The sequence below is a fragment of the Myxocyprinus asiaticus genome, chromosome 4, assembly GCF_019703515.2.
Source record: "Myxocyprinus asiaticus isolate MX2 ecotype Aquarium Trade chromosome 4, UBuf_Myxa_2, whole genome shotgun sequence".
Taxonomy (NCBI): Eukaryota; Metazoa; Chordata; class Actinopteri; order Cypriniformes; family Catostomidae; genus Myxocyprinus; species Myxocyprinus asiaticus.
In genome coordinates, this window is record NC_059347.1 from 7667830 (window position 1) to 7812008 (window position 144179).

Consider the following 144179-nt stretch of genomic DNA (forward strand, 5'->3'; position numbering starts at 1 on the left):
CTATTTATCAGTTTATATTTTATTTTTTTATTTATATTTATTTTATTTGTATTTTTGTTACTGTTATTATTCTTATCATTATTATTGTTGTGTGTATTTGCCTTTGTGTGAGGTTTATTCAGATTCAGATTTCTTTATTGTCATTGTAACAAAATTACAATGAAATTCTGTATGGCTCAGTCCAGACAGCAGCTTATAAAACACAATAAAAGAAACAAAAATTAATCATTTATATCCACTGATATATAAACAAGATAAAAGTTAGGATAAAAGTCAGGATAAAAGTAAAGATAAGAGACTGTTGTAAGTGCATAAGTAAATAAATAATTAACTCAAGTCAATAAATAAGGTGCACTAAATGAATACTGGTAGCAGCGTTTGTGTGATTTCCAGTGAGGAAAGTGCTCCAACAGTCTAGACACAATGATCCTGTATAGGGGTAGTGGAGACTACAGCTCTTGGAAAGAAGCTGTTCCTCGGTCTGTTTGTACGGGACTGTATTGTCCTGTATCGCCTGCTGGATGGCAGAGAGTTGAACAGGGAGTGTCCAGGGTGAGTTACAGTTGAAGTCAGAAGTTTACATACACTTAGGTTGAAGTCATTAAAACTTTTTGAACATTTTTGAACCACTCCATAGATTTCATATTAGCATTCTAGTTTTGGCAAATCTACTTTGAGTGATTTTTCCAACAATTTTTTACAGACAGGTTGTTTCACTTTTAATTGACTATATTACAATTCTAGTGGGTCAGAACTTTACATACACTAAGTTAACTGTGCCTTTAAGCAGCTTGGAAAATTCCAGAAAATGATGTCAAGCCTTTAGGCAATTAGCCAATTAGCTTCTGATAGGCTAATTGGAGTCAACTGGAGGTGTACCTGTGGATGTATTTTAAGGCCTACCTTCAAACTTAGTGCCTCTTTGCTTGATATCATGGGAAAATCAAAAGAAATCAGCCAAGACCTCAGAAAAAAAAAAAATTGTGGAACTCCACAAGTCTGGATCATCCTTGGGAGCAATTTCCAAATGCCTGAAGGTACCACGTTCATCTGTATAAACAATAGTACGCTAGTATAAACACCATGGGTCCACGCAGCCATCATACCACTCAGGAAGGAGACACATTCTGTCTCCTAGAGATGAGCGTAGTTTGGTGCAAAAAGTGAAAATAAATCCCAGAACAACAGCAAAGGACCTTGTGAAGATACTGGAGGAAACAGGTAGACAAGTATCTATATCTACAATAAAACGAGTCCTATATTGACATAACCCGAAAGGCTGCTCAGCAAGCAAGGAAGAAGCCACTGCTCCAAAACAGCCATAAAAAGCCAGACTACAGTTTGCAAGTGCACATGGTGACAAAGATCTTACGTTTTGGAGAAATGTCCTCTGGTCTGATGAATTTTTTTTTAACTGTTTGGCCATAATGACCATCGTTATGTTTGAAGGAAAAAGGGTGAGACTTGCAAGCTGAAGAACACCATCCCAACCGTGAAGTATGGGAGTGGCAGCATCATGTCGTGGGGGTGCTTTGCTGCAGGATGGACTGGTGCACTTCACAAAATAGATGGCATCATGAGGAAGGAAAATGATGTGCATATATTGAAGCAACATCTCAAGACATCAGCCAGGAAGTTAAAGCTCGGTCACAAATGGGTCTTCCAAATGGACAATGACCCCAAGCATACCACCAAAGTTGTGGCAAAATGGCTTTAGGACAACAAAGTCAAGGTATTGGAGTGGCTATCACAAAGCCCTGACCTCAGTCCGATAGAAAATTTGTGGGCAGAACTGAAACAGCGTGTGCGAGCAAGGAGGCCTACAAACCTGACTCAGTTACACCAGTTCTGTTTGGAGGAATGGGCAACTTATTCCAGCAACATTTTGTGAGAAGCTTGTGGAAGGCTACCCAAAATGTTTGACCCAAGTTAAATAATTTAAAGGCAATGCTTCCAAATACTAACAAAGTGTATGTAAACTTCTTACCCACTGGGAATGTGATGAAAGAAATAAAAGCTGAAATAAATCATTCTCTCTACTATTATCCTGACATTTCACATTCTTAAAATAGTGACATAAGACAGGCAATGTTTCTACAATTAAATGCCAGGACTTGTGAAAAACTGAGTTTAAATGTATTTGGCTAAGGTGTTTGTAAACTTCTGACTTCAACTGAACATCGCTGGCAATGCTTCTAGCTTTCCTTTGCTGCCAACTGATGTAGACCTCACCCAGATTCGGGAGCTTAGATCCGATAACCCGTTGAGCTGCTTTCACTACACACTGTAGTTCTCTCCGGTCGGCAGCAGTGCAGCTGGCATACCACACTGTGGAGCAGTAGGAGAGTATACTCTTTGTGGTGCTATGGTAAAATTCCTGAGTAATAATTTTTTTGCTTATCTGGTCATCTTTGCATTCACTCCCTGTGTAATGTTTCTTCTTAAATGTATTAATAATTCATAAATAAAAAAGAAGGGGTGCTACTATGACACATCCACAATGCAGAACACAAACATACAAGTTGGTGCGGCTATACTTATGAGGACTCTCCATAGACATAATGATTTTTATAATGTACGAATTATAGATTCTACCCCCTAACCCTACCCCTAAACCTCACAAAAAACATTCTGCATTTTTACATTTTCAAAAAAAAAAAACATTGTTTAGTATGTTTTTTTTAAGGTATTTGAATTTTGGGGACACTAGAAATGTCCTCATAAACCACATTTATAGCATAATATTCTTGTAATCACCAGTTTGTAACCTAAAAACTTTTCCTGGTAAACCACCCAATCCCGCCCCCACACACACACATACGGAACAAAGACTGAGTCAGAGACTGTTTACCTTTTAAACTGTGGGATCTCTGCAGCAATCTACTGGTTATGGTTGTAATTTCATGTCATTTGTATGTTTTTTCAGCAGATGGAAGAAAATGCGTCATGCCCCCAAAGCATGACACATTTTCATATTTTCTCCATGAATGAACTTGACAAGTGAAGGTTACATAAAATGTTCTTACTTTATATGAAAATTAATGGTGTAAAAATACCTAAATAAAGGTATAAATACAAAACAAGGGCGTAGCCAGGAAATTACTTTTGTGTGGGCTAATGGATGGGCTAAATTTTTGCCAGATGTTTTTTTTTTTTTTTTTTTACCAAATTTTCCTTAACAACAGAAAAGTGTCACATTCAAACAGTTCCTTCACACTTTCAGATTCAGAATTTACACATTTTTTAAAACAATTTTATAAATATATATTTGATGTCAAAAAATTATCTTTAATATTCTGGGTGGGCCCAAGCTCACCCCGGCCCACCCTTGGCTATGCCACTGGTGTGAAAACAGAAAAAATATTATAGAATGTATTTTACCACTTAAATTTTTTACTGAACACAATTATTAGATAATTAAAACTTTACACTTTTGTTGGATGGATCAAATTAAAATAACATGCTTTTTAGTGTGTCTGACAGAGTTTACATAAATTACAGTAAGATGTAAGTTATGAAGTGAATAAATGTCCATTTTCAAGCATTTTTTAAAAATCTGTTCCCGTACATTGTACGTTAACTGATACATTTGTCTACAAAAATGTCCATTTCAAATTATTTAAATTTTTTTAAATAAATAATAAAAAAATACGATTTTAAACATGTTTTGTCTCTTATCTCAAGAATCAGTGAAATGCAAATAGCAAATGGATTTAGCAAAGCAAGTGGCGAATGCTTTTTCGAAATGCAATTTAAAATCGGTCCATTTTGAAATGATTTAAGTTATTTTATTGTTGTATTTAACTACATTTTAAAACATGAATGAAACAAACAGTTCTAAATATGTCAATTAATTTGACCATTTTAAAAGTGATTTATTTATTTACATTGGCATGTTTGAATTAATAAACTGATGATTGATTTCGCCCTTAAATTTTTTGTGTCACTCCTAGTCCTCCATACGGATTTTGATCGAAACAGGGCAGGCCCGTCTCTCCTTGTGCTTCAGAGCAGTAGATGGCAGTGTTTGCACCATTGGAGTTTATTGCGCTCTACCAGCACATTTCAGAAGAAGAAATCCGAGCGTCCGATTCAGCGACGGAAATTTGGGTAATTATTAAAACGGTATGTTTTTGGCGTTGTTTAAGCGTTAGTGAAGAATGTCCTTGCTCAATTTATGTGTTAGACATGTAAAGTGGTGAAATTATCAACAGTGCGTAAGTTAAACAAGCCATATAGCGAAGTTCCCTGTAGTTATTAATCGGTGTGCGACACATTTCATGCGCGTGTTTACACCCCAAAGAGCTGCGCGTGCCCCGTTCACAACAATATGATTATGTTATATAAAGAATATAAAAATGCTGCTATAACTTTTGTGCAGATAATTTTGACAAACATCGTAGTTAAGGTTAGCTAACTGTAGTCAGGAGGTTGACTTTCATAGACATACATACGTAGATGCCTCGTTCGGCTGGTTTGGATTCGCAAACCGCGGCGCCATCTTGAAACGGTCAACAAGGAGATCTGTTTGAATGCAAGTGAAAGGAGAAGAAGCCTCAGACCGCTGCATAAATCGCTTTTGTGTGGAAACAGTTCATGATGTAATGAATTGACAGACTGGGTGCTAATTTTGTATGTTTGCCATTATATATTCATTTGAAGAGGACTTTATTTGCAGTTTAATATGAAAACGCAAACAAACAAACCTGTTTTAGAAGTGAATTTTTATATCATCTAAAATATTGCCCAATGTTTATGGGAAATCAGATAAACGTAAAGTTGGCTGGAAAAGATAGATTCCCGACTGTTGCAGACCGTATCTGTCAATTTACAATTAACTTGACCTTTTCCGCTTATAGACCTTATTCACGGTAGCAGGGCAGGATCAACAACCGGGCCGATTGGGCCAATGCCCAAGGGCCTCTGGTGTCTAAGGGCCTCTGGCTGACAAGAGGAAATAATTAATTCTGAAATAGCTGAATCCCGCTTGCAGAGATTCAGTCTGAGACGCGTCCGCTTTCTCTTAGCCAATGGATGGCATTTTATGAACATTTTATAAATAAATAGCTTCTTATTGGCTTTCGTTTCCCAGAAATAGTATGGACCAATCAGAGGCCAGTATTTAGCACCGTGCTAATTTTTCACATTAGCCATAGTTCATATTGTTTTGAAGTTCGTTTGGGTACGAATGTAATAATGGAGTTTCGGCAGTGCTGTAGTGGAGCCAAGAAAAGTAAAGAAAGATAGAGAAGCAAGAGAGGCTATAGTGTTGGCAGCACTGCCAAACATCTCAAATTATATATATATATATATATATATATAAAAGGGAAAATATTGTAAATGTTGACTCCAGCCCCATTGACTCAGGAGGTGGATAAGTATTTGTCTATCATATTTAAGCTTCCTTTAGTTAGACAAGCAAGCTGTCTTTGCCTTGCTAATTTGTTTTTACTTAGAAAAAAACTGTTGGGGTGACAGGTACAGCTGGCAATGTCAGTGCGAGATCAGTGTGTGATAGGAGGGCATAGGGGTGACGACACAGGTACAGAGGAGAACAGGATTAAGGACGACGTGCATGTAAAAATGAGAGTAAGCTAGGTATCTGTGCAATTTGAACAAAAACGCTAGGGATTGCGATTTTGGTAAATGTTTTCCCTTGTGTTCAAAAATGTATTTTGTTGTTCAGAAACACATTTCAGGAGGGAAAATGGTCTTTGCATAAATTATAGATAATAGTAGGGATGCACCGATACCACTTTTTCTCTTCCAATTCCGATATCTGAAATCTCAGTATCGGCCGATACCCGTGTTGTTGTTTTTTTTGCATAATCAGTTTAGAATATCTTTACAATATTGTGTGGAACTAATTGGGTGTACTCTTTAATATGTAAAGAAACACAAACCTCTAACTACACATTATTTCAATATAAATGTATATCTTATTAAGAAACAGTTTATTATAAACTAGTATACTGGATAATGTAGCAGCAAAATTAACAGTAATTCCAGTCTTCATGTCTTCAGTAGAAAAGAAACCAGCGTTTTATTTTTGCCTTTTTATTTTCTTTTTTTTTCTCCCAAAAATGTTTCAACTTGTATCTGGACTTCTATTTTTTGTTCTATTTAGTTGTAAGACATCAGTCCACGTTTCATTCACACAGTTATTTTTTGGAACCCATTCAACTATATATTGTAAACAAATACTTATGATGACAATAATAATAATAGTAAATATGTACTTAAATATATTTAAATAAATAAAATTGTTGTTAATATTATTATTATTGACTTTTCATTTTAAATACAACAGTAATATAATTAAATCGTGCACTTTTTAAACCCTCACGCTTTGACATTCTAAACTTTCCAGGAAGTCCTGTATGTGTCTGTTTGTAGGCAAGTTCACAGTAGTTTAATTCGCTTCTTATTCAAATTCTGGTAAAATGCACCTCCGGTGCCATTCTAAATGTATATTATAAGTGAACCGAACTATTAAGCATCTACATCTGAGATGCTGTTCTTGAGTAGCACTCAAATATTGCGCACCGCTGTGAAGGCTAAAAATAGCCACGAGTGCATCACCAGCCTGTGCGTGAGTCTACAGTCACTAACGCGCTGGTGCTTTACATACTTTATATTTACTTATTAAACACAGCCTTTTGTGATTCACAGAGCAATCGCACGTCTTCAAGAGGCTTTGAATAAAATGCACAAGACATATGAACTGCTTTAATGGTGGTGTTATGGTTCTTTTATGTCATTTTTGGAGCTTGACAGTAACGAACAGGGTTAACACACTGTAAGGGGGTTCAGTGGAAAGGAGGCGGCGAGAACCGGCTTGACAATTTAAATAATTTAATAAACAACTTAAACAAAAACACACAACTATAAACACACAGTACAGCTGCCTGTCATTCTCTCTCTCTCGAACTGTCATCCCCGGCCGCCTTAATCCCTCGTGCGCCCCATCAGACTGATTGGGGACCGGGCGTGCATCATTCCAGCCCGGCCCCGCCCTCCTCGGCTCTACACTCCTCCCGGCGTTGCCTCAGGCCGGGGAGCCCCCGGGGGGGGGGGTGTGTGCCTTGCGCTCCGACTGCTGGCGGGTCATCCCCGCCTTCCTCGACCTGGGAGGAGACAGGAGGGGAAAAACAACAAAACAAAATGGCGAGGGAAAGGCCAACACGGAGCAACAGAGAGAGAGAAAAAGAAATTCACCGGTTCTCTGATGCGCCGTCGCGTGGTCCTCGATCACTACTCCACCCTCTCAGGCGGACAGCAGCCGCTCCTCCCCGGGCGGACCGGAGTCAGACCTCCGACCCCCAGCGGACAGAACACCCCTCCATGTTCTCGGCATCCCGTGGGGACACTCCTCCGCCCCTGGCAGCGGCCCTACCACTCCAGGCGGTCGGGGAGTCGCTTCCCTCCTCCCCCCGTGGACGGCGGTCTTCTCTCGACCCCTCCGCGTTCCTGGGGGACGGCAGGGCACTCCTCCGCCCCCGGCAGCGGCTCCCTTGCTCCAGGCGGTCGGGGAGTCCTGTCCCCACTCGCCTCGCGGACAGCGGCCGTTCCACGTGTCCGGGTGGTCGGGCTACTCCGTCCCCCATCGGATGGCAGCGGCGCTCCCCTGGGTGGACGGCAGTGTCGTGGACTCTGCGACGGGAATCCCTCCTCCTTCCCGGGTTTCGGCACGAGTGTAAGGGGGTTCAGTGGAAAGGAGGAGGCGAGAACCGGCTTGAAAATTTAAATAATAATTTAATAAACAACTTAAACAAAAACACACAACTATAAACACACAGTACAGCTGCCTGTCATTCTCTCTCTCTCGAACTGTCGTCCCCGGCCGCCTTTATCTCTCGCGCGCCCCATCAGGCTGATTGGGGACCGGGCGTTCTTCATTTCAGCCCGGCCCCGCCCTCCTCGGCTCTACACACACAATACCGGATTTGGATCGGGTTCGTCGGACCGATATCTGATCCGTCTAAAAGCTTCAGTATCGGAGCCGATATCGATCCAGGTATCGGATCGTTGCATCCCTAGATAATAGCGTTGGATATAGTTTTTTTTTTTGTTTGTTTCTTTAGGTTATTCCTTAATCCAGTGTTTCCCAACCATTTTTCTGCCACGGCACACTTACATTTTTTTATTACGAATAAAAAAATCCCACTGCACACCACTATCCCACTAAAACCATCGTCGATAATTTTCCTTTTCAAGAACTTGTCCATGTTTTCTGTCTGTCTTAGTAGCGTGTTTACTCGTTTGAAATTCGGCTATAAAAAAAACAAACAAGTAACATAGGTACGCTGTATAATGAGGTCACAGCTGACAAGAGCACTAATTGGGTAATGAAAAAACAACAAATTTGCGTCTTTTCTCATTTGTAGGTTTGTTCATGCAAATTAAATCTTGCAGTGCCACAGCAAATCAGTTTTTTATTATGTAGCCTATTTATTTACAGGGCTCCAGACTAACATTTTTTAATGTTGAATGAATGCTCAGAGAGCATTAGAAAAGATTTTACACAGAAGGAAAGTTCCATTGTATCCATAGTTTTAACTGTGGTATTTGCAATAAGATAATAGTAACCAAAGGTAAAACCACGATTAGCAGCAACTACAAAACACATCCAGAAATTAAATTGCATTCCTTTTATTCCTTTATATCTGTGATGTGTGTGGACTGAAAGCCTTACCATTTCTGTCTGTTCATGGTGCAGAATGCAGATTTCTCCTTTATTTCTTTTCAATGCTGTTTAGAATGTTGGGGCCGTTTAATACGATTTAGTTTATTCATCGACACGTTATGGGATTTCATAGAGGTTTTAAACAAATAATCAATGTTGAATCCGCGACCCAACCCATGCTTCTCGCAGCGCTGTTGAGCGCTCGAGACCAGCCCATGTTTAAATGCACGTCTCTGCACTGATCTGTCCATTGAGCCTTGAGCCACGCTGACTGATCCGGTTAAAGCCATTTCCTTTCGCGTTTGGAATGTTTGCCGTTTAATACTCATCCGCAACAAAAAACAACAGCGCACAGAGTCGGCCAACTTTGTAGTCGCACCAGTGCGACCTCTTGCAAAGTTTAATCGCACTGTTTGGGAAAATATTTAGTCACAGTCTGGAGCCCTGATTTATTTTGTGAAATTTGATCATTTTCCACAGCACACTACTGTGCTGTGGCACAGTGGTTGGGATCACCTTCACGATTTCAGTTCTGTTTTCTCACTGGTACCTTGCACAGCCATTCATCTATAATATTTTAGTAAATCTTTGACTTGCTGTTTTCAGCTGTTTCCTTCAAAAAATAAATTAGCCTCTTTTTAAGATTAAGGAAGGCGAGGCAAAAGCACTTCTAGAAAGCCAGGATGCGAGTATTGTGTGTACTGCAACTGATTTGTATATTGCCTTTCATGGTGCAAGTGAACTCGAAATCGATGGAAAGACAAAGAATGTAAAGATGCAAAGAAAAGGAATTGTAGATGTCACCTGTATTCTGTTGTTTTTATTTGTTTAGGGGGTCCCTATGTTGTGTCGGCCCACGGCCTCTCAGATGTTAATCTGGCCTTGCACGGTAGCACCATCTTTGATTTAATGGGAATGACAACGAGGCTATGAGGGATAGACGTAACATCTCTTGTTAAAAGCTGTAAAAAGCTATATGATCACATCTCATTTTCCACAACTCATGTTGTCTGGAGTTTTTTGTCTATTGACTGTTCTTAGAAAGATATTTTTTCAATGTTTTGTCCGTGGAACGATCCAAAAACACTTTAAACTGCAGCACAGCCCATTGAAGAGACTGTGAATCTATCCCTCACAGCCTCGTTTTCATTCCCATTAAAAATAAAAGATGGTACTAGCATGAATATGGTGGATAGTACTGAGATAACAACCTTCACAGTTCTACCTTTGGCTGCGTTCCATTTCAAATTTGTATCCCCTTCCCTCGCAAACTTCACTCCGTCTCATGGACTCGGATGTACGTCACTGCTTACGTTGCACGATTATCCACTACTGGAGGAAGACGTGCAATGGGTTTAACTGGAACACCCTAAACCCTTGATCACTTGGAGCATGTTGAAGGCTGATGTCAGTTTGTGGAATTATTTAGTGATATTTGCACCTGAGAAAACAATGTTTTCGGAGATTGATTTCAGAGGCTAATGTATAAATCTCGTATGTTTAATTTTTTTTTCATTAGAATGAATTGTTAGAATTAATCAAGATCTACACAAACAAAAATGTTAACATAATGATAAACAGTTTAAGGTAGCTACAAGTATTATGCTGTTAAATCTCAATATAACTTTTCTAAACTGCTTAATTGACCTAACTTCACTTCCATCATACATTAGAGTTGTGTGGGGGTGGGGTTGATGAAACGGGATATGCTGTCACGTCACAATCGAGTTGCATTGTGGGATATGGAGCTGCCTGAAGTGTACATCAGAGTAGACTCGCTCCCTCTGTCAAAATCGAGGGGTTGAGTGTCTATCAACAGAAACTTCCCTCGCTCACTGAACGAAATGGAATGGACTTCCAAAATGGCGGCGGGGATTCCCCGAGGGGAAGCGCTTAGGGGAGTTAGCGAGTGGATGTTAAAAGTGAAGTGGAACGCAGCCATTGAGAGAGTGTAACGGTCAACTAGCATTTTCACGACAGATTGCTGATGCTATACAAATGAATGGAGAGTGCCGTAAACTGACACCTTCCTGTCGTAAAATCATCCGTGTCTTCTCTTATAAAACGGCAATTTTATCAAAAGGATTTTTTGAGTGTAAAACTTGTTGAAGATTAGCGGACAGGTGGTTAATTAATTAAATGATGAGCTGTTTCCTCACAAAAGTAGTTTATTCAGCGTTGTGAAGCATCTCCTCCATAGACATCCATTACAAAAAAAATGGCCTCTTGTCTCCTCGCCAATGTACCGCCATAGAATATCAATGGAATGGCCGCGTTACGCTAATCTATGCTAACCTTGTAGACTTCACAATCAGAAGGGCTTTGGTATCGACGTTTCCACCTTTTTCCTACATCCTGTCATGCTTAGCGAAAAATATGGGCTCTACTTCCGTTGTCAAGTACAACACAGCTGTTGTTGCTGTGTACATCCATTCATTCTTTCGTTGCGGTGTTGGGATTTTGAGGAGAGAGTGTATGATTTTGTGAGGACATACATCAGTCACTATATCAGTGTGTATCACAAAAATAGTCTATCATTCATTTAGGTGAAACCTGTGGGTATTGGAAGACCCTTAATTATTTTTGTATTAAAATGTTGTGCCTCAGACAATGCAAGAAAACTTCTCTAAGTTTAATATAGACATGCAATAAATCTGTAAACTAAAAACACAAATGTGGATTCATAAGGCCTGTTGCAATTATTACATTATTGAAATCTGATATATGGCCATATACAAACAAATACAATTGAAGTTCACATATTTGAGCATTTATGTACAAATTTGTATTCCACAAGTGTTTCGAAAAAATATGTTGCATATATGAAAGTGGCAATTTTTGTCATATTTTGAAATATATGTTGCATATACTGTATGTATATATGTGACCTTTTTATATCAGTAACAAAAAAATTATGAACATTTATTTTTAGCATTTAAGTGTACTTGTATTGCTATTTTCAGATACATAGCCTACTGTATTAAGCACTTCAAATTCTGATCACATTTTACTGTGGGATTTTAAGTGAATGTTAGGGTTTCTGTGTATAAACGCAGGTTTTGTGTCTCATTCGCAGCACTCTGGGTGAAGATTAAACGCTAGCTGTGATGTAGCCTATGTGTGCTGTCTCCGGTCCCACGAAAGTTTAGATAAGGATTTTGATAGTGAACGTAAAACGTGGAGGAGATGAGACGGAGAACTTACTGTTACTATGGAGATGATACAATGGCAGCTGTGCATTTGGACATGTTGCGACTGCTTCAGGCTTTTCAAGCATTTGTTTTGCCGCTATCAAACATGAAGAAAAGCGATGGGATTCCCTCTGGTTTGCGTTTGGTTTTTTTTTGGGTGGAAAATTTGAGGAAATTATAAAAAATTGCAAGCTAGCGTCCAACCAGCGGGAATACCGGTATCCGCTGTTTTTATGTCTGATATGTTTGAAGAACCAAGAACAGAAAGCTGAGGCTGCAGTGGGCACAGATTCACCAAAACTGGACTGTTAAGACTGGAAAACATAGCCTGGGCTGATGAATCTGGATTTCTGCTGAGGTAAACCAATGGTAGGCCCACTGCAGCCTCAGCTTTCTGTTCTTGGCTGACAGAAGTGGAATCTGATGTGGTCATCTGCTGTAGTAGCCCATCCGCCTCAGAGTTTGACATGTGCATTCTGAGATGCTATTCTGCTCACTACAATTGTACAGAGGGGTTATTTGAGTTACTGGAGCCTTTCTGTCACCTCGAAACAGTCTGGCCATTCTTACATGAATGAGTTTGTGTACAGGTGTGTCTGTTACTCCTACATATACTAGATCCATGATTAATTTATATGGGTCTCTCTTGTCTGTTGTGTGTCCTGACAGTGTTAAAACTAAGACGATCACATCACTTCCTTTTCTACCTGTAAACGGCTGGCTATGGAGACAAGTAAGGACACAAGTGAGGCTGAAACTGTCAGCACACAGAGCCTGTTTGCCACACTCGGCCTGGCACCAGAGGATGTGGATGCTCTTGCCAAGATTCCAGAGAGTGAGATCAGTGTAGAGAAGCTCCCTTATCTCATTATGCAACTCAAGGCGAAACGCACCCACAAGATGTCAGCCACTCAAGATACGGACTACAGAGACAAGTCTAAGTCTGCACAGGACAAGCCAGATACGCCCGAGAAATCAGCCGCTGACAGGTGCAGAAGCCCGCAGTTGCCCAGGTCAAAACGGCGCTCTGGCAGCCATGACCATGAGCATCATGCGAAAGGGGAGGGGCATCGGAAGGGTGAGTGGTCCACAGGAGGAAGAAGGGACTCGAGGTACAGAAAGTCATCACGGGAAAGTGGGGATGATATGGCTGTAGAGGTGGAGCTGGCCGACACCCCCACAGTTTTTCCACACGAATGCTCTCTCTGCAAGTGTGTGGTGAATTCTATGAAGGTAGTGAGCTAAGTTTGGCTTAAGAAACATTTTGGGGCATTTATATTGCATATTCTTAGATCCTTAAAAACTATCAGACTAAAATCAGCTTAAAAACAAAAACTTTCAAACTAAAATCAGCATAAAGCAACAACAGATAAAACCCAGAATGGATGAAAATTAGCTGCATTAAAGTGCACCTATTATGGTTTTTCAAATATTACCTTTCATGTAGTGTTATATAGCTGTTTGTGAATTGTAAAAAAGTCTGCAAAGTTTCACAAATCAAATTGCATGACAAATGGCGTTATTGACTCCCAAAAGAAAGAACCTATTCTGAACGCCTGAAACGAGTCGTTAGTAATTCCAGACTTACTTCCTATGTAATTTGGTAACAAAAAACCCGCCTCTGGTTTTCATTGGCTGCTCGTGAACAGCTTTGACCCACCCTCAAACACTACACTAAGCGGTAGACCAATAACAATAGACTGGGACATCTGACCAATCAGAGCAGAGTAGGCTCATTGAAAGGAGGAGTTTAGAATGAATCCTTTAGAACGGATCATCGAACGAGTCGTTTTTGACACTGGGAAAAAGGTAATGCTGCAATTTAAATTATGAGCAAATTAAAGTGTTTTTTGACCTTGGATGCATGTAAATCTATTGTATGAGACCTTTAAAACAAAATTAGGCTCGTTTAAAAACCATAATAGGGGCACTTTAATATAGAATTCAACTGATGTGTGATCACAGGCGTCCATATATCGGCTTTCTTTACTACAGCTTCAAATGAGACTTATCCAATTGGAATTTAGAGTCTGAACTCTCTGTTTTATAATGTTAGTTGAGTATTCAGTTTTACTTATTATTCATGAGAAATGAATGACTATCTTTTGGTTTTTGTCCATCAAGTTCTAAATAAAAAGAAGAAAAAAAACTTTCATTAGTAATTAATTCACTGGAATATTCAAAATAGACATTACCTCATGGTTATAAAGCATTTCTTAGTAAATTTTTAGCAAAATATCTGTATTGTGATGTAAACCATTACTGTCGTCACTCATACATCGATATAACATTTGGTTCATACTGCCCATTCTGGCTTTTGAATGTATTGTTTAGCCTTTCTGATTTTGTTATTGACCAGAGCTAAATTTAGACCAACATGTGATCATCTTGCCATTTAGTTTTTGACAGTTCATTTGAACCTTCATCATAGTTCAGTCTTCTCACTTTCCTGTAATGTTTTTTTATTTTTTTGTATTTTTGTTTTTACTTGTTAGACATGGAAAGACCATATTTTAGGTACCCGCCACCAATCACATGAGTTACGCTCTTCTCACCGAAGTTCTCGGGCCTCTCTACCCCCTAAAAGACCCTACAGCTCTGACCCTGTCACAGGTACGAAACTTTCTTTTCACACATGTATAAAAGAATAGCTGATTGCATCTACAAATACAATTTGTATTAACAAAGATAATTAATGTCTTTTTAAATATGAGTCAAACTTACATAAAAATAATTCAATTTAAGTTTTATTGCTTAGTAATAATCAACAAGAATTAAAGAATCCATGAAATCAAAACTGGAACTATTTTTATTTTTGTGTCTTTATCTAAAAAAAAAATCTTTTTTTATCTAATTGTTATCTTTGAGGCCTTCTCTTTTCTAGTGTACTCATAAAAGTTGACACATTTTTGCAGATATTCACAATTAAAATTGATAGTTGTTCTTTTGCAGAAAAATAGACCAAAAGCATTGATCACTTTGACATAAACTTAAGTCTAATGGCTATTAAAATAATTGGACAGGATGTCACTTCTGCAAAAAAAATTTTTTTATATTAAAGGAAACACACAGGAAAGAAACCTATGATTTTCAAGCCTATGCTGTTTTATTAATGAGTTTTGCAATTTCAATGAAGGATCTGTGATTCAGTTAAACTATTTTATAAGGTACTATATTATTGTACATCAGTGTTTCCCAACTGTTTTTGCTGCAAGTACCCCCACAGCACCATCAGTAAGGCTCAAGTACACCTTAATTGACACAAAACCAAAGATGTGTATCAAAGACTGAAAATCATTAACAGGATCATTAATATTGATTATGATTGATCAATCAATATGGGTTTGATCTATTGACATCCCTTTATTAATGCCCATTATGACTGAGTATTGATAAAGATTTTTTTATTCTGATTCAGTGCTGATTAATTTTGGTATATTTAAATTATTATGTCCATTTTGGTTACATACTGTATGAAAGAAATTCTCATACAGCTAGTGCTGTTAATTTTACAGGGCACCTTCTAAATATACATATTTCAACTTTCATTTTATCTTCAGTTGTTTTTTGTTTTTGTTTTTCATAATTTTTACACATTTAGATTTGTTTAAATGTACAAATTCCATGTATTCTGCACCGTAAAAAATTTTCTTCATATGGTAACATTTACATGAACTGGTTTTATTCAGTTCAGAAATGGTTTTTAATATGACTAATTTTACCTAAAATATTAGAACTAGAAATAGTCCCTTGATTTACTTTTTTAGTGCATCAATAAATATGATGTCTTGAAATTGCATATATTAAGTTGCATACATACGTTTTATTACGTTTATTGTTTACATGCATAATTTGTACTATATACAAATATTTACATTGAAATGTAGAACAAGAGCTAGGGTGGTACTGTCTCTTTACTACTAATGGCAGTTCAGCCCTGCGAGTGCATATTAATGAGAGAAGATGCACACGGTTTCTTTAGTGCATCTTTGCTATGTAGAATGTTTATTTTTTTGTTGTTTTTGATCAACTAATGACTGTTAAGAACAGAAAGGATTTTAAAAGAGACATTATTCAAGGACAAATGGATTGCGTGGATCTCATCTTTGGACACGCATTACATGGAATGAGTCAAACCAAACGTTTACTCTCAACAAGCATTGAAAACTGCACATAGAGTAAAAAAATAGATATCGGGGTTGTTCAAATGGAGATTGAGATTAACAAAAAATCTATATTTTTACCCAGCCCTAAAACTTATTATTTTTATTTTAAGACATACAATGACTTAACAAAAAACAAAAAACAAAACAGAAAACAGCACAATCCAGTTCTTTTCACATACCCCTGAGAACTTGCTGACAAACCCCCGGTTGGGAATTACTGTTGTACATAACAAAAAAGCACATAGTTGATGATAAATGGAACACATTTTTATTTTTATTTTAAGGAGAACAGTCCATGTCAACCACATCAGACTTCCTACAAACTCCTAAGGTAACTCATGCTTCTTTTAAGATAAATTGCTGTGCTGCTGTTCCCACCCTCCACCCCCCCCCCCCCCCAGTATATTTCTAATATGTATGCAGTTAAATCTAAGTTTCTGCTTTTTGTCATGTGGCTGTGTTACTCTCAGTCCAATATGAGAGTGGTAGTCGCCAAGTTTCCTAGGGGCTCCGTGACCGTGGAGGAACTTTTAGAGCTTGGAAAGCCATTCGGCACAATAGTGAAAAACCTAGTGCTGCTTGGAAAGGTAAGAGGTTCTAGACATTATAGATTTATACAGAATAAATAACCTTTTTGTAATTTCTTGACAACATTCATGCAACATTGTTTTGCACACTATTACTTGATTATGGTATTGTGATTTGAGCATATTTAAACATGATTTCTGGAATATTATAACCATTTCTTCAATCTTTACCCCAGACTAGAGGTATGAGATTTTCACGGTATTACAGTATCATGTATGAAGGTGCATTGCTAATATTATTAGTCACATAATATTAAAATAATTACAAAACCTAATGAAAAATAACCTTTACGAAATGGACAAGGTGTTTACTTAAAAACTATGCTGTCATTCTTCAGACAATCAAAAAGATTCATTTGCATTTTGTTTTTTTCCAGTACTTTCCATTTTCTATCTATGTCCTTTTCCTGTATGCCTAAAGCACTTTTTAAGCCCTGTTTTTTTGTTTTTTTTAAAGAACATTACATATAAAGCATTATTTTTAGTAGTAGAAAATGTATTGCAAGCCTACAGTTGCAGTGCACTTAAGAAAATAAATGCATAAGCAAATATTTGGCCTGTTATGTTGCATATGTGCACCTACCTATAAAGTTATCTCACCGTTCACACGTGTATGACGGTTGAATGAAAGAGGAAGTCGCAATTTAGAGATTTATTGTAAATGCATACTTGCCAACACCAGACCTAGTCTTTGTTTCCTGCAATCTAGTGAATTACTAGGTATAAAAAGATTGCCAGAGACAATCAGATTTTAACAATTTGGTTAAAATGTACTGTACACGCATAACTTTTTTTATATGCTTCACTGGTTCTTCATGCTAGAATGCTTACTTGCTTAGCTTCGTAGAACTTTGGTAAATATGAACAATGTGAACCACAGGCTGTTGTTGTTATTTTTAAGAAAGTAAGGGTTGGGCTCCATTTCTTTATACGTGATATGGCATTTGACATTTAAATCACTTTTGATTTTAGCTTTCTGACATGACTTCATTGCATGGGTTGTAAAAATAGGTGTATTTTAATGATATACTAGCGTGCCACACCATTACTCTCATATCAATTTAGCTTCTACCTAGGCTAAATATTGTATAACTGTACATACATTTTAACTGTAACAGTAAATAAACATTTCAAGATGATTAGCCTCACAATGTAGCTTTTCAGTGCTTTGTATTTTTAGACATTTTAATTAACATAACAATTCCAGTTTGTAAAATGGATTCCAATGAAATGCACAAGAAACTTACTGAAAGAGTAGTGATTGTCTTTATATTTTATAATATATCATTTAAAAAAAAAAAAAAAAAATTCAGATGAGGACAGCTAGGGTTGCAAGGATCACCGTGACAATTGCCCCACAATGGTGATAGTGATTCTGGCAGTGTTATGCATGTCATATGCCTCACCCTTTTTAGTGTGTTTGTGAAAGTTGCTGGTAATTGTAAAGTACAAAGTTTTATACAGAAGTAATACAGTTATTAATATAATAGTAATTTGTATTTTATATTCCTACCATAGTCAAAGAGATTCAAAAAATTTTAAAAACAAGAATGCAATAATTTTAATGTATCAACTTTCATACATGAAACTTAGACTTGTTAAAACCTGAACTAGGGCTGCACAGTTACGACAAAAATCATAAATGGCAATTATTTCGTTTGTTATTGTAATTGCGATTAATGGAATTTACTTTAAAATAGTTATTTTGTTTGGGGCAGCTGCATGCCATATTTTTTATGTGGGCTGTGCACCAGAACAAGCTGATAACTGTTCTTGAATTGCATTATTATTTTATTGGATGAAAATCAAAGTGTTATTCACATTTTGAATGATAGTGAGATATGACTTTAGACTACTTTAAATGCCTCTGATTTTTCACCGTTATATAATTGCGACAGCTGTAATTGATTATTTTTTCGATTAATTGTGCAGTCCTTACCTGAATTAAATTCATGTAATAATGGCATATAATGAGTATAGTGAAATATAAGCTACTTATTTAGTGTTGTGGATGCTTTATGCTTTTAGAGAATTTTTTTTTTTTTTTTTTAATTTAGACCGTTTAGGATTTTGCACTTTGTATAGATTACAGCTACCTTGAGCCTTTAGCTTACATTGTTATAGCACCATATAGCTTCTACGTCTGTTACAGATAAATACTATGTCTAATTTTTTTAGTTACTCAAAACTAACATCAGTAATTTTGAAGCTAACAGTAATATTAAGGTAATACCCCATTGTAATATGTACAGACAGATGGATAATTATTCATTCTGAAATCCAATATTAAAAAAGTATACTGTTTGAATGAAAAAAAAGGAAAGGAGGAGGAGCCATCTCTCGGTCCATTTACAGCTAGAAATAAGTAGTGTGGGAAGCGTATGCTTCATCGAGTTCCCTCCTTTCAGGGAACTAAGGTTACAGTTATAAAAGTGATTTCCTTTTCAAGTTGGTCACTTCGACACTGAATCAGTAGCTGACGCTATGGGAATCATTTACCATAATGCAGTGCTACTGATTCACACACACTAGAGCAGGATTTCTCAACCACTGGGTGGGTCGCGAATCATTGTCTGCTGGGTCGCGAGATCTTTTCTGTCATGAGTACAAATGACCAATTAGAAGGATAGAACTGTATATTTGCAATGTTTGACCTCTATTGTCGAATCTTATTAACATCTCCAGATTTACGTAAACAACCGTAGGAGGCTACATTTCACTGACATTAATTATTAGCTGTCCTATTACAATAATCCATCAATGCTGCAAATTGTTCTTTTTGGACAAGGTCTCTTTACATAGCATTGCATGCATTAGCTCCATGCATTACCGTGCTAGTCTGAACGCAATCCAATCTCTGGGCATCATCATTTCAGAGCAGCAGTCCCAAGTAGGGTTGCCACCCATTCCATAAAATACGGGATTGTCCTGTATTTAAAGATGAAATTATGCGTCCAGTGTGGCTGGTCCGATGGCGTCGCCGCAAAATCGTTCAAGATCATTAATTTAACCTTAATATTCTTTAGAGATTGTGCCTATGGTGGGTAAGGGACCGCCTGAAAAGTCCTCACATTGTACTAAAAAGTGCTAAAACTGGAGGGTGTGTTAAGGGACCGTCACAGCCATCAGCACCAAAGCTACAAATTACAATACAAATTATCTACTAATTTATTCCGCCAAACACCTAATCTGTGTAATTTCTGCAAATATTACCCCATTAAGCTTTGTGTACCATATTTAATAAATGATTTTCTAAAAACTCTACATCATCAACATGATAAATATTTTGTTGAAACACTGTTGTATGCAATGTATTAGATGTATACTGCCTCTTGGTGAAAGTTTCTGGACTACTGGAAGTATAAGATCTTGAAAAATTGTTTCCTAAAGTGATCGCCTTCATATTTTTATTCACATGTTTTTTAGGTGAAATTATTGCTGATTTTGATAAGAGTCAGAGAGAGAGAGATCTTGTGACCCCTTCACTCGAGAAGCTTCACAGCTGCATTGAAAACCAACATTATTTACCCTGGGTCAGATTTGATCGGAACATAATAGGTGTAGGCAAAAAGTTTGACATTCCATAAATATAAACAAATATTATAACATGTTTTTTTTTTGTTTTTTTTTTACATACTCATTTTGTCAATGTTGAGCATAACCCAAAAGCATTTTGACCAAACTTAAGATTAAGTCTACTTTTTCACTGTTTTTAACTCTTAAAAGGGTCATAACATAACAGGAGGGTTAAGTTTATGCGGTCAAACAGCTCAAATGGGGAACCCATAAGCACATTTAGCACCGGCGCTTAGTTCGAAACTGGGATGGTGGCAGGGCTAAGGGCCACAGCCATCTAGCTCCTCGCAAGAATTTACTGACCAGAGGGTGTTTGCCCACTGACAAACCAGTCAAAGGGTTGTGCCCCGTTGCTAAGTCAGCAAAATAAACTTTGAGCATGAATGGAGTAAGTCCTGTATCCGAAAAAAGGCGTGGTTGGGCTACTCTGCTGCAGACAAATGCACAGTTTCCTTGTATTCTGGAACCTTGCACATCACTTGGTGTAGCAAGTGGACAGGAGTCAGTGTCGAAGTGACCAACTTGAAAGGGAACTGATGTGTTTATGATATTGTGCATCCCTAGTTGTATTTTCTCCTTTTGTGTTCCACCAAAGACAGAACAGCATACTAACTTGGAGCAACATGAGGAAGGTTTTTTTGTTGGTATTAAGTCTTATTTTAATGTTGTTTGCTAAATAACAGGGTTTTTTGGAGTTTAGTTCTCACAAAGAGGCTCAAAATATGGTAAATCACTACAAGTTGAAACCAGCCTTCGTCAAGGAAAACCTGGTCGTCCTGTATTTATCACTATCAGCAGAGAGCATTCCTGTGAGTAGAAACCCCACAAATCACATTTCACAATGCCAAATATTTAATTTACAGATTTACCATTAATTTTCTGGATCATTTTAACATTTTTGGAATATTTCTTATTGGCAGTCACCATCCATGTTTAATGAGCCTTTGCAAAAACGAGCAAAACGTTCAAGCACGCCTTCGGTAGTTTGCTTTTCACGTTTGCCTGCTGGAGAGGGCGTTGAGGCAGAGGTCCTTGAGCTTGCAGGCATGTTCGGTGAGGTCCAACAGTCAGAGTTCACAAACAGTAAGGTAGTGTTAACTTGCGCTCACAATGTGGAAACACAAATGTTTATTTTTTTCTATTCAGGTTCTTTTTCCAAAATATAAAAAGATGATTTGTGTGTCTGTCCAGGCCTTGATTGAAATGGTTGACTGGCGAGATGCAGACATCATGGTGAAGTATTACTACAGTAACCCTCTAAGGATTCAGGGCAAAAGTGTCAAAGTTTCCATGACCAACATCACAAGCCTGAGGTAAGAGACTAATTTACTCTCCTGATGTCCAGAACCCTAAAAAGATACTTAGACTTTATACTCTAACATTCAAAAGTTTGAAACCACTAATAAATTTTAGTTTTTGGAAAATTAGATTTATAATTTTATTCACCAAGGTTGAATTCAATTGATCAACAGTTAAGGTAAATAAATATAAAATAAATATAAAATTTAAAATAAAAGCACTTGCAGCAGTGACAGCTGTGCGGATCTTAGGTATTCTAGCTGTGAAGTTTTACCCCATGCTCTATGTGTCATTGTTGTGATTAGATTTTAGAGCGCTTCTCACAGACCTTACAATGAAACTTTTCCCACAACAGCTCAACACTAGTGGTTGATTGATATATCGCCAAGGCCAATAAATTGATCGATATTTGGTATTTTTAAATTATCTGCCTTGTCCGATAAATTTTCCTGTTGACTGATTAGTTTTGCAAGCCATGATGGCCGAGAATAGCCTGGTTGTATTGCCACAGATCTGACAGCCACCAAAGAGTCATACCAAGCTGAGAGTCAACACAGCCAAGCACAGCGGTCAACATGGCAATTTTGTATTGGTGTTACTTTTCAACAAAGATGAAAATCTAAATTATGTTTAGTAATTTCTGTGCATTACACTCACCTTAGGTTAGTAATCAGAAGAAGAAAGATTTTATTTTTTTAGACCAAACCTTTCAAAAGTTAAATGCAACAGTAAAGTGAATTTTTGAACTGGTGGTGGTGCCATAGAGTTTGGCCTAGAGAGCCTAAGCTTGGTCAAGGGCTATTCATACCCAACTCTTTCAGTCTGCCAGATATCATTCACCTGGTCAGTTCATAGTGCTAGAGGAAGAATAATAAGAATATCCACATGTAGCAATGATTGAGGACAAGCCCTGAAACTATTCAGTAAGCACAATACAAAATAAATTTAACTGCAAAGGCCTTTGCAAGCCAAAGGTGATACGATCATGACAGGCGAATCGCCGGGGAATGGCGATTTCCCCTTTCACATAGACAGCGATGCGAATGATCGCCGTTAACACATTCACACCTTTACAATAGGTGTTGCTAATCAACAAGCAATTTTAACTTGGTACGGTTGATGGTGCAAAGCACCTGTCAGTTGGTCTGCCTTCCACCCATCACGGATGAGAAGAAGTACTTGACAAGTTTGCAAAATGGCAAACAAACAAGTTCTCTAGTGAGAAAAGAAAACTGATTTTTGTGCAAGCTGCAGCAGCGTTGACGAGTTTGTCGTTGATTTGCACAACGAGAAAGAAAAAATTTGAGACACTTGCAGTTCACCTGCTGGACAAGTTGACTATGGTTTTATCATGCGTACACAGTTTGAGGGGTGATTAGAAAGAATTAAGTGTAAATATAATAATATTAATGATTAAAACATTTTATCATTTGTAGGGCTGAAACGATTAGTCGACGTTGTCAACAACTTCGACAATAAAACAATTCGAAAAAAATTCCGTTGCCGAAATACTCATTTGATCTTTAACGTAAAAAGAAGCACTCTTGTTGTGAAATGAAGCAGAGCCAGAGTTGCCATCCTATTAAGCAAAACTTGCGTGTCAAGCGTCTTTAAAGGAAACACTCCGGCGTTATATCTTTAATGCAGCCTTTATTAAAATTCAAATAATTAGGTTTTTGATTTGTTTTTGTTTTGTCTAGTTTTCCAATATAAATATCTGAAACTCCTTTAAAGCAATGTACATTTACTTTAGGAGCTATACTGCAGAAGAAAAAATTATGTGTGAATGTTGAATATAATATAAACAATTCAAATATTTTAAATGATCTAATAATCCTAAAACAATCCTAAGATTGCAGAGCTTTCAGAAAATATATCTTGAAAATAAATATATTTTGTCTTTTGAAGCACTGGCACAAGTATAAACATGTGAAAAATACACTTATATACAAAATAAACTTATATTCAAGATACATTCTCTGAAAGCAATTCTTAATATCTTATATGTTGCTTCTAAAGTAAATGTATCTTTTAGACAATTTTAAATGGAAAACAAGACAAAAGCACTTGATGATAATAGGATTTTTTGCAGTGAATTTTTTACTGAATTAAACTTAATAAAAAGTTTTTGTCCTTTAATTCAGTAAATGATTAATGATTAATTGTTACAATAATCGCCCGAATAGTTGAATAATCGTTCTAATAATCATTGGATTAGTCGATTATCTAAATAATCGTTAGTTGCAGCACTTATCATTTGGAACCATGCTGATTATATGTCACTGTATACTTGTGTTCACCCAAAAATGAAAATTCTCTCATCATTTATTCACCCTCATGCTATCCTAGATGTGTATGACTTTCTTTCTTCTGCAGAACACAAATAAAGATTTTAAAAATAATATTTCAGCTCTGTTGGTCCATACAATGCAAATGAATGGTGACCAGAACTTTGAAGGCCCAATAGGCAGTATAAAAGTAATCCATAAGACTCCAGTGGTTAAATCCATATCTTCTCTAGTGATTTGATAGGTGTGAGTGAGATCAGATCAATATTTACTGGCAAGTCCTTTTTTTTAACTGTAAATCTACACTTTCACTCCTCCTCCTGGTGTGGAAGTGACTTTCACATTCAGCCACCTACTGGTTGGGGCTGGTCAAAGGTTGATAGTAAAAAAGGACTTAAACTTAGATCTGTTTCTCACCCACACCTATAATATCACTTCAGAAGATATTGATTTAACCACTGGAGTCATATGGATGATTGTTATGCCTCCTTAATGTCATTTTTGGAACTTCTGAGTTCTGGTCACCATTCACTTGCATTGTATGGACAAACAGAGCTGAAATATTATTTTAAAAATCTTTATTTGTGTTCTGCAGAAGAAAGCATACACATCTGGGATTGAATGAGGGTGAGTAAATGATAACAGAATTTTCTTTTTTTTCTTTTTCTGTTTTTGTTTTCCTGCAATTCTCTTTTACTTGCAGCAATGGAGAAAAGGACAAATGACTTTGTTGACTTTTTCAGTTTTGGAAAATTGAAAGTTAATCATTTTCTTTTTCATTTATTAATTTCTCATCTGAAACTGAAATCTCATCCAGTCAAAATAAGCTAAATAAACCTGGAAGGTTGATCAGCACCCCGATGTGAAGCTTGTAGAATATTACATGCTGAATTGCCAGAAAAATAAATATATGGACATGACATATTGATATACCTGTTTTATCTTAATTGGATGAAAATTTTCCCTAAGGAAAATAGTCTATAGCAGTGTAGAAAACAATTGGACTAGAAACCAGACAAACATTGCAAAATTATATTATTTATTATTATTAATCTGCAATCTAAGTTACTTTTCCTATAGACTAGTTAGTTAATATATTTAACTACAAAGTAAAACTTTTGTACCATCTCAAGAAAAGGAGTGATGCATCAAAATAAATTTTTGTGTTAATCAACATTATGCCACAAATGCTGTCGATTGAGCTTTACTTGTATTGAACCCCGAATATTCCTTTAAGTTCTCTCTCATCTAGCTCTTTTTGTCTCTTACCTATTCATTGCTCCTACAATGTTTAATGGGGACTTGTTGGCCACCTATCAGGTTTTATACTCACTATATAGTTTATTAAACCTAATACTGAAATTCTCCAAGATAATTTTTTCTACATTTGGTAGCAAACTGACATTTTGCTTTGCAAGATAGTGCGAGTGAGCTAACTTGCATTGGTATGAAAAGAGAGAGACCATGGAGTTATACAAGAGACATGAAAGTACCAACAGTATGTTGCCATTGACAGCAGTCACATACAGTTTAGCAGTCATCATTAAAAAAATTTGACCATTCAACTGTGTGATTGACCAATCTGAATCAATTATTGAAGATAGACATGTGATAAAAGCTAAATAAAACCTTTTTGCAGAGAGAACAGTCCTGACCCTCTGTCCAGAAAATCGGACTTAAGCAAAAACAGCAGACAGAGAGAGGAGTCATCCTCTAGCAACAAGAACAAAAGCGACAGCTGCAGCCAGGAAACCACATCCGTCCATGTTGATAAAGAAGATGAGCCAATGGAAAGAGAAAAGCAGAAGATGCTTGATGAGGAAGATGTTCAGATGGAGGACAAACCTGGATCGCTTGATAATAGGACCAATGACATTCCAACTTATAAAGAAGAGGAAGAAAAGAAGGAAGATGAGAAAAGGATGGAAGTGGAGGAGCCCACTGTGAAGGAGAATAGAGAGAGAATTTCAGAAGAGACTTTAGAGGAACAGGTCAGTTTTACATCCTACCACACAAAATACCTCAAATTGTTATAAACAAAGAATTTTATGGAAGGTGTTCTTTTTAACAGTTATATCATTACTAACATGTACAAAATGTTGTTCATGTAAAGCAAAGGGTTTACTACAAGACTGATACTCATCAGCCTGCGCACACTTGTGTCTCCCTAGCCAATAGTTCTTCCCATTGTCAGTTATAGGTTTCATTTATGTAAACATTTGTCAGTCTGAGGGAGTCATAACTCACAGCTGTATCTGCCAGCAAAAGGGTATTAACAGCCGCACATACTCTATTTCCTACTGAGATAATGGTCTTGCAAACGTAAAATTATCTTCTGTTGTGTTTGAAAAAAAATTTCGTCACCAAGTTGGGCTCTTTTGGTCTCGTCAAATGCCCAATAAGCTTCTTCTCATATTGAAGAAATGACAAGACATTGTCCTGATCTGATTTGATCCAATCTTACATATTGTACAATGCAAACACCAATTGTAATCCATGGCGACCGTGTGTTTTTCTAGGGTTCTCCTACACTTACAGTTAGGTCCATAAATATTTGGACAGTGACAAAAGTTTCAATTTTGGCTCTGTACGCCACCACAATGGATTTGAAACGAAGCAATCAAGATATAATTGAAGTGCAGACTTTCAGCTTTAATTTGAAGGGATCCAAATTGGGTGTACGGTTTAGAAATTACAGCACATTTTATACACAGACCCCCCTTTTCAGGGGCTCAAAAGCAATTGGACGATCGACTGAGAAGCTGTTTCATGGCTAGGTGTGGGCTGTTCCCATATTATTTCATTAAAAATTAAGCAGTTAAGAGGTCTAAACTTGATTGGATTTTGGATTTGGAAGCTGTTGCTGTAAACTCTCATTGTGAGGTCAATGCAAATAAAGCTGGCCATCATTAGGCTGAAAAAACAAAATTAATTAATCAGAGAGAAAGTAGAATCTTAATAGTGGCCAAATCAACAATTTGGTACATTCTTAAAAAGAAGGAACACTCTGGTGAGCTCAGCAACACCTAAAGGCCTGGACGACCATGGAAGACAAGTGTGGTGGAGGATCAAAAAAAAAAATTCCTTGGTGGAGAAAAATCACTTCACAACATCAAGCCAAGTCAAGAACACTCCAGGACGTAGGCATATCATTGTCATTGTCTACAATAAAGAGAAGACTTAATGAAAGTAAACACAGAGGGTTTACCACAAGGTGCAAACTACTGGTGAGCCTCACGAATTGGTAGGACAAATTATTAGACTGCCAGAAAGCATATAAAAAAGTCTGCCAAGTTCTGAAATGGTTTTTTTTGGACAGATGAAACTAAGATTCACCTGTACCAGAATCATGGGAAGAGAAGAGTATGGAGAAGGGAATGAACGGCTTATGATCGAAGCATACCACATCACCTATGAAACCTTGTGGAGGCAGTGTTATGGCATGGGCATGTTTAGCTACCAATGGAAATGAGCCACTAGTGTTTGTTGATGATATGACTGCTGACAGAAGCAGCCGGATGAATTCTGAAGTGTTTAGGGCTTTACCATCTGCTCAGATTCAGCCAAATGCTACAAAACTGAGAGGGCGACACCTCACAGTACTGATGAGAAGTGACCCAAAATCTGTGAAAGCAAAAGAGCTTTTCAAGGAAAATAAGTGGAGTATTCTTCAATGGCCGAGTCAGTCACCTAAACGCGATCCAATTGAACATGCATTTCACTTGCTAAAGACAAAACTTAAGGCAGAAAGACCCACAAATAAGCAGCAACTTAATACAGCTTCAGTAAAGGTCTGGCAAAGCATCACTAGGGAGGGAACCCAGAATTTGGTGATGTCCATGGGTTCCACACTTCAGACAATCATTCACTGTAAAGGATTTTCAACCAAATATTAAGAATGATCAATTTATTTATGATTATATTAATTTGTCCTATTAATTTTGAGCCCCTGAAGGGGTCCCTTTTCTCACCAATTTTTGGAATGCCCAATTCCCACAACTTACTAGGTCCTCGTGGTGGCGCGGTTACTCACCTCAATCCGGGTGGCAGAGGACAAGTCTCAGTTGCCTCCACTTCTAAGACCGTCAATCCGCGGATCTTATCACGTGGCTCGCTGTGCATGACACTGCGAAGACTCACAACATGTGGAGGCTCATGCTACTCTCCGCGACCCACACACAACTTACCGCACTCCCCATTGAGAGTGAGAACCACTTAATCGCGACCACGAGGAGGTTACCCCATGTGACTCTACCCTTCCAAGCAACTGGGCCAATTTGGTTGCTTAGGAGACCTGGCTGGAGTCACTCAGCACACCCTGGATTCGAACTCGCGACTCCAGGTGTGGTTCTCATAAAACTGTTATTCCTAAACCGTTCACCCAATTTGGATATAAATCCCTTCAAATTAAATCTGACAGTCGTGTACAATCATGTCTTGATTGTTTCATTTAAAATCCATTGTGATGGTGTACAGAGCCAAAATGATGAAACTTGTGTCACTGGCCAAATACTTATGAACCTAACTGTGAATGACTACCGGTAGTTAAATCAGAAAGTGGAAGCAGAACCAGCTGTTTATTGAAGGAAATCCCTTTACTCACTGAAGGTGCTAATGAACATAGAAAGGTATAAATACCCAATCACAAATATTCACACAGCAAAGTGACTCCACAAATCGCATCCTAATTCAGACTATTACAAAGGTTGATGTTCAAGTTGTACTCCTGATGTTATTTTGGCGATCTTCACAGATGAGGGCATCAGAGAAAGGTAGTTATTTTGTCTTTTTGTTTTGACAGTTGAGTATGCCCCCTATTCCGTCATCATTAAACTACTGAATGCTGCCAGGTATGGCATTAAGCTTGTTTACATGGACACCAGAAAGCCATTTATTGCGATAAAGCTGCTTAAAGGGATAGTTCACCCAAAAATATAAATTTTCTCTTAATTTACTCATCCTCATGCCATCCCAGATGTGTATGACTTTGTATCTTCAACAGAACACAAACAAAGATTTTTAGAAGAATATCTCAGCTGCAGGTCCATACAATGCAAGTGAATGGTGATCAGACCTTTTGTAGCTCCAGAAATCACATAGGTGTAAACCGTAAAAAAGTCATAAAAGACCAAAAAGGTGAGAAAGAACAGCCGTGCTGTTTCTCCAAGATGATTTAATCTAAGCACAAATGCAACATTTCCAGCAGAATTCCGTTGTTTTAGTGGATTAGCTCTATTAAAAGAGTTTCAAGTGTTAGTGCTTCTCATAAGTGTCCGTGCATGTTGATATCGGACACACTGAAGAAGATCTGAAATGTTCTCTTGCCTGTGTATTTATCAGCTTTTTCAAATTTTACGATCGGATGGTTATATCCTTTTAAAGCCACTCATAACTGGCAAAGTTTAAACTCTTGTTTTAGTGCAGCAGTTGATTGACAGGTGAGAGGTGGTGCTTCGCTGTTGCCGTGACACATTCAGGGCGGATTGGCATTTACACCTGTAATGCGATGTGGTCACATGCGTATTTGACCACATACGTATGTGGTTTTTGTAAACCGATCACAAAAATTTTAGACCCCGTTTACACCTGTATTTAGCGCTGACCACATGTGATTGGATCACCCGAAACACATCTTAATACCAGGTGTAAATGGGGCCTAAGACACAGAGTTGAAATGTGCATTACCCTAATGGCCACAATCTGCTTTTACAATTAATTTCTATGTTAGCTATGAGCAAGTGGTTTAATTGTTATTTTTAAATCCTGATGTTTTTATTAATGCATATTACTCTTTTTGTTTTAATGGGAGAAGCCTAGGTTGTAGAAGTTAGCTTATTGTGAAACTGTTATATGGGTGAAGTAACATTTGTCAGTCAAATACAGTATTAATTTCACATACTTGTCATATTTATTAATGACTTGCATTTTAATTTTCAAATCTTTGGTTACTCGTTTTTGTATGTCTTAGAATGTTCTACTAAATAAAATACTTGAAATGCCCATCCCTAGAGCCAACATTTCTGCAAGTTCAATGTTTTGTTTACATATATACTGTATATATACAGTAAATATATAAATAATACTTTCTCATATTTTGAAGTTGGTCTTGGATAATATAATTAATTGTTTTTTTTAAAATCATTTTATATATGCTTTTTTTTTTTTGTTGTTGTTTTTTTTTTGTTTTATAAAAGTGAATGAGAACTGTTTGACACCACTAACATTGATTTGGATGCAGTGTGACTGAATGTGAAGTGTTTACCTTCATATTTCTTGTTTTTCCAGGAAGGTGTGGATGATGGAGAATTTCCAGAGAACCTTGAAGATTTTGTTACATTAGATGAACTGGACAACACTGCAGGGGCCGATTCAGCTTTAGGTACAGTTAACAGCTCCTGATACCCAAATCACTTAGCGGGTCCTACATTTTTCCTGTATCCTAAGTTTTTGTTTCTCTTATATTTTAAATATTTGTCTTTTTATTTCCAGAGGCTATAGACTTAATCAAGGTTTTTACAAAAAGACAATTGTAGTTTTGTGTTTCTTGACCATTTTCCACACTCTCTCTGACCCTTAGAATTAAAGAGGCTGTTTTTTGCTACTTTATCTGTAAGACTTAAAGGATTTCTGTTATGATTGGCCTGCTGTGGAATTGGGGTTTGCTATTGGGTTCAGTACAATTTGCTGTGTGGCATACTCTTGATAAGTGTGGTTTAGCGAGGCAAATTTACTGTAGTCTGCTAACTGTGGACTCACAGAAACGTTAAGGTGGTACTTCAAGCTTGCATTGTTCCAATATCATTTATTTTTTATATATATAAAAAGTTTTGCAAACACTTACGGGTCAGGAGAACGATTGATAAATATCATGATTAACTAAGTTAACACATTATTTTCTTTATAATTAACCATGCTAAATTGAAGTGTTATATTAACTGCTCTTTATTTTCTAACCACTATGTTGTGTAGAGAATACATCAAAGTCTTATTTCAGATGATCATGGAAAGAAGGCATCTAATGTTTAGAATTTCAACATTTAGTTGCACAATGCACATAGTTTAACCTTTATCAGTAACACCTTTTTTTGTCTCATTTCTTCTAGATTCCTCTGAGACACAGGTCAGTATTACAGCTTTTATTTTATATCATAGTTGTTGGATATTGGGTTACAAACTACACTGCTGTGAAAAAGTATTTTCCCCCATCCTGATTTCGTCTGTTTTTGTGTATATCTCATACTAAATTGTTTAAAAAATTCAAACTAAATCTAACATAAAACAAAGACATCTGAGTAAACACAAAATACAAAACACCTCACAAATAATCCTGTGAATTATACAGTTGAAGTCAGAAGTTTACATACACTTTGGTTGAAGTTATTAAAACTAATTTGTTAACCACTCCACAGATTGCATATTAGCAAACTGTAGTTTTGGCAAGTCGTTTAGGACATCAACTTTGTGCATGACACAAGTAATTTTTCCAACAATTGTTTACTGACAGATTGTTTCACTTTTAATTCACTATATCGCAGTTCCAGTGGGTCAGAAGTTTACATGCACTTAGTTAACTGTGCCTTTAAGCAGCTTGGAAAATTCCAGAAAATAATGTCAAGCCTGCTGGCAATTAGCCAATTAGCTTCTGATTGGCTAATTAGAGTCAATTGGAAGTGTACCTGTGGATGTATTTTAAGGCCTACCTTCAAACTCACTGCCTCTTTGCTTGACATCATGGGAAAATCAAAAGAAATTGTGGACCTCCACAAGTCTGGTTCATCTTTGGGAGCAATTTCCAAATGCCTGAAGGTACCACGTTCATCTATACAAACAATAGTATGCAAGTATAAACACCATGGGACCACACAGCCATCATACCGCTCCGGAAGGAGACGAATTCTGTCTCCTAGAGATGAACGTAGTTTGGTGTGAAAAGTGCAAATCAATCCCAGAACAACAGCAAAGGACCTTGTGAAGATGCTGGAGGAAACAGGTAGACAAGTATCTATATCCACAGGAAAAGGTGTCCTATATCACATAATCTGAAAGGCTGCTCAGCAAGTAAGAAGCCACTGCTCCAAAAACGCCATAAAAAAGCCAGACTACAGTTTGCAAGTGCAAATGGGGACAAAGATCATACTTTTTGGAGAAATGTCCTCTGGTCTGATGAAACAAATATTGAACTGTTTGGCCATAATGACCATTGTTATGTTTGGAGGAAAAAGGGTGATGCTTGCAAGCCGAAGATCACCATCTCAACCGTGAAGCATGAGGGTCGCAGCATCATGTTTTTTGGGTCTTTTGCTGCAGGAGGGACTGGTGCACTTCACAAAATAGATGGCATCATGAGGATACATTGAAGCAACATCTCAAGACATCAGCCATGAAGTTAAAGCTTGGTCACAAATGGGTCTTCCAAAATGGACAGTGACCCCAAGCATACCTCCAAAGTTGTGGCAAAATTGCTTAAGGGCAACAAAGTCAAGGTATTGGAGTGGCCATCACAAAGCCCTGACCTCAATCTTGTGGGCAGAACTGAAAAAGCATGTGCGAGCAAGGAGGCCTACAAACCTGACTCAGTTACACCAGTTCTGTCTGGAGGAATGGGCCAAAATTCCAGCAACTTATTGTGAGAAGCTTGTGGAAGGCTATCCAAAACGTTTGACCCAAGATAAACAATTTAAAGGCAATGCTACCAAATACTAACAAAGTGTATGTAAACTTCTGACCCACTGGGAATGTGATGAAAGAAATAAAAGCTAAAATAATTAATTCTCTCTACTATTATTCTGACAATTCACATTCTTAAAGTAGTGATCCTAACTGACCTAAGACAGGGAATGTTTCTACAATTAAATGTCAGGAATTGTGAAAAACTGAGTTTAAATGTATTTGGCTAAGGTGTATGTAAACTTCTGACTTCAACTGTACATAATAACAGGAACATTATTCACAGCAGACGATTTTACGTCCGATACAGATGGTCTTAAAATTTATTTTTGAAGACGGTAAAGTTATACACAAAATGTGCTTTTGTCGCTATAGCAGCAGTGTTTTAAAGGAGAGAGGGTTTACCGTGCTGACTGTTACCACGCTAAAGCACAACACGCTAAAAACACTCAACAATGCATTTTCAACAAGAAGTTGCATTATCAATTATTTAACAGCATCTCCCTTTACAATCGCCACTACTAAAAATATTAAATTCACCAGTCGATTTCATAAATCAACTAGACTGTTTTTGGATGACTAGCTGGTTAGTCGACCATCCTTGCACATCCCTGTTGTAGGTAATATTCTGTCCATACAGTAAATTTGCATACTGTGCACTAGGGCTGTCAACAGGGCTGAAAAAATGAATTAAAAGGATTTATTTAAATATTACAAAACGTTTGAATTATATCCAAATTTTAAAGACATTATTTCAGTTTGGGGAGCTACAAGACATCTGTAATCACCAGATTTGTTATGTCAATATTGTCACCAAGAGGTTGAATGCACACAGTGCAACAGAATGGAAAAAGAGGGCAAGGATCTCGAAACGCACTTTTCAAAATTGAACACCTTTTCTGACACAGAGTTTTAAAAATGCATTGCTTATGCTGTGAGACGCTGATAAGAGAGCAAGACAGAACAGCCAAAGACCTCCAAGTAATCGTCAGTATTCGCCACACATCTAAAATTCAACTGCACAGTTTTTGCATTTGAATGTGCATTTTTGTGTTAAATTTGACAAATATTTGAATTTCTCATTTTAGTTTGACATCCTTACTGTGCACAATATACAAACTATATACCACAGCAACATTAAAAGTAGTAAAGTAGTATGTATGCTATTCCGATCTTAGCCACCCTTTTAGCAATAATGGATATCTCTGTAAACCGTGATCTTGAGTATAACCTGTGTGTTTTGCGTGTGCAATCTCACAGGATGGTAAAGTGTTGGTGGTGTGGCCTGTCAAGAAGACTCCAGACTTGGAGCTGGCTCTGAGCATTCTGTGTGCACCCTTCAGCAGATTGGTGAAGCATTCTTTATCCTTGTACAAAAAAGAGGTCAGTTTCTTGTGTTTGACTGAAATGAAAACAAACTGAAATAAAACTTAAAAACATTAAGGCATGATTTTCCATAAGGCGGTTTACTGGAGCCTTTTTATGACATTTAAGATGTTACAGTATGATTTTCTTTAAAGCTGCTTTTAAACAGTGTGTTTTGAGAAAACTGCTATAATAATGGAGCGCATTTTCTTCTGGAGAGCAAAGCAGTTTTGTTAATTGTAATGAACTACCATATTTTTAAGTAATAAAGTCACTTTAATTGTATTGAATTACTGTATTTTAAAGTGATATCTTTATTACACCTGGTCAAAATTGTGACCCAGATTAGTCACACTGATAGCCCGATAGTGGATGTATGCATTAGGACCCACGAGTCGCTGACTTCCCTTCAGCTGCACAGCATGTCAAGTCGTGAAGTGACTGTGAAGATTATCTCAAAATCTGTCCATTTGTATCACATTGAACACATTTTAATTGGGAGAATCTCCTTTTAAGTAGTATTTTATGTAATCAATGTTCACATTTTGTTTGTTGCATGAAACAAAATGCGACAAATTGTCCACTCCTGAACCGCACTGTTCAGGGCTTCTGTTCTGTTCAGGTGCCTTTGTCCCTTTCTGAGCCTATGTCCCCCAAAAAATAAAGGCTTCTGTTCTATTCTGATTGTGGGATCTCACGTATTAGTAGCATCTCAAACATTATATATGGTTCTTTCCTTGATTAACATTCTCCTGGAGGCAACACATTAGACATTTTTATTTTTGTTTGCTAGCTAACAGTTAACATGCGGTACCAGCCTCAGTCACCAGGTGCCACTATCAGTAAGCATGAAATCTTGTGCTTAAGGTGACCGATGACAGCTGTGGTACTTGATCTGTTTATTTTTATTGTTGTAAAATACAAAAGGAATGTTTTGCAAATCTTAATCAAGAAAGGAACCATATATAATATTTGAGATGCTACTAATACGTTTTGTAACAGTTTTGTTCATGGTTTTCAAGTATAAATGTGACATTACTCTTGTTGCCCTTTTAAAAGTTGAAGAGCATATTTATTTATATAAGCCCATTATATTTATTATCCAGTTTATTTCCTAATATTAAACATCATTCTATCAGAACATAGGCTATTACACAGGAGGAAAACTTTATTCATAATTTGTCCACTGGTCTTGGAGGTCCTAAAGCACTTACTTATCCTTAGATATACAGTGAAATGACATATGAGCACAGGTTACTGTTACTACTGTAAAATTGTGAATTATGTTTTTTTTGTAAGGGTGATGATGAGTAATTTTAAAAGAAAAACAACAACAACTTTATGTTGCCACATAACACAGTGTTGCCCTGTCCCGCCTCACTGCTGTTTATAATGTTGGGTTGCCTGTTTGAGAGGTTTGACTTTCTCCATAGTGATTCAAACTAGAACATTCTCACTAGAATCCATTCCAGAGATACAGTACAATAGAGCAGATCATTGCCACGAGTTGTTCGTACACTCGCGTGAAAAACAAGCTTTCATCGCACCGCGAAAATATAGCGTTGCAGAGATGCCTTGTGCGTGTATTGGATTATCATTAAATTGGCCTCGGCAGTCCTACATTTCATGTGGGCGGCTAGCCAGCAAAAAAATAAATTCTCATGTGTTGCCTCTTCAGGAGAAATTATTTGTTTTGTTTTGAGAAATTTATATATTTTTAATTTTTTGGAGAGAATTTGTATTTATTTTTTTAGAGAGATAATTGTTTTTGTAGGACGTAGGCTCAGACAGGCACAGAGACACATAAAAAAAAAAAAACTTTTTTTCACAGTGAGGTTCAGGGCTTCCGTAGTAACGCATGTAACTCTGTGCTTGCACATACAAATTAACACATTTTAGTCTGTGAGTGAAACCATATGCTTGTTGTATTCCATTCATTAACAATAGCGACTGTCGATCAAGGATATTTCTAGTATTTGCAAGCCTATTTGCTAAGCACTAATTATCTTGTTCGCCAACTAAATTATTTTACTAGGGGTGTGATGAAATATTATTTTGTGGGAATGTGAGGAGTAAATAAGTCAAACAAGTCACTTTGGAGTATAATTTGCAGTACCTTTAGAATGACAAAAAGCAGCTTATATTACAGAAAATACAGTAGTTCGATTGGATGTTTCAAAAACTATTCACAGCCATGGACTTCCCAATGCTTCATGAGCGTGAAGACATAAGAGAGTGTGCTTAAAGGAATATTCTGGGTTCAATACAAGTTAAGCTCAATTGACAGCATTTGTGGCATAATGTTGATTACCACAAAAAGCAATTTTGATGCATCACTCCTTTAAAAAAAAGGCAAAATCTGGGTTACAGGTTACTTAATGGAAGTAAATGAGGGCCAATACATAAACGTTAAACACTCACTGTTTCAAAAGTATAGCCACAAGATGTAAACAATGTGTATTAATATGATAAAATCACTTACTAACCTTTTCTGTGTAAAGTTATAGGCAATTTTACAACATTGTTGCCATGACGATGTAATGTCAACACCCTAAAACAACTTTATAAATTATGATTTAAACAACTTTACAGCTCAAATAATACATGCGTTTTAACAGAAGAATTAATGCAACTGCTTTTATAAAATTATAAGCTTCACATTTCTGCATTTAAACCCTCCAAAAAATTGGCCCCATTCGCTTCCATTGTAGGTGCCTCACTGGAACTTGGATTTCTGATTTTTCTGGTTATCAACATTATGCCACAAATGCTGTCGATTGAGCTTACCTTGTATTGAACCCAGAATATTCCTTTAATATGCTTGCTTGTCTCTGCATGTTTGCTGTCCGCTCGCTCAGGATGCACATGCGTACCAACAAAATGAAGGGAGTGCAATCATTGTGACCGAAATCATATTTGTAGCACAAGTAACAATAGAGCAGAAAATTTTAATAATAGTGGCGTTAACATTTCTTGAAAATATTAAACATGTTACCCTCAAACCATCAGCCTTCTGTACTTGAAAATGGCAACATACTAAATACATTTTGGTATTGGCGAGTACTAAAATGAAAATATTGTACTCGTGCCTGGTCTCTATAAAATGGTATTGATGCATGCTTGGTTCTATCAAAATTTTTTCGATTGTCCGGATTTGAGTTTCTTTCCATCACTACCACATGTCAGAATTACTGGGCAATACTTTAATACAAAGCAATCAAACGATACCAGTATTGTAATGTTGGTAGTATTGAGTGAAATTAAATACATTTGTTACTGTGTTGGGTTGCCACTTAATGTCCAATGTAAAATAAAAACCCACTGACATACTGTATACTTTCGGTTGTACTAATTACACAATTGCCATGTGTGCTTTCTTGTAGGCTAAGGTAGAATTGGAAACGGCTGAAAAAGCCCAAGAAATGCTGAGGTTCTACAAAGATCATGAGGCAACAGTCTGTAGACGTCCTGTGTCTGTTTCTATGTGCCGTACTATGAAAACAATAGAGGTATTTTTCTTTTCTTAGCGACTCATTAATTCAACCAATATAACAATTATGTGCATCTTTTTTTTTCCAATATTGAGCAAATTGTCATCTACATATGCTTACATATTGTATATAAACTTACAATTAGATGTATTTTAATAAAACTACTTGTTTTGTCAATGAAAATACATTTGAATGATGATTTTAGAACCCATTGAAACATTTTGATATTTCTTTTGTGTTTCATGAAAGAATGTCAGTGTTTTAAAGGGGAGTAAATTGGGGGTGAACTATTCCTTTAGAAGTAAAAATAAATATTGTGATGATTTCATTCCCTTTTAGAGCCCCAGTGGGAGATCTGTTTTCATCAGAGGTTTTCCCACCCAAAAGTATAGATGGAAGACGCCAGCAGCATACGGAGCCCTTTTTAATCTGGCTAAGCCCTTTGGAGAACTGACTGGCTACTTTCTAAACAAGCAACAGGGAACTGTATGTATGCACATTTACACCTTTTATTTTTTCCTCATCACTTTCCATGTGATGTTACATGGCCTTCAAGTGGAGTCGGAAATAATTGAGTTCTGTGCGCATGAGTGACCTGGCAAAGTTGTATGCTAGTGATAAATATGCAACAGTGATGTACAGTGAGTATGTAGACTGTGATTGTTTCCGATACACTGTCAGTAAAATTTGAGTCATTCTATGAAGTCTATTGTATGGAGTTTTTTTTTTTTATATAATTTTTTTTATTTTTATTTTTTTTTTGTCTGTAAGGTTTTAAAAATTCAGAGAGAATGTATTTAAGTGCTAATATATTGCATTGTGCCATCTAAATTGTTAAAACAAAGGTGCTGTAAGCGATTTTCTTACATTTACATTGCGAATTTTTTTATGGAATGGAATGGACTGCAAAAACTTTTCCTACTCCTTGAAAGATTTGACTGAAATAAGTGTTCTGAAATATCACTCCAGTCTCTGTTACAGCACTATACTGTGTAAACGGCAAACAGAAATGTGATGCGAGCCGCACTCAGGTTTAACACCATATTTAGATTCATAACCGCTGTTTTGCTACTGTTGTGTTGGACTACCGTGAAAAGGTGCACTGCTGCTCTTCTGTTCGATGACGGTCTCACCAGTACAACGATATCTTTGGAGGCTGTGGATTTGGAAAGATGGGGCATGTCTAATTAAACGGCTCAGTCATGAATGTTCCAGAATGGCTAAAATCGCTTACAGCACCTTTTAATATTTTTATTTTTTATATTTGATATGTGGTTGATATATAGTGTCTACATAGTATGCATAGTGTTCATTTAATACACTTTTTTTGATGACAATAAAATCTTGCAAATCTTCATTTTAAATCTGAATTTAATATAACTATTTTCAGATTTTGAAATAGTTATTAAAAATGTCACTGCCTTCCTCACAGTGAATGGCTGCCACATGGCATTTTTCGGCTCTCATTTGCTAAACATTTTATAAACATTTCCCAACATTTTGACACTTGGTCTACTCCACTGTCACTGTCAAGTATTTTTTTCTGACAAAATGAATGTGTGAACTCCATAGTAGGAGCTTTTGGTGCATTATCATTTTAATCCGTTTTTTTTTTTTTAGAAATGGCAGCTGACATGGAGGTTTGTTGAATGTGATTTGAACCCTTTCATGCTGTTTGTTATCCCTTCTTGTTTGTCTGTTCTCGTCAACGCTTCTTTTTCTTAGTGCTACATGCAATTCGACAGTACGGAGGCAGCTGAAAAAATGGTCACGCGACACATTCACTGGCCTCGCAAATTTTGGGGTCTGATGCTGAAGGTATCCATGTGCATGAAAGGAGACTCGCTGATTAACTGGTAGGTGAATGTTGCCATTTCATTAAGTTCAGTACAATGTTGAAATGCAGTTGTCTTTGGAGAGTGATGAGCATCTATGAATTAGACTGAGACCACATCTACACCAATCCGTTTGAAAACTCAGGAAAAAATGCTCCCTGAGCATTTTGCGGGAGCAGGACACTGCACCGGCACTTATACAAGCATATATGGGCTGCCCTGTGAATGCGTACTATTATTTGACTGGCAGAAAGTCTTCTGATTGGCTAAGCAAAGGATGTGCCCATGGACATCCATTTCCCCGTTGTTTATAAAGCCTAGGGCTGTTACAGAGACAGAAGTGATATTTCATGGCACTTATTTCAATTATATCTAACAGGTAATAGGGATGTTTTCTGCATGCCATTAAATACAAAAATCACTTACAGCACCTTTGATAATAATAATTCCTTACATTTTATAAAGTGATTTTTTTTACATAAAGTGACACTCTAAGCGCTTTACATACATAGTGGGTAAATCTCCTAAAACACTACCAGTGTGTAGCATCCACCCGGATGATGTGTCGAAAGCCATAGTGTGCCAGGACGCCCACCACAAATCAGCAATCAGTTGAGAGGAGAGTACAGTGATGTAGCCCATTCATTTATAAGGGATTAGTAGGAAGCCATGATGGATAGAGGCCATCATAAATATTTGGAATTTCACACTGTCTGAATGATCCATTAGCAAATCAGTCTAAAACAAAATAATATAGATTTTTTAAATTGGTATCCAGCGATCCGAAACAACTAGAAAAGTCATGGATTTCATCTGTCAAAACTGGTGGGAACCCTTAACAGTGCATTCAGTAAGTATTCAGACCCTTTCATTTTTTCACATTTTGTTATGTTGCAGCCTTATGCTAAAATGCTTTATTTTAATTTTTCACATCAATCTATGGGGTATGGAGTGTAGATTGATGTGAAAAAAATAATTAAAAACATTTTAGCATAAGGCTGCAACATAGCAAAATGTGAACAAATGAAGGGGTCTGAATGCACTGTATGTACTCTTCTGAAGCCATATGAAAGCTTGTCTGATAAACAATCCAAAATCAATATTTGTTATTTACTGAAGATCTTCACTGAAGACATCCACCCTAGCTCTTCTTGACGCATTCATTAAAGGGATAGTTTACCCAAAAATGAAAATTAACTTATCATTTACTCACCCTCATGCCATCCCAGATGTGTATGACTTTCTTTCTTTACCAGAACACAAAAGATTTTTAGAAAAAATCTGAGCTCTGTAGGTCCATATAATGCAAGTGAATGGTGATCAGACCTTTGTAGCTCCAAAAATCACAAAGGCATCATAAAAGTAATCCATAAGACTCCAGTGGTTAAATCCATATCTTCAGAAGCGATATAATTGGTGTGGGTGAGAAACAGAACAATATTTAAGTCCTTTTTCACTCTAAATCTCCACTATCGCCTTCAGATGTGAAAGTGAAACTAAACAGGAACCACATGTGACTTTTCAGATGTAAAAGTGAAAGTGGAGATTTATAGGAAAAAAGGACTTACATTTTTATCTGTTCACCCCCAAATTTATTATATCGCTTCTGAAGCTATGGATTAAAACACTGGAGTCTTATAGATTACTTTTATGCTGCCTTTGTGATTTTTTTGAGCTTCAAAGGTCTGATCACCATTGACTTGCATTGTATGGACCTAAAGAGATGAAATGTTCTTCTAAAAATCTTTGTGTTCTTCTGAAGAAAGAAAGTCATACACATCTGGGATTGTAGGAGAGTGAGTAAATGATGAGAGAATCTTCATTTTTGGATGAACTATCCCTTTAAAGAACATGAAAGAAGTAATAATGTCCGATTTGCGAACAGTGTGAACGAATCATTCTTTTGAGTCTTATCTTTTCAGTTAACAGTCGGGTTTTCAAAACCAATCTAAATGATTCGTCCATGAATCGGACTGACTAGAGTCTAGAGTTTATTTTCAGGAACCCAATCTAAATGGAATCTCATGATGCCTTTCTGTTGCGTGAATGTGCATGTGACTTGTGACAGCCAGTGAAGATGTAATCAAAAATTGGTGTTATTTTCTGTCTGTAGTGAACTCTTCTGTCTTTGCTCTGTTATTGTAGGAAACACCCTAAGGACAACAATGAGGTGAAAGAATTCAAAAAGGAGGCAAAAAAACCTAAGAGCCCAAAAAGGACAGAAAAGGACCAGGTAACCAAGAGTGGCACAAAGGAGATGAACGTTGCCTTAGTGATATAACCACAGCTTTGTGTCTTGCCTAAGAAAACAGAGTGACTATTTGCACTAGGTGCAAATAGCAGCTGCCACACACGGTGGATATTTGCACTCAGATAGTCTGGTAGAAACACTGAAATTAAAGACAAACTGTGGCCCCATGTGTCGCATCAGTGGCATTGTGTGTAAGGACGCTATGGATGTGTTTTTCATGTACGGATGACCCGAGTTCAATTTTCCCCTTTTGCCCGAGTTTTTCCCACCCTGTTAACTGCCTCCACCCTTCATATTTCCTTTCACCTCGTGCCACCCCACATCCTCCTGTGTGGATGTTGTGTTTTGTCTTTGCTATATGCTATGGAGCATGGGAGCATCCTATAGCTTTTCTATGCCTCCACATGCATTCACTAATAATATCCAACCAAAAGTTTAGTTTCAGGCTGCAGATGATGTTTGGACCACTCAACATGGTTGGCAGACATGGGAATATGGTAATCAGTACTTAGATTCAGAACTGATTATGCTAAATTTTATTTTAATATTGTTGGCAGCGATGGGACGATGCTTGCCATTACTTGGATCAGAATGAATTATGCAAATTTTTGATTGGTAAAATGCTTCAACACTGGCTATCACTTGTTAGTTTGACAAAGAGAGAACACTGAGATTTTGTTGCCAAAGTAGAGAAAAAAAAAAAAAAAAGTATAACAAGTCAAATCAAGTAAAATTATTTTCATTTGTATAGTTTTTTTATTTGTGCTTATCCCAATGCACATTGTTCCAAAGCAACTTTATAGAAAATCAGCTGTAATGTCTGTAACATTTCTCAAACATGAATAACCAACACTCCTGGAAACATAATAAACAGTTTGATTTAAAAAAAAAAAAGGGGGACTTTTTATAGCTTGGAACTATTTACAATTTCACAACTTATAAGGACATACATTTTAGGAAAAATATTTGCTCTAAATATTATTTTATTTTTTATTTTTTTGCATGTTTATATCGTGCTCAGGTCTCAGGAGGTTAATACTATTTATGATAATGAATACAAATTAAAATAAAGGTTGATTTCCTTGCTGTGGTTTTGTCACTGTGAAGGTCGGGGAGTTTAGAGGAAGGTTTTATCCGGTTAAAATTTACCATGGTTTTACTATAGTAATATTGTAGTAACCATGTTTTATGGCAGAAGCAGCAGTTTTAATGCAGTCAACCATGGTGTTACTACAGTAATATGGGGTTAATATTGTAACCATTTTTTTATTTTAAGGTTACTATGATTTTACTTCAAAATACCATGGTGATACTACAGTATGTTTACTGTAGTAAAACCATGCTTAATTTTTGTAAAGGAAGGTTAGGGTTAGGTTTAGGGGTAGGGGGTGTGTAGGGTTTCTGGGACTTTAAATAAACACAATAAACATGCTGTAGTGATGCAGCTTTACTGTATGTTAGTATTTCATTTGATGTGCAAAACCGGGGTGCAAATAGCATTTAACAGCTGAGCTGCTGCCCTAAGAAAAACCCCTTAACTGTTGTAAAATCACTGTAATGCTTTAATAGGTATGTTAAAGGTAACTTATTGCTTTAATACCTATCTTTTTAATAGAATTTTTACATTGTGATTTCCAGGCCTGAAAAAGTCATGGACATTTTAATAGTGAACATAATTTTTTTTAGTTACGCTCGTCAGCTAGAAATACCTCTTTGTGGGTGCAGTCTTTATAAAATTATATTAAAAGTCCTTATCTAGTAATCACAAAACATTGGAAAAATTATGAAAATGATTGTCTTGGAAATTGATTTGTCAAAGTGAGTGGGAACTCTGATTCATCTCTTACAATATTTTTGTGTTTGTAGAACCACCACAGCTCATTACCAGATTTTGAAGGTGTGTGTGGGGATCCAGTTTGTGAAAGACCAGATTCAGAAGCTACTGATGATCAGGACAAAACCCCTCTGGGCCCTTACCAACCTGACCACAGTGTGGGTAAGACATTCACACACTTTGTTCCCAGGATATCAAATACTTGACCTTGGCGCTGCTAGCACCAAGCTCTACCAATTGAACTACAGGAACTACTTATACTGGAGGCTCATTCACATGCCCCGCTGCTACTGAATCTCCAACGCCTCAGCAAAAGAAAATATATTTCACCCCAGTTGTGAGCTTGCATTCTGAATTTAATGCGATGAGATGAAGGCAAAAAAGTTTTTTGACTGAGTTGTGTTTGCTGACTGCGCTCACAAACAGACATACAGCATGGCAAACGATGTTCCCTCTAAGCTGCCTGCCTGCGTGGCCTCGCACTTCTGATGTTCTTCTCACACAGACAGAAAAAAACTTTGTGCAGATGGCACACTCAGATGTTTGGGAAAACCTAGAGATTTTCTTAAAGGGATAGTTCAACAAAAAATGAAAATTCTCTCATCATTTACTCCCCCTCATGGCATCCCAGATGTGTTTGACTTTCTTTCTTCAGCAGAACACAAATTAAGATTTTTAGAAGAATATCTGAGCTCTGTAGGTCCATACAATGCAAGTGAATGGTTATCAGAACTTTGTAGCTCCAGAAATCACATAAAGAAAACATAGAAGTAATCCATACGACATCCAGTGGTTAAATCCACATCTCTAGAAGCAATATAACAGGTGTGGGTGAGAAACAGAACAATATTTAAGTCCTTTTTACCTCTAAATCTCTTTTACATCTGAAAGTAACATGTGGTGTCTGTTTAGTTAAAGTGTAGATTTAGATTAAAAAAGGACTTACATTTTGATCCGTTTTCTCACCCACAGCTATTATATCACTTAAGATATGGATTTTTTCAGTCATGTGTATTACTTTTATGTTTTCTTTGTGATTTTTGGAGCTACAAAGGTCTGATCACCATTCACTTGCATTGTATGGACCTACAGAGCTGAGATATTTTTCTAAACATCTTCAAATGTGTTCTGCTGAAGAAAGAAAGTCTTACAAATCTGGGATGGCATGAGGGAGAGTAAATAAGAGAATTTTCATTTTTGAGTGAAGTATCCCTTTAAATCAACGCTAAATGCATGCTCAGTGTTTCAACTGGAGTCCATAGGTATGTTAATTTTTTCCAATATGGAGCTAAAGCTTTGAGTGAATTTTTTTTTGTGTAAACAAGGTGGAAATTCTCGAGTCGTTAAACATCACATACACATACTGTATTTACTGTGAGGCGCGAGCGCTATTGGTGAATGCGTAAATGTGTCTGTGTACCTGAACAGTTAAATGTGCTTCATGATCAATGCCTGTACCGCGAGTGATAAACATAAACGGTTGTTTATGTCTTACATGACTGCAAACAGGTGTAACAAATCGGGTATGTAAAAATACCTGTGCATAAGACTTTGCAGTGTAAACGCACTAATGCAGCCTAATTGATCTGCCGCTGCCTATTACGTTGTTAATATTAATCAAACAACAATATTGAAAAGAAAGCCACTGAATGCTCTGTTTATTTGTTATTATTAGCCTACTATGTTCTTAGTGTACTTAATACTTAGACTATTGTTTACCTGAATTATAAAAAACATGAAGCAGTGTTTACTTACTTGAGAAACACTAAGGCAACATGCCATTGTTTTTATTTTATGTTTATATTTACATTTAATATTTAACTTCTAAATAAAGGAGCTTGTTCAATAGCATAATAGCATATTATCCATTTTTACTGTGGTTAAATGTAGTTCAAGTTAGATGGAACATTGATGACAAGTGAAGTTCAATTCACTAACAAATGACTTAAGAGCCAATTCTTCTAATGAATCTCTACAAATGGCATACTGACTAGCACTGTCGTTAATGCAACCCATTAGGGTTGAAGACCCCTCCGCTTCATGTCCTGATCACCCAGCTGAGGTTTATTTTGTGATAACGACCGGCTTACTGTGCATTATACCTTAATTTATTTATATATATATATATATATATATATATATATATATATATATATATATATTATTTTTTTTATTTTTTTATTTTTTTTGAAAGAGAAAGTCTGTAAATGTATATTTATGTGTCTTTCTTTGTTAAAAATAAGTAAATGGTATGGAATGATTTGCTAATTAAATGGATTTTAATAAGCTCAAATCTTACAAAATATCCATCTGCCTCATTTCAGGTGTGAAATATGTCATCCCAGTAACTGGCTTCTTTTGCAAGCTGTGTAACATATTCTACAGCAATGAGAAGAGAGCGAAATCAGAGCACTGCTGCAGCCTTGAGCACTACAACAACCTGAAGGTACTGGAATAGAGTTAAAAGATAAATTAGAGCTAGAACAAGAAATAAACTGCAATAGCTACTGCTACAGAGCAGCATCTTTGCAATTACAGTCAATTAAAGGGCTAGTTTACACAAAAATGGAAATGTTGTCATGGGTTACTCACCCTCTTATTGTTTAAAACCTGGATTTTTTGTTTATTTGTTTGTTTTTGTTGAGGATAAAAGACAATTTGTGTGCTATGTTCCAAGTCTTCTGCAGCCATACAATATGTTTGTGTGAGAAATGCTTAAATTCAGGCCATTATTATCTGAAAATATTAATGGTGAGTAAAAGGTGGCAGAATTATTGTTTTTTTGGGTTGTATGTATTTGAGTAACTTGATATATTCTGCTTGGCCAATGTATTCTTGTTATGCAACAAAAAAATGTTTAGGGGGAGAAACAGTCAATCACTATTCTTATCCTTGACACACACACACCTCCGTAGTCTTTTGGTACTTACAGTACATGTTTTTATTTAAAGTCTTTTGTTTACAGTCTATTGTTTACACTTTCTGTAAAGTAAATTTATAAAAATAAAAAAAACTGAAATATCAAATTGACAAGTATTCAGACCCTTTGCTATGACACTTGAAATATGGCTCAGGTGCATCCCATTTCTCTGGATCATCTTTGAGATGTTTCTGCACTTTCATTGGAGTCCACCTGTGGCAAATTCAATTGACTGGACATGATTTGGAAAGGCACACACCTGTCTATATAAGATCTCACAGCTGAAAATGCATATCAGAGCAAAAACCAAGCCATGAAGTCAAAGGAACTGCCTGCAGAGCTCAGAGACAGGATAGTGTCAAGGCAAGATCTAGGGCAGGCTACAATTGTTTTTTTTTTTTTTTTTTTTTTTGCAAATAAAGCACCTAAAGGACTCTCAGACTGTGAGAAACAAGATTGTCTTGTCTGATGAAATGAAGATTGAACTGTTTGGCCTCAGTTCCAGCATCATGCCTGGAGGAAACCAGGCACCGCTCATCACCTGCGCAGTACCATCCCAACGGTGAAGCATGGTGGTGATAGCATCATGCTGTGGGGGTGGTTTTCAGCAGCAGGGACTGGGGGAATGCAGCAAAAGGACCTCAGACTGGGCCAAAGGTTCACCTTCCAACAGGACAATGACCCTAAGCACACAGCCAAGACAACGCAAGTGTGTCTTAGGGACAACTCTGTGAATGTCCTTGAGTGGCCCAGGCAGAGCCCAGACTTGAACCCAATCGAACATCTCTGGAGATACCTAAAAATGGCTGTCCACTGACAGTCCCCATCCAACCTGACAGAGATTGAGAGGATCTGCAGAGATGAATGGCAGAAAATCCCCAAATCCAGGTGTGCAAAGCTTGTCGCATCATATCCAAAAAAGACCTGAGGCTGTAATCTCTGCCAAAGGTGCTTCAACTAAGTACTGAGTTAAGGCTCTGAATACTTATGCCAATGTGATATTTCAGTTTTTTCTTTTTAATAAATTTGCTAACTTTGCTAAAGTTATCAAAAATCTTTTTTTTTTTTTTTTTTTGTTTTGCTTGTTTGCTTTTTGCTTTCTCATTATGGGGTATAGAGTGTAGATTGATGTGAAAAAATTAAATATTTTAAAGCATTTTAGCAAAAGGCTGCAACATAAAATGTGAAAAAAAATGAAGGGGTCTGAATACTCTATGAATGCACTGTATATATGTATATATGTGTACACTGCATATAGACTAGACATAAACATATCCTGGTTTTGTGGATAAGCTTGCATCTTGATTTGATTTGCAGCAGGAACATGGTGAAGTGGTGGAGGACACTGATGGACACCCAGATGGTTGAGCGAATGAAAACGTGAACATGAGGATGACAAAAACATTGTACCTTTGACTCATTAATTTTAATTTTTCATTTCAGTTACTTTCCAGTTAGTTTCATAATTTTACTGTTCAGATGTTTTGTTTTTTAAAGCAACATGAGAATGAGAGAGGCACGTGTGGACAAACTTGTGAAGTTGTTGTAATGGTTTGGATGTGTATCAGTAAACAACGAAATGTTAGCTGAATGGCAGCGTTGCAGTAAGCTCTTGAAATAAATTCAACTTTGTTTAAAAATGATTTCGGTGAAGCATGTTTACTCTCATCTGTGTATCAGTTTACCATAAGAAATTATGCAAGACTCTTCAGTGGTCATGGTTTGTAATGAAATACAGTTTGTGTGCACGTGTGAACATGCATATGCACTGTGCTATAATTTGGAGTCTCCAAAAGTGAGCTAATGCTCATTTGAAAAAATGATTAGTAAGAATACTTTTTCGTATTTATATGTTCTTTTACAGGTAGGGTGTGAGTTAGGGTTAGTCTGTAGTAATTCTAATTATCTTTAAATAAAAACAATACAAGTCTATGGTATGTCCCCATTCAGATGTATATGCAAACATGTGTGTCAGTGTTTGTCAGTGCTTGTCTAACTCTGACATCATAATGTCGATTACCATCTTAAATGGTTAAACCACACAGTATTGGCTCCAGTTAATTTTCAAAGCAGCCAAACCATGTTGTCAAAATGAAAGTGAAATGGTATTACATTCCATTAAATCTAAATAATTGAAACCCTGAACATTTAACCATGAAACAAATCCACTAAAACAAATTAATAAAATGAAAATAAAAACATCAATGTTTAAAACAAGGTATAAATCATAAACTGTGGTAATAAATGAACATTTATGATGAAGACTCTATTCCATTTTTCAAAGAAATAAATGAGCTGCATTTAAAAAACACAATGTACTACTGAATTTAGCAAAACAATTTGACCTATTATCCAATTGTAAAATTTGAAAAGTGTTTTGATTGTCAGAAAATATGTAGGTACATACATTAAACTTTACAGTAAATAATGGTGTAATAATCTATAATACAATCATAAAGTATTATTAGCACATGAATGTTAGTTAATACATAAAAGAAGTTAAAAATAGATGCATTTTAATTGACATTTCATAAATACCACAACTGAATTTTACATGATTATACAGCATCTTAAATAGTTTCTTTTCTCATATCACATGAACATATGGCATCAGTTCTCTGTTGTAACATCACAAAAATATGCACTACAATGACATTTTATTGAATGGCCTGAGTCAGCTAGTTTGCAGCTGCGTCATTCTTGTAGCAGGTTACTGTAAAGTATCTTTATAGGGAGCAAATAAGCATCAATAATAGTAGCCAAAAACATTTGGTTGCAAACTGTATTACCTCAACAACATACAATGAGACTAGGGTCACTGTGGTTTTTAGCACTATGAGATTTGAATATTAAAGGGATAGTTCACCCAAAAATGAGAATTCTCTCATCATTTACTCACCCTCATGCCATCCCAGATGTGTATGACTTTCTCTATTTTTCAGAACACAAATGAAAATTTTTAGAAGAATACCTCTGCTCTGAAGGTCCATACAATGCAAGTGAATGGTGATCAGACCTTTGAAGCTCCAAAAATCACATAAAGGATACATAGAAGTAATACAGATGACTCCAGTGGTTAAATGCATCTCTTCAGAAGCAATATAATAGGTGTGGGTGACAAACAGATCAAAATTTAAGTCCTTTTTTAAATATTGTTCTATTTCTCACCCACACATGTCATTTTGCTCCAGAAGATATGGATTTAAACACTGGAGTCATATTGATTAATTTTATGTTTCCTTTATGGGATTTTTGGAGCTACAAAGGTCTGATCACAATTCACTTGCATTGTATGGACCTACAGAGTGGAGATATTTTTATTTTTGGGTGAACTGTCCCTTTAAAGGAATAGTTCAACCATAAAAGAAAATTCTGAAAATAAGTACAGGGTTTGGAATGACATAAAGGTAACAAATAATGGCAATTTTATTTTGAGGTGAACTTTTCCTTTAATATGACTCCTCAAAACACAATGGTTCTAAATGGTTTCTGGATAAAAATAAAACTTTTTTTAGAACATTCCTATTGTACAGGAAGCACGACTCAACATTAGGCCTTCAAGAAATGCCTGTTAGTCAGCTTACCATTCTTAAAAGGCTACACATTAAGAAAAATCCACAATTCATTAGGAATAACTAAGTCAAAGGGTTTTTCAGTTTTTAATAGTGTATTGTGAACTTTAGTTTTGGACACTGGTGCGCTGTGGGTGAAGGAATAACACTGTAAAATGAGTAATCTAGGGTTGGAATAAGCAGCCATAGTCCACTGTATACAGGGCTTCGAAAAGGCAAGTACACCCTATGACAAGTGTATTTTTCCCCAACATACTAGAACATATACTGTAAAAGGCAATATCATTTAACAAACAACACTTGACTGTTCATTCAGGAAAAATGTTTACAGCTTAAACAGAGATGCCCATGTCTTGTGTTAAAAAAAAAAGAGTTAGTACACCCCTACATTTATTGTATCACTATACTAGAAGTGCCAAAAATTAGAATCAGGTCCCACGCCCACCCATGCACAGTTGCATGTTGCCCTGGCACGACAAATGCTCTTTGCACTTTTAGCACACTCACTCATGAAAACTGGATAAGACGTAGCACACAGTTGTAGCTCATAACCCTGCACCTAATACAAATATGAAAATATGGCCACATGTTTGGCGAAAACCAAACTGCATTTGAGAAAAACAACCTTGTTTTGCTGCTTAAGGGTCCAGCAAACTTACACCATAACATCGACTGAATTCCACAATATACCAAAGAATGCTTGGTAACCATAAGTGGACCTTTGAACATGATAATGACCCAAAACAAGCAATTAATGGCTAAGAAAGAAATGGAAGGATTTAAAAAAAAAAAAGGGAAAAGAATTCCTATGTAAAATACTACCAGACAATTGTAAGAAACTACAATAAGTTATTTCTGCTAAAGGGGAAATGCCAGCTACTACATGTAGGGGTTTGCTTATTTGTTTTTGTTTTTCCACAGACGACAACTGAATTCCTGTAGATGGTTTTGATTAATAAAATATTTCAGTCAAATTTTCATTGTTTATTTTTGGTTAAATGATCACCTTCACTCATCAATACGGTCTAAATAAAGCTCCAGTATTGACATGCCCACATATGTTGAAAAAGGAGAAAACTGTTCATGGGGTGTACATAATTTCTCACAGCACTGTATATATACACACATATGTCCTTCAACAACTGACGTTTCATCTCCAATAGAGTTTTTAAATTATACCAAACAGTGTTGTATTTAGGGATTGCTTTGATCTCCATTATGCCGAGGAGAGTCATACCGCATGATTTGACGTGGGGTGCCGTACCCAGTCATGCCAGACTGTGATGCTCCTCGATTGCTTCGCATCTGGAAGCCAATAAGACTACGGCCTTGACGCAGCTGCTCCTCTGAAAATTCCCTCTTGTTTCCCTTTGCTTTCCTAAAACACATAAAACATTTTTTACAGAGAGTGCAATAATGGGTTGTAAAAATATTGAGCTAATAGGATACTGTGACGAGGAGGAGGGCGTGGCCGGGCCGTGAGGGTGCACAGTCAGCACTGAATCAGCTGATCAGTGGGAGAGCGAGGTAAAGGGGAGCCGGAGGCGCCAGTTCGAGAGAGAGAGAGAGAGATGCACGTGGCCATGCTGCATGTATGTCTGTAACAGTATAAGGATGGGCAAGGAGGAGGTGGGAACCGGCTGAACAGTCAACATGAAGGTTTACTGATAAAAATGAAATTAAAACAACATAAAGCATAAATGAACAGAGACACACGTGCAGCGCGGCCGCGTGTGACACTCTCTCTTTCGAACTGGCGCCTCCGGCTCCCCTTTATCTCGCTCTCCTGCTGATCAGCTGATTCAGCGCTGGCCGTGCACCCTCACGGCTCGGCCACGCCCTCCTCCTCGTCACAGATATATAAGAGGGTGTAGCTGTATTTGATTTGATTAGTCTCGCAGCAACAGACTTTTGACTATCAAGAGTCTGGTCGACCAGTTTATTTTGGCCAAGAACCGCTACTTAAACAGGAAGAGACTGTCTAACCAACCATATACAGCCACGTCAGGGCCGTTTCTGAGCATATGGAGGCCCCCAAGACCACCACCCTGACTTTGTAGGTGCACGTGCCTGTCACAGTTAGCTACAACTCTCTCCTTGCAGTTACATTCTCCCTTCCCTCTCGGGCCACAAGGGGGCCCCTATAACTGTCTAATTGAGCCATAACAGCTGCCTGAGTCTTGCAGCTTTTAGTATATATATATATATATATATATATATATATATATATATATATATATATATATATGTAAAGCTGCTTATAGCTAGAAACGGCCCTGAGCCACGTCCACACTAATACATTTTCAGTTGAAAACGTTTTCCATTTCCTAATGATATTGTTTTCCAAAGTATGTGCTACTAGAGAGCGTTTTCCAAAGTTTACAATGTTGATGAGAGGCATTAAAGTACCGAAATCAAAGCATTTTCAATCGAAAATATATCAGTGTATACCTGGCCTTAGAGTAACACCCTCATTTGTCCAGCTCACCTATGGAACCAGTCTTTGTTTCCACGGTAATGACCGTCATCCTTTGTGAGAGCTTCACTTCCCAAAGCCATCAGTGTTCTCTGGACTGCAGCCATGTCCTTTCCTTAAATACACACCAAAATGTCTTAAAGAAACATGATTGCTGTGACACAATACAACCTGACCAAATGACCAACACATCTTTCATACCACAGCCACCATGGGGCGGGGGGAGTTGAAGTTGAAATTTAGGAGTTAGGGTTTGGGACAGCCACTTCCTAATAAAAGTACTCTCTAAATTATGATGTTGTATATATTTAACTTGTTATTATGTCAATTAATGCATTGGGTTTAAATAGATCATAACATATTCTTATGAACTATCCGATATCTAAATTCTAAATTGTTTTGTATAGTTATTTTTATTGTGGGACTGTAGTTTGAACTAGTTCGGTACAATGGCCCATATACGGTATATCAATATAAATTTTTTGGCAATTGGGAGAAAAGGAAATTATGAAGAATAACTGCATATTTCTTTTTTAGTTTTAAGATTATTTCATTTATTCATATATACTCTGAAATCTGCAGTTGTATAATGTGAGTCAATGAGTAACTGATTCGAAAATGAGGCTCTGTGTTTTCACTGGTCACAACTGTTAAATGTTTACACGATGATTTACATGTTTACTTGTCCTGTGAGCATAATACACTGTATATGAGTCAGACAGTCTTATTAATAAATTAATAATAGACCCTTTAAACATTATATGTACCAAATATGGTAGTTGTATGTGTATTATGACAGGTTTTTCTTCCTTTAATGGAGCTTTCAGACGAACACCATCTTTTAGAGGGGCAAAGCGGAATTAAAAGGCTCTGGTCATGTGACTATTTGCACCACTCGTGTAAAAATGTACACATGAAATCAAGACAGTCTGCACTTTCATTTCAACTGTGTAAAATTCATCAGCAACTCTTTTTAGACCTTAAAAATTCAAACTAAATTTCATTCACAAATGTAATGTGGGAAATGGGTTAAATGTGTTTCTATAATGTCTGTCTGTGTGTTTGTGTGTGTTACCTTCCCAAAGATCAACGGTTTGGAATATATCTCCTCTGGTGACTCCATATTCTTCAGCAGCCTGCAAGAACTGAGAAATCGTCTCCATTTGTTTAAAGACCATTTTACTTTCTATAATTTTCTTAACAGGCTCCATTCCACTGGGATAAAGACTGTTGATGAGATGACACAGAATCTGGGGTGAGGAGAGGGAAGGAAGGGAGGCATATTATTTAAAATGCATCTAGAATGCAGAGTTAGAACAAGCATCTTTATCTACATGTGCCAGAAAATATCCTCTGACAGCATATCCGAAAGCATGCAAAAATCATTGAGTCCATTCTGCCAGATTCTCAATAATGCCATTTATCCAGGTGACTTAACCAAGAACTCCATATCTCACAGCTGTATTTTAGTTTCAAAGGGGTCATTTCATGAATATTCAAATTTTTCTTGATATTTTGAAAAGAGAATTTAATGTACTATGTAGACAAACTACTATCGTTTCATTATGATCGTTTCAATATTTTCTATCGTTCTTATTTTTAACAATTAAACCAAATAAAATGATACAAAACAATTTCAATTCAACATTCAACACGTACTGTTCCATTCATCAACCATTTCTGGAAGTTTTGTTTGCCAGGTTCCGGTCGCTCCAGGTCGCCTCCACACTGGACCAGGATCCACTCCACCAGCCGAGCCTCCAGCTCAGCATCATACTTCTGCTCAATCTTCTCTTGGACTTCACGGCTGAGCCCATAGCTTGGCCCCCTGTTTGCCATGGCAGCACTTAGTCATCAACACCTACACCAGAGATGATCTGAACTGCTAGGGTATAAACACACACAGCACCATTCTGTATTCAAGACAGCCAGGGCTGTAACCACCATAGACATGAAGGGGGACACTTCACCCAAAATTCAGATTAATGGTTGATCAGTGTGTTTTTCATCCTTGATGCCAACATAATTTCATACAAACACACAACCACACATGCATATGACCTATGTAAAACAAATTAAAGAATTTGCTGAAGCATCCTACATGTTTAGCCCATATATTCTTGCAATATTCTCTTTCATTACATTTACATTCTATTACCCTGTTATTATTATTATTATTTTGCTAAAACATAAAATATAGTCATAGACTTGTGTAGCATGTATGTCCCCATAACTTACAGGATACAGAATTTTTTCACTTTTTTATCAATATTGACTCTGTTTGTTTGTTTTTGCATTACACATTAACAAACATTTCTTTTTTTTTCTTTTTTTAATAAATAAAACCTTAATTTTTATTTTTGTTTTGTTTGTTTTCATCAGAATATTAGCCAGTTTGCATGTCCCCCTTTATCACCATTCATTTTATTGGGCCATATGAATAAAAAAAAAATGAATTACAAACATTAAGAGGGTTGAAATGGTGCTTTGGATTAGTATATAAAAAAAACTACTCATAGGACTTTGAAAGGCTGCAACCATATTTAAGAGTGGGAGGGAGGGAGGGATGGATGGATGGATGGATGGATGGATGGATGGATGGATGGATGGATGGATGGATGGATGGATGGATGGATGGATGGGGGGGTGCGTAGCCTAGCAGGCTAAGCTCATGACATGTGGTGCTGATGCATTGCGGGTGACCCGAGTTCCGAGTCCTTGGTCATGAGGTCCTTTCCCGATCCTATTCCTACTCTTTGCCCTCTCATTTCCTGCCACCTCTTTACTTTCCCTATCCCAGTAAAAAGCCAAAAGTCCATAAAAAAAATTTAAAAAAAAAGGAAAAGATTGGGATGGGGGAGGTAATAGTTTAAAAATCAACCATTGAAAAAATCTAATTGGTTGACCAGTAATCTGAATGTAAGAGGGACATCATACATCTCCCCCTGTCGTGGTCCCTCTGTGCTTGTTACGGCTAGTTATGGGAGATCGGGGTTGGTTGGCACACTTTAAATTTTTTCTTGAATATCTCTGGTGGAACAAATGTCAAGATACCCCAAATACAGTAGATGCAGATGAAAGTTCTTAGGTAAAAAATAAATGCAATGTCAACAAATATTTTTTGCCTCTTATTCATTAATTATTAAAATTATGCTGTGCATTTTTTGCAAACCAGCTCCATGTTGGAGTTGGCTGTCACAGAGTTGACAGTGTTGTTTGTTATATATCGCTACTATGAGTAATGATTATCTATAATGTATTATTAATTTATGATTTGGAATTAACATAAACAATTTTTACTTATGTAAACTCTTGAAAATATAAACCATTTTACATAAACATTTCACATAACAATCAAACATAAAACATATAATCTAATTGTATAATTTGCTTGTTAGCTTGAACCTAGTAGTAGTAGTACACATTATTTTGTTATAAATGTGTGTATGTAGAGGGATTAAGTTGGTAACTGTAGGAAGGCTATAAATTGTTCTTTATTGATTTTTGTACTATTCTTTTTTATGTGCTAACTAACCCAAAAGCCAATTAACAACCCCTTTGTAAATTATGCTAATCAGCTAGCATACCTTATCATGCAGTCTTACAAATCTTCTATCAAAATATAACTGATACCACCACTCACTATTAACTCAAATTAATATATATTTCAAATCTTTCACAAAATTATTTCTAAAACATTTTTTGAAGAGGGGTTAAATTTTGTTTTGACTTAAAGAAAATGGAAAGTTGTCTTCACCCTAACAGATTTTAACATACAAATTCCCTGACAAAATTCATCAGTGAAGGTCAAGAAGGTAAACATAGAGTGGTGTTACACTTTTGTGAAAATAATGACAAAATTACCAGAAATTAAGTCTTGGCCAAGTTGCCAACCAACGTTGTAGCCTCCCCTACTTTAGGCCTAAGGTGAGAAATATATATATATATATATATATATTTAAAGTTCAACTTAAACCGTTTCAAATGAAATCATAAGAAATCCTGAAATTAGGCAGTAATGGCATCGTTTTATTTTGACCACCTGACAAAATATTGCTGCACGCTTTCCCCTCCACGGATTGGCACGCAACACTTTCCTAGTCATCATGTTATTACGTGTTATTACAATGTTAAATATACTATAATAACCTGCGTTTATATCAGGATTGTTGTTCCAACAACAAAATATTAAATATACGCATTAAACTGCGCGAAGTAGGCTACACTCGTATTCTTATATAGCACATTACGCGCTACTGTGTAACTAATTGTTAAATATAATTCATCCCAGTGAGGCATCGTGCACATACTTACTAGCGATTGATGCTGTTTGTTGTTTTTCTCGTCCGTGTAATGTCCGTCTGTTGACACCATGCAAGAGCATCCGTGTGGGGCGAGGGGGTGGGACACAGCTCAGCTCAGCATCCGTCATTTCATAGATGTACCCAAGCCAAAGCATCACGCCTCCTCACTCAGAGGACTGGACTGGGAACTGTAAATTGAAGATTGCGCTCATCATTGGCTTGACAGAATGCAATATGCGACACGAGTGACGCTGCGAGCCAGCAAAGGCGTTGAAGCCCTTTAAACGTACATGGATGAGAGCATCAGACTGCATACGTAAAAAATAGGCCATGATGAATATGCAGCATGATATAAGTTCACTGGTGAAATGACGTTTTCTGCTCTCAGGGTGTAATAGTAGGCCTATTCAGCGGAGCTAAAGAGCCCGACGTGTTTGACGACGAAAATACGGAACAAAATGTCATATGCAAAAACTTTTAATACAGGCAGATTTGGTTAAGCCTAGGTTTTTGTATCATTTAAAAGGCTGGGGAGAGAAGCAATGAGTGAGTCGGTCAATTTTTGGTGAAAAATACTGAAAAGCGGGGTCCGTGCAACTGAGGACAGGCGATTTTGTATATGAAGTCTGGCATCAGTCAACTCATAGGCCTAATCTATATTTAAAAGTAGGCCGTTGACCTCGAGGCAAACGCCAAATCTTTTCATTGTTATTTTCATGATTTCTACAAGCTATAAAATTGAAAATAAAAGCAATACGGTAGAAACAAATGTTAAAATGTATTATATGGGCCCTATATGCTTGCCCTTTTTAGGGTTAAATAATAAATACTTAGAAATAACCACTTTAGCCAAAGGTGTACCATTTCCTGTTAATTCACATTCTCATTATACCTCAAGTACAGTATGTATGTATGAATGTATGTATATATATATATATATATATATATATATATATATATATATATATATATATATATATATATATATATATATATATGTATGTATATATATATATATATATATATATATATATATATATATATATATACATACACACACACTTGCGGCCAAAAGACTGGAATTAATTTTGCTCTTATGGAAAGAAATTGGTACTTTTATTCACTAAAGTGGCATTCAGGACATTAATAATGTGAAAAATTACTATTACAATTTGAAAAAACATTCAGAACTTCTTAAACGACTTCAAAGAGTTATCATCGGAAAATCCTCCACGTGCAGCAATGACAGCTTTGCAGATACTTGGCAGTTTCTAGCTGTCAGTTTGTCCAGAAACTCAGGTGACATTTCACCCCACGCTTCCTGTAGCACTTGCCATAGATGTGGCTGTCTTGTCGGGCACTTCTCATGCACCTTACAGTCTAGCTGATCCCACAAAAACTCAATGGAGTTAAGATCCATAACATTCTTTTCCAATTATCTGTTGTCCAATGTCTGTGTTTCTTTGCCCACTCGAACCTTTTCTTTTTGTTTTTCTATTTCAAAAGTGGCTTTTTCTTTGCAATTCTTCCCATAAGGCCTGCACCCCTGAGTCTTCTCTTTACTGTTGTACATGAAACTGGTGTTGAGCGGGTAGAATTCAATGAAGCTGTCAGCTGAGGACATGTGAGGCGTCTATTTCTCAAACTAGAGACTCTGATGTACTTATCCTCTTGTTTAGTTGTACATCTGGCTTTCCACATCTCTTTCTGTCCTTGTTAGAGCCAGTTGTCCTTTGTCTTTGAAGACTGTAGTGTACACCTTTGTATGAGATCTTCAGTTCTTTGGCAATTTCAAGCATTGTATAGCCTTCATTCTTCAAAACAATGATTGACTGACAAGTATCTAGAGAAAGCTGTTTCTTTTTTTGCCATTTTTGACCTAATATTGACCTTAAGACATACCAGTCTATTGCATACTGTGGCAACTCAAAAACAAACACAATGTTAAGCTTCATTTAACGAAACAAATAGCTTTCAACTGTGTTTGATATAATGGCAAGTGATTTTCTAGTACCAAATTAGTAATTTAGCATGATTACTCAAGGATAAGGTGTTGGAGTGATGGCTGCTGGAAATGTGGCCTGTCTAGATTTGATCAAAAATGACTTTTTTCAAATAGTGATGGTGCTGGTTTTTACATCAGTAATGTCCTGACTATTCTTTGTGATCAGCTGAATGCCACTTTGGTGAATTAAAGTAACAATTTCCTTCTGAAACAGCTAAATCTGTACATTATTCCAAACTTATGGCCACCAGTGGATATATATATATATATATAAATCTGCATTGTTTATCCTTTTGATCTTTCATTCAAAAAATTCACAAAAATTCACAAAAATTGAACTTTCAATTGAAGTAGAACAATTGAAAGAGGGGAAATATCTCATTATTAAATAAATATTTTTCTCCAAAACATGTTGGTCACAATTATTGGCACCCCTAGAAATTCTTATGAGTAAAATATATCTGAAGTATATTCCCCTTCATATTTTAAATTTATTAGTGAACCTGGTTGACTAGGAACATGAAATTGTTCAGACATGACTTCCTGTTTCACAGGGGCATAAATATGAAGTAACACACAGGCCAAATTCCCTTAATCATTAATCACAGTGGGTTAGACTAAAGAATATAGTTCTGATGTGCGGCAAAAGGTTGTTGAGCTTCACTAAATGAGAAGTGGCTACAAGAAAATAGCCAAAGCATTGAAAATGCCTATTTCCATGATCAGCGCAATAATTAACAAGTTCCAATCAACTGAAGATCTTAAGAATCGGCCTGGAAAAGGACATTGTATATATTGACTCCACGCACAGTGAGGAGGATGTTCAAGTGGCCAAAGAATCTCCAAGGAACACAGCTGGAGAATTGCAGAAATAAGTAGGGTCTTGGGGTCAGAAAGTCTATAAAAATGTTTTTTTTTTTTTATTTGTTTTTTTTAAAATCAGACATCACCTACATCACCACAAGTTGTTTGGGAGGGTTTCAAGAAAAAAAAGCCTCTGCTCTCATCCAACAACAAACTCAAGCGCCTTCAGTTTGTCAGACACTACTGGAACTTCAAATGCGACCAGGTTCTATGGCCAGATGTAAAAAAAAAGAGCTTTTTGGCAGCAAACACCACCTTCTGAATTTGAAGGATCTGGAGAGATTCTGTATGGAAGAAATATAAAAGGGTGCCAATAATTATGGCATTTTGGAGAAAAATATTTATTTAATAATGTGATATTTACCCCGTTTCAATTGTTTCACTTCAATTAAAGGTTAGATTTTTGTAAATTCTTTGAATGAAAGATCAAAAGGATAAACAATGCAGATTTTTTTTCACAGCCTTCTTTGCTCATATTTACCATGGGTGCCAATATTTTTGGCCACTACTGTATATATATATATATATATATATATAATTTTATTTTTTTTAAGGCTCAACAAGGGGGCTTTTTCCCAAAAAGTTTTCATTTAGAGTTATTGAAAAAATTATCAAATAAAATCTATTATTATTATATTATATATATTATTATATCATATATAATCTTCAGTCTCAAAATATATGGTTCTATGTGTTCATTTCAGAGGGCGAATCTCACAAAACCTGAAAATGTTCTGGTCATATTTAACCCCAAATCAACAATAACAAATATTAAGTTACTGTGTATTTTGCATAAAGAAAATAAAGCTTACATCTGGGACCCCTACAATTTTTTGCAGTGTGACATTATTTTCAGAACACTCAAATACATTTTATCCCCCAGTTCTCATTAATGTAACATGTTCGGATGTTTTACTTTTACTATTCCCATTGTTTTCAATAAGAATTCTCATTACCATAAAGAATTCATATTTTTACTCCATGACAATACAAAATATGCTGTTGTACAATGATTTTCATAATTAAAATCTCAAAAATGAGGCAGTACCAAGGGAAAACTACTATGATTTATAAAAATGTTTTTAATAATATAATTATAATTATTTAAATAATATATACATTTTCATGTTGCGGTTATTAGAATATCATAATGACCCTCTTTTTTCTTATTGTGGGAAGAGAACTAGGGGCAAACATGTGCATAACTGTCAATGGCCCTTAAAATGGCATTGTTTTTCTATAGACAAAACATCATTTCTTATTTGTTTCTGTCTTTGGAGTAAAATAGGAAAAGGAACTTTTCTTGACATGTTTCAAGAGAATCTCCCCAGATATTCTCATACATACATACATAATAATTAAAAAAATTATGTTAGAAATTTTAAAATCTAGCTTTAGATATTGAACCTCATGACCACATGGATCAAGACATTTTTGCATTTCATAGCGACAAACAGGTGTTTAAGAAAGTGCTAAGTGGTGTTTATTGCTATCAGTGTTGTAGGAGAATATAAATCAAAAAGGCATTTTACCCCAAGCAAACTTTATAACCTCTTAAACCTTAAATCTATAATGGCTTATAACTCATTTTCCAAAAACACTTAGAGCATTGCTTTAAAGAATAGAGCATGCAGGTGCAATGCAGACTTGTTTATTATGTAATTGCCAATGGATTCTTTTACATATAAGTGAAAATATACATGTATGATGTACATAAAGCACTTTATACTGGTCTCTATGCTAGACAGTATTCCAGAAAACTAAATGCAATCTCTGACCGGACCATTTGCAAAAAGAAATTGGCCCTGCCCTGACCAGCGAAGCTGCCTCAGCACTCTATCGATTTAATCAATCCATCAATCAGTCTATCATGTCAATCACTGTTGGCCTGTATGTGCATCCAGCTGTGCTCTCACATTCCTCAGCATGTCCATATAAAGCCTGTTGTTCTCACTATAGAGGGAAAAAAACAAAAGACTTTGATTTATTTAGATTTATTTTAATTGCAAAGAATCACTTTTTCCATACAGGTTTCCCTCACTCCCCCCGTCTGCCATTGGCCATTGACTACATTTACGGATGATTCTGTCAAGAAACCTGTCAAGAAAATGTCCTGTTCCTACTTTCTCCAAATCAATAGAAACAAGTAAGAAATTAGATTTTGCCTATAGAAAAGGAAGCCTGTTTTTAGGGCCATTATTACATTGTACATTGTTTTCATAACAGTAATGCACATTTAAGCCTCCAGTTCTCATACCGCAATGCCAAAAAAGATTATTTGAATTATTATATGAAAATGTGAACAAGAACGCATGATATATTATTTAAACTGTAAAGTATTTATACATCATAGTAGTTCTCCCTTTACACTGCCTTTAATTTTTGGTGATTTTATTTAAGAAAATCATTGTGCAACAACATCTTTATTACTGTAATACAGTAAAAAGAGAAGAAGAAAAAGACTGTTACTGTAATGAGAATTCTCATTGAAAACAATAGGAAAAGGAAAACACCCTTACACATTATGGTAATGAGAAATGGGGGCTAAAATGTGCTTAAGTGTCCTGAAAAAATGTCACTACATGTAGGCTTTATTTTCTTTATGCAAAATGTAACTTAATATTTTAAATTTAAATTTTATTTTAAAAATTAAATATGACCAGGAAATTTTATTGACGGGTTTCATGAAAATCATGCTTACATGCACATAGTTTTCTTGATTAAGGTCCATATTCTGGTTAAGCCTTTATTCTGAAAAAGATGTATACATGCTTCTTGGGATTTTCTGTATACGTACATGTAATCAGTATACACTAATTAAACTAAGAATATTGTCATATTCTGAATAATAGAGGAAAATGTATGTGCATGTAAATGTATCCAATGTTGGTGTATTTGGCTGGTACACTAAAACAAAATGTTCTGATAGTGCCAGAGAGCCACTCTGTTTATGATTTTGGGGAGTTCAATCTATGAATAACTTGTAGATGTAGATCCACATTAAGCTGGGATAGGAGAAAACATTTTAACACTAAAACAATTACACACTTCACCTTTAAGCAAGGGCGTGGCCAGAAATGTACTTTTGGGTGGGCCTCAATAAAAAATGGATGGGCCAAGTTTTCGGGTTTTTTTTACCAAATTTTCCTTTACAACAGAGAAGCGGCACATTCAAACAGTTCTTTCACACTTTCAGAAATCAGAATTTATTAATTAAAAAAATATATATATATTTAATAAATATATATTTGAAATCAAAGAATAATCTCTAATATTCTGGGTGGGACTGGGTCTAAATTGGGTGGGTCCAGGCCCACCCTGGCCCTCCCTTGGCTACACCACTGCCTTAAAGGATACACTTTACTCACTCAGCCACAGAACGGTCAAACATCAGGTTTCCCATGTCCATGTAATATTGAGCATCTGCTCTCAGACTATTCCAGTATTCATTTGCCTGTCACATAAAGACCATGCAAATGTTAATGAGTAACAGCATTTAAAACACATGGTCACTGATCAATGCAAACAATTTCACAAATCTGAGGCTGTCAATAGATGACTCACCTGCTCTTGAATGGTGTAACCCCATTGGTTGTGTGAGTGGCTGGGGTCCCAGTAGCCAGACTGTCTCTTCAGACGTAAAAATTTCTTGGCCTGCTCCCCCTTGACAAATGGAGCAGCGAACGCACCTATGGAAAACTCAATTATTAATCTGTTGACTATTCAAGTCAAATACAATTCTCATTTGCATGCGAACAGTTCTTCATTAGTAATACAAAAGCTTAATTTCTCAGATAACACAATTTTTAAATGTAACGTATCACTCAGATAATGTGAAACTTGAACTGGCATCTTTTTATATTCACAGTTGACTGTGTAACCATTTAGAACTAATGTCTTTATCAGTGCTTGCATCCATCATATACCTTAGGATGGACTCCCATCTTACCATGATACAACAGAGTAGAATCATTTTTCAGAATATAATTTCTGTAAATAATGTATACTGTACTGTTGAATGCAAAAGTTTGGGCACCCCTGGTAAAATAATGTTTTGCTGACTGTCATATTTCTGCCAATTTTAATTTAACATATAGAAATAATCACGGAAAACAGCAATAGATACAATTGTGAAGTCACAACGCGCACTCCAGCAACCGCGTTACTGGTTTCTTTTGAGCAGCAGATTTCAATGGTGGATATATGTAGCACTGCAATTTTGTAATGTCATAATGTTTGTTTATATTAATAAAAGTTATTATAAATGGTTATTATCATATATATATATATATATATATATATATATATATATATATATATATATATATTCATTTTATAATATATATAAATATATTTATGACACTCATAATACTCATAATACTCATATTATATTAATTAGTTATTATAACTAATATATAGTGATATTTATGACACATGTGATATTTAAAGGTGAAGTGAGTAACTTTTTTTTTATGTCAAAATACTTTCTACTTTCCCAGTTTATTGTTCATTGACAACTATAAGCCATTCATGGGTTGAAGTATAAACACTTAGCCTCCCAGACACTATCAGAACATTGATGCTTATATTTTGAGTGGCCCGCTCAGCTCCACCCATACCTTTCTAGCTCAGCTTACAGCATGAGTTTGGGGGTGTGGCTACTTGAACTAACTGTTCAGCCTGGAGAATATGAACAACCATGGCAGACTGGTACAGAGGAAAATAAATTTAGCTTCATCTACAGATGTTAAATCCAAAGAACAGAGTAAAACAAGAGTGAACACTGGCGTCACATTTACAAGGTGGAGGACACACACACCACCACCACCAATGATGAGATCGCTCTGGCAAACAGGAGCGCCAATAACTAATACATGGCTGCCTCCCTGATCTCGCCTAGGGTGCCAAAATGGTCAGAAACAGTGCAGTCGTTATGCTTACTGGTTACCAGAACCATCCTACCTCATGTGCTCTATCACACGCACCGCACACCCAGCTGCCGTTCAATCGAGCGGTGTTATTGGATGACCGGATTCCTCTGCCATGCTTTCTGCCCGGTGTGTTATGTTATAGTGATCTTGTTCATTACAATGTTAAAAGTTTATCACCTTTTATTTAGTATTGCCTATTTGTTCATAGGGAATCAGAGAGTGTGAAAGGACATGATGAGTCTAAGGTGTGTTGCCAAAGGTTGTTTGAAAACATACTTTATTTTTGTAATTCAGTTTGGTGCCACTAGTAGCACAGAAATTACACACTTCACCTTTAAAGGAATATTCCGGGTTCAATACAAGTTAAGCTCAATCGACAGAAATTTGTGGCATAATCTTGATAACCAAAAAAAATAATTTTGACTTGTCCTTCCTTTTCTTTAAAAAAAAAAAGCAAAAATCTGTTACATGAGGCACTTACAATGGAAGTGAATGGGGACAATTTTTGGAGGTTTTAAAAGCAGAAATTGGAAGTTCTAATTTTATAAAAGCACATATGTTAAAACTTGTGTATTATTTGAGCTGTAAAGTTGTTTAAATCATAGTTTTAGAATTTTAGGGTTAGCGTTACGCCATTCAGCCAAGCTGGCCAAGGCACACTTAGCAATCATAAATCAGTGCACATGGCTCTTCGGAGCAGCAGCAATACTGTAATGAGGTGTGGAGTAACGAGACGAGAGTGAGCGGATCTGAAGTGCAGGCTTTTAATAAAAGGAACTCAAAAACACTAGAAACACAGGAATCAATAGAAAACTGGAAAACAATCACTACAGTGGTAAAAGGACAAAAACAAGGAAAACATGAGGGCAATATATCCACAAAGACTAAAGGGTTAACAAGACATAGCTGGAAACAATCAGTTAGGGAACTAATACAAGAAGACTGAACAATGACAAAGAACTAAACTTCAAAATAAGAATCCACACAAAGAACACAATATACATTACCAGGGCAGAACCGATGAGGCAGCAGAAGACCACTGGGGATCCAATGGACAGTCAGGAGACCAGGGTGGCCAGGCAAGGCAGCAGAAGACCCCTGGGAATCCGGTGGATTGCCAAGAGACCAGGGTGGAATAGGTGAGGCAACCGGGGACTCTGGCAGGGTCAAGGCAACCAGGGACACTGGCAGGGTCAAGGCAGCATGGGACACTGGCAGGGTCACTGGCGGAGACACAGAGGGAGGAGCAGATGGGGACTCAGAGGGTGGAGCTGCTGGGGGCTCAGAGGGCAGAGCCGCTGGGGGATCAGAAGTCAAGATGGCCAGGGACACAGAGGTCAAGGCGGCCAGGGACGCAGAGGTCAAGGCAACTGGGAACACGAAGGTCAAGGCATCTGGGGATGCAGAGGGCTCAGATGTCAAGAAAGCAGGGGAAGCAGAGGGCTCAGTGGTCAAGGCAACTCGGGATGCAGAGGTCAAGGCAGCTGGGGATGCAGAGATCAAGACACTAGGGGACTCAGAGGTCAGGGCACTAGGGGACTCAGAGGACAGGGCACTAGGGGACTCAGAGGACAGGGCAATAGGGGACTCAGAGGTCAGGGCACTAGGGGACTCAGAGGTCAAGGCACTAGGGGACTCAGAGGTCAAGGCACTAGGGGACTCAGAGGTCAAGGCACTAGGGGACTCAGTGGTCAGGGCAGCTGGGGTCTTAGTGGTCAGGGCAGCTGGGGTCTCATTGGTCAGGGCTGCTGGGGGCTCAGTGGTCAGGGCAGCTTGGGGCATAGTGGTCAGGACATCTGGGGACACAGAGGTCAAAGCACTAGGAAACTCAGAGGTCAAGGCACTAGGGGACTCAGAGGTCATGGCACTAGGGGACTCAACGGTCACGGCACTAGAGGTCACAGCACTAAGGGACACAGAGGGTGGGACCACCAGGACCATTGAAGATGGAACCACTGAGGTTGAGACCACTGGGACCACCAAAGCTGGGATCACCGAGATTGAGACCACTGGGACCACAGAGGCAGGGACCACCGAGGTAGAGACCACCAAGTTAGAGACCACTGAATCTGGAACCACTGAGGTTGAGACTACTGGGACCACCGAAGCTGGGATCAACGAGATTGAGACCACCGGGGCCACAGAGGCAGGGACCACCAAGGAAGAGAAAAAGGGAAATTCAAACGTCACAGCAATTTGCTGGTAAATATGAATGTATCATTTAAATTAACATGTTAACAAACAAACAGACAAACTAACAAACAAGAACCGACGATGACGGAAGGAAACCAGCGGGTATAAATACACAGAAGGATGATGATGGAACAGGGAACAGCTGTGGAAGATGGAGGGCAGGTGAGGATAATCAACAAAGGTGCATCCTGGGAAATAAAGTCCATGAATAAGGGGAAAACAAAGGGCAGTTCATGACAGAACAACCCCCCCCACCCAAAGGGGCAACTCATGGCGCCCAAAGATGATGGATGGGAAGGCAGCCAGGGACAAGCAGATGAGGAAGGATCCAGAGGATGATTAAGAGGCCAAGGAGAAGTTGGCAGATGACCAGGAGGCCAGGGAGGTGACCACAGGGCAGGGACTGGGTCAGGAGGCCTGGGAGGTGGCCACAGGGCCAGGACAGGGTCAGGAGGCCTGGGAGGTGGCCACAGGGCCAGGACAGGGTCAGGAGGCCTGGGAGGCAGCTACAGGGCCAGGACAGGGTCAGGAGGCCTAGGAGGCGGCCACAGGGCCAGGACAGGGTCAGGAGGCTTGGGAGGCAGCCACAGGGCCAGGAGAGGGTCAGGAGGCCTGGAAGGCAGCCACAGGGCCAGGAGAGGGTCAGGAGGCCTGGAAGGTGGCCACAAGGTTGGGACAGGGTCAGGGGGTGGAGCCACAGTTGGAAGGCGCAGAGCCGCAGGAGGAGCAGGGAGAAGAGACTCAGGAGAAGTCGTCGTAGGTGGAGCGGGTGGAGCTGTTGGAGGAGGAGTCTCAAAAGGAGTGGGCGCTGGAAGAGGAATCACAGGAGGAGCGGACGTGACCGCTGGAGGAGGAGTCTCTGGGAGAGCGGACGTGACCGCTGGAGGAGGATTCTCTGGGAGACCGGATGTGACCGCTGGAGGAGTCGTCGTGGAAGACTCTGAGGGGGGGAGTCACCGTGGTCAGGGGCGCTGGCAGCGACTGGGAAATGGCCTCCATGGCCGGGAGTGCTGGCAGTGCCTGGGAAACGGCCTCTGTGGTCATGGGCACTGGCCGTGACTGGGGAATGGCCTCCGTGGTTGTGAGCATGGGCAGTGATAGGGGAACGACCTCCGTGGTCGTGGACACAGGCAGTGATTGGGGAGTAGGAGCCCTTCTTCTCCTCTCCACTTCCAGATGGCCGTGAGCACAGCTGTGGGAGACTCGGAAGGTGGAGCCGTGGGAGGCTCGAAGGATGTCTCCAGGATCACCGAGGCTGGGGAGAAAGTGGTCTCCGCTGAAGGGAGCTCGGAGACCACTGCAGCCATAGTGCCCCCCTCCAAAAAAAACCCACCCCCCAAAAAAAAATTCCTCTAGGTCTGGAGCGGGCATGAAAGCTGGCTCTAGGATGGGCGAGGCTTGCAATGCTGGCTCTGGGATGGATGAGGCTTGCAACGCTGGCTCTGGGACGGACGAGGCTTCAAGAACTAGCTCGTTGGCCGTGGCAGGCATGGGCGTTGGCTCGTTGGCCGTGGCAGGCATAAGCGTTGGCTCGTTGGCCGTGGCAGGCGTGGGCATTGGCCCGTTGGCCGTGGCAGGCGTGGGCGGCCTGGAGGGCGAGGCCATGGAAGGCCTGGAGGAAGGAGCCGTGGAAGGCCTGGAGGAAGGAGCCATGGAAGGCTTGGAGGAAGGAGCCGTGGAAGCCACTGCAAGAGGGTTGGCCACTGGAGTAGAATGCAGAAGACCAGCCATTACAATGTTAGCAATGAATTCACCAAGGGGGAGCCGTGGAAGCCACTGCAAGAGGGTTGGCCGCTGGAGTAGAATGCAGAAGACCAGCCATTACAATGTTAGCAATGAATTCACCAAGGGGCAGACCGTCACAGTCCAAAGGGTTCATTCAATCCTAATCAGAACATGGTTTGGAGGATTCTCTCTTCCCAGTCCACTTGAAAGGCCAAGCTCCAGAACCTCACGCAGTAGTCCTCCACTGACAAAGTCCCTTGGGTGAGTTGCTCCAGTGTACTGCTGGATCCATCTTTTTGGGTCTGTTCTTCTGTAACGCTGATGGGAGAGACGAGACGGGAGAATGTGGATCCAAACGCAGACTCTTTTATTAATGTAACTCAGAAGATGAAGAAGACATAAAGATGAAAATAAAACACTTGAGGAAAAGGGAAAATCAAATGCAGTTTGCTGGTAAATATGAATGTAACACTTAAATTAACATGTTAATAAACAAACAGACAAACTAACAAACAAGAACTGATGATGAGGGAAGGAAACCAGAGGGTATAAATAAACGGAAGGATGATGATGGAACAGGAAACAGCAGCGGAAGATGGAGGGCATGTGAGGGTAATCAACAAAGGTGCATCCTGGGAAATGAAGTCCATGAATAAGGGGAAAACAAAGGGCAGTTTGTGACACTAACTATATTTTGGTCAAAGTCGTTAAATTTGTTTTATTGTCCAGACTAATCTCATGAAAATTACATAATTGCAAAATGGTATTACTCGGTTCAGTACACGTATTGCGGCAGTTCCGAGGTGAAATTTCCACTGAGTGGCACTAAATGCAAATTAAGTTTTCTCCCATACAGAGACTTTTTTTTTTATTCTCTTAAACATTTTTAAGTGCAGTGCTCTATCGAGTTTTACATTAACAAACCCTACCTCCCCACAGTAATCCTTAAACCTAACCGATAGTGTCATTCAAATCCAATGAGACATGTAAAACGGTCTGTAGGGACAGTTGGTAGGGACATATTGCAACAAGGACATTATTCAAAATGTGGATATTAAGAATGCGAGAAAGTATAGTGTCTATAGGTACAATATTTCCTAGTCTCATTTTCTATTCCTCTGCCCCACTATATTAAATATTAGCCTGTTTTTCACTAGCACTAGTTTGGTCATGAATTTTTTCCTTTTTTTTTTTTTTTTTTAAAAAACATGCTTTTCCTACCCTGATGTTCTTCTCCAATGTGCAAAATAAAACATGTATTGGCTAAATGTATGCTATACATTGTGTGCAGAAAATTTTAAATAGTTGAGAAATGCACACATCCTTGCACTGATATAGACTGACTCACCTGTATCTTTATACACTTTATGGATGAATGCATTACAATCATACCGCAAGTTAAAGGTGCACTCTTGGACTAGTCATCTTGGACTTGCAGTGACATCTAGTGGTGTGGATGCAGCATCATTCAAAATCAATAATTTTCATTGTAGAAATTCACTATTCATAATTCACTATTCATAATCAGCCATGTTTAATTAAATCCAAGAGTGAAAGCATCAAATAACAGTATGGTTACTGAGATTAAACGAGTAGTATTCAGCTGGTCATGTGATTCTAAAATGTCAGCCCCCATGAAGGCGCCCCTGCCCCATGTAGAATAAAACAGCTTTTATAAGGTTATGACTATAGCCTTCATCTCCTGTGAGTGGTCATGATTTTATACAAATGTTTCAAAATTACAATTAATTTCTTTAGACGTAAAACTTTTTCAATGGGGAAAATATTACCGAGTGCACCTTTAATTTGTATCCGGAAAAAAAAATATATATATATATATATATATATATATATATATATATTATATATATATATTGTGCAGTCCCACTGGCCACCACTAAATTCTTAATTTGGAATGACAATCAGTTGTCTGTGCAGTTATACTAGCATTATAAAATCCTGCACCTCTAATCCACCCCATTATCTGGCACAGTCATTCAAATTCAAAGGTGTCTTCTTCAAGAGGTCACCTACCAACCGTAAAAGCAGAATCTTCCATTGGGCCGCATATAAAACTCAGGACGTTTTTTTACAGTCTTGGATAGGAAGCATTTGTACACAAAAAGTAGGCTTGTTTAAAACTATATATTAAAAGGATTGGACTTAAGATACAAATGTAAATCTGTCCATGTAAACTTCAGAGAATGATTAGAAAAGCCCTTTTACAGTAAACACAAACGACTGTGACTGGTGCATCCTGAACAGCAAAAAAGTAACAGGTGCCAAGTGACAACGGCTTTTATGTGCCGCTTCAGAAGATGTCGGACTATAATTTACACATGAATATACAGAGAATTTTTAATAGTCATTAAAATTAAAATAAAAAACATATAAAGTTAAAGTATTTTCTAAGTGGTAAAATGTTGCCCGGGACATTTTCTAAAAATTGATAGGGTTGATGTCTCTATCATCCTATCCTAAATCTACGCCTATGGTGTTATGCACTGAATGTTTCATACAAAAAACAAACAAACAAAACAAAGATTAAATTGAACTCACCAGCTATGACGGCCATTAGAATTACTATATGCTTCATGCTTTTCATCTCTGTGCAAGCTGGAAAAATGTGTCCGTACTTTTTCTTGGATGTGACTTGCAACGGAAAACAATGCCCCGTTATTATACTTCACATATTACATCTGGTTATATAATACACATTACCAGGTTCAACCAATGCCTTTCAACAGCAGTAAATACAATTCAAATTATCCAATTGCTATCATTTTCTACAAAACATTTGCTTAAACTTAGGTTGTAAAGTATGGCTGTGAATTACCTGTGCTGTTGGAAATGAAGTCTGGCGAGCGCTGATCTTGAGAGGCAGAATGTGGAGCTGTGGTGTGAGGGGGAATAGGGCTCTCTTTCAAAACAGACCTGAATACACAACACTTTTGTATCCATGACCACAGAAATGAATTACTCATAGGGAAAAGCATCAAAACGTAAATGCTCTGAAAGTGTTTCAACACTAAAGCCACACTAAAAATGTATGAACGCTATTGCATTACATAAGAAATATGAAATCACTTGGCAAACAAATGATGCTTGACTTCTTTGAAGTACTTCACTTTTGTGCAATTACTTTTAATCAACTGGTGCAAAGGTGATTTTTAGTAGATGTAAGTTATTTTTGTGACATGTTTTGCTTGATAAGTCTGCTTGTGCCATCTTTCTAAAATAAATGCCACTTGTTTTTATATTTATAGTCTAGACTCTAATGCAAAGACATTCATACATTTTTAAGTGTGGTTTAAGTGTCCACATATTTTTGGGGTCACTGTATAGACCAGTTTAACACAAATATACCTATTATTTCTTATTAACAATGTTATCAATGACTAAAATTTCAGTCGTTATTCTGCTTAAATCAACCATACATTTAAAGGCAACAGACCAAAATACACATTCTGTTCTGCGCACTCACACAGTAAACAGGCTCTTTTTTGGTATTTGCCACATGCTTATATAAGCAAAGTAAACACTGTGCAGAAACCTGAAGTTCTGAACACAGCAAACTCAAAAACATGGGGAAAAAAGCAGCAGTCGCTCACCATCATCTAGCTTTTAATAATATAAAGCATATATACATGGCCTAGATTTATACATAATTGGAAAATGTGATATACATTTTTAATATTAAAATTGTTTTAGGAAATGTTTAATATGAACTAATATATATATATATATATATACTGTATATAAAGAGAGAGTTCCTAATTTGGCCTGGAAGGCCTATATGTGAGAAACAAGAGAAAACTTTTATATTGTTGGCAAAAAGGAGGGAAAGGTGACAATACTTTTAGTGATCAACCTGCAGCGATATTAGTGCTCCAAAAATCCCACACAAACACAAAGACACAATGCTGAACAGTACATGTACCAAACACACATAAACCAACAGGTTGCGGAAATAAATTTAAACTCACATATACACACACAAAACAGTATTCATCAAACAAATCAAAAAAGAAAGAAAAAAAGCTCTTGAAATACCATGACATTCTTGTTATTGTTCTGTGGCTGCAGCACTGCACTAGTGCATGATAAAAACACATGGTGTTAAAACAACATTGCCTACAAGAGCGCAGAGAAACACCAACAGGTGACTACAATAAATGGTGTTGAACGTAACTGAACCTGCTGCTCATAAACAGACCGTTCACCAAAACTGAAAATTAATTTACTCATCCTCATGTCATTCCAACACAACTTACTTTCTAGCACTGAACATAGAGTTATCTAGCAGAAAGTTCAAGCTGCTCTTTTCCATTCAATGAAAGTGAATGGTGACCACAGCTGTCCCTGGACCCCATCCACATTATATGGAGCAGCATGAACATTCTACTAAATGTCTCCTTTTGTGTTATATGAGTTTTTAACGACATGAGGGTGAGTAAATGACAGAATTTACCAGTATTGTGATCATTTGCAAATCTAACCTGAGATTTAGTTCGTATCAGTTGGAAAACAAAAAGAAAAGTGTTAAGTGTATATTTTCTATCTGCATTTTCCATCATCTGTTCACAAAGTACGGAACGCTTGCATATGAATGAAATATCCTCCATATCCTTAAATATCCTCTGTCCCATTCCGTTCTTGCATGCAATTTTGCATAGAAATAGTCACACAGTTATTCTTTCTTTCTAGTCCACAGAAAAACAAAGAAACAGTGATAAAAAGATACAAACAAACAGATACACACACTAAAATTGCCCCTTTTGGTCGGTTACTAAGCCTTTTCTAGACTATTCTTTCCTTATTTTAAATATACTTTATAAGATTGCTTGTAATATTTAGTTTGAGAAAGCAATGATAGACATAAACTGCAGTCATTACAGCGAGAAAAAAAGGAACACAATTTTAGATCGATAACTTATGAATGCTGAAAATGGGCAAAATACATTTTGTGAACCTGTAACACTGATCTATAGAATCGTGCCCCTCTAGAAGTGATTAACCAGACATGCAAAAAGAAAACCCAAGACACAGACACTGAAAAACATCAGTACTTTAGGATGACTATAGTGAAAGATTGAGTTAGGCTACTTGGAAAGTTATCAACTCTGAAATCAAAATAAGGCCCTACATGTTCAAGCATTACAAATGATCACATTCAAATGTAACAAACATTATAAAAAATAAAAACAAGGAACGGAGACGGACATGGAGTTACTGTACATGTCTAGAATGGTTTGGCAGAAGTGAGGGAGTTGTGAGTATGTGAACATGTAATGTGTGTATTTTGGGTGATGTACTGTATCTGCTACTGTAAATGAGATGCAATCTTTGTCATGGACATAAAAATAAAAGCAAAAGGCTCTGACCACAAAATTCCCATTTCAGCACTGAGCCTCTCAACTAGCTTCAAAAGGAATAGTTCACCCTTAAATGAAATTTCTGTTAACATTTATTCATGTTGTTCCAAACTTGCAGGACTTTCTTCTGTGAAAACCAAAGAACAAATGCTGCTCTTTTCCATACAATGACAGCTCATAGTGACCAGATCTGTCAAGCTCCACAAAAAAGCACAATAGTCACCCTTACAACTTGTGCAAGTCTTCTGAAGCCATTCGATAGATTTCTTGTGAGGAAGACGAAAATTAAGTTATTATTATAAGATTTTGTCTTCTGCAGTAGCTCTCAAAATGATGCCAAGAATATGCCCTCATCCCATTTTACTCCAAAATCAAAAGAAACAACTAATAAATTAGATTTTGCATTTGGACAGTGAAGCCTATAATTTAAGGACAGTTATACACATACTGTATTACACCACCGTTCACATTACCACAATGCAAAAGATGGTCATTATTATATTCTCTTTACTGCAATGTGAAATTTTTTTTTGCAGAATCACTGCACAACAACACCTTTTTTTCTGTAATACAGTTTAAAAATTACTGTTGTTACATTAATGAGAGTCATAATTGAAAACAATGAAAATGACAAGAGCAAAATGTTTGGATGCATTACGGTAATGAAAACTGGGGGTACAACATGCTTAAGTGTTCTGATACATATATATCAAATCAATACAAAAATGTGTATATACATATATACATGTGTATGTGTGTATACTGTATACAGTATATATACACACACACACATATATATATATTTGTATTGATTTGGGGTTCAATTTTATTGACAGGTTAATCAAGAATCACCCATGCTTTCAGTATATGCAAATCCTTGTGTGTTCTATGGAAGATCGAAAGTTACACAAGTTCAGAACAACATGAGGGTGGGTGACTACATGATGACAGAATTTTTATTTGTGTGTCAACTAACCCTTTCAGTAAATTTGGCTACCTGCATTTAAAACCCTACCTCCAAACAAGGTTTTCCATACACCTGTTGAACCCCCCCCCCCCAATCCCAACTGGTCCATCTTTTACATGAGTACACCCATCCTCACCCCAATGTGGTCAGTTTATCAATAAGGTCATCAATGGTGTACACCATGAGCTTAATATCATCCTTCTCTGACATGCGATGCTGCCCATGTTTGCGAAGAATAACGTCCACATCGTTGCTGAGTACCCGCTCTGCGACCTGCATGGAGACATGCCAGGGTACATCAGAGTCTTTGAGCCCGTGGATCAGACGTACCGGACAGGTAACAGGGATTGGGCTCTGGAGTACACAGTGGTTCTCTGCCTCTCTCAGAAAGTTCACACTCAGAGTGTAGAAACCCTCTTCATTGTGCTTGGTTGGGAATTTCCAAGAGCCCTGCTCCTCTACTTCCTTCTTTGTCTGATAAAAAAATAAAAAGTGGAAGAAGAAATGGAAGAGTTATTAAAGGTATAGTGGGTAATTTTTCCATGTTTTCCAATACTTTCTCCTATCTCAGCTTAATACGGAGTGAAAACTATATGCAAGTCATTCATAGGTTGATTTCACCTGAAAAGTGTGAGCACTGTGTCCCTGTGGAGCTATCAAAAACTTTACGAAATATACTTTTACTGTTCAACAGTGTTTTGGTATAAGTTGAATAAAAAACAAATGGTAAATTTACATGTGGCACCATTTATTTCTGTAGAAAAAGTTCTGATCTGATGATGTCTGGTAGGATTTAACATTGCAAAAATGTTTTGTTTTTTAATCTTTGTTTAGCTTCCAATAAAAGAAAATCTAACATTTACAGATTTATAAAACATTAAATATTACACTATTAAATATTACAATATTATTTTTTAAATATGTTTAATAAGTAGGTTAGGTTTATGCTTAAAACAATCAATAAATAATTTTCCAATTGGGTGAGAATAATACACTTATTCAAGATATAAAAAAAAAATTATCAATTCTTAATACCTTATACACTTCTCAGGACAATTGATTTTGCTTACGGTAAGTGTTTCAACGAAAATCCTTTTAAGAAATTATTTTAACGGCAGCGTTTTATTTTATAGGCACATGCGACATTTAGGCTCCAGTCAATTAGACCCGCAAGACAATTAGCTATAGATTTTTATAATGGCAGGTTTGGATTTATGAGTAAAATAAGTTCTGTGGTAAACATTACTTAAAGATAATTGGACGTTTTTTTCTACAACATAAATTACACAGTCATTCCTCAAACGTGAATTTTAAAGCCGCATTGAAGAAACATACTTCAACAACAAAAAACAGTGGCTTCAAAACATTCAAAAAGAGGTATGAAAATGTATAATTTTTGTTGTAGAATAAAATATATCAACATATCTTCAAGTAATCTTTACCACGGACCTTATTGTTCTCTTATATTCAAAACTGCTATTATAAAAACTCCTAGGAAATTTTCGAGGGAATCTATGGTGAATTAGCCTTCCATCCATTAGGGTTCGCCTACAAATTGACATCATTGGGCTGAACAGCTCCATTATCTCCTATTTTCCTAGTATCTCGTACCATTAAACACGGTACTATCACATGTCTGGATGGCAACATGTATATGGAAATTATATGCAGATAAGTTTATGCATTGTAAAAACACCCATTGGAAGCTCCATATGGGCATTTCAGGGAGGAGACGGGGTGGGGAATAATTTTTTGTGTGTATACAGAATCTTCTGCTAACTGGGATTCATACAGTGAACTTTGCACAGGTTCTGCCGTATGTACTGTTTTATAAATCTGAAAACGTTTGTAAGCACACTTTTGGGATGAAATCTGCGACCAGTTTTATACAGAATTTTAAAGATGACTTTTCTCACCTCTATTGGCAGCGTGTTGAATGATGTGACAAAGTGATCTGCAGCTGTTGAGATGCCCACTAAAGCAGCAGTCTTCTCTGGTCGTGCAAGAGCTGCTAGAAGCATCAGCCAACCACCCATGCTGGAACCCACCAGAATCTTGAACACGATGACATAAAAGAGGCCAGAACAGATTTAGTTTGGTCATGTATATTAACAAATTATGAATTTGTATTTAAGTGATTGAAGACACATATTGCAATGAATTAATCAAACCAATTAATTTATCCATTCACCTGTGGCCCCTCTACTAGTTCATCCAGTACGAAGAGCACATCCTTCTTCCAAGCACCCATGTTGTAGTTTGCCATTTCCCCTTCGGACGACCCACAGCCAGAATAATCAAACCTGAAAAAAGAAGATCATTTATCACCATCATAATACAAATGTCAAAGTGGATAATGAACACATTATGGCAATTGATTACAATGACCATCTATATGAACCAATGGCAAAACATATTAATCAAAACCAGGGGTGTAAGAAGGATCTGAAGTGTGGGCAGGACACATTATGTCTCTGAAATGGCATGGATCTATTATAAAGTGCTGATTATTAAGGATGAATATTGATACAGGTTTCCAGATTCGATTCTGATTCACAAGCTCTCAATTCGTTTCAATTCAATTCAGATTCATTTGGGTATAGTTTAGTTGTGTCCATTTTGCTTAGGTGTACATATGAACGAAATTCTCTCAGCTAATGCTGTTAATTATACAAGGGACCTTCAAACTTGGCACATTTTGAAAATATTAAAGAGATAGTTATAGAGATACCCAAAATTGTCTCATCATTTACTCGCCCTCATGCCATCCCAGATGTGTATGATTTTCTTTTTTCTGCAGAACACAAAAAAAGACTTTTGGAAGAATATCTCAGCTCTGTAGGTCCATACAATGCAAGTGAATGGTGATCAGACCTTTGTAGCTCCAAAAATCACATAAAGGATACATTGAAGTAATCCATACGACTCCAGTGTTTAAATCCATATCATCAGAAGCGATATGATAGGTGTGGGTGAGAAACAGAACAATATTTATGTCCTTTTTTACTCTAAATCTCCACTTTAACTAAGCATGAACCACATGTGACATTCAGATGTAAAAGTGAAAGTGGAGATTTAGAGTAAAAAAAAAAAAAAGACTTATTCTATTGCTTCTGAGGACATGGATTTAAACACTGCAGTTGTATGGATTACTTTAATGTTTCCTTTATGTGATTTTTTGAGCTACAAATGTCTGATCACCATTCACTTGCATTGTATGAACCTACAGAGTTGAGATATACTTCTAAAAGTCTTTTTTTGTGTTCTGCAGAAGAAAGAAAGTCAAAAACATCTTGGATGGCATGAGGTTATATACATACATACATATATATATATATATATATATATACACACTATATGGACAAAAGTATTGGGACACCTACACATTACACCTACAGGAGCTTTTATGACATCCCATTCTAAATCCACAGGCATTAATATTGAGTTGGTCCCCCCTTTGCAGCTATAACAGCTTCCACTCTTCTGGGAAGGCTTTCTACAAGATTTTGGAGTGTGTCTGTTGGAATTTTTGCCCATTCTTCCAGAAGAGCATTTGTGAGGTCAGACACTGATGTTGGACGAGAGAGCCTGGCTCGCAATCTCCGTTCGATAGGGTTGAGGTCAGGGCTCTGTGCAGGCCAGACAAGTTTTTCAACACCGAACTCATCCAACCATGCCTTTATGGACCTTGTTTTGTGCACTGGGGCACAGTCATGCTGGAACAGAAAAGGGCTTCCCCAAACTGTTTCCACAAAGTTGGAAACATAGAATTTTCCAAAATGTTAATGCCTCAACTTACCAAGACATTTTGGAAAATTCTATGCTTCCAACTTTGTGGAAACAGAAATACTCTTCTGGAAGAATGGGCAAAAATTCCAACAGACACACTCCAAAATCTTGTAGAAAGCCTTCCCAGAAGAGTGGAAGCTGTTATAGCTGCAAAGGGGGGACCAACTCGATATTAATGACTATGGATTTAGAATGGGATGTCATAAAAGCTCCTGTAGGTGTAATGTGTAGGTGTCCCAATACTTTTGTCCATATAGTGTATATATAGTTACATGTTTACTGCTTACTTGATTTACTTGCATTGTAGAGGGTTGCCACATAGACTAAAAGATCTTGGGTTTTTAACAATCAATATCGGATCATTCAAATGAAGATCGCGATTAATCCGAAAATCGATATTTTTACCCAGCTTTGATTACCTCCCAAAAATGAAGACAGAAATTTCTAATTAGAGGAACAAGTTCCCCCAGTTACAATGGTTTCACTCAGTCACAAAACATGTTATTGTCCTATCTTCTGCTAACAGAGTTTTTTCTTGTTGCTTTCGTGACCAGATAATTGCTCTAGTAAGCACTAAAATCTCTTAAATTTGCCATTTCCTACTCCATTCAAGCATGCACAAATAGTGCACAAAATGTATGGCAATTCTAATTCGATTACCTGAGGTACGAGTGGCCCAAAGACTTGCAGAACTCCTCTAAGGCTTCTGCTTTCTGACCACCCATGTTGGAGGCAAAACCAGGAAGGAAAACCACTCCAGGACTCTTCCCTGTTAGCTTCCTGTAGGCCAGCTTGGGCAGGTCTGGCCGTGTGGCATACTGGATTGTTGTCTTGTGTCGAACACCTAAAACAGAGCATAAACAATTACTGGCTTGGTGAATACTTTTTTATTGGACGGTAACAGATTTTGTGGTGATCATTTTGACAGTGCTTATGAGGCAGCACGTTATTGATATTCCTCAAACATTCTGTTCCTATTTGACTTTTCCAAAATTGTCAGCAATAGAGCGAAACAGTGGGATTCTGGGTTCTAGTAAAAATCCCATTCATTTTTTCCATAGGAGAATCAGAGGTGTGGTCCTTAGGTGGTCGCGCCCTGGGTGTTCAACGTCTTTTTCACAGCCGGTCGGGGGTACCTATGAAAGATCTGGGGTTTGGCAGAACTGATTAGGGGCTTCAGTCAATGATCTAACAATCTCTATGCTATCCATATACGTTTTTTAAATAAACTTTATATATACTTTCTAAGAAATGTAAGATTAAAGTTTGACAATCATCCCTTGACATACACTGTTATAATGTTCGTTATTCAACTGACAGCAATGTAATATTTACATCTTAAATTGTGATTGACCTTCCCTTTCTTACATCGATTTAGTCATCTATTCTGCCATTCAAAGGCAAAACGCAGTAAATATACCATTTTGGTATATTAAGTAAATTCTGACAGTGTAGTGACCGCTTTTGTCTTGCATGGCAATATAGCTTCCTTAATACTAAAAAAGGCAACAGAAGTGTTCCTAATTCTCTGAAAAGCCACCAATAAACATGTCTGTTGAATACACTAAACATCACATTATCCATTAAGAACATACACCGACGTATGTGAAAACACTGTCGAAAACAGGCATTCGCTATCAATGGTTCAGGAAAAAGGTGGTTTTTACCGCATACTTTTTCCTGGGGCATGCCAGGTAACTGAAAATGAATTTCCAAACGAAAACAGGTTAGTGAGGACGTGGTTAAACTAGGGCTGTCGATTTAATGTGTTAATTTAGTGGGATTAATAATATGAAAAATAATGCGTTAACATTTTCATTCAGTTATTCATGCCTCCAATCCGTACGTAAATTCCATAATTTACGGACTGTACCTAAAATTGGAGCAATTCAACCTTGATGTGGCAGTAGGGGGCAGTCAGCTCCAGCTGTACAGGCAACAGGACTGATCAAATTAACAGACAGGACTGATCAAATTAACAGACAGGACTGATCAAATTAACAGGCAGTACAGATGCGCTTTTGTGCTCAAAGACAGGTAGACAGGGCACAACAGAATGCAGGCATCTCAAAACGCGTTTTTCAACGTTTCAAACAACGTTTAACTTGACACAGCGCTTTAAAAGAACATCGCTTATGACTTGAGACATTGAAACGCAACTTTCATCAGACTGACGCATGAGTACATGGACCAACAAATAAAAATAGCTGCGACAGAAGTAGGCAAATAATAGTGTTATGTTCAAAGATATGGAAATAAAACAAACAATATTTGGACTTTTAAGACACTTTCTGTATTGTAGAAATGCTCGACTTGTCTGCTGCCAAAACATATGTAGCCTATATGATAGGTATTGTTGAATTATATGATTTTTTTAAATAATTATTTTAATTAGACCTATTATATACTAAATTATCTTTACTTGAAGGATTTATAAATATTGACATGCGATTAATTGTACTAAATTCGATGAATCAATCGGTTTAATCGTGTTTAACATTTAAAAAAATTAATGATTGTCTTTCACTGATTTCTTTCATTCAACCCTTTTCGCTATAAAAAGAAATAATAAAAAAGAAAGTAACTTGTTAATTGCAGTTGGTGACGCTTAGCTAGGAGACCAAGCACATGTGATTTCTCCCCAGGTTCATCCGCCATCAGAAGCTTTCCGCCTGGTTGACTAGAGATAGCAGAGTCGCAAGCTCAAAATCGCTAAATCAAAAACGCTGAATTATATGGACACATCACAGTGTTCTAGCTAAGGCCTGACCTTAACTGTAGCACTATATATATATATAAAAGAAAGAAAAAAAAAAACTCAAACAATCGAAAACTACTAGAGACAATCCAGTCTTCCTTCTGTTGCAGTACACACTAGCAAACGACTTTGATCCTAGTTTACGCTAGCCATCCTGGCCACACCTCCACATGAACGCCCCCTGGCCGCAACACATCGAAATTCTTATATAATGCTGTCTGTAAAGAACTCGGCTTACCCGTAGCAACGTGCGGGAGCATGGTGAATTTCCGGGCATTTATTTGGAGAACCATGCAGTAATGCCTTATCATTTTTGTCGCCGTTTTGTCCCGCTCTCTGCGGAGACACAAAGGTTGACAGAAGACTCTTCTCCCGATTGTGTCCTAACGGTAGACCGAGAGCTGACCGCAAATCACTGCCGCCTACTGGTGTGGAGCGTCAGTGCGCTTTTGAAGCAAAAGTCGGCCTTTTTTATTATACAAGTATGCAGATTTGCTACCGAAACGTTTGAAAAAACGAGTGCCAGTTGTAAATAAATTGGACACAAACTTAACTGTAGACTATTTAAGTTGCACATGTAGCTTTGGATCGGGGTGGGAGGTTCTTTAGTAGCATTCCTATACCTATAATAAAATAGACTACCCCACTCATTCAAACTCATCCCAAGTGGTTGTTCCTGTAACAGACGTGGATTTATAGACCTTCCTTTTAAAAAATCGTCATAAGAAATGACATCTTGTTCTTCTAACCTAATGTGTTTTTTGTCCTGTATATACCATCAGATGGCGCTACAACCCCACTGCATCAACGTTCCCCTCAAACGTGTGAGCTGGCATAGCTTGACCTATTCTCTTGACCATAGATGGCACTAAATCTCATCCCAACACATTTATTGAATGGGTGTGTTCCTCTTAATGTTGATTTGTGAGATTTATTGCATAGGAAAAGCTTTGAGGCTAATTGATCTAATTTTGTGTCATTGGAAAATTGTGATCTGTGACATTCTACTATGTTGGACATTAAAGTGTAGGAGATGTAGGTGTTAGTGTAGGTGTGTGGAGATTTGTGGACACAATGTGTTTTGATTTGTGGAGTAAAACATTTATTTATTTTTTTTAAAACTTTTTTTAAAAAGGTTATTGTTTAATATTTCCGTGCGTTAGATGTACATTTAAAAAAAAAAAAAAAAAAAAAAAATCGATTCGTTATAACATGGGCTAATTGAATGGAATCATTCAGTCTAAATATGTATAAGCCTGTATATAATTAATAGAATAAGTTTACTTGATTGCTTGATTTATTTATTATTATTATTATTATTATTATTATTATTATTTACACCAATATATATATATATATATATATATATATATATATATATATATATATATATATATATATATATATATATATATTGGTGTAAATAATAATAATAATAATAATAATAATAATAATAATAATATATATATATATATATATATATATATATATATATATATATATTTGGTGTAAATAATAATAATAATAATAATAATAATATATATATATATATATATATTATTATTATTATTATTATTATTATTATTATTTTTAAATAATATCAGATTCATTTTATACATTCTGTAAAAATCAGATGTTTTTATTTATTTTTTTTGTGCTATTACAACTAAATTATCAGATGTTTTTATTTATTTGCCATGATAATATGTTGGATGATGCACTATCTTCATGCTAAACGTATATCTAAATATGTTACATTCTAAAAGTAAAAGCACATATTCTCAAGGGGGCATCTTCCCACATGATCGAAATAAAATTCTGAGGATGCTTGGCTTGTACGATTTTGATTGATATCAAACTGCCTGTCTGTTATCAAAAGCTCTTGAGCTCATGAGCTTTATTAATTATGTTTGCAGCTTCCATGTGCGCCATCCTTCAGAAGTGTTTGTGAGTTAATTTGTTTAACTAAATAACAGAATCCGCTTGAAACCGAAATGACGCAGCGTCAAACCGAGGACGCGACACCCCTCCTCTTCCCTTTTGCGCACGCCCCCTCATTTCCAGAATGATTCCTTGTTATGACATCCCGGTAAAAGACAGCCACAGAGGTCTCTCACCTCGACGCTAAATTCAATGTAATGAATGCAGACCCCGGCGCTCTCGTCGCTGAAAAGAGGCCAACAATTTAGCAATTTCTGCTGCTTGTGACAGGGCTCATGACTAATTCCCATATTTAAATGTGAACAGGCAAAGCTGGCCCATTTGACGGCAGCCAAGCGCATTTTATCAGGTCAGAAAGACATCAATGGCACTAAGGGTAGGAGGTGGCTGAAACTGTTTAACTGTGCAAAATTCAATCAAAAAGAGAATTTAGAAGGCTGTGAAAGTTTGGAAAGCGCCGCTGAAAACATACAGGCGGTATGTGTTTTTGTGTGTCTTGTCTCTTTATATCAGTTTACAAGAGTTGAAAGCGCAGTTCTGAGTCAGCCCTGTTCATTATTTCTCGACCTCTTGACATTGCAGGTGCAGAATGGAATAGTAGCCTCTCTTCCTCGCATTGTCTCAGTATGGAGTGATTCAGTTCTGCATGAACAACATCAAACCGCGTGATACTGCGTAAAAAGCTCACTGGAAACCGTTGAATTAATTTTAAAATGCTGCGGGCTTTGTGAAGTCTGTCACACTCTTCTATCTTTGATTGTTTATGACAGCCGTGTATTGTGGTGGAAATGTCTGAAATATCTGGAAATACACTTTTTTTTTTATTAGAGTTTTTATTTTTATTAAATAGGCTTCCTGTTTCTGTATGCGCAAACTTGAGTAAAAGCGTGACCAAATGTCTAGACTGCCAGTGGACAAGGCTGCTCTTATACAAGCCCATGATCGATGACTAGGCTGTCGTTTACATTTTCTGACTGGATCCAACGCCAACATCAAGGTAGATTCGTCTGACTTCAGTCCAGTCCCTTAAAACTTAACCTACCAACACAAGCACTGACCGGTTATGCCTAATTGGTGTATTCCAAACCTTATACCAAATCGATCTCATTAAACAGTGCAGAAGCAATGGTCATTTTCTAAGGAAAAAAAAAAAAAAAAAAAAAAAAATTATGACTGTTAAGCTGTTATTAAACGCCGTTGCGATATCTTCTCAGAAATGTGCGAATAAATAGGCAAAAATGGCATGTTCTGAAATCAAACAGGTTTTTATTTGTGCACGGAAAAAAAAGAAAGAAAAAAAGAAGGTTATGCACAAACTGCCAGCTTTTTTTAAGACTGAAAAAGGTCTCACATTAACATAGGCTATAACAAAGATTAACACATTTTTACACCAATAGTAGATCAATAACTACTTAATGACTCATTACAATTTTGAGATCTCATGACATGAACTCTTTATGGGATTTTGAGAGCCCTGAACATGTACAAAAACATATCGAGTCTCTGCGATACGTGGATTAATCGGTACATTTAAATATTCACGTTAATATCGTGTTTTTTGTAGAAATATCGCACAACCTTTAACACCAACAGTAGCTAAATAGTACTTTGGGTGTTTTATTAGTGAAAATATCAAGATTTAACATCGTTTAAAGTTTGTAGTCTCGCTGCGAGCCACGCGATTCCCAAAAAGCCCTCATTGAGAGGCCACGTGTCCGTTTCCAAAGCCTCTCCAACTTAACCACGTCCATTGTACGTCTAACCCCGATCGGCAGCGTCCCTCCACATAAAGGGATTTGCAATTTCAAGATATTCTAGCTTAAATGTTTTTGACAGTTCCCTCGCTTTTGCACGGCCTGCTTATTTTAACTGTGCCAAATGGGTCACCTTGGGTAGCTGTCTGCGCGCAAAGGGCTTTTGCGCGCATTCAGTCCGAATTTTTTCCAACTTTCCTTGACAGGGAAACCAGCTGCTGGTCGTGAAAAGACGGCTTATTAATTGTCCTTTGTCATGCAGAATTGCTTGATTTCTAAAGAAACATACAAAGGCTCTTTTTCAGGATTCAAGTATTTTGTTTCGTGCGCATTTTCAACTCATCGAATCAGCTGCAGCGCCTCACCGTCTACCAGACTCAGGTACTGACGGACTGTCTCTTTTGTCCGCTTTTAATGCTCTTGTAAATCGGGCAGACTGATTTGTTACAAGCTGCTCTTTTAATCTGATAGATAAGAGACAAGTCTAAGAAAAGCCGTAAATGAAAAATTAGTTGGAAGAAAGACAAGGGCGAGTCTGCTAGATGGGGGTCTGTTGACTCAACCGACCCTCGAGCGTCAGGCAAGCCCTCTCAGCAGCCCCTGTCAGGGTCACGTCAACAATTCGCTTTTCTTCCTCTAAAAAGACACTGTAGCCCTTTTTTGCTTCAATGAATTGATCGGCGCAAAATTAAGAATAAATACATTGAGAATTTTGAGGAGCACCAGGCTTAAAACACCCGCAGGGCGCATACCCCCGGGCTATTGAATGGATAAAGGGCGCTTTGCAGAGGACGCACGGTGCAAAATGAGACTGGATGATGTAATTAACAAAATGGTCTAATCCTATATCTTAACAAATGCAAATATTCGAGTTTTGTTAAAATGTTTAAGTGAACCATTAAAGGAGAGTTTGCTTGAGCAGCCCAGTATCCCATAGTGACTGGAATAATTTAGTAAATGTGTCGATCTCACCAGAGCCTTTGTTGATACCGATGAATGATGATGAATTGCGAGAAAAGGAAATAAGATTAAACCCCAATTTTCAATTATTTCAATTAAGATTTAAAGCGTAATGATGATGATGTAGAGAGCGTCAAAACCAGTTTTCCAGTCTTGCTAAACTGGTTAAGCTGAGGTCCAATTCTAGTGCGCATTAAACAAGAAGAAAAAGAAAAAGAAAATGGAAAGGCTGAAGTGCCCTTTCAAGTTGAACGTGTCTTTTTTTCTTTTTCTTTTTTCTTAAATTATTAAAGATGTTAGTTTTCGATGAGATGTCTACTCTAATGGTCATTGATTTTGGGGAACAACATGTTGTGGGTTATAATTTTTGTACTGAGTTATAAATTAAATGATGATTCATACATTCATACATTTGTCTTCATGCCTTTTCATTTATGCAAGTATGCAGCACATAGTCGTTGTCGTTATGTCAGCGATCTCAAACGCAACAGGCAAGACACTATAATCACCATCATCACCATGTGTGCGCCTCGACCCCTTTAAATAAATTTAAATGCAAACATCGATTAATCTGTCTCGTTGACTTGCATATTTATTCATTTGCGTATTATTGTCTGTGTATTAATACACTACTTGGATTTATTAACCCGCTCTCACGAGACTGTTAAGAACCGTGCGCTAAAGGGCTCAGTGTTTAACGGAGAGGCCCCGCGCCTGGGGGACACCAGGCGCTTTCAGCTGCGTCCCCTGGGAATGCCATGGGGAACTCGATGAATACGCGTCTCTTTGGACTTCTTGACGGAAATCAATCCCGATGCACTTGAGTTGTAAATAGAGGAGCATGAAGATGCTGTGATAAGCGTAAATACCCCCAATCTTTTACGACGACTGGGTCAGAGTAGATTGGGTATTTTAGAATATTTTTGATTAGTTGCTATGTTCTTTATCTTAACGGCCACAGGCGGTCATAGACTCTTCCAGCCTGATTAACACATTTAAAGACATTCGAAATGTTTATTGAAGGTGGTTGGCGTGCGCTCAACACGCGCGTCTCGTCCTGATAAGCTTTAAATTACGCCTTGCGGTTTGTTTCCCTTGGTGAAGACTATTTGAACCTATGCTAAGTTACATCTAACATACATTTATTTGAATGTGTAAAAATGTTATAAACAGTTTTTTTAGTGGATACGTGTAGGCTATTTTCCTCAAAACGGCTAAATGTACAGTAAGTAATGTAACCTTCTCGCTTGTTCCTAAAATCTCACATATTCGCTATGTCATGTTTAAGAATAGGGCGGCATATGTATATTTTTGGTATAAGGCCACTTTTACATTTTTTATTTATTTTTTATTGTGCAACTTTTGTATTTATTCCAGTGTTCAAATATCCTCTTAGCCCCATTTCGGAACACTTGCTTTTCCAGATGTTGGATTTTTAATTATTATTATTATTATTATTATTATTATTATTATTATTATTATTATTACTATTATTTTCATTCAGATTTTAAGATATTGTATGAAGGTGAAGAATCTTAATTGCTGGTTATTTCTCTAAACTTGGTAGGCAGAATTTTTCCAAAAAAGTATAAGAATTGCGCATGTCAAGGTAACATAGAGGCTATCCAAACTTAGGGCTCAGTATTGAAAGAAAAGAAAGAAAGAAAGAAAGAAAGAAATTTATTGTTTTGTTTAATTCTAACATTCGAAACGTAATAATACTGTACAGCTTCACTATTGGTGTGAGTTGTAGTGGCTGACTTATAGCCTACTTCTTGTGAAATCAACTGACATGAGACAACATTTTGTCACTAAGAAATATTCTTTATTTTCAGCATTAAGGTTTTTAAATAAATAAATATTCTCATTACAATAAAAGTGCAATAAGAAATTCTGTCATTGAAGTGACGTTTAGTTAGTTCGCCTTCCTGGTTACATCCCATATTTCCATTCCGTTCCAAAACTGTGCTTAAGCTATCCTGTACTCTACATCCCAAAAAAATAAAAATAAAAAATAAAAAATAAAAAATAAAAAATAAAAAATAAAATAAAAAACCGAACAGTTGGTTTACAGATACCATAACTTTTGGTGACAGGAAAGGTATTTGGATGTGGAACTATGGGCTTAACAAGTCGTTTTCAGAAAAAAAAAAAAGAAAAAAAAAAATACAAACATAGAACATATATACAAATGTACAACATTAAAGGGATACGCAGACCCCGAACATATATAAAGGTTTTCTTATTTCTCGCTATTTACAGGTGACGGCGCACGCAGGTGCCGTCGCTTTTTGGCTGCATTCAAGATTCCACAGGTGTGGCGTACAGAGTCTGCTGAGGTGATAATGAATAAGAGTTCATGGGCTAACGGACAGATCTGCGTCCTCTTTTTCTGATGTCGGGGGTGACATGGGCAGATCATCCTCTTCCTCAGAACACCGGACGGAGGATAAGGACGACGAGCACTTGCAGTTGTGCAATCCCGTCCTATGGGAGCTGCTTTTGCCTTCTTTTTTATGCTTTACGCGGCGGTTCTGGAACCAAATCTTGACTTGCTTCTCGGACAGGTTGAGGTAAGTTGCGATCTCTATGCGCCGAAGTCTTGACAGGTACATGTTGGAAGTGAACTCCCTCTCCAACTCCAGGAGTTGCGTACTGGTGAACGCGGTGCGCATGCGCTTGCTGCTCTGCAGTTGGTTGCTGTTATTCTCTGTTGAAAAGAAACATAGCTATTAATATGGGTGAAATTGAAATAAAGTAGACTTTACTGTCTTTTATTATGATTCTTCAATGTTAGACGTTTGACAAGAGATACTCACCTATGGAAATGCAGTGGAACTGTCGCGGATCTGGAACTGGATACGTGGCTTGGTATAACCCCGCGCCGCTGTTGAGGTTTACACCGCTAGAAGTGGTGTGCTGCCTGGACAGCGCGGAGTGACAGTACTGGGAGCCGAAGGCAGGAAAGGAAGCCTTGATGAGCGGTAGCGCTGAAGGCGACGGATGCAGCTGTGACGCCGTGACGCACAGCGGGCAAAAGCACAACAAGCCCGCTTTGCGAGAGTGGCAGGAGCCTGCGGAAAGGCCGTGGAGAGGATGAGATGGATGCACGGCGTAAGGAAATAAAGGCGGGCTGTTCTCGCTTCCTTTCTCGCTGTTCTCCCTCAATATCAAGGAATCCACAAGAAATGATCTTGGCATCTTGATAGCGCTGTGTTTCTTCAATTAGTGTTTGAGAGCTGTTAAAAGTTTCTCTGGGTCAGTCTCGTTCCAGTATCTGTAGCCAAGGCTTGACGGTAGAATGATGCTGAGGGGAAATTGTTCCTGCTTAAATAGTTGGAGAGCCAGTTCGTCCATGTGACGGTTACGCTACTAGCGACTGAGAGCTCTCAATAGGGTTTTGTGCCTTTTCTCTCGGCATTCACTCTGCACGCTTCCCTATTATTTCACTTGTTAACTAAATGAACTGCATAATGTAGTCTTTTCTTGTCAGCCCCACCCACACTGCAAGAGGCGGTACTGCCCCTTCTCCCTTTTAAAATGTCCCCTCTTTTTATAATATTACTCTCTTAAGAAAATGGTTCTAAATAGTACCAAATAAGGGTTCTTCGGCTTGATAACAATAGCAGAACCCTTTTTGGTGCTAAATAGAACCCTTTTTAAAGGTTCTATAAAGAACCTTCATTTGAAAGTGCTTCAGAACCTCAATAGTGCAATAAAGAACCTTTTTGATGCTCTATATTTCTGCTCCTATATAGCCTCAATTATGGTTTTATATAAAATATCAACACAAACAAACAAATACATAAATAAAAGTAAGGCATGTGTCAATTAAGTACTTTTATTTTCTTTTCAAATGGAAAAATTGTGGAAAACATAATGCTTTTACAGCAATTGTAGGCTGAATACATTAATAAATGATTGTGATTAAATAATTCCAAATGCAAAAATTACACGTTAATAAAATATTATATATACATTATATATTTACATTAATAAATACATCAACAAATACATAACGTGAAAGAGTCAATAAATGCATATGCAAATGAATTAGCAGACCCACATTGCTCCACACATTAAAGCTGAGACAGAAACGTGAACATTCTTTTATCTTCTATAGAAAAAGCCTTTTTATTCCATACTGACAACAAATCATTCAAGGAAGAGCAAAGTCCCATGGAAACACAAAATAGATACAATGAAGGCTAAATTTCACTAAAATATCTACACAATCCACTGTGATGTCTTCACCATCCATCACTGTGTATTTTTGTGTAACTGAGTGGCAGCCCCTCTCTGCAGGTAATGAGGTTGTGGGGTCCAACAGCATCTGTCTGAGTAAAAATACACAGTTAGGTTCAGAGTCAGTCTTTCAGTATATTTGGACAATATATGTGAGCCCTTCACAATGTGAAAAAGAAAAAGTGAAATAAAGTGTGATAGGGTTTTATTTAGTTTATTTATTTTGTGACTATGCAAAATGTTTATGCATAAACCCAAGTAAATAACTGAAACGATGTTCAGCGGCGTCAATGGCTGTAGCGAAAGTTGTACGAATTCATATGAGTGCAGTCGTATGATATCATACGAATTAGCCAACTTTAGAAAAGTCCTATGATTTCGCCATGAGAGTGTGTAGGAAGTATCCTCAGCCAACACAGCAAGAAGACATAGTGTAGATGCATTTTAACTGTAAACCTATGACACAAAGTAATTACATTGTATTAATTAATTACAGTGTATAAATGAATGGCAAAAATAGATATGAAAAAAGAAAGAGCGATAAAAAGGACTACTTAAAACTCATATATCTGATAGCTTTAAGGCAGGCATAGCCTGTGCTGTTTTCAGAGCAGACAATCATACCACCGGTGGGATGGATACCTGAAATCACAATAAAAATCCAAAATGACCTCCTTTTTTCAGAACATAATGTCAGTATTTTAAACAAAATGACAGCTCACCTCTTGAATTGGTCTCATTTGCATGTTCTGGTAGAGATCTATAAAATAAAAAAAGACAACCTTATGGCTAGAAAATCACCAGTTACAGAAAGTTTTACTTTGTAAAGGTTACAAATTAAAGCGCTTATTATGGACTTGCTCAGTATTTTGCAAAAACGTACCCATGTGCTGTGCTGCTTTTATCAAGCAGTGACAAAACCGTCTGTTGTCTGATAACAGGCATAGTTTCATTCGTTCTGTGATTATTAATTAGAGGTTATAAGCACTAAAGCTGGTCCATCTTGGCTCTATCTTCATGAATTCTCATCAGGATTATATATATTTAACTGGATGCAGGTTTTATTTGGACTATGTGGCTACATTTCTAAATCTAAAGGTTAAGAAGCTCTGAGTAAAATCATTTATAATTACTGAATTGCGTAGAGGATAATGTTGCAACGAGAAAAATAATTTTGCGCAATTAGTCATGATAATGATTATATATATATATATATATATATATTATATATATATATATAAAGATATTAAGTTTACCTGTAGAGAGTGTTGTCAGTCTGTGAAATTGGTCGGTTGAGCTGCCAGGACTCCAGTGCTGCGATGAACCAATTCATCTGGTTGACTTTGAAAGAATTTATTGACAGTTATATTCAAAAACCAAAATGGCGGGAATAAAGAACCCCTAATGCCCAACGCAAAGAACCATTTCAGTACAAAAGGTTCTTCAGGAAGATATGGTTCTAAATAGAACTATTAAGGTCAGTAAAGAACCTTTGAAGAACCATCTTTTTGGAGTGTAGTACTATTAAGGTCAGTAAAGCACCCTTGAAGAACCATCTTTTTTTTGGAGTGTAGGCCTATCTTTAGTGTCGCTTTAAACTTTATTTTCTTTCTCACACGATCATGGGCACTGTTGCTCTTTTAATTCATTTCATTCAATGAGGTTTGTCAATTGTTCTGCCTGAGCCCTAAAGTAGGCTATTTACGGTCATATGAAGACTCATTAGGCATTCCTGCACATGACTGATGTCACACGGCTCTTCGCGGGGGTTCATTCCACCTGCAACTCTGCTCAATTAGGCGAACTATTTAAGAGACTAGTTCCCGAGAGAGTGATTCATGGGTTTCTTAAAATGGGAATGCAATATATCGGATGTTGAAAATTGTTCTTAAAATGTTATGCTTGACTTGGGACACTTTCCCTTCACAAAATAGCCCATCGATCTTCTGGTAGCCTATTATCATTTAGGACAAAAATGATCTTTGCTTTCCCTTCAGGTCTATGTCCGCTTTCGTTGTTTTCCCTACGATCCAGTGAACCACCGGCTTTAGATGAAGCTATAGCTAAGGACAAACATTCTCCGAGTATTTTAAACCGTAGTTTTACTTTGCGAATTTTTAAAATATGGGTTATAAGGGTCTGTATCTATTGAACGCATCATTTCCAGTCTCTGAAAAAGACACACGTCAAAACCTCAAAGCGATGAGGTTAAAAAACAGTGATTAATTCCTGCGCCCGGGGCCCCGCAGTGTCCGGGAAGGAATATATAAAAATAACCAGGTTTTCACTCTCCCAGCCCTTATTGAATGTCATTGTGGAGAGTTTTCAATGCCAGAGAGAAAGGCTCGAATTAAAGTGTGTGACAGCAGCGGACAAAGTGGCACAAAGCCGACTCTGTCAGTGAGGGTCCGAGCCCACATTAAGTGAAAGCCCCTGCCCGCCGCGCCCTGATTGAATTAAGTAATAGGAAAACATTTTCTTTCTTTGCTAAACAAGACGTTCAAAGGGAAATTGGCTAATAATGTGTGAGTAAACAGCGAAATTTAGGTTTAACGTTTTATTTTGAATACACTTTAAAGTTCGAAATCTCTGGATGTTCAACGGTGGCGCTATATAGGTAGCATACACATTAAATATAATGACATTAACATAGCACATACTATCAATAAAAATGGCCAGAGGAGCTTCACTTTAAAACAATATTTCAGTAGGACGACATTCACATCCTATGACGATAATGAGATGTTGTTCACGTAGTAGGCTGACAGCTGTTGAAGGTGCTGTAAACGTTTGACAAGCAATAAAATGTCCTTATTCCATGGAAAATATAAATAAAATAGGTGCAATTAAATATAATACCTGTCTGTGTGACAGCGCTAGTCTCTGTAAACAGTGGAAAAAATGGCCGCGGTTTTGCGGTTGCCTACACGTTTAAGAACGCTATTTTGATATAGTTGCTTTTTGATACGTGACGTTGTAGAGCTGTTTAAATTGCTTACAGCACCTTTAACACTTGTGCGACCTTCGGGACATTTTTGTCTTTTTCATTTTTGTTTTTTCGATCATTTTGGCTGTGTTAGTGCCAACGGCATATATTTTGCCAAAGGTGTGTATTTTTTGGGGAATTTTGATATTTCAACCTCAGTTCCTATAATACATTTATAATACACTGTGTACACAAAATAGTTACACTCAGGACCTTAAGGACAAAAATGTCCCCATTGAAACCCATTAAAACTGCAATATTTGATCCCAGTGTCAGAGCTCTGGCTTCAAAATTTAATTTTTAATATTTTCCACCAGATGGCGCCATTTTCCCTCATGTTTAGCCTATGGAGCAAATACATGCTTTTTTCCTATTTTTTGTTTGCTGTATTATAGAGCACTGCAGGCCAATTGAATAAATGATGCAGCTAAAATTGTGTGGGTGTGTTGGTATGGATGTCAGAGTTTGTTTTATATGTGTGTATTGAGAAATGTGTGTGTGTGTGTGTATGTGTGTGTGTGTGTAAAAACAACAGTGGCATTATGAAAACAAACTGGCATTTAAAGGGTTAAAATCCTGAAAACGAATGAATATTTGGTAGTTATGATCAGGACTGATGTTGGTTAAAAAATCTAAGTCAGCGAAAGTGTAAAATAATATTAATATATCATATTTTTATGTCAGTTTTTTGACGCGGACATTTTTGTCCTCTCAGGTACTAAGTGTGAGTTTTTATTTATTGATTGATTTTTTATCTGACACTGCACAAAAAATAATGTCGTTGCTAATCATTGACATATCCCAGACTGTGATAATCCCCCCTAAAATATTTCCCCTTAGCATTTAGTATATGGAAAATAATTCATTTGTGTGTGTGTGTGTGTGTGTGTGTGTGTGTGTGTGTGTGTGTGTGTGTGTGTGTTTTTTCTCCTCGTAAAAAAACAACAGTGGCATTATATAAACAAACTGGCATTTAAAGGGTTAAAAATCCTGAAAATGAATGAATATTTGGTAGTAATGATCAGGACTGATGTTGGTTAAAAAATGAACTCATTGAAAGTGGAAAGTAATATTAATATATAATATTATTATGGCAGTTTTTTGATGCGGACATTTTTGTCGTCTAAGGACCTCTGAGTAACATTTTAAATTGACGCACAAGGGTATCATAATCGTGAGCCAACGTCTTTTGTGTGTTCCATTAGTGTATAGGCCACTGTTAACAACATTTGATTTGACTCGTTACACCGACAGTAAACTTACATTTATGCTTGTCGCATGTTTTATTTTTGAAACAATAAAATGCTAAAAGTTTGGACGAAAGATTTACTTGTCGTAGGCTACTTGCAGTACATTGAAAGCTTTGGTATTCGCTAAATGCAGACGGTGGATAGATTATGCTGCAATCAAAACACGCGACCGTGCGACTGCGAGTACCACTGATGGCCCTTGACAACTGCTACAATTATTCCTGCCCTTTTAATGTAGGCCTACATGCTCGGAACCGGACCGACTCGCCTAATAGCTCTTGAGTTCAGAACGGAGCCTTGAGCTGGTAATGGACTGCAGGTTTTACCCATTTGTTTTATTTTCTGCAAAATGACAAGGGACTCTCGTCCATCCCTCCCTAGCTCCCACCACACCACACTCAAATGGAATCACCACTCGACTCACATAAAGGGTATAATTTGGTCGCAACTTTGCAGCGTCGTAATAGTAGGTCTTTGCCAGACAAATTAGGAGCAATTAAGCCCTTCAACAAGCGACAGGTACAGAGCCACACGAGCCTGTTATCCGATAGGCAGTGAGAGAAGGATTGTGAGAATTAAGCCTTTCATTCTCCTCAACGCTGCATGTCAGGCGCTCGCCATTAACTAATAGGAGAGTGCTACCCGTGCCCCACCAGACCTTGTTTTATTCCAAGACCAAAATGGCTTGATGATGTTATTATAATGTAACGCGGACTTAATATCAAGACATTTAGCCTTTTTTGGGGCAACATCAATTACAGCCATTAGAGTCTCCTTGGGGATTAGTTATATAAACCCACCCAGAATATAATTGTATTGCTCAGAGGTTGTTACTTGAGTTCTTTCATAGCTCAAGAGGCTTAATGGTGCTCTCGGTTATGTTTCAGCTACCTATGTTTCAGTTGTTTCTTCTAAATTTCCGTAGGAAATACATATGAGACAATAATTGACGTACATAAAGTGAATAGATACAAATGAATGTGCATAACAGATCAGATCATTTGGTTTGGGAAGAATTGGATGAGAAACATGTGAGTTATTGAAATCTCTGACTTTTTATTACATTGTTTTTTTTTTTTTTTTAAGCAAATCTAAGCACAGTTTATGACATTGTCATAACATGACATCTCTTCTAAATCTCAAAACGAGACAGAAGTGAGATTAGGGATTACTAGCACTTCAGCAAACTTTATCATATTGCTATCTAAGAGAAACAACAGGTAGGCCTATATAGACAGATCTCATTCCTGGTTTTTCTTTTTTACGGGCACGCAGCGTATGGCATTGGATTTTAATCTAGAGAAGTTAGTACCCGACATTGCTACAATTTTACTTCAGTATTAAATAAATCAGAATAAGTAATTGTGGTTGCCACAGTAAAGCACCTGATCTCTTTATCAGCGAGTGAGAGCTTCTGCTCAGGGAAGCTCATCCTCATTTGTACTCTCAACTGGAGACCGACAAATAACTTTGACCTCCGCGGAGGAGATGGAGACTGCCCTCCAGAGGGATTAGTCTCAAGCGCAGGGAACACTGCATTGCCTGGGCAAAATGTAGAATTTGGCAAATCTGTATAGTAGAATACGTGACGCTCATTTCTTTTTATTATCATCATCATTATTATTATTATTATTATTATTATTATTTTGTCAAGATAAATTCAATGATTCAAAAATACATAACAAATGCAGTTCACACAAAACAATTACCTAAATCCACCTCTTCTATGTTAAACCTGTTTTCAATTACTAAGTTCAGTAATTTAGATATTTTTGTCTGGTCTTTAAGTAAAAATGTTCATGCTGTGTTATGGTCTGGAGATAGTAAAAAAATAAAATTATATATATGTATATATATATATAATATATAATTAAATTAAATGGCATTCATAGTGCAAAATAATAATCATTAATTATATATTTTTAACAAAATTAAGCAGTAAAAAAAATATTATTTTAAAATGTGATTAATATTTAAAAAACTATTTTCCACCAAATCAAAGTCATGTGGTGTAATTAAAATAGTTAGCCATTTTTTTTGTCATGTGAACCCCCCCCCACCACAAAAAAAAAAAAAAAAAAAAAAGAGGACCCATTTAAACCCTCAAGACTGTGAAGTTAAATGATTAGTCATATGATCATTATTACATTTTAAAATTTTGTAATTTTTTTTGAAAAGGCACATTTTGTGTAACCCTAAGGAAATTTGACTCAAAAATTCATTAATATTTGTGAAAAACTTTGTACCTTGAAAAATATGTTTGAAAACCTTTTTGAAATTAACAATTAATTTTCTTACAATCATTTGTATTCATGGTGCAAGGAAATAATTTTAAAGCCTTTTATTTGATTACACTACATGATATGTTTAAATGCTATCAATGTTTTTCAAAACTCTGTGAAACCAACATGAGCAAAAATATTTCTATGAACTTGAAACGTGTTTTGAACTAGATTTTTTTAAAGCTTTCTCATTTTTATCACCTCGGACAACCTTATTTGTCAATTACCCATATATTAAATATGGATACAGAATAAACATAAGAGTATCGATAAGTTATATTTATCAAAATTAGAAATTGTTACATGGAATTGGTTGATCTAGTTTGTCAACTGTCCAAAAGAGTAAACCTATAGTTTATTATTAAAATGATAGCTAACCAACATTTGAAATAAAAAGATTATTATTTATTAATATTTTTTTAAACATTTATGTTTAATTAATTCAAACTCAGCAAAAAAAGAAACATCCCTTTTTTAATGTATTTTAAAATACAATTTCACTGTATTTTATAGATAATTTTGTAAAAATCTAAATAACTTTACAGATCTTTATTGTAAAGGGTTTAAACAATGTTTTCCATGCTTGTTCAATGAACCATAAACAATTAATGAACATGCACCTGTGGAACAGTCGTTAAGACACTAACAGCTTACAGACTGTAGGCAATTAAGGTCACAGTTATAAAAATCAGGACACTAAAGAGAACTTTCTACTGACTCTGAAAAACACCAAAATAAAGATGCCCAGAGTCCCTGCTCATCTGTGTGAACGTGCCTTAGGCATGCTGCATTGAGGCATGAGGACTGCAGATGTGGCCAGGGCAATAAATTGCAATATCCGTACTGTGAGACGCCTAAGACAGTGCTACAGGGAGACAGCAAGAACAGCTGATCATCCTCGCAGTGGCAGACCATGTGTAACAACACCTGCACAGGGTCGGTTCATCCAAATATCACACCTGCGGGACAGGTACAGGATGGCAACAACAACTGCCCGAGTTACACCAGGAATGCACAATCCCTCCATCAGTGCTCAGACTGTCCGCAATAGGCTGAGAGAGGCTGAACTGAGGGCTTGTAGGCCTGTTGTAAGGCAGGTCCTTACCAGACATCACTGGCAACAATGTCACCTATGGGCACAAACCCACCTTCACTGGACCAGACAGGACTGGCAAAAAGTGCTCTTCACTGACGAGTCGCAGTTTTGTCTCACCAGGGGTGATGGTCGGACTCGTGTTTATTGTCGAAGGAATGAGCATTACACCGAGGCCTGTACTCTGGAGCGGGATAGATTTGGAGGTGGAGGGTCCGTCATGGTCTGGGGCGGTGTGTCACAGCATCATTGGACTGAGCTTGTTGTCATTGCAGTCAATCTCACACTGTACGTTACAGGGAAGACATCCTCCTCCCTCATGTGGTACCCTTCCTGCAGGCTCATCCTGACATGACCCTCCAGCATGACAATGCCACCAGCAATACTGCTCATTCTGTGTGTGATTTCCTGCAAGAAATCGCAGTGTTCTGCCATGGCCAGCGAAGAGCCCGGATCTCAATCCTATTGAGCACGTCTGGGACCTGTTGGATTGGAGGGTGTGTGCTAGGGCCATTCCCCCCAGAAATGTCCGGGAACTTGCAAGTGCCTTGGTGAAAGTGTGGGGTAACATCTCACAGCAAGAACTGGCAAATCTGGTGCAGTCCATGAGGAGGAGATGCACTGCAGTACTTAATGCAGCTGGTGGCCACACCAGATACTGACTGTTACTTTTGATTTTGACCCCCCCTTTGTTCAGGGACACATTATTCCATTTCTGTTAGTTACATGTCTGTGAAACTTGTTCAGTTTATGTCTTAGTTGTTGAATCTTTTTATGTTCATACAAATATTTACACATGTTATGTATGTTATGTAGTTTGCTGAAAATAAAAGCAGTTGAAGTGAGAGGACTTTTTTTTTTTTTTTTTTGCTGAGTTTATATGCAAATGATATTAATAATATATATGTATAATAAATATATTTTGCACAATGCCATAAAAATGATAAAAGTACATGATTGGGAAGCCAGCAAAAAAAACCCCAAAAAAATCCAAAAAAAACAAAAAAAAAACTACTCTGAGCACAAAAGTTTGACAGACTCTGTCCCCCAAGTTTTTTTTAAAGCATTTCATTATGTACATGTACATAATCAAATGGAAATTATTTCAAGGGATAGCTATCCCAAATATAGATTGGTCTGTAGCTGTAATGTTAAATCTTTAATGCTGCAAACTTAAAATAGTATAAAACGAAAAATAAACAGAGCTTTGATAATCTCTGTCCTCATGAATTTTTACCTTCTCTATTACAAAGGTTCAAAATATAAATAATAAAGCCCATGTAGCTACTCAAGTCATGCCTGGGGCTATTTTGGGATGTTGTTTTGTTCTGCAGGGCTGCAGCTGCCGGATTCACCCGGCTCCTTCTTCTCAATTGTGAGTAATAAAATAAAATTAAGTGAGCATTAAGTGAATTGGGTTTGGGGGTCAATAGCTTCCGTATGGTGTGAATTATTCATTGTCAGAGTCTGTATTGGTGAGAGACAGGTTGAAATGTGTGCTGGTCTTGTTGCCCCCACTTGTCTGCAAGGAGGGATCTGTCGTGAGCTAACAGTGAAACAGGATTTAGGGTCCCTCTGGGATTTGCCTGAGCTGGATGGGGCGCTGTGGCCCCCCCCTCCCCCCGATCTACCCCTAGGGCTACATGACACAGACTGCAGGGATGGATGCTGAAAAGGTCTTAGTATCTTTCATACGCTGCTCAGCCACCAGCCCTTGTTGCAGTTCTTTATACCCAACTGGGACTAGTGAAACATTTATTGTTAAATGTGTGTGTGTATGTGAGTGAGATTGAGTGAGTGAGTGAGTGAGTGAAAGTGAGTGAGAGTGAATGATTGTGTTTGTGTGTGTGTGTATGTGTGTGTATGTGTGTATTCGCGCTAAGGAGTCACATAACCAGACATCACGGTCAGATGTTTAGAAAGCAGGCAGACATGTAAAATCATAAAACACCGGTTTGAAAGAATCGGGCAGTGAATCAAACAATTTTACAAATATTTCTTGTTTTTTCTCTGGTATATTTTAGGTAAGTGATCATTATTTTAGCTATTGGTGATCATTTAAAACATGTGTCTTTAATTTTTAGCTTTTTACATCAGAAAGGTAAATTGGTGTTGATGGCATGCACTAAAAATGTATAGCTATCCAGTATCATCTTGATAATGTCATGGCAACAAATGTTCTCAGGAAGGCAAAAGGTTATAATTAACTATGAGTGAGCCTGATGGATGTATCTATTAATATTGCATGTGAGTAACAAGAGAGAGAGAGTAATACAATATTTTATGTAACACCAAATTGCTAATTAAATTGCAGAGATAATAGGCTACATGATCAACCTGTGGATCTTGTGGACCATCCATTAAATTTAATTCTCATTTGTGAGAGGTGTGATAACTCATACTATACATAAGTAATTTACCAAAAGATAAAATAACTTAATTACATGTATCAACGTTCATTACACAGATGAGGATTTCCCTTGACAGAATGTCCCACAATAATAATAATAATAATAATAATAATAATAATAATAATAATAAAAAATAAAAAATAAAAAATAAAAATTACTGTTCACACAATCCTTGCTCCAATTCTGCCTATGATTTCTGAAAACCCTTTTGGAATATTCCTATTGAAATCACAGTATTCAGGTCAAACCAAAGTCCCAGTACAGAAATCTGATACATGGCAATGTATGTAAAACACATATATGAATTTTTTTTTCATATATGGTTTTCACTGATATTAAAAGTCAGATACTTATATATACATATATGGAAAATATAGTATATTTCAAAATACTACAAAAATGGCTGTATGTAACATTTTCCAAAATACTAGTTGAATTTGAAATATATATATATATATATATATATATATATATATATATATATATATATATATATATATATATAATACTGTAAATTAACTATGTCAACTGTGTGTGTGTGTGTGGGGGGGGGGGGTGGGGGGGGGGGGGGGGGGGGGTAGGTGGTTTACCAGGATAGTTTTTATTATATGCTATAAATGTGGTTTATGAGGACATTTCTAGTGTCCCCATAATTCAAATCGCTTAAAAAACATACTAAATGAAAATGTAAAAATGCAGAAAGTTTATTTTGTGAGGGTTAGGTTTAGGGGTAGGGTTAGGGTTAGGGGATATAATCTATAGTTTGTACAGTATAAAAATCATTATGTCTATGGAGAGTCCTCATAAGGATAGCCGCACCAACGTGTGTGTGTGTGTGTATGTTTGTGGGCAGGTTAAAGTGGTTTACGAGGCCTTTTTTTTTAGGTTACAAACTGGTAATTACAAGGGTATTATGCTATAAATGTGGTTTATGAGGACATTTCTAGTGTCCCCATAATTTAAATCACTTAAAAGACATACTAAACAATGTTTTATTGAAAAATAAAAATAATTATGTCTATGGAGAGTCCTCATAATGATAGCTGCACCAACATGTGTGTGTGTGTGTGTGTGTGTGTTTGAGAGATTTTGGCAAAAGCAGGACCAATATATTGTGATGCAAATGAGAGTTGAAATACACTGTAAATAATGTTATGTCTCGTAGAATCTATATTAAATGGTTTGTTCAAATCATAAATTTTATTTAAAATGACTGAATCTTTATACAGTATATGATCAATGTAATGATCGTATATTGTTGACCTTTGTTGATGTTAGTTTACGTCAACAAAGGTCATGTTTAATGGTCAGATCAGGCAGAAATAGCTCTTAAAATTAATAACTGCAAGTTTTCACTTAAATGCTTTCACTATAAATAAGTCAAGCTTCTTTCATTCAAGAATGTGCATTGCACACATGATGCTGACAAGAAATGTGCAGACAGGGGACCCTATGCTTGTTGTGGTAACTAGAGCAATGTTGGCATGTAAGTAATATCAAATGAACCAGAGAGTCCCCATTACTTTGTAAACTACTGACTGACTGAAAAAGTCTAGGATTCTTAATATCTCATTGTGAATCTGAATTGCCTTTTGATGTGAATCCATTGGTTATGGTACAGCAACGATTGAGAAGTCATCTTTTTTTCCCCCGTTTTGCGTTAAAACGTCTGACATAGATTCAAAAGGGGTTTGTCTTTATCCATGGAAGTTAGTTTCCAATTCAGTGGACATTTAGTCTTAAAAAAATGGTGGGTCAAACCAATGAATTTAATGAACTCTTCAACACAAAGAAAGTGTTTTGCCATTTGAACTCCCATAAAGGCGGATAGGCAGGTCAGCAAAGTTCTTTCAAGAGGTTTGTACACAAATGTGACAATGTTTTGAATGCAGACCTCTTGAGTGTCCCCATTGACAAGATTGTTCAAAGTGTTGAGAACGGCAGTGATGGTCCTGTCATCCAAGGTTTCGCCATTGTTCTCCCGATTTGAGCCAGTTCCTTTTTCACTGCCCAAAACAGTCCCGGACAACAAAAGTCAAGGAATGCAAACCACATTTTCCACCTCTCAGAGCGACTGGCCAAACAAAACCAGTCTGTGAAGATCTTCAGATGGTTGTAGCATACAGAAAGCTGTGTTTGCCTTCCTTTTATTCCCCCTCCTCATTTATTTATCCCCTTAATTGTTCCTTCACTGTAATGAGCATCCTCCTCACATTTATTCTTTGTTCTTTTGGCAAGATAGAACATTAGATTAACATTTTTAATCAAATTAATTACATGACATGCCAATTAATTAATTCAATTAAAAGCATATATCAATATTTGCTGAGAAAGACAAATAAAGGTAATTCTATATAAACAATACATAATAATTCAAATAATTACAAATATAATGTATAGGGCCTGCACGAAACAATAATGCAGATATTCAGATTGGAATATATTGCATTATTTTTGGAAGGCATTGATTAGGCAATACAAAAAGTGTCTTAAGAAGTCAGTATTGTTTGTTTTATTCCCATATCATTAAGCAACCCTACAGTCGACAGCAGTTCATCAATCTGTCCTGTTTTCACAGGACATTTTCTTGCTTTCAGACAGACTTTTTTGGAGTATCTCACTGGTTTTCAGCATCATAAACAGCACATTTTTGGATGCTTAAGGGTAGTTGAAACTTTAAAATCGCTGAATGAAATGATTCATTCTGTTGTTCTTTGTCCAGCTGTCCAGAGTGCTTCCTTTTTGTCCGGCTCTCTTTCTGTGGCTGAGCTGCTTGTGAGGTTTGTTGAGGCGCGCCGGCTACCCTCTGCTGACGCGGCTCATTCAAATAAGCTTTCATTGCTCTAAGACAATGAAGACAGGCTTGCAATGCGTTTGGGAAAAACTGGAGGATTTGGAAAATCATACGGAATTGTTGGAATTCCTGAGCATGAGGAAGGACGAGATATGGAAAATACATACTTGTATTATGGAATTTACATACAGGTCAGGGAGCATGATTAATTGTGTTATTTTTTATATAATTAATCACACTAAATTAATGCATTATATTCAGAGTCCTAGTTAAAACACTCTCCCAAATTCCAGCTTAAAGGAATTGTTAACCCAAAACTGAAAAATCTATGTCTTAATTTACTTACCCTCATGCTGTTCCAAACCTGCGTGATGAAAAACACAGGAGTTTTTTTTTTTTTTTTTACTGAATATTCGATCCGTCTTTTAAATACTATGGTAGTCAAGTCAAGACATTTTTATTTGTATAGCGCTTTTCACAACACACGTAGTTTCAAAGCAGCTTTACAGAAAATCATGCATTAACAGAAAATGAAACTGTAATATCTATAAAGTCTTAGAGTAATCATTGTGTAGTTTGATTAAATATGAATGTAAATTGTGTATAAAAATAATTAATTTAATAATTAAATCATAATTGTATTTAAAACCCCAGTGAGCAAGCCGAAAGTGACTGTGGCAAGGAACACAGAACTCCATAAGATGTTTTTTAATGGAGAAAAATAACCTTGGGAGAAACCAGGCTCACTGTGGGGGCCAGTTCCCCTCTGGCTAAACAGCATGAATATAATGCCAATATTAGTTTTTTATGTGCATGCAAGTCATGGTTTAAAATGAGTAAACTAAGTAAGTGTTGAGGGCCAGTGTTTAAACAAAGATTTTGTATGAACTGTAAGATTAATGACTAATATCTTTGAAGTCCATCCTGGATTAACTGCAGAAGTTCACATAGATGCATTGTCCTTTGTTAGTTGGCAGATGAAGGCTTTTACTGGCAATTAACTGATAGTCTATGTATTCCATTTTAAGAGTGTAGTCCATCATTAGACCAAGGTGATGCAGGCAGAGATCAGTGAGGTGCATCGCAGTTCAACTGGCAGGTCATTTCAATGAGGTCTCTCCTAAGTCCAAGGTTCAGGCAGTGGCATATGAAGTATCCCATGTCTAATGGCTGGAGTTGGCATCAGTTCATCTCCTGAAGTCCATCGTAATAGACTGAAGTGATGACTGGCTGGCACCGGCTGCATTTAGACATCATCACTCAGAGACACTTAGCAGTGGAGTTTGACACCAAGCAGGAATGGAGGTGGATCTGGCCGGCTCTGGATATGAACCTCGAGGTTGAGACAGGGAAACAAATAGAATAATATAAGCGTAGATGCCATTCCATTTTTTGCAGGGTTATAGATCATGATAAATGTTTCTGGTTCCAGCAGACCTAACTAAAGCAGCATAATTGTGAGTTGATGGATAAATTAGGTGTATAGAGACTTGCTGTAAAGATGAAAAATGACCCAAAAGTATCATGAAGGTAGTTCATACGGTTAGGGTTAAGGTTAGGGATTATAATTTATGTAATTATTCAGTGAAAATCTTTAAGGCCATGTTCATGAGTGCTGTGATAGAAGCTTGTTCACAGTGGCTGAACTTGTGTTGTCTATGTAAATGCATTGTTTATATAAATGTAAATGTGTCACCATATTGAATTTGGGCGCTGTTTACAGGAGTTGATGAATTATTTAATTTGAATTTTATAGTGTATAACAACTTAAATTTCAGTCAAATCATCATACGAAGTGATCGTTAGGCTTCAGAAGACCAGTGCATCAAGTCACATTGACTGCTTTTACTGTGATCCTTTATTTGATGAGTTTTTGTCATTTATGGAGCTTCACAGCCCAGAGATACCATTCACTTTCATCATATGGTGGAAAAATGTGTGAAGATAAAAAAAAAAAAAAAAAAAGTCCTTTTATGTTTCACAGAATAAATACAGTTTTGTTCTACAGGTCTGGAGCAACACTATTTCTTCAAATTTTGAGTTTTTCTCACCAAAACCTTATGCCATCAGAAAAAGGATATGATTTATGACTCATGGACCAATTTTATGATACTTTTGGGTAAATTTTAAGCTTTAAAGTCCTTATCAGCTGCTATTGTATTAAAAAGATGGACTAGATTGTTCGTTAAAACATATTATTTTGTGTTTCGCATAAGAAATAAAGTCATAAAGATTTGGAATGACATGGGGGTGAATAAATTATTACCAATTTCTCATTTTCAACTATTCCTTGCAAAGAAAACTGTAAGAAGCCATTAAACTGATCCCCCTGAAAAGTTTATTTTGTTTGAGCATCCCGATCAGCCCAACACAGCAACGTTGGCTAAACCAATGGCATTAATTTTGGGTGGGACTATCAGTTTGGCTGACCAATAGTAGATGGGGGGAGTGTTAGAGAAAACTTGTTTGTCATTTTTGCAGTTGTGTTTGGTGCTGCAGAAATTACACACATGTTCTCAGACTAAACTCCCCTTAATGCCAGATCTTTCATTTTCATGTTCAGAATTTTTTTTGACAAATTTCAGCATACTAATTTTTGAACATTATTACATTATATAAGCAGGAATAATACAAGGGCTAATTTTAAAAATCAAATGGCATTTATACACAGGAGCTACCTCTAACAGAGATGTAGATAATTACAGAGGCCTAAAATGAATAAAATATATTTGTTTCTTTGAGTTTGATTGAATTTCTTTAACATTTAGTCTGCTATATTTAAAGTCATACATTTAAGACAAGTTGTGAATAAAAGACTAATTAATAAGTACTAAACAAACACGAGAACTGAGCATTTAGTTGGACTATCCAGGTGTTGTATATATTAGAGACTATGTTGAGATGCAGACATTGGGTTGAAAGCTGCGCTCTCATAAATGAGAATCTAAAAAGCCCCATTTGCATGTGCAAAAAAAGCCCCCTGATTAATTTTCATAACCCAATATCCCCTTTTCTTTCCAAATCTCCATGGAGTGTTTTGTGTTTTAGAGCAGCCTTTTGTTTAAGTTCTCCTTTGATTTTTTTTTCTCTTTGGTTTCTTTCATTCCTGCATCTGACTTTCCCCCCTTTACTAATGACCAGGGCGACCACTCTCTATTTCACTCTTTTTCTCTCTCTGTCTCACACACACACACACACACACACACACACACACACACACACACACACACGAGAGAGAGAGAGAGAGAGAGAGAGAGAGAGAGAGAGAGGAGGCACACATGCACTCTCTCTCTTTCTGATTTGGCTCTTTTTTGTGCATGTGTGTGTGTGTTTGAGTTATGACATCAGGAAGTGCTGCAGAGAAGGTCTGTGCTTGGGGTATAAAATTTGTTGGGTGTGTTTTTGTGTGGCTGTAGTGTGAACGGGTCAGTGGGCAGAAGCATAGACTCCCTACTTTTCTGCAGATGCGCTTTATTGAGGGGTCGACACGCGGCGGGACGTAGTCCTGGGGAGGGGCCGCCAACAACCCCTCCTCCTCTCTATCACCCTGGAAACCTGCATTCAGTGGACTGGAGCGGGCCAGGGGTGCTATGACATAGACCCGGATCCAGATGAAACCAAACGGACCTCTGTGTGGCAAATAATACCCCATTTGTACCCAGTTTGTCTGACATAACAAGAGCCGCCGGCATTGCCATGACAGCCCATCATGAGACCGACAGACATTATAAATGAGCATTGAATCCCTTGGCTGCTGTTCTCATGCACAGACCACACCAGAGAAACAACACACATACAAAACAGTCCAATTTATGAATAAAACTTGTACTTCCATGATGCTGGAGAAGAGAATCTCAAAAACATCACAACAAATTACAAACAATCAAAACTTTATAAATAAATAAATATAAATATATATATATATATATATATATATATATATATATATATATATATATATATATATATATATATATTGTATATTACTTTTAAAGGGATAGTTCACCTAAAAATTAAAATTCCTCTCATTATTTACTCACCCTCATGATATCTCAGCTGAACACATTTGAAGAAAAACAGAAAAAAATCTCTGTTCAGCAGGTCCTTAAAACGCAAGTGTATGGTGATTCAACTGTTGAAGCTCCAAAAAGAACAGACAGTCAGCATAAACGTCATCTATATGACTCCAGCCGTTAAATTAATGTCTTCTAAAGAAACACGATCACTTTTGGTGTGAAGAAGATCAATATTTATGTACTTTTTAACTATAAACCATAATTTCTGGTAAGCTTCACAAGCTTCACATGGTCTCTTGAGTGACGTATTCGCATTGGCATCTTACAGACGTAATCTCACAATCTTCTCACGATTGAGGCATCCAGGATAAGCACACAAATGCACCACTGTGAGTAAACAAACATATACAAATAGAGATCTAAACCAAAACCAGCAAAGCTTCTGTACAGTGTTCCTCCTACTCAGTTGTATACAGCGCTGCTCTTCCGGCTGTGACGCATGTGCGTCAGTTCTCACATGTCAATGCAATTATGACACACATGCATACCGCTACTGACCGGAAGCAATAATTTAGAGTTAAAAAGTACTTAAATACTGATCTTTTTCGCACCAAAAGTGATAATGTCACTTTAGAAGACATTATTTTAATTGCTGGAGTCATATGGATGATGTTTATGCTGACTGTCTGTTCTTTTTGGAGCTTCAAAGGTCTGATCACCATCCACTTGCATTTTAAGGACCTACCTGAGCAAAGATATATTTCTAATTTTCTGCAAATGTGTTCTGGTGAAGAAAGAAAGTCATACTGGGATATCATGGGATATCATGAAGGTATGTAAATGATGAGAGAATTTTCATTTTTGGGTGAACTAACCCTTTAAATGCAGAAAGTGTTATTTAAACACCTGGTTTTGTACACATAACACATTCCCAAAAAGTATATGGACATTTAAGCAACATTTAAAAATTTATGAATTTCATTGCATTACATTAAATATCAAATAATATGGCATTTGCAAACAAATAGTGCTAAAGACCTTTTCTCTGAACTAACTTCACTTAGTGATGTTTTAACCAACTGGTGTCAGAGTCACGTGACGCCATGCGAAGAGCGGACATGTGAACGACGAGCTCTGCGCACTTTGCTAGTTTTTAATACCTTTTATGTCATAAACCGATGAGATTCGATACACCCTGTATTCTTAACTGTGTTATGAAGACAATATGTCAAAGAATTCAAAATTCTCGGGCTCTGGAGATATTAAAAGACACTTACGTGCTCAAGCTGATACCCCAGACAGGGCCGCAGACCAGGGACTCAGTTTGGACAGTGCGGCGGGAGAAATTCAGCGGCAACTGTCCAGCATGTCTGTAATGCTGGCGAAAGTTGTCCCAGACTTGGAGGATCTTGCTGTAATATGTCAATCGATCACTTCCATAGAGTCGAAATTCACCAATTCTGTTGGTTACAAGATTGTCGGACGTCGAGAAACTGATCGATTATCTGGAGTCTGGAGAGGGAATTAGCTGTAATCTGCTAGCGACCAAGACAGACTTGCAGCGCGTTTGGGAAAAACTGGATTTGGAAAATCGTAATTGACGAAACAACGTCCAAATTGTTGGAATTCCTGAGCATGAGGAAGGACGAGATATGATAAAATTCCTAGACGAGCTCTTTCTGAGTCTGCTCAACATAACAGGCCATAAGCTGGAAATCGAGCGAGCTCACAGAGTCCCGGTTCGGAGATCCGCGGAGGGAGAAGGGCCCCAATCAATTCTGGCCAAATTTCTGAGACAATCCGATAAAGATCTCGTGTTACACGAGGAGCAAATGAAAGCTTTCTTGGAAGAACCACAGCATTTTCTTATTCCCAGACTTTGCGAATTCGACAAGAGAGAAATGTGAACGTTTCAGGGAATGCAAGAAACACTTTCATCAATGGAAGGTCGCTTTTGCACTGATGTTCCCGACCAAACTGAGAATAGATACTAAGGATGGCCGCAAAATATTTATATGCCCACAGCAAGCATTGTCTTTCATAAAGACTTTGGAGTGAGTAAGCCATTTGGTGATTTTCATGTTGCTGTTTAGTGGACTTGTCTCACTGAACATACACTTGACTGTCCAAGGAAGTTGGGCGCCTTCTTTTTTTCTTTTTGTGCTGGGTCCGCCTAGCGGCTGGAGTTTGTTTTGTGTAATATCAATTCTTTGGGACCGCTTGTGGATAAATCTGCACGTTTTTGGTGCTTATGCCTCCTGTGGCCTGGAGTTTGTTTTGTGTAATATCTCTTGCAGGACATTCAGGGTTGGGAGGGTTACTTTTGAAATGTATTCCGCTACAGATTACAGAATACATGCTGTAAAATGTCATTTGTAACGTATTCCGTTAGATTACTCAAGGTCAGTAACATATTCTAAATACTTTGGATTACTTCTTCAGCACTAGTAGATTTTTTCACTTGTTTTGACTATAAAAATTCTGCCAGTACAGTAAGACAAAATACACATATTAAAAATACATTCTCTGAAAAACGTAAATATTTAATGCAGTGTTGTTTCTAAAACAAGATAAATCTAATTGATCTTGTTTTAAGGATTTTTTAGATATTTTTACAGGAAAACAATACAGAAATTATTATCAAGAATAAGATTTTTGCCTTAATATCAAAGGTCTTACTAGAAAAAAAGAAATTATGATCCAATGTGAATTTTCTTGATAAAAAAAATATGATCATGGCTGGTAACGTGCATGTAAAATGGCTAGAAATAGCATTTTAGCTTAGCGTAAAACTGACAATTTACACAAGGTTTATTTTTATTTCTTCTGCTCCAAACTTACTTCAAAGATTACTTCTCTGTCTGCTCATATGAATGTAACACTTCATAAGAAACACTTCATATTCAAATGCACTTTGGATTGCATCATTTATATGTATAAATGTTTTCCATCTGAAGGACTAAATGTTAAATGAAACAAATGACAATAAAATGCAAAGTAATCTCTTCAGTAATCAAAATACTTTTTGAATGTAACTGTATTCTAATTACCAATGATTTAAATTGTAACTGTAGTGGAATACAGTTACTTATATTTTGTATTTTAAATATGTAATCCCGTTATATGTATTCCGTTACTTCCCAACTCTGAGGACATTGTAGTGATTGTGTCTTTTGTTGCACTCATGTATCAGCCGAATGGGCCGGCTTATTGAACATTCGTTTGACTGCCCGAAGAACTGATTTTTTTATTTTTTTATATTTATTTATTTATTTGTGCTGGTTCCGCTAGCAGCTGGAGCTTGTTCTGTGAAGAAACACACCTTTGGGACAGTTATGTGGATGAATCTACATGTTTTTTGAGTTTATTCTGCTTATTGGCTGGAGTTTGTTTTATAGACTATTTTTGCTGTGTAATTCTGTTTCACAAATTTTGTATAGAAAAACCGGACTTGAGCAATCCGATGGCAAAGTTGTCGCGGGGACTCTCGTAGGCGTACATGGATTGTACATGCACCCTCAGTTTAGAGGGATGGAAGCCGGTTGGTGCTGTCATGCACGGGGTTAATGCGCACGTTTTTCTTGTTTGGTTCGGGGGTAAGTTTGGGGTTTGATTGTTACACTAATGTTGATTGTGGTCTTTATAATATTGTTTTTAACACACAATCTATTTTTTCTAATATATCAAATGTCAAATGTTAATGAGTGGATTATCTCTCTCCACGTGGAATGTGAATGGGTTGGGGCACCCCATAAAAAGAAGGAAGGTTATTTCTTTTCTTAAATGTAAGAAATATGATATAGTGTTTCTTCAAGAAACATATCTTTTCCTGCAGAAAGCTGAAAAATTTGGGAAGATATGGTGCGGGCTCGAGTAAGAGCAGGGGAGTCATTAAATTGATAAGTAAACATCTACAATTCAAATGTCTCAAACAGATTAAAGATAAATTAGGAAGAGTCATTATTGTTTTAGCAGAAATTCAGGGGCAAAGTTTGATTTTGGCTAATATTATGCACCTAACGCAGATGATCAGGGCTTTTTTATAGATCTTGAAGATGTTGCATGTCACTGGCACCCCTCATCATATAATATTGGGAGGAGACTTTAATCTTTTGATGGACTCAGTCCTTGATCATAGTGAAGCAAAAATGTGTAAGCCCCCTAGAGCAACATTGATGCTTCACAGGTTTGTAAAAATCTTGGCCTTACAGAGATTTGGAGACTTTTGAACCCATCTGGTAGGAACTATACATTTTTTTCATCAGTCCATAAGATTTATTCTAGAATAGATTTTTTTTTTATATCTAAGTCCCTCATTTCATCTGTTGTTGATTGTTCAATTGGAAACATCTTAGTCTCAGATCATGCCCTGGTGAGTTTAGAGGTGTCGCCACATACGGAGAAAAAAAAAATCATATAGTTGGTGCTTTAATGTATCCCTTTTGCAAAATCCTGAATTTCAACAAATGTTAAAGGCTGAAATTAATGTTTATATGGAGACCAACTGGTCCTCAGAATCCTCTGTGGGCGTAGCTTGGGAGGCACTTAATGCTGTTCTTAGGTGTCGGATCATACAGTATGCATCATTCACCAAAAAATCAAAAGCACAAGAACTCGTGGAGATGGAAGGGAATATTAAAAGTGCTGAGGCAGAGCTGAAGTGCCGAATGTCATCTGATGGCCTCAGAGAATTGACCCAATTGAAATACAGATATAATACTATTTTGATGCGGAAGGTGGAGTTTTGGCTATTCAGGGCAAGACAGTCATACTTTGAGTCATTGGACAAAGCAGGGAAGCTTTTGGCTAGATACATAAAGCAGAGAGAGTCTTTTTCTACCATTACCTCAGTGAAATCTGTTGGTGGGGACATATTTACCTCAGCCATTGATATTAATAATGCTTTTAAAGAATTTTATCTTGATCTCTATAGTTCCACGTCTTCGTCTACTGATGAAGACTTTAGAAACTTTGTGGAACCATTAGAACTCCCTAAACTGACGAGTGAGCAAAAAAATTCTCTTGATTCTGAGATAACCTTGGAAGAGCTTGATGAGGAAATTAAGGCCTTGGCTACAGGCAAGGCTCCGGGGCCAGATGGCTTTGACGCAGAATTTTTTAGATCTTATGCTACAGAATTGGCTCCACTTTTGCTAGAAGTTTATACGGAATCAATAAAGAATGGAAAGCATCCTCCAACCATGACACAAGCCCGGATCAGTCTGATTCTTAAAAAGGACAAAGATCTAAGCGAGTGTAAGAGTTACCATCCAATTTCCCTGATCCAGCTAGATGTAAAAATATTGTCAAAAATTCTGGCTAACCGATTAAGTTATGACATCTCTTATACATATAGATCAGGTGGGGTTTATTTGGGGCCGCAGCTCTTCTAATAACATAAGGCATTTCATCAATATTATGTGGTCAGTGGCGAATGATCAGACTCCGGTCGCTGTCATCACACTTGACGAAAAGGTATTTGATATGGTAGAATGAGATTATCTTTTTAAGATTTTGGAAATATATGGGTTTGGGAAATTTTTATTGGAATGATTAAATTACTTTATAGAAACCCGGTAGCAGCGGTACAAACAAATGGATTAATTTCAGATTATTTCACTCTGGACAGGGGCACCCGGCAGGGTTGCCCTCTTTCCCCTTTATTGTTCTGTCTGGCCCTGGAACCATTAGCAGCCGCGATAAGAAAGGAGGATGATTTTACAGGGGTGGTGGCGGGAGGTATGGCGCATAAGCTTTTGCTTTACGCAGATTATATTTTATTATTTGTCTCCGACCCTACTAGATCTATGCCTTGCCTCCACAGAATTATTAATTCCTTTTCTAAGTTCTCAGGATACAGAGTTAATTGGTGTAAATCCGAAGCTTTGGCTCTAACAGCATACTGCTCAGTAACGGCATTAAGTATTTGGACATTTTATTCCCAGAAAATTTGTCTGATTTAGTTAGAGTTAATTTTGACCCCTTAATAAAAAGGTTTTCGAGCAATGTGGACAGGTGGGCTTCATTACATTTATCTATGATTGGGAAGGTTAATGTTATTAAAATGAATTGTTTTCCAAAATTTAACTACCTGCTACAATCTCTCCCTGTAGATTTCCCCCTCTCTTATTTCAAGCAATTTGATAGCATAGCGAAGTCCTTCATTTGGAATGGTAAACGTCCCAGATTATGCTTCAGTAAGTTACATAGGCCGTTTGACAAAGGTGGGCTAGGCCTACCCAAGATTTTGTTTTATTATAATGCATTCAGTCTCAGACATTTGGCTCATTGGTTGCTTCCACCTGAGAGAGCCCCTCCCTGGAGTTGTATTGAACAGGAAGTTCTTACCTCTATTTCACCATTGCAAAGCCTTTCTATCAAACTAACCAGAGAAGTGAAGTTACACCCCGTTATCTCGCATTTGCAGAGTGTTTAATTCTGACATTTATTTAAATGTTGCCTCAAGCATATGGTTGAACCCTAAATTATGTATTAATAAGTCCCCTTTCTGCTGGTCAGAGTGGATTGTGAGGGGGGTTAAGACACTCGGTGACCTATATGAGAGTGGAGTATTGGAATCTTTTGAAAATTTGGTTCAACATTTTGGGATTCCCAGATCTCAATTCTATAGGTATTTACAGCTGTGCCACCTGCTCTGTATTGTTTTTGGGAGTAGCATACACACCCCTAAAGTGGCAGATACTCTGGGAGAGTTGATTACTGCTTTTGGAAAAGGTCATGAGGCATCAGTGTATTACTACCTGCTAATTCAGAGTCTGGGGGATGGAACTTCAACTTCTCTCAAGAGATTAATGGAGAAAGATTTAAACTTGGTATTGGAGGAGGGAGTGTGGGATAGGATTCTAAAAAACATCAAGTCTGCATCTAGAGATGCAAGGGTGCGCCTTATGCAATTCAAGATTTTAAATAGATTCTATTGGACCCCCTCTAGATTGTATAGGCTTGGTCTTAAAGACACATCCACCTGCTGGCAATGCCAATCAGAAGATGGAGACACAACCCATGTTTTTTGGGGGTGTGTTAAGATCCAAGAGTATTGGTTGAAGGTTCAGAGCATCATATGTGATGTTTTGGGCACTCGGATTTCGTTTTGCTCCAGACTCTGTATTCTGGGCGATGGGGCGGTCATAAATTTGAGGGACAAACACATAAAAAATTGTGTCCTGACCAGTATCATGATTGGTAGGCAGATTATTTTAAGGGGATGGAAGTCTGATGGGGCTCCCTCATTTCCGGAGTTTTGTGCAGAGATGGGGAGGGTGGCAGCTTTTAAGGAGATGTAAAGCAGAGGGCTGGGGGTTCGAAATTTGTTTGCTAGGAAGTGGGGCAGCTATTTGGTGTTTTTGGGGGATTCTCAGGGAGGGGCTGTGGGAGAGAAGTTTAGTTTGAATTATATATGATTATTATATTTTCTTATTTTTTTATTTTTTGTGTGTGTGTATTCTATTTTGTGACCACAAGGGTGTTCGATGGGGGAGGGGGAGGGCTAATAGTGGGGGTTAAATGTTGTCTCAGTGTATATTTGTTGTGTTTTTTTTTTCTTATATGTTTGAAAAAAAAAAAAAAAAAACAACTGTTGTCAAGGTGTTTTTAGTGGTGTCCAGAGTTCATCACTTTAACTATGACAACATACTCTCATGACGAAACGTCATTGGAGGGATTTTTTGCCTGCACCACTAAAATGTTGCCTTATGTTAAATATCACTGTAAAATAATTTCTGAACATTCCATTACTTTACTCATGGCTAAATTTTAAAATGAAATAAACTGAAAATGTAGTCAAAATTTAATCATTAAAATATTACCATCTCAAGAAGCATTACAACAGCTTTGATGTCAGAATGCCATTAGCTCTCTTGTGACCAATTGTCTGGATACATTTTTGAATGAAATGTGACTATCCTCATGGAGAGGATTTTCAATAATTAAAACTTTAAGTTTCACAGTCTGCTATTGTGTGATTTTGGAGGACTTTAGTATTATGAGTAGTCTGGAACATTTTTATAGTGCTTTTTTGAAATACATTAATCTACTTGTATCTGCTTATTAAGTCTTTTATATTGTGGAGAATGTGTTAGGTTTAGGCGTAAGGCCGGGGTTAGGAGCATAAATATATCTATTTAATAGTGTAATGATAGAAGACTAATTATTATGACAAAATTTACCAGTCTGTTTATAATTGTTAAGGTTTAGAAATGGGGTTGGGTTAGGGGCACTAAAATATTGATACAATAATGTACTGTATTTCTTAGTATAATAAAAGATATTGTGGATAAACATGCAATAATATCCAAAGATTGCCAAGCCTGTGACGGAATCTCCCGAATTTAGGAGGGACCATTCTGTCCGTGACATTTTCATGGTGCAAAAAAATCGTTGCTATGGTAATGCTATGGCCCTGACTATGAACATGTTCCCCTAACATTTGACAGCCAGCCAGTGTCCAAATACTTTTTGTCTCTGTTTTAAACTGTATATCTGTTTTGTCATTTTAAACCACAACCAACATCATTTTGTTAAAATGTTTAGCTTGAAGTGTACTTGTGCTAAAATGCCATTTGGTTTGAAATTTTATGTCTAATGCAGTGACATTCATACTTTTTAAGTGTGGCTTAAGTGTCCAAATACTAATCGGGGCCACTGTAAGTGGGACAGAGTTAATAAGCGTACATCATACATTTTTACAAAATCCTAAAACAACTATTGGATGAGCCTCCACTTGACCGACAGCAACTAGACTAAAGACAAGGTATGCCTAATCTGAGAATGAACTCTTCTGTCTTGGGCCAGTAAGTAACCACCTAGCAAACACCCTGATTCAGAACACCTCACAACAATTATCTAACAATAGTGATGGGCAGTACTAGATTACATGTAATCTGGAATATGTAATCAGATTACAAAATTAAAGTACTCTTGTGATTAGGTTAAATTACATTTCAAAATACTCATTATGAGATTACAGTTACTTTTTTTTGATAACATGATTACATATTAATCAGTCAACTGCAGTAAATTGTTAATAATTATTGATCCCTCTCATTCTTCTTATTTAAAATATTTTAACTTTTTCATTTTAAATCAGCCTACAACTGATATACAGTAAGTCTTCGAGTGTTTACGTAAATCGACAATTATATATTTAACTCAGAAACGAGTAAAACACACACACACACACACACATAATCACATCAATTTCTTACATTTTGATCCTTCAAGTAAGTTTTCTTTAATGCATTTAAGCAACATTATGTTTAAAATGCATGAAACATCAAATAAACAAGAATGAGGTCAGAAGTAATCCAAATGTTATCTAAAAGCAACCATATTTAATTACTTTAAAAATGTAATCTAAGAATATTCGTAACTGACTACAATTTTTGTAGTGTAATATGTAATCAGTACCAGATTACAATTCAGAAGTAATCTACCCAGCACTGTCTAACAACCAACCGGGACACCTTAGTAACAATTTACCAATGCCCTGTCAACCACGCAGAACACAATTGCATGTTTAGCACCTGCAAAAACGTTTCTTTAGAAAATGTAAAACTCTTGTGATAAGTGTACTTATTTGCTGTATTAAACATTGGTGTCTTTTATCATATCACTTTTATTATAGCAAAAAGCAACTCAGCGCCATGTGGTACAGTGATTTTACTGTGATTAAGGGGGTTTTAGGTACTCTGCTTCTTTTATCCAGGGTAAAGTTGCTCTAGTGTAAGGCGACTGCCTGTCTGTTGATATGATCAGTGCATATGCATGCATTACCAGTATGCAGGGCAGGTTACCATGACCAGAGCTCTGAGGTCAGTTGGTCAGAGTTCACCATTTTTCTCTCCCTACGCCCCTTCAGACATACTCACACACACTCACACACACACACACACACACACACACACACACACACACACACACACAGTCACTGGGCAGGTGCAGGAGGCCCGTCGCCTCTCCCACCTCTTCACGCTGCTCAAGCGCAAAATAAGAGGGGTGTGAAAGGGTGCACTCAAAAAAGCCATCACCTGCTCCCTACACGCACACTCCGACCAAACACTAACTTAAATGTCCCTCTCTAAACATAAACATACATCCACATATGCCTGTTCATCCAGAGCTGAGCAATCATACTTCACATTGCCAAAATACTATCACACACACCGAGCAAGCAATAGGCAGAGTTAGGAACTGAGAACGGGGTATAAACAAGACAAATTATGGTCACAAAGACAGTCCAAAGAATTGGCCTTTTCCAAAAGTAGTTTTAAAATACACACTTAACTGCATAATAACACAACATACAGTACTACGCAAGACTCCCAAAAACTATTGTTTTAGCTGTTTAGTAGGAACAAAAATATCAAATAAAATTTTTTAAAAAACATTCATAGAAACTTTTACAATTCACTAAAAATAGCAGAAAGCCAAATATCAAAGTCTTCAAAAAACCCATCGCTGTTATACATGCTTAGAGCATCTGAAATTTACATTGGTCATGGCCAAAGAGTTCGCTGAATCGGCGATGGATAGGAGTTAGAGAGACTGAAAAGAGAACCATTGAAAAGATCTTGACCGCAAAGGCAACAGATAGCGATGGGACAGCATTTTCCCATTTTAGATCTTAAATGCTAAGACTCCCTTAAACAATTGTCTTTAGATGTCAAACAGAACCGCAGCAGCAACCCAATACCACAATACCACTCACAGAAACTCACATTATTCAGCAAAAAGCCAAAAATCTAAATTTTCAAATATTGCTGGTCTAAAAACTTTGAGCATCTGAAATTTCAATGTGATCTTATTCGTACCTAAAGTGTGGTTCTATCACATGTATACTTTCGTACATTTGCATAGACACTGAAATGTACAATATCGACACATTGACAAGATCTGAAATGTAAACCCTTTTTCATCTGAAGAACTTTGAGACGTACAAATGTTTACCAATATTTTGAGATTTAAATTATCGCAAGTTTGGAACAATTTGAATGCCCCCCTTGAACTTTTCACTTTCTGAGCGCCCCTTTTGTGTGGTGCCCCTATGCACTGCATATGTTGTATACCCTGTTTTCCACCACTGTTCAGAAATACAAAGAGTGGAAAAGATTATACTCTTATTAGTCCAGTCTGCATGTCATTTATACATAAATATGCCATTAAAAAGTTCTTTCTCTGACAAAGTTTCTCTTCCATTCACTCGTAAGTAGTGCCACTATGGGACTATGTCTGAGTGTTGAACTCATTCACCTGCAGCAGTATTCTCGTAAAGGTTCAAGGAATTTCAGTTCAGAGTGAGAAAGCAGGACAATCGGAAGGAATCTTGGCCACACAAGAAGTCCAAGGGATTAGCCTTTTCCAAAAATAATTTAAAATTCACAACTGCATAATAACACAATTTACCTTGGAAATCTCACTAAAACAATTGTTTTAGCCTTCTAAAAGAACCTCAGCACCGAATCAATCAACAAACCACAATACCATTCACTGAAATTCTCATTATTCAGCATTACTATTCAGAGGAATCTTGTTCGCAAAGGCAACAGTTGGAAAGAGAGCATTTTCCAAAGATAATTTTACCAAAACCCAACAAAACTCCCAAAAATTATTGTTTTATCTTTCTAACAGGATCTCAACACCAACCAAATCGCAATATCGAAACTCAGTATTCAACATAAACATGTAATATCAAAGTCTTCAAAGAATCCACCATTGGTATGTGTGCTTTGAGTGTACAAAATTTACATTGCTCACTCATTCCCAGAGAGTTAGATGATACAACTATAGTGGAGCAATGGCACAGAGTTAAGGAGCGGAAAAGGAGGAATCTTGGTCTCAAAGACAATCCAAAGTACTGGCCTTTTCCAAAGTTAGTTCTAAATACAGGCCTTTGAGTGTCTAAAATTTACATTGGTCGTGGACATAGAGTTCACTGAATTGGCTTACCGATCGATGGATGGGAGTAAGGAAGCGAGAAATGAGGACAAAAGAGAGGAATCTTAGTTGCATAGAGAGTCCAAAGGACTGGCCTTTTCCAAAGGAAGGTCAAAAATGCACAAACTTCTGCTTAATAACACAACGTAACTTACAAACCCATCTAAAATGAGTGTCTTAGCTTTCTAACAGAACCTGAACACTGAACCAATCAACAAACCTTAATACCATTCACCAAAACTCTCACTATTTAAAACTCTCACTACCAAAAAGCTGAATATCTTATAGTCTTCAAAGAACACATCGCTGGTATGCATGCTTTGAGCATCCAAAATTTACATTGGTCATGGACATAGAGTTTATAGTTTGTTGAATCGGCTAACAGAGCAATGAAAAAGAGACAGGGAGCGAGAAAGGAGCAATCTTGGTCACAAAGGCAATCCAAAGGACTGGCCTTTTCCAAAGTTGTCTCTAAATACATTGCCTCAACTGCACAATAACACAACGTAACTCGCAAAGACACCCTAAAACAATTGTTATAGGCTTTTTAGCAGAACCTTACTTCCAAACCAATTAAACCTCATACCATTCACAGATTATCTAACTATTCAGCACAAAAAAAAAAAAAAAAAAAACATCGCTGGTATGCATGCCTTGAGTTTCCACAGTTTCCACTGGCCATGGACACGCTAATTGTTAAACTGGCTCACCATTCAATGAAATGTAGTTAGAAAGCAAGAAAGCAGGACAGTTAAGAAGAATCTTGTTCACATAGGCAGTCCAAAGGACTGGCCTTTTCCAAAGGTATGTCTAAAGTACACAAGCAACTGTACTGAACGTAACTTTCAAAACAGCTTAAAATTTGTATTTTAGCTTTCTAACAAAACCTCAGCACTGGTTCTGCTCCACAATACCATTGACTGAAACTCTCATTATTCAGCAAAAACACCAAAAAGCTGAATATCAAAGTCTTCAAAGAACCCATCGCTGGTATGCATGCTTTGAGCGTCTGAAATGTACATTGGTCATGGCCATAGAGTTTGCTGAATCGCCTCTGCTGTGTGTATTGATGCTGTGAGAGAAACAGAAAGCTAAAAAAGGAGGTGAGGGAGATTGTGCATTGACTCCCTGCTCCTCCCAGCCGCAGCCCAGCTGCCTCCCTCTATTGTGGCAGTGAGTGAGTGTGTCCTCCCGTTTAACAGTGCTGGAATGTTGCTCGTCCACACCACTGATGGATGAGACCTTGTTTCACACTCCTCCGCCCCTCCCTATGAATGCCTCTTTCTCTCTTTTGGACCCACTCTCCTTTCATCAGAGTCTTTTATTGCCGCACCAATAAAAGTCACCCATCCTTCACTTTTTGAGTATTTGACTGTGTGTGTGTGTGTGTGTGTGTGTTGTGTCTTGGAGATAAAGGCTTCATGGAAAGTGTGTCATGTGCATACAAACACAAGCATAGCCTCAAATGAAAACTAAAGACACTTAGAAAGTATTTGAACACATCATATATCAAACAAAATATCAAAAGATTTATTTTCAAGAAAAACAGCACAAATAAACTGTTCATAAAAGACATTTGTTGAGTGGTAAATGAAAAAAAAAACAAAAAACAACAGACACTGTTCAAACTGCAGAGAAAAAGTATTTAGATGCTTACTGGTTGTCAAACACTAGTTGAATAGTTAATGTGATGAACTGCAGTAGTGGCTACTCTGCTTGGACACCTGTGTGAACTTGTGGGGAACTGACTTCATACATCCACTTAAATCCACATCATACATGCCCTTAAACTGGACCTTGGGTAGTTCTGAAAAAAGCTCTAGCATCATATGTTTGCAGATGCCACTTGGTTTGATATTCTGTTGTCAAATTCAATGAACCTTCAAACATTTGCAAGTAGAGCTTATCTGTCAAAATTCTTTGGGCACCATTTTAGGGAAGAACAGGGCAGGCTAGCTTTTTCTGCAGTGGATATTTCTTTGGGTAGATTCAGTTTTGAAACAGGTACAAAACAGAAAATCTACAAAATCTACAATCATTTTTCCAGTATGGATTTATTGTGTTTATTTGTTTATCCAAAAACTATAGTAAAAATATGATGATATTGGAATTTTTGGTTTGGTGGAAAGAGTTCATAACAGTTATTCTAATTTAAAGGGATAGTTCACCCAAAAACATACTCACCCTCATGCATGCCATCTCAAACTGGTATGCTTGAAAATTTTGGACCCCTTTGTATGGACAAAATCACCTCATTCATCCTTCAAAATATCTTTGTTTGTGTTCCACAGAAGAAAGAAAGTCTGTATGGGTTTGAGACGGCATGAGGTTGAGCAAATGATGAGAGAATCATCATTTTTCGATAAACTATGTACTGTATTTGAAACCAACTTACAAAACCACTGCTTGAGAAAACACACATTTGTGTAACTGGATGTTTGACTCAAAGGCTTATTTACTGAGATATAGCCCTTATATCCCCTATCCACCTTATTTTGCAATGTGGAAGTAAGCGAGTGCCTGCATTTCTGGCAAGTGTGACAAAGTTGTCATTGACCGCAATGTAAGTAACTAGAAGGAAAATATGACCAGAATTTAGTGATATGGGCTTATAAAGTATTACATAACCACAGGATGTACAACAGAATAATGGGGTACAATGGGGCTAAAGGCACCCCTTAAGAAAACATTTTCTGGTCACAAAATGTATCAAGGTAAAAACTGAAAATTGATGGAGTAACATAATTTGTGTGAAAAGAAATAATAACGGAAGTTTCGATTGTTTCGATTAAAATTCAGTAAAAAAAAAAAAGGTGGTGAGGAAGCCTTTTACCCCACACTTGGGGTAAAAGGACCCTAGGGGGTTTAAAGTGATATTGTGTAGATACCGGGGCAATAGTTATAGGGCACAATTTGTCAACTTATGCAAATAATTTTGAGACAGCAAGATGCTTTTTTATTGTGTAACAAATTAAGATGACGCTTACTCAAAATAACTACTTCAGAAAAAAATCAACCATTTCCTGTTAATTTCAAACACATTTGACATTTTATTACATCTTAAGTATTATATAAACAAACTCATCTCTATTATGATTGGATCAGTCAATGTGAGCCTAATTTGAACATTTTTCCTAACAAATCTATTCCCCTCACTTAAGAAAAACAATGTGTTTAATAGGGGCCTTTAGCGCCCGCAACAGGGGGGCATTTTACCCCAAATACTATCCTTTCACTTATTGGACAGTTATTGAATTTCTTTTTTTTATTTAATTACCTTAAGCAAAACTGAAAATGATAAATAAGTATTTTGTCTTAAAAGAAATGTGTTAATTTCAGGGATTTTCATTAGCTACATAAATTTGCAACATGAAAAATAGAAATAATTTGATCACATTGCCTCAAAATCAACCTTTTGACACCACACGCAACGAACTCCTGGATCAGGAAATTTCTGCAGTGTATAGTGACAAACAGGTGTTTAGGAAATTGCTGAGGTAGTTTTTGTTGCTATTTAGTGTTTTGGGAGAAAATAAAATCAATGGAGCCTTTTACCCCATGGATCCTTTTTCCCCGTTGTACCCTATGCCAATGTCGGATACTTTTCTAACATCACCATTTATAGTAAAAGAGTACCTGTAAGTATTCACTTGTTGCTGTGTGTTGTTATTGAAGAGACGATAACAAAATCTGCTTCTTACTTTACAGAGAGCGTGACAATGCAGTTTTTTAATGTCTCCATATAAACCTCCATTCATATTTATGTTGCCTTTATTTATTTATTTCAAAAGGCAATCAGTGCCAGATCTTTCATTCATTCTGCCTGTGCAACAGCATGTGATAAAATGATGGCAAAATGCGATAAACGGTCAAACTATTTACGCTACAAACCAATGTGTTTAAGAAAATAATTATTAATGATAATAATATGACCACATACAGTGCATTCAGAAAGTAGTCAGATCCCTTTATTTTTTTCACATTTTGTTATGTTGCAGCCTTATGTTAAAATGCTTTAAATTATTATTTTTTTCACACAAATCTACACTCCATACCCCATAATGAAAAAGCAAAAAACAGATTTTTGATAACTTTGCAAATTTATTAAAAAGAAAAATACTGAAATATCACATTGACATAAGTATTCAGACCCTTTGCTGTGACACTTTAAAATTTAGCTCGGGTGCATCCCATTTCTCTGGATCATCTTTGAGATGTTTCTACACTTTGATTGGACTCCACCTGTGGCAAATTCAATTGATTGGACATGATTTGGAAAGGCACACACCTGTCTGTATAAGGTCTCACAGCTGAAAATGTATATCAGAGCAAAAACCAAGCCATGAGGTCAAAGGAACTGCCTGCAGAGCTCAGAGACAGGATTGTGTCAGACACAGATCTGGGGAAGGCTACAAAAAATTTTCGGCTGCATTGTTCCCAAGAGCACAGTGGCCTGTGGAACAACCAGCACTCTTCCTAGAGCTGGCTGCCCAGCCAAACTGAGCAACCAGGGGAGAGGTGACCAAGAACCCAATGGTCACTCTGGTTGAGCTCCAGAGATCATTAGTGGATATGGGAGAAACTTGCAGAAGGACAACCATCACTGCAACACTCCACCAATCTAGCCTTTACGGCAGAGTGGACGGAAGCCTCTCCTCAAGGCAAGACACATGAAAGCCCGCTTGGAATTTGCAAAAACGCACCTAAAGGACTCTCAAACTGTGAGAAACAAGATTCTCTGGTCTGATGAAACGAAAACTGAACTGTTTGGCCTCAATTCCAAGCGTCATGTCTGGAGGAAACCAGGCACCGCTCATCACCTGCGCAATACCATCCTCATTGCCTGGCCACGCCCTCCTTCTCGTCACATAAATCTGAACATAACAAAATACAGAGATATCCTTAATGAAAACCTGGTCCAGGGTGCTCAGGACCTCAGACTGGGCTGAAGGTTCACATTCCAACAGGACAATGACCCTAAGCACACAGCCAAGACAATGCAAGAGTGGCTTAGGGACAACTTTGAAAAGCCAGAGCCCGGACTTGAACCCAAATGAACATCTCTGGAGAGACCTGAAAATGGCTGTCCACCGACGGTTCCCATCCAACCCAAGCTTAAGAGGAACTGCAGAGAAGAATGGCAGAAAATCCCAAAATCCAGATGTGAAAAGCTTGTCATGTACCCAAAAAGACTTGAGGCTGTAATCTCAGCCAAAGGTGCTTCAACTAAGTACTGAGTTAAGGGTCTGAATACTTAGGTCAATATGATATTTCATTTTTTTCTTTTTAATACATTTGCAAAGTTATCAAAAATCTGTTTTTTGCTTTTTCATTATGGGGTGTGGAGCGTAGATTGATGTGAAATATATATATATAATTTAATGCATTTTAGCATAAGGCTGCAACATAACAAAATGTGAAAAAATGTAGGGGTCTGAATACTTTCTGAATGCACTGTATATCGCCAGCTTGCAATATAAAGCAACATAATATAGTATTTTTGTGTCGCTAAAATAGCTGGAGGTGGCTTGTACTGGAAGAGGTCCACACTCAAGGAGGATAATGGCAGTGTCCTAGTCACGCTGAAAAATAAGGTGGATACATCTATCCGCAAATGAACAGTTTACCCTGACAAGATTAAATCAAAACCAAATTATTATACACAATTAAACTTGAGGTAGTGGTAAAATCCACTAGAGTTGAAATCGTTTACGTAAAATCATCATGATAACATTTAAATGTAATGCTTTGGCTCAGTGGGCGACTATTACTCTGGATTCAGCTTTTCTCCACTTTAATGTGGCACCAGTGCAACTCTGCTTATAAAATGCTGTTTTATTGCACAGCAGGTCATTTCTGTTGGCTAAGAGTTCCGCTGGGAATTTTTAAAGAGTATTATTAGAGAATTGTTACACAACACATTCCTCACAAGAGCACAACAGTCCCACCAGAGTCAAAGCACTCATATCAGTTAGTCATACTGCATGAACTGTTTCGGAGTGCACAGATAGTATTATGACTAGGCTACATTAATATAATTATGTATTATCAATATATATTACATATTTAATACAAATTAAATATTAATTAATTATAATTATTATGTACATTTTATTAAATAACATACACTGTGACAGAATGTCATCTCTCTGCAAACCTACAAAATATCAGAGGTACAAATACTTCTTTACTGTACTTAAGTACGGTTTTTAAATATTTGTACTATATATATATATATATATATATATATATATATATATATATATATATATATATATATATATATATATATACTATAAATATTTCTTTGGACTTTTACTTCTCTACATTTTGAAGAGATTATTTATACTTTTACTCCGATAAATTTCTCCAGACCCTTTCATTACTTTTGCGACATGATAACACCAAAAAAATAACAGCTTTACGTGCAAAAATGTGTGCAGATTGGCGATAGTGATGTGTGATTCGTTGAAAGAATCCTTTGAATCGAATCTTTTAAATCTGATTCCTTTGAACTGAACAAAAAGATTCAAAAAGCGGTCTGAATGATTTGTTTAGCGAATCATGAATCTGAATCAAAATCACAAACGAAGCGCACGCCAGATTACGTGTTCCGTCGTCTGTCTCCTCTGAGGAAAACAAGAAACTGCTCATGTAAGTTTAAATTTGTTTTTTGACAAGTTAATTTGATAATTTAGGCTTAAACATTGTGAAAGCTGTGAAATAATGAAGTGTGATCAGTCTCCCGCCTTTCCAGGAGACCTGTTCATATAAAAGTCAATCACATGCGTTCACATTTTACATTCAACCAAGTTGCGATATGTATGAATAATTACCAGCGCTCATGAAAATGTCCAACATTATTTATTTTATATTTTATGAAGATGGATGAATGGTCTGAGCAAAACTAGTTTTCTGGTGATTGCTAAAGTGTTATATTTGCTTTGTAGCATATTTATGCTACAGTATGTGGTAACTAGAGGTGTAACGGTTCGAATTTCTCATGGTTCGGTTTGTATCACGGTTTATGGTACTGTTCAGTATTTGCTATGTTAAAAAAATAATAATATTACTGCCAAATCCAAACAATAATCTATTTGGTAAACACTTCAACAGGTTTTCCCTTCAATAACAATCATTGTATTACAACAGTAACCATAGTTTAACAATGGCATTTGTAGTAAAATCATAGTAACCACAATATAAACATGGTTACTGTCATAGTTACAATATATAGTAAAATCATGGTTACTATATAGAAACTACAGTATTACTGTTATAAAACCATGGTTAATTGTATCAAAACCATGATTTCTGCTCAGAAAACCATGGTGACAGCAGTCATGATTACTACAATATTACTATAGTAAAACCATGGTTAATTTTTGTCAGGGTCTTTAACTAAAAAAACATAATTTTCTCTAATTACTAAATCAACATTTTAACTTAATACCTGCACTAATACGCTACATGCATCAACATAAAATCCACTTCAAACTCATCTCAACATATTCAATATTCGGAAGCTGTACATCACTATAAAAGGAATAACCTTGCTATTAGAATGCATACGAGAATGATGCTGCTTGAGTATTTTAATCATACATGGAAATCCCGCATGAATCAGAATCAGCTTTATTGCCAAGTATGCTTACACATACAAGGAATTTGTCTTGGTGACAGGAGCTTCCAGTGTACAACAATACAAAAACAATACTAAAACAGCAGCAAGACATAGATAATAATAAAAAATAAAAAAATAAAACGAATTATACACATACGTACAGACACACACATACATACATACACACATACACATGTGTACTGCAAATCTTATATAATCTGTTATCTGTTATGTATAGTGCAAATAAAAATCTGTTATGTACAGTGCAAATTGTTTTTTTTCTTTTTCAGAGTAATGAAATGGCAGAAGAGGTTGGATGTGTTGGATAAATATAAGAAAGACTAAACTGTGCATTGCACATAGTTATTGCTCAATGGGGCAATTTAACTGTTCATGAGAAGGATAGCCTGAGGGAAAAAACTGTTCCTGTGCCTGACGGTTCTGGTGCTCAGAGCTCTGAAGCGTCGGCCAGAAGGCAACAGTTCAAAAAGGTAGTGGGCAAGGTGAGTGTGGTCCAGAGTGATTTTTCCAGCCTTTTTCCTCACTCTGGAAGTGTATAGTTCTTGAAGGGGGGGGGGGGCAACCAGTAATTCTCTCAGAAGTCCAAACTGTCCTTTGTAGTCTTCTGATGTCTAATTTCATAACTGAACCAAACCAGACAGTTATTGAAGTGCAGAGGACAGACTCAATGACTGCTGAGTAAAACTGTATCAGCAGCACCTGTGGCAGGTTGAACTTCCTCAACTGGTGAAGGAAGTACAACCTCTGCTGGGCCTTTTTCACAATGGATTCAATGTGGGTCTCCCACTTCGGATCCTGTGAGATGGTAGTGCCTAGGAACCTGAGTGACTCCACTGCTGCCACAGTGCTGTTTAGAATGGTGAGGGGGGTCAGTGTTGGGGTGTTTCTCCCAAAGTCCACAATGATCTCCTCCATTTTGAGCGTGTTAAGCTCAAGGTTGTTTTGACTGCACCAGACACCCAGCTGTTCAACCTCCCTTCTGTATGCAGACTCATTGTCATCTCGGATGAGGCCGATGACAGTGGTGTTGTCTGCAAACTTCAGGAGCTTGACAGAGGGGTCCTTGGTGATGCAGTCATTGGTGTAGAGGGAGAAGAGTAGTGGGAAGAGCACACATCTCTGGGGGGCACCAGTGCTGATTGTACAGGTGCTAGAAGTGAGTTTCCCCTGTCTCACAACCTGCTGCCTGTCCGTCAGAAAGCTGGTAATCCACTGACAGATAGACATGGGAACAGAGTGTTGGTGTAATTTATTCTGGATAAAACACCCCAAGCGCTTTAGTTATTGTTTCATGTCTGTCCAAATTAGCACTGAGTGCCTGCTTAAAAATGGAAGGGAGTGTGTGCAGTTTCAGCTCACCTGTGGCTCTTTACCTGGGTGATGTCGGCATAAATGATTAATCATGTGTCAATGTATTACTATAATGGCATCTTAATGCCACTAATCAAAGCACATTATTGATGCTCTTGATAGATTACAGCCGTGCAAGGAAATAGGAAGAACTTGCGTGCGCATTTTAAATAAACTCTCACGCGCATTATTGAAATATATTACCAGTATACAGCACTCGTGCAAACAGTGCCTGTCTACTGACCATCACTGTTGTAATTGACTGCAAAAAGAAAATGTTCCCAAAAGGAGAAACGCAGGGGGTTTCTCTCGCAGCGTTTCCTTTTCTCCACTTGCCATTTTCAACTACACACAATGTGATGTCATCAAGTTGAACCACGTGAAACACAGGTGGAGCGTATCCATTTACAGATCCATTCAGGTGCATTAGTGGAGGTTGTAACTGTGCCTGTCTGTTTGACACTTTGTTTTCTTGACCAAAACTTGTGTTCCAGATGCATCATTTAACGTGAGGTGAACCGACCGTGGTGCCAATGCTTCCCGAACCGTGGGTGGCGAACCGTACGGTTCGTTTTTTTGCCGGAAACTGTTACACCCCTAGTGGTAACTAGGGTTTTCTGGATGGTTGCTAGGGCATGCTATGCAGTTGTCAAGGTGATCTGCTGTGTGTTTTAGCACATTGCTACAGTATGTGGTTGTCAGTTTGTTACTATGCTGTTGCTAAGTTGTTTTCTGTGTTTTTAGCACATTGCTCTGCAGTTGCCAGGGTGTTCTAGGTGGTTGTCAGGTTGTTGCAATGCTGTTGTTAGGTTGTTTTAACTCTGTTTTTAGCACATCGCTATGCAGTTGCCAGGGTGTTCTGGGTGGTTGCTGGATGAGCCCACCACCACAAGTCTCTGTTCTGGTCACTAATATGACTCAACTCCCTCCTTCAGTGTTCCAATTTTTATGGACTGTGGTGTTCATTTACACTCATCCCATAAATATGATCATTCTGATGTGACATGAATGTGCCATTAAAGGGATAGTTCATTTAAAAAGGAAAATTCTCATAATTTTCTCACCCTTATTCGATCCTAGATGTATATGACTTTCATTTTTCTTTCTGCAGAACACAAACAAAAAAAGATTTTCAGAAGAATATTGCTGTTATGTAGGTCAATTCAATGTAAGTGAATGGTGGCCAGACCTTTAAAGTTCCAAAAAGCACATAAATTCAGCATAAGAGTAATCCATAAGACTCCAGTGGTTTCATCAATGTCTTTTTAATGGATCCAATGTTTTTTTTTTTTTTTTTTTTTTTGTAATTACATTTTTTTTATTGATTCAAAAGTACACAACAGAAAACACAACACATACATATCAAATCAACATTTACCATTTAATCCCCACTAATATCCATCACCAACCCCACCCTAACCCCCAACGAACACCCCTGTGGTCACCTATAATAATACACACACACACACAAAAAAAAAAGAGAGAGAGAGAAAAAAAAAGAAAAATTAAATATAAAATAAACATACATAATTAAATTAGACTTCTCTCTCCCCATCCCCACCCCAAAAGTCCCCCAAAAACACAAAAAAATTACCCCATTTCAAATCAAATCAAATCAAATCACTTTTACTGTCACACAACCATATACACAAGTGCAATGGTGTGTGAAATTCTTGGGTGCAGTTCCGATCAACATAGCAGTCATGACAGTGATGAGACATATACCAATTTACGATAACATCAGATTAACACAACACAATTTAAAGTCTAATATACACATAATTACACACAACACAATATACAAATAATAACATACACTGTACAGTATACAATACACACAATATAGATACACATTATTCAATAAAAAAAAGTATATATAGTATATATAGAATGTACAGTAGGTTGTATTGTACTGTATTGACATTCAGACTGTCGGTTGATAGTAAGTGGTTAAGAGAGAATATAATATATAATAATATAATTTATGACAGTCCGGTGTGAGATATAAGAGTAAGAGTAATAAAGTGCAGTGCTGATGTATTTTGATCGTGGGAGATCAAGAGCTCAAGAGTCTGATTGCTTGGGGGAAGAAGCTATCATGGAGTAGGCTGGTGTGGGTCCTGATGCTGCGATACCGCCTGCCTGATGGTAGCAGTGAGAACAGCCCATGGCTCGGGTGGCTGGATTCTCTGATGATCCTCCAAGCTTTTTTCACACACCACCTGGTATATATGTCCTGGAGGGAGGGAAGCTCACCTCCGATGATTTGTCTGGCAGTTCGCACCACCCTTTGCAGTGCTTTGCGGTTGTGGGCTGAGCTATTGCTGTACCAGGCGGAGATGCAGCCAGTCAGGATGCTCTCTACAGTGCAGGTGTAGAACCATGTGAGGATGTGGCGGTTCATTCCAAACTTCCTCAGCCGTCTCAGGAAGAAGAGGCGCTGATGAGCCTTCTTCACAACGACTTCGGTGTGGATGGACCATGCAAGTTCCTCAGTGATGTGGATACCCAGGAACTTGAAGCTGCTGACTCTCTCCACCGGTGCTCCATTGATGGTGATGGGACTGTGTTCTCTGTCTTTTCTTCTGAAGTCCACCACAAGCTCCTTTGTCTTACTGACGTTGAGGGAGATGTTGTGCTCCTGACACCAGTGTGTCAGAGTGTGCCCCTCCTCTCTGTAGGCTGTTTCATCATTGTCAGTGATCAGACCTACCACCGTCGTGTCATCAGCAAACTTAATGATGGCATTGGAGCTATGTGTTGCCACACAGTCATGTGTGTACAAGGAATACAGTAGTGGGCTGAGAACACAACCCTGTGGGGCTCCAGTGTTGAGGGTCAGTGATGAGGAGATGTTGCTGCCTATTCTAACTACCTGGCGTCTGCTTGACAGGAAGTCCAGGATCCAGCTGCACAGCGAGCTGTTTAAGCCCAGAGCCCGGAGTTTCTCATCAAGCTTGGAGGGCACTATGGTGTTGAATGCTGAGCTGTAGTCTACAAACAGCATTCTCACATAAGTGTTCTTTTGTTCCAGGTGGGAGAGAGCAGTGTGTATTGTAGATGCAATGGCATTATCAGTGGAGCGGTTGTTGCGGTAAACAAACTGCAATGGGTCTAGAGAGAGAGGCAGCACAGAGCAGATATAATCTCTGAATAGTCTCTCAAAGCATTTGCTGATGATGGGGGTCAGAGCAACAGGACGCCAGTCATTTAAGCAAGTGATTTTGGATTGCTTTGGAACAGGCACAATGGTGGATGTTTTAAAGCATGTGGGGACTACAGACAAAGAGAAAGGTTGAAAATGTCCTTAAAAACACCAGCCAGCTGGTTCATGCACACTCTGATGACACGGCCCGGAATGCTGTCTGGGCCCGTGGCTTTGCGGATATTCACCCGTCGAAAGGATCGGGTTACATCCGCTACAGAGACGGAGAGTGAACTAACCTCTGTAGCTTCAGCCGCGAGAGCTCTCTCCGTGAGGACGGTATTATTTCCCTCAAAACGAGCATAAAACGTATTTAGCTCATCCGGGAGAGAGGCAGCAGTGTTCATGGCGGAGTTTTTACTCCCTTTAAAGTCCGTGATGATGTTAATTCCCTGCCACATGCTTCTACAGTTGGTGGTGTTAAACTGTCCTTCAATCTTGTTCCTGTACTGGCGTTTTGCTGTTCTGATTGTTTTTCGGAGGGCATAACTGTCTTGTTTATGCTCCTCCGCGTTCCCGGAATTAAAAGTGGAGGTCCGCACATTAAGTGCTGCGTGAACATCGCTATTTATCCATGGCTTCTGGTTCGGATAGATCCGTGTTGTTCTGGTCGGAATGACGTCCTCGACGCACTCTCTGATGAAACACATTACGCTATCAGCGTAAAGCTCGATGTCGTCATCAGAGGCGGAACGGAACATCTCCCAGTCCGTGTGATCAAAACAGTCCTGTAGCGTAGAGTCTGATTGGTCCGACCAGCACTGGATCGTTCTGAGGGTGGGTGCTTCCTGTTTCAGTTTCTGCCTGTAAGCGGGCAGAAGCAGAATGGAAGAGTGGTCTGATTTGCCAAATGGTAGGCGGGGGAGGGATTTGTAGCCATCCCGGAAGGGAGAGTAACAATGGTCCAAAACCCGGTCCCCTCGTGTGTTGAAACTAATGTGCTGGTGGTATTTTGGTGCGACTGATTTGAAACTGGCTTTAATAAAGTCCCCAATCACAATGAATGCGGCCTCAGGGTGTGCGGTTTCCTGCTTGCTTATAATCCCATACAGTTCCTTGAGTGCCCGGTCTGTGTTGGCTTGTGGTAGGATGTACACAGCAGTGATAATGACCGCTGTGAATTCCCTCGGTAGCCAGAATGGTCGACACAGAAGCATGAGAAATTCCAGATCAGGAGAGCAGAAAGACTTGTTAGAATGTACGTTCCTCTGATCACACCAGGATTTGTTGATCATAAAACATACACCACCACCTCTGCTTTTACCTGAGAGGTCTTTCGCTCTGCCGTTTGGTACACGGAGAACCCCGCGGGTTCAATGGCTGAGTCTGGAATCTCCGCAGACATCCAAGTTTCTGTAAGGCAGATAATGCAGCAGTCCCTCGTCTCTCGTTGGAAAGAGATCCGCGCTTTCAGCTCGCAGAGCTTGTTATCCAGAGACTGAACATTTGCCAGTAGAATACTGGGTAGCGGGGGTCGATTTGTGTGGCGTCTTACTCTGATGAGAACGCCGGCTCTGTTTCCCCTTTTCCTCCTGCGTTTCAGCGTCTGGGCAACCCAGACAAAGGGCTCCGCTGGTGTGTTTGTAAACAGCGGGTCGGCATTGAGGAATTTGAAGTCCGGTTTACGGTGTGAAATTGCTGAACCAATGTCCAAAAGTGTTTGTCTGTCGTAGACAATAAGGCAGACAACATCCAAGACAAAAAACATAAGAATTGTAAACAAAACAAACAAAACACTACTATGTTGTGTCGTAGCTCGCAACGCAGCAGCCATACTTGGCGCCATCTTGAGTCCCTATTTCGCATATCTCAGCCAAGCTGGGTTCAGAGTGCAGGGTCAGCCATGATACGGTGCCCCTGGAGCAGATGGGGTCAAGGGCCTTGCTCAAGGGCCCAACAGTGGCATCGTGGCAGTGTTGGGGCTTGAATCCCTAGACCATCTAGTCAGTAACCCAGAGCCTTAACCGCCAAGCCACCACTGCCCCTGACAAACATATCCCCAAACCTCAGCCTTCTATTTGCCACCTCCTTGAAAGCTGCCACCCTCCCCATCTCCTCACACCACTCTGGAAATTATGGTGCTCCGTCCGACTTCCAACCCCTTAAAATAATTTGTCTGCCAATCATGACACTGGTCAGAACCCAATTCTCAATATGTCCATTCACCAAAATTATGACTGCCCCTTCACCCAAAATACAAAGTCTGGGGCAAAGTAAAATTTGAGTGCTTAAAACATATATAAACAACTCTAAACCTTTAACCAAAATTCTTAGATCTTAACACCCCCCCCCCAAAAGACATGGGTGTGTCTCCAACTTCTTATTGGCATCGCCAGCAGGTGGGTGTGTCTTTAAGACCAAGCCTATACAATCTAGAGGGGGTCCAATAAAATCTATGTAAAATCTTGAATTGCATAAGGCGCACCCTTGCATCTCTAGATGCAGACTTGACATTTTTTAGATTCCTAGCCCACACTCCCTCCTGCAATACCAAATTCAAAACTTTCTCCCATAACTCTTGAGAGAAGTTGAAGCTCAGTCCCCCCAGACTTTGAATTAGCAGGGAGTAATACACTGATGCCTCATGACTATCTGCCACTTTAGAGGGGTGTGTGCTACTCCCAAAAACAACACAGAGCAGGTAGTGCATCTTTAAATACCTTTAAAACTGAGATCTGGGAATCCCAAAATGTTGAACCAAATTCTGATTCTGCGACCGGATTCTAATCATTCGCCACTGACCACATAATATTGATGAAATGCTTAATGTTATCAGAAGAGCTGCGGCCCCGAATAAACCCCACCTGATCTATATGTATAAGGGATGTCATAACTTAATTGGTTAGCCAAAATTTTTGACAATATTTTAATGTCTAGGTGGATCAGGGAAATTGGATGATAACTCTTACACTCGCTTGGATCTTTGTCTTTTTTAAGAATCAGACTGATCCGGGCTTGTGTCATGGCTGGCGGAAGCTTTCCATTCTTGATTGATTCTGTATAAACTTCTAACAAAAGTAGAGCCAGTTCTGTAGCATAAGATCTAAAAAACTCAGTGGCAAAGCCATCTGGTCCTGGAGCCTTGCCTGTAGGCAGGGCCTTAATTACCTCATCAAGCTCCTCCAAGGTTATCTCAAAATCAAGAGAATTTTTTTGCTCAGTCATCAGTTTAGGGAGTTCTAATGGTTCCACAAAATTTCTAATATCTTCATCAGTAAACGAAGATGTATAACTATAGAGATCAAGATAGAATTCTTTAAAAGCATTATTAATATTAATGGCCGAGGTAAAAAATTTCCCCACCAGCAGATTTCACAGAGGGAATGGTAGAAAAAACTCTCTCTGCTTTATATATCTCACCAAAAGCTTCCCTGCTTTGTCCCCTGACTCTTGCCCTGAATAACCAAAACTCCACCTTCTGCAACAAAATAGTATTATATCTGTATTTCAATTGGGTCAATTCTCTGAGGCTATCAGATGACATTCGGCGCTTCAGCTCTGCCTCGACACTTTTAATATTCCCTTCCAACTCCACGAGTTCTCGTGCTTTGGATTTTTGGATGAATGAGGCATACTGTATGATCCGATCCCTAGGAACTGCTTTAAGTGCCTCCCAAGCCACGCCCACAGAGGATGCTGAGGACCAGTTGGTCTCAATATAAACATTGATTTCAGCCTTTAACATTTGTTGGAAATCAGGATTTTACAAAAGGGATCTTTTTCGTGATCTGAGACTAAGATGTTTCCAATTGAACAATCAACAACAGATAAAATGAGGGACTTATATATATATATATATATATATATATATATATATATATATATATATATATATATACAGGTGCATCTCAATAAATTAGAATGTCGTGGAAAAGTTCATTTATTTCAGTAATTCAACTCAAATTGTGAAATTCGTGTATTAAATAAATTCAATGCACACAGACTGAAGTAGTTTAAGTCTTTGATTCTTTTAATTGTGATGATTTTGGCTCACATTTAACAAAAACCCACCAATTCACTATCTCAAAAAATTAGAATACATCATAACACCAATAAAAAAAACATTTTTAGTGAATTGTTGGCCTTCTGGAAAGTATGTCAATTTACTGTATATGTACTCAATACTTGGTAGGGGCTCCTTTTGCTTTAATTACTGCCTCAATTCGGCGTGGCATGGAGGTGATCAGTTTGTGGCACTGCTGAGGTGGTATGGAAGCCCAGGTTTCTTTGACAGTGGCCTTCAGCTCATCTGCATTTTTTGGTCTCTTGTTTCTCATTTTCCTCTTGACAATACCCCATAGATTCTTTATGGGGTTCAGGTCTGGTGAGTTTGCTGGCCAGTCAAGCACACCAACACCATGGTCATTTAACCAACTTTTGGTGCTTTTGGCAGTGTGGGCAGGTGCCAAATCCTGCTGGAAAATGAAATCAGCATCTTTCAGCAGAAGGAAGCATGAAGTGCTCCAAAATTTCTTGGTAAACGGGTGCAGTGACTTTGGTTTTCAAAAAACACAATGGACCAACACCAGCAGATGACATTGCACCCCAAATCATCACAGACTGTGGAAACTTAACACTGGACTTCAAGCAACTTGGGCTATGAGCTTCTCCACCCTTCCTCCAGACTCTAGGACCTTGGTTTCCAAATGAAATACAAAACTTGCTCTCATCTGAAAAGAGGACTTTGGACCACTGGGCAACAGTCCAGTTCTTCTTCTCCTTAGCCCAGGTAAGACGCCTCTGACGTTGTCTGTGGTTCAGGAGTGGCTTAACAAGAGGAATATGACAACTGTAGCCAAATTCCTTGACACGTCTGTGTGTGGTGGCTCTTGATGCCTTGACCCCAGCCTCAGTCCATTCCTTGTGAAGTTCACCCAAATTCTTGAATCGATTTTGCTTGACAATCCTCATAAGGCTGCAGTTCTCTTGGTTGGTTGTGCATCTTTTTCTTCCACACTTTTTCCTTCCACTCAACTTTCTGTTAACATGCTTGGATACAGCACTCTGTGAACAGCCAGCTTCTTTGGCAATGAATGTTTGTGGCTTACCCTCCTTGTGAAGGGTGTCAATGATTGTCTTCTGGACAACTGTCAGATCAGCAGTCTTCCCCATGATTGTGTAGCGTAGTGAACCAAACTGAGAGACCATTTTGAAGGCTCAGGAAACCTTTGCAGGTGTTTTGAGTTGATTAGCTGATTGGCATGTCACCATATTCTAATTTTTTGAGATAGTGAATTGGTGGGTTTTTGTTAAATGTGAGCCAAAATCATCACAATTAAAAGAACCAAAGACTTAAACTACTTCAGTCTGTGTGCATTGAATTTATTTAATACACGAGTTTCACAATTTGAGTTGAATTACTGAAATAAATGAACTTTTCCACGATATTCTAATTTATTGAGATGCACCTGTATATATATAAATCTATTCTAGAATAAATCTTATGGACTGATGAAAAAAATGTATAGTCCCTACCAGATGGGTTCAAAAGTCTCCAAATATCGGTAAGACCAAGATTTTTACACATCCTGTGAAGTGTCAGTGTTGCTCTAGGGGGCTCCATCATAAGATTAAAGTCTCCACCCAATATTATATCATGAGGGGTACCAGCGGCTTACAAAATCCCTTCAAGATCTATAAAAAAGCCCTGATCCATGATAGCTTCTTCCCCCAAGCAATCAGACTTCTGAACTCTTGATCTCCCACGATCAAAATACATCATCCCTGCACTTTATTACTCTTTTATCTCACACCGGACTGTCATAAATTATATTACTGTCATTATATTATGTCTCTCTTAACAACTGACTATCAACCGACAGCCTGAATGTCAATACAGTACAATACTGTACATTCTATATATATACTTTTTTCATATATATTTTAATTTTTATTGAATAATGTGTATCTATATAGTATCTATATAGTAAAAAACAAAAAAAAAAAAAAACAAAAAACAAAAACAGCATATTGTATACTGTGCAATGTATGTTATTATTGTATATTGTTGAGTGTAATTGTGTATAACAGATGTTTAAATTGTGTTGTGTTAATTTGATGTTTTAAGTTGTGTAATTATGTATAACAGATGTTTAAATTGTGCTGTGTTAATTTGATGTTTTAAGTCGAGTTTAATTATGTATAACAGATGTTTAAATTGTGCTGTGTTAATTTGATGTTTTAAGTCGAGTTTAATTATGTATAACAGATGTTTAAATTGTGTTGTGTTAATTTGATGTTTATTGTAGATTGGCGTATGTCTCATCACTGTCACGACTGCTATGTTGATCGGAACTGCACCCAAGAATTTCACACACCATTGCACTTGTGTATATGGCTGTGTGACAATAAAGTGATTTGATTTTGATTTGATTTGATCATTAGCGTTAGGTGTGTAAATATTAACCAAAATCAACCTTTGCCCCTGAATTTCTGCTAAAACAATAATGACTCTTCCTAATTTATCTTTAATCTGTTTGAGACATTTGAATTGTAGATGTTTACTTATCAATGTAATGACTCCCCTTCTCTTACTTGAGCCAGCACTAAAGAAAACATGTCCACCCTATAGCTTCCCAAATTTTTCAGCTTCCTGCAGGGAAAGATGCGTTTCTTGAAGAAACACTATATCATATTTCTTACGTTTAAGAAAAGAAATAACCTTCCTTCTTTTTATGGGGTGCCCCAACCCATTCACATTCCACGTGATGAGAGACAATCCACTCATATTAACATTTGACATTTTGACACGAGAAAAAATAGATTGCGTCAAAAATAAAATTATAAAGACCATATTCCAACATTAGTGCAACAGTCATACCCCAAACTTCTCCATGAACCAAACAAAGAGAAAAAAGGAAAACGTGCGCATTAACCCTACGCACGACAGCGCCAACCAGCATCCATCCCTCTAAACTCAAACAGCCCATGTACGTCTACGAGAGTCCCTGCGACATATTTGCCATTGGATTGCTCAAATCCGGTGTTTCTATAAAAATTTTGTGAGACAGAATTACATAACAGAAAATAATCTATAAAACAAACTCCAGCCAATAGGCAGAATAAGCACAAAGAACATGTAGATTCATTCACAAAACTGACCCGAAGGTGTGTTCCTCCACAAAACAAACTCCAGCCGCTTGCGGAACCAGCACAAAATAATAAAATAATAATTATAAAAAAATAAAATTAAAAATCTGTTCAGTTTCCTCGAACAGTCAAACGAATGTTCAGTGAGCTGGCTGTTCATGAGTGCAGCAGATGACCTAATCCTTCCAATATCCTGCAAAAAATAGTCCACAAAACAAACTCCAGCCAATAGGAGACATAAACACAAGGCATGTGCAGATTCATCCACAACTGTCCCGAAGGAGTGTTATTCCACAAAACACACTCCAGCCGCTAGGCAGAACCAGCACAAAAAGAAACAAAACAGGCACCCAGTTTCCTCAGACGGTCAAGTGAATGTTCAGTGAGTCAAGCTCACTTGGCTGCAACGTGAGAAACACACCATGACTTCCTCAGTCCATTGATTTTATGAAAGACATCGCTTGTTGCAGGCGTGTAAATATTTTGCCATCCATAGCATCTATTCTCAATTTGGCTGGGAACATCAGTGCAAATGCGACCTTCCTTTGATGTAAGAGTTGCATTCCATCGATGCAAAAGTTTCTTGAAGGAGTGTTATTCCACAAAACAAACTCCAGCCGCTAGGTGGAACCAACACAAAAAGAAACAAAAAAGGTGCTCAGTTCTTCGGACAGTCAAGTGAATGTAGGCCCACTAGACAGCAACATGAAAATCACCAAATGGCTTACTCACCCCATTGTCTCTATGAAGGACAATGCTTGCTGTGGGCATGCAAATATTTTGCGGCCATCCTTAGTTTCTATTCTCAATTTAGCCGGAAACATCAGTTCAAAAGCAACCTTCCGTTGATGTAAGAGTTTCTTATATTCCTTGAATCGATCACGTTTCTCTCTTCGCAATGTCTGGGAACAAGAAAATGTTGTAGTTCTTCCAAGAAAGCCTTTCTTTACTCCCCTCCTTGCGCAACACAAGATCTTTACCGGATGATCTCAGAAATTTTGCCAGAATTGATCGGGGCCTGTCTCCTTCCGCAGATCTCTGAGCCGGGACTCTGTGAGTTCGCTCGATTTCCAGCTTATGGCTTGTTATGTCGAGCAGACTTGGGAAGAGCTCGTCTAGGAATTTTACCATATCTCTTACTCAGGAATTCCAACAATTCGGACGTTGTTTCGCTGATTACGATTCTCAAAGTCTTCCAACTTTTTCCAAACCCGTTCCAAATCTACTTTGGTCACTAGGGTGTTAGCAGCAAATTTCCTCTCTGATGACTCCAGATAATCAATCCGTTTCTCGACGTCCCCGATTCTTGTAACCAACTCAGTGAATTTAGTCTCCATCGTAGTAATCGATTGACGTATTACAGCAAGATCCTCCAAGTCCGCCACGACGTTTGCCAGCATTACAGACATGCTCGACAGTTGGCATTGAATCTCTCCAAACTGAGTCCCTGGTCTGCGGCCCTGTCTGGGGAATCAGCTTGAGCACATAAGTGTCTTTTATTATCACGAGAGCCCGAGGATTTTGAATTCTTTGACATGTTGACTTCATAAAACAGTTATGTAGCAAGGTGTATTGAATCTCACCGGTTTAAGGCACAAAAAGAATTAAAAACTAGCAAAGTGCGTAGAGCTTGCCATTTTACACGTCCGACCCCGCATGGCGCCATGCAACTCCCCCCTCTCTGTTGGCTGTTTAAAAGAAATAGCGATGCCTGATTCGTGAATGAATCATTAATTTGAGTTGGTTCTTTTCAGTGAATTGGCCAAATGCAAAATGGCCTGAATCGATTCATGATTCAGTCCAGTTAGTTCGGACCACTCTCTCATGGAATCTTTTGGAGTGGTTTCTCACTCATTAAAACAGTATTGGGATATTTATGAACACAGAGAACAAACAGCGCTGGATGGATAAAGTGGATATTTACCTACAATCAACTGTAACAAAAGGGTGCATTTTTGAGAGGTAACTTTGCTGTGTGAACAAGGGGCTATTCACATCGAATGTGTTTTTGTGTCCGCTCGTGCTGTTTTCAGTCATTTACCGTGTAAACATTCGCTAGATGGAAGTCTTTTGACAACTGCATCACGTTGCACTGTTTTAGCATCTTTCACTGGAGCGTTGCATTTTTAGATTCCATGCAAAGTTCAAAAACTGTTAAAAACTCTGCTTTAGCCAATAGTTTCATGAATGCTACACATACCCAAGAAAAAAAATGCTTCTCTTAAGTCACCAGAATTGAACGGTTTGAGTGTCTCACCTGGGGAGCATGCCCCTGAACCCCGCTAGACATAAAGGTATGCTTTTGTCAGACTTTTGTGCATGCCCTCAGATGAAATGCTGCAGGCTCCCATGCCTCACATTGCCATTCACAAATACTTCAGTAGAGAGCTCCATCTGTGTCTGAATTAGATAGTATGCATTATAAATGCTGCTCCATTGTGTTCTTGACAAGCACTGCTTGTGTGAAAAGCAGTTTTGTAAAAAACAAAAACAAAACAACAACTCAAACAGCAAACAGCCCCTTTCACACAAACAGCCTTTTCCTGCATTTTTTAGGTTAGAGGTCATGTGTGAACACAATCTTTTTGAAAATACTGTCACCATTTACCTGTAATTTACCTGGTTGCATGTGTGAAAGGGGCTACCAAGATAGACCATGAGGGGGGCTCTTGGGATTGCTATAGCCCCAGGGCCCTGTGTGTTCTTAATCTGGGTCTGGGTGTAGCCAAATAAAGTAAACACATTCTTGGTCTTAATGTGAATGATTCATCAGTACATGTTATTCCCCCCCAAAAATTGTCTTTGTCATCTTTATTTTTTTAGCCCCTCCCCTCCAACTACCTTCTCCATTCCAGTATGTAACTTTTCACAATCCAGTTAAGTCCAGATGTATAAAATTAAGTACTGTCCTACTTTTTTCCTTGAATATCCTGTTCCATTTAGAAAAACATAACGTTTCATAAATCCCAGTTATCTCATTTACAGTTTTCTCAATTGCTTAGACACTATAATAAATTCCATGAACCAAATACCCTAAACCATAATGTCATTTTCCAAAAGAAAGACTAATTTCTCATAACTAAACACTATTACTGTGTTCAGGGCCTGTGCTCTGACGTAGTGAAAGCTGCGAGGCGATCATCTGTGTTCAGCTATCGGGTCCTTGAATAACATTCAACTTGCAAGGAGGGGGAGCCGGTGGAGTTTCTGGTGCCCCCCTAGGGTAAGATGGTGCCCTTCTCAGATTGCATAATATGCGTATAGGGAGAAACAGTATGCCTGTGTTTATCACAAATTCAGCATTTTACACCATTTGAGCATGTAAAAAGCAATAGCATTCAAAAACCATCACAATATCATAACAACATGAACTCAGTTCTCACCATGTGAACATTATTAAGCAAAATTGTTCACTCACCAATCACAATGTTGTCCCAGAATGCATAAAAAGGGCTACAGGTGAGTACACTGGCTATGGAAAAAAATGGATTCCAACAATAAAGAAAGGTCAAGTTAGAGGAAAATTAAGAGGGAATAGGAAAGATGAAGTTCGAGGAAGAGGTGGAGGAGAAGAGGGTAGAACTTTATTTGCCACCGGGCAAATGTGGAAGTTACTGGTCAGCATGATGGCATTGTCACAATGTGTGCTGCCATCAGCCAACATGGGGTACTCCACCTCCATCCCATCTTGGTCCCATACAATAGCGCACATCTCCCGTAAAAATTTTTGATGATGTGTTTGTTTCAGCAAGAACAGAAAAAGCCAGGCCAGTCTCAACAGTCAGGCTACATTGTAATATGGGACAATATTAGTTATATTAGAGTGTTTGATTTTGCCCTAAAAGTTTGAGATTCCAACAAATCAGTTTGTAATTTTGATTTTGTGGTTATTTTGAGAAGTGTTTGAGAAAAACTGTGATCATCTTTTGCACAGTAAAGAAATAAAAAAAATCAAATCTGTAGTCTTTCCAAGACTTAGAGTACCATTTTTTTTTCAGAAAAAAAAAATAGCGGTCGGTTGGGCTGTATTATATGAAAAGAGAAAAAAAGGAATAAATAAAAAATAAAAAATAAAATAAAAACAATTTGATTCAAAAATGGAATACAGAAATGAAATAAGGTACAATGAAATACGGTTCAACGAAATACAGTAGAAGCTAATGTTAAATGAAAACACAAACAGGGCATTAGCTTAACCATATACTTCAACCAAGCTTATAATAGTTTTTTTGTTGTTGTTGTTGTTTTTTCCCCCTTTTCTCCCCAATTTGGAATACCCAGTTCCCAATGCACTCTAAGTCCTTGTGGTGGCGTAGTGACTTGCCTCAATCCTGGGTGGCGGAGGACGAATCTCAGTTGCCTCCGCGTATGCCTCCCTGCATCTTATCACATGGCTTGTTGAGTGAGTTACCGCGGAGACATAGTGCATGTGGAGGCTTCACGCTATTCTCCGCAGCATCCACGCACAACTCACCCCGCGCTCCACCGAGAGCGAGAACCACATTATAGCAACCACGAGGAGGTTACCCCATGTGACTATACCCTCCTTAGCAACCGAGCCAATTTGGTTGCTTAGGAGACCTGGCTGGAGTCACTCAGCACACCCTGGATTCAAACTCATGTGCTCCAGGGGTGGTAGTCAGCATCTTTACTCGCTGAGCTACCCAGGCCCCGGTTTTAATAGTTTAAAATGTTTTATTTCGTTTTTATTTCGGTTTCGTTTTAAATTTTTCGCTACAATTTAGTTTAGTTTTCATTTTGTTTGTTAGTTCTTTGTTAGTTTTAGTTTTTAAATATTTTATAGTTTCATTTTTCATTACCTTTAGTTTTTATTTTAGTTTTAGTTTTTATATCAAGTGATACATATGGAATGGGGAAAACAGGCATTTGTGCAATGTGGGTCATATAGCTGGACACCTAAATATACAATTTGTAAATAATACTTATAATATAAAAAATCTTCATTTTAATAAGAAAACCTGAATTTCATTACTGATATTACAGTAGAAGAAAGCACATAATTCCAATTTAAGAATGTTTCTTTTTTACCAAACTTTAACCACAAAGTCCTCTTTAGTGCATTTGACTTTAGAAAGTGAGTTTCTGAAAACTGAACATCAAACAAAACTCAATACCAATTCCAAATGAAATGTAAACCAAATCACTGATTGATGGTGTAAGACAGAATGAGTTAAAAGACTGTGTGTGGGGGGGAGTCAGAATAAATGACTGGATATTATATTGTGTCTGTTCTCCTTGTTTTAACATCATGCATTGGCAACACAACGAACAGTCATTCCAATAAAGGTTCAAATGTGTCATAATTGAAGTCTCATACACGGCTAGCCTGTTTTCTATAGGGTGACCAGATTTTGAAAGTCTCAAACTGGGACACCTGGGGGGTTCGCGATACATGCATATACATTGTATTAAAATATGTAGCTAAATTCAATATAACATCTTTTAGTATGTGAAATTTTATTTTATTTTATTATATATTGTTTTTTTTTACGATTTTAAACACATTTTAGATATTTGTAAAATGTACAAATTCCATATAGTCTATTCTGTCCATATTATGTCATATTGCATGTGTAATAATGATACGACTTGTCAGTGCTTGGAATGTCTGGTCAGCTACGCATTTTTACACCAAATTTGTAACATTGGAACTTAAAAGTTCCAATTTCATTTTCACGTTTTGTGCAAAGAAATAGATCAGCTTCTTTCAGCTTGTTGAACATGCATTTTCATTTGGGCATTTCTAATTTGCACCTCTACACTGGATGATGACAGAGAGCGCCAAGCGCGTGAGTCGTAGTCATGGTAACCAGATAGCTTTTGAGCGGATTGCTGCAAAACTAGAATGAAAGTATCGTTCTATGCAATTTATCGTGCAATGCAATAAAATATCTTCCCTTCCCTGCAATCGATACCAGACATGATACAAAGCAGGACATTGAGGATATTTCATTTCAAAGGTTTTTAAAACTTTAAACCCACTATCACCTTAACATGAAGATGCCACTAGACGGCGATAACACCAGCACATTTTTACAATTATTATTATTTTATTTATTTTTTCAGAGCC

The 144179-nt window shown here is 37.6% G+C and overlaps 4 protein-coding genes across 7 annotated transcripts; 1 reads left to right on the plus strand and 3 right to left on the minus strand.

Moving 5' to 3' along the window:
- Positions 1–4054: 4054 nt before the first annotated feature.
- On the plus strand, positions 4055–47799 carry LOC127437199 (uncharacterized). Of its 2 annotated transcripts, none has more exons than XM_051691987.1 (19): positions 4055–4110; positions 12547–13110; positions 14373–14490; positions 16328–16374; positions 16514–16630; positions 20890–21015; positions 21127–21294; positions 21398–21519; positions 25433–25784; positions 30079–30172; positions 30897–30913; positions 33721–33843; positions 37209–37334; positions 37656–37802; positions 39042–39172; positions 41297–41384; positions 43269–43398; positions 45561–45682; positions 47474–47799. In XM_051691987.1, the coding sequence occupies exons 2-19, from the start codon at positions 12601–12603 to the stop codon at positions 47522–47524; spliced, it is 2589 nt and encodes an 862-aa protein (XP_051547947.1). In that variant the 5' UTR covers positions 4055–4110; positions 12547–12600; the 3' UTR covers positions 47525–47799. The 2 variants fall into 2 exon arrangements, with proteins under 2 accessions (XP_051547947.1, XP_051547939.1); XM_051691979.1 differs by having other exon boundaries at positions 4057–4125.
- A 1623-nt stretch (positions 47800–49422) lies between these two features.
- On the minus strand, positions 49423–56677 carry LOC127437432 (transgelin-3-like). 2 transcript variants are annotated; one of them, XM_051692354.1, is made up of 5 exons: positions 56519–56677; positions 53864–54086; positions 53280–53454; positions 52217–52319; positions 49423–51106 (listed from the first exon to the last, which is right to left on the minus strand). In XM_051692354.1, the coding sequence occupies exons 2-5, from the start codon at positions 54041–54043 to the stop codon at positions 50923–50925; spliced, it is 642 nt and encodes a 213-aa protein (XP_051548314.1). In that variant the 5' UTR covers positions 54044–54086; positions 56519–56677; the 3' UTR covers positions 49423–50922. The 2 variants fall into 2 exon arrangements, with proteins under 2 accessions (XP_051548314.1, XP_051548306.1); XM_051692346.1 differs by having other exon boundaries at positions 53864–54089.
- A 4335-nt stretch (positions 56678–61012) lies between these two features.
- Positions 61013–81491, minus strand: LOC127437266 (palmitoyl-protein thioesterase ABHD10, mitochondrial-like). Of its 2 annotated transcripts, none has more exons than XM_051692100.1 (10): positions 81354–81491; positions 79018–79201; positions 76760–76871; positions 76485–76622; positions 74705–75042; positions 71063–71160; positions 70786–70878; positions 62942–63066; positions 62746–62831; positions 61013–61330 (listed from the first exon to the last, which is right to left on the minus strand). In XM_051692100.1, the coding sequence occupies exons 1-10, from the start codon at positions 81424–81426 to the stop codon at positions 61255–61257; spliced, it is 1323 nt and encodes a 440-aa protein (XP_051548060.1). In that variant the 5' UTR covers positions 81427–81491; the 3' UTR covers positions 61013–61254. The 2 variants fall into 2 exon arrangements, with proteins under 2 accessions (XP_051548060.1, XP_051548051.1); XM_051692091.1 differs by lacking the exon at positions 81354–81491 and adding an exon at positions 80943–81270.
- A 6191-nt stretch (positions 81492–87682) lies between these two features.
- On the minus strand, positions 87683–89047 carry LOC127437417 (GS homeobox 1-like). Its single transcript, XM_051692310.1, has 2 exons — positions 88590–89047; positions 87683–88480 (listed from the first exon to the last, which is right to left on the minus strand). Exons 1-2 carry the CDS (start codon positions 88969–88971, stop codon positions 88128–88130), a joined length of 735 nt encoding a protein of 244 aa, XP_051548270.1. The 5' UTR covers positions 88972–89047; the 3' UTR covers positions 87683–88127.
- Between the last annotated feature and the right edge of the window lie 55132 nt (positions 89048–144179).

Excerpts from the sequence above, each read along its gene's own strand:
- LOC127437199 (XM_051691987.1), top strand. The coding sequence starts at position 12,601 with ATGGAGACAAGTAAGGACACAAGTGAGGCTGAAACTGTCAGCACACAG. Across the intron at positions 21,520-25,432 it reads ACCAACATCACAAGCCTGAG|AGAGAACAGTCCTGACCCTC; the intron begins GTAAGAGACTAA and ends ACCTTTTTGCAG. Across the intron at positions 37,335-37,655 it reads GTACTATGAAAACAATAGAG|AGCCCCAGTGGGAGATCTGT; the intron begins GTATTTTTCTTT and ends ATTCCCTTTTAG.
- LOC127437432 (XM_051692354.1), bottom strand. The coding sequence starts at position 54,043 with ATGGCAAACAGGGGGCCAAGCTATGGGCTCAGCCGTGAAGTCCAAGAG. Across the intron at positions 53,455-53,863 it reads AATGGTTGATGAATGGAACA|ATTCTGTGTCATCTCATCAA; the intron begins GTACGTGTTGAA and ends TCCTCACCCCAG. Across the intron at positions 52,320-53,279 it reads AACCGTTGATCTTTGGGAAG|GAAAGGACATGGCTGCAGTC; the intron begins GTAACACACACA and ends TGTGTATTTAAG.
- LOC127437266 (XM_051692100.1), bottom strand. The coding sequence starts at position 81,426 with ATGATAAGGCATTACTGCATGGTTCTCCAAATAAATGCCCGGAAATTC. Across the intron at positions 76,872-79,017 it reads TTGGGCCACTCGTACCTCAG|GTTTGATTATTCTGGCTGTG; the intron begins GTAATCGAATTA and ends TTCTTTTTTCAG. Across the intron at positions 76,623-76,759 it reads AACTAGTAGAGGGGCCACAG|ATTCTGGTGGGTTCCAGCAT; the intron begins GTGAATGGATAA and ends ATCGTGTTCAAG.
- LOC127437417 (XM_051692310.1), bottom strand. The coding sequence starts at position 88,971 with ATGCCAAGATCATTTCTTGTGGATTCCTTGATATTGAGGGAGAACAGC. Across the intron at positions 88,481-88,589 it reads GTTCCACTGCATTTCCATAG|AGAATAACAGCAACCAACTG; the intron begins GTGAGTATCTCT and ends TCTTTTCAACAG.